The 142,342-nt window shown below is 39.4% G+C and overlaps 10 protein-coding genes across 17 annotated transcripts; 3 read left to right on the forward strand and 7 right to left on the reverse strand.

Annotated features, from left to right (window-relative positions):
* Nucleotides 1–23,973: 23,973 nt before the first annotated feature.
* On the reverse strand, nucleotides 23,974–26,884 carry LOC146314450 (delayed-rectifier potassium channel regulatory subunit KCNS3-like). The gene is made up of 2 exons (XM_084737343.1): nucleotides 26,743–26,884; nucleotides 23,974–26,164 (listed from the first exon to the last, which is right to left on the reverse strand). Exon 2 carries the CDS (start codon nucleotides 26,158–26,160, stop codon nucleotides 24,661–24,663), a length of 1,500 nt encoding a protein of 499 aa, XP_084593469.1. The 5' UTR covers nucleotides 26,161–26,164; nucleotides 26,743–26,884; the 3' UTR covers nucleotides 23,974–24,660.
* A 3,730-nt stretch (nucleotides 26,885–30,614) lies between these two features.
* Nucleotides 30,615–40,366, forward strand: LOC146314451 (uncharacterized). Its single transcript, XM_084737010.1, has 21 exons — nucleotides 30,615–30,732; nucleotides 30,821–30,879; nucleotides 30,970–31,056; nucleotides 31,171–31,292; nucleotides 31,386–31,529; nucleotides 31,687–31,785; nucleotides 32,824–32,994; nucleotides 33,350–33,452; nucleotides 33,753–33,973; nucleotides 34,937–35,093; nucleotides 35,180–35,391; nucleotides 35,469–35,583; nucleotides 35,769–35,968; nucleotides 36,673–36,787; nucleotides 36,875–37,044; nucleotides 37,135–37,229; nucleotides 37,806–37,936; nucleotides 38,741–38,930; nucleotides 39,851–39,992; nucleotides 40,096–40,189; nucleotides 40,266–40,366. Exons 1-21 carry the CDS (start codon nucleotides 30,710–30,712, stop codon nucleotides 40,334–40,336), a joined length of 2,721 nt encoding a protein of 906 aa, XP_084593136.1. The 5' UTR covers nucleotides 30,615–30,709; the 3' UTR covers nucleotides 40,337–40,366.
* Nucleotides 40,367–42,071: 1,705 nt separating this feature from the next.
* LOC146314452 (uncharacterized) lies at nucleotides 42,072–51,203 on the reverse strand. The gene is made up of 21 exons (XM_084736962.1): nucleotides 50,627–51,203; nucleotides 50,472–50,548; nucleotides 50,291–50,386; nucleotides 50,064–50,188; nucleotides 48,307–48,450; nucleotides 48,149–48,229; nucleotides 47,897–48,061; nucleotides 47,723–47,819; nucleotides 46,822–47,039; nucleotides 46,578–46,734; nucleotides 46,294–46,502; nucleotides 46,084–46,201; nucleotides 45,063–45,262; nucleotides 44,878–44,992; nucleotides 44,634–44,803; nucleotides 43,751–43,857; nucleotides 43,517–43,647; nucleotides 43,201–43,390; nucleotides 42,490–42,631; nucleotides 42,262–42,391; nucleotides 42,072–42,164 (listed from the first exon to the last, which is right to left on the reverse strand). The coding sequence occupies exons 1-21, from the start codon at nucleotides 50,644–50,646 to the stop codon at nucleotides 42,082–42,084; spliced, it is 2,775 nt and encodes a 924-aa protein (XP_084593088.1). The 5' UTR covers nucleotides 50,647–51,203; the 3' UTR covers nucleotides 42,072–42,081.
* A 798-nt stretch (nucleotides 51,204–52,001) lies between these two features.
* Nucleotides 52,002–53,882, reverse strand: ttc32 (tetratricopeptide repeat domain 32). Its single transcript, XM_084737724.1, has 3 exons — nucleotides 53,752–53,882; nucleotides 53,382–53,548; nucleotides 52,002–52,209 (listed from the first exon to the last, which is right to left on the reverse strand). The coding sequence occupies exons 1-3, from the start codon at nucleotides 53,865–53,867 to the stop codon at nucleotides 52,082–52,084; spliced, it is 411 nt and encodes a 136-aa protein (XP_084593850.1). The 5' UTR covers nucleotides 53,868–53,882; the 3' UTR covers nucleotides 52,002–52,081.
* Nucleotides 53,883–54,961: 1,079 nt separating this feature from the next.
* matn3a (matrilin 3a) lies at nucleotides 54,962–64,641 on the forward strand. Of its 2 annotated transcripts, XM_084737723.1 has the most exons (7): nucleotides 54,962–55,247; nucleotides 58,074–58,589; nucleotides 61,117–61,692; nucleotides 62,653–62,778; nucleotides 63,567–63,664; nucleotides 63,866–63,936; nucleotides 64,030–64,641. In XM_084737723.1, the coding sequence occupies exons 1-6, from the start codon at nucleotides 55,079–55,081 to the stop codon at nucleotides 63,920–63,922; spliced, it is 1,542 nt and encodes a 513-aa protein (XP_084593849.1). In that variant the 5' UTR covers nucleotides 54,962–55,078; the 3' UTR covers nucleotides 63,923–63,936; nucleotides 64,030–64,641. The 2 variants fall into 2 exon arrangements, with proteins under 2 accessions (XP_084593849.1, XP_084593848.1); XM_084737722.1 differs by lacking the exon at nucleotides 58,074–58,589 and having other exon boundaries at nucleotides 54,977–55,247.
* Nucleotides 64,642–70,283: 5,642 nt separating this feature from the next.
* On the reverse strand, nucleotides 70,284–83,287 carry laptm4a (lysosomal protein transmembrane 4 alpha). Its single transcript, XM_084737129.1, has 7 exons — nucleotides 83,046–83,287; nucleotides 79,421–79,541; nucleotides 75,989–76,065; nucleotides 73,623–73,745; nucleotides 72,565–72,660; nucleotides 72,271–72,369; nucleotides 70,284–71,192 (listed from the first exon to the last, which is right to left on the reverse strand). The coding sequence occupies exons 1-7, from the start codon at nucleotides 83,214–83,216 to the stop codon at nucleotides 71,118–71,120; spliced, it is 762 nt and encodes a 253-aa protein (XP_084593255.1). The 5' UTR covers nucleotides 83,217–83,287; the 3' UTR covers nucleotides 70,284–71,117.
* Nucleotides 83,288–84,995: 1,708 nt separating this feature from the next.
* On the reverse strand, nucleotides 84,996–92,119 carry LOC146314456 (uncharacterized). The gene is made up of 5 exons (XM_084737130.1): nucleotides 91,943–92,119; nucleotides 88,140–88,218; nucleotides 85,943–86,043; nucleotides 85,721–85,835; nucleotides 84,996–85,635 (listed from the first exon to the last, which is right to left on the reverse strand). Exons 1-5 carry the CDS (start codon nucleotides 92,006–92,008, stop codon nucleotides 85,478–85,480), a joined length of 519 nt encoding a protein of 172 aa, XP_084593256.1. The 5' UTR covers nucleotides 92,009–92,119; the 3' UTR covers nucleotides 84,996–85,477.
* A 960-nt stretch (nucleotides 92,120–93,079) lies between these two features.
* pum2 (pumilio RNA-binding family member 2) lies at nucleotides 93,080–120,207 on the reverse strand. 7 transcript variants are annotated; one of them, XM_084738254.1, is made up of 23 exons: nucleotides 120,048–120,207; nucleotides 116,268–116,631; nucleotides 110,807–110,875; nucleotides 110,118–110,223; nucleotides 109,802–109,893; nucleotides 109,511–109,683; nucleotides 107,466–107,760; nucleotides 107,280–107,373; nucleotides 107,021–107,128; nucleotides 106,784–106,929; nucleotides 104,714–104,834; nucleotides 103,741–103,881; nucleotides 103,295–103,597; nucleotides 102,966–103,193; nucleotides 101,727–101,994; nucleotides 101,453–101,582; nucleotides 101,208–101,342; nucleotides 100,917–101,054; nucleotides 99,093–99,218; nucleotides 98,736–98,807; nucleotides 97,663–97,784; nucleotides 96,355–96,547; nucleotides 93,080–95,601 (listed from the first exon to the last, which is right to left on the reverse strand). In XM_084738254.1, exons 2-23 carry the CDS (start codon nucleotides 116,616–116,618, stop codon nucleotides 95,470–95,472), a joined length of 3,543 nt encoding a protein of 1,180 aa, XP_084594380.1. In that variant the 5' UTR covers nucleotides 116,619–116,631; nucleotides 120,048–120,207; the 3' UTR covers nucleotides 93,080–95,469. The 7 variants fall into 7 exon arrangements, with proteins under 7 accessions (XP_084594380.1, XP_084594375.1, XP_084594376.1 ...); XM_084738249.1 differs by having other exon boundaries at nucleotides 103,295–103,594; nucleotides 109,802–109,989; XM_084738250.1 differs by having other exon boundaries at nucleotides 101,214–101,342; nucleotides 109,802–109,989.
* Nucleotides 120,208–121,574: 1,367 nt separating this feature from the next.
* On the forward strand, nucleotides 121,575–125,117 carry LOC146314458 (rho-related GTP-binding protein RhoB). Its single transcript, XM_084738255.1, has one exon. It carries the CDS (start codon nucleotides 121,732–121,734, stop codon nucleotides 122,320–122,322), a length of 591 nt encoding a protein of 196 aa, XP_084594381.1. The 5' UTR covers nucleotides 121,575–121,731; the 3' UTR covers nucleotides 122,323–125,117.
* Nucleotides 125,118–126,269: 1,152 nt separating this feature from the next.
* LOC146314459 (apolipoprotein B-100-like) lies at nucleotides 126,270–141,954 on the reverse strand. The gene is made up of 26 exons (XM_084738246.1): nucleotides 141,843–141,954; nucleotides 141,451–141,489; nucleotides 140,804–140,916; nucleotides 140,555–140,700; nucleotides 139,630–139,777; nucleotides 139,092–139,244; nucleotides 138,648–138,772; nucleotides 138,175–138,260; nucleotides 137,624–138,074; nucleotides 137,401–137,515; nucleotides 136,951–137,097; nucleotides 136,626–136,840; nucleotides 136,281–136,500; nucleotides 135,852–136,010; nucleotides 135,541–135,744; nucleotides 135,261–135,428; nucleotides 134,835–135,040; nucleotides 134,488–134,652; nucleotides 134,256–134,386; nucleotides 133,926–134,127; nucleotides 133,626–133,801; nucleotides 133,332–133,507; nucleotides 133,113–133,234; nucleotides 132,616–132,989; nucleotides 127,783–132,479; nucleotides 126,270–127,659 (listed from the first exon to the last, which is right to left on the reverse strand). The coding sequence occupies exons 1-26, from the start codon at nucleotides 141,895–141,897 to the stop codon at nucleotides 126,550–126,552; spliced, it is 9,903 nt and encodes a 3,300-aa protein (XP_084594372.1). The 5' UTR covers nucleotides 141,898–141,954; the 3' UTR covers nucleotides 126,270–126,549.
* Nucleotides 141,955–142,342: the final 388 nt, after the last annotated feature.

Here is a 142,342-nt window from a genome sequence, read left to right on the forward strand (position 1 = left end):
GTAAGTGCTCTCAGTTCAGTCCTCATTTCCTGACTCCTGCCAGTCTTCCCATGAGAGAACAAGCGCTTTTGGCCCATCCTCAGTCGCTCCTCACTGAGTCACCCCTTTAACAAAGACGGCCCATAGACAAGGACATTATTTATTGCTTATGCTGCAATAAAACTGTCTTGCTTCACCAGAAATGGGAGAAAGATCCTCACAAAAACACATTTGCATTGAGTAGTGACCTTCTGGTACTTTTTAAAAGGTAATTAAGTCTGTGCTTCAGGTACTACATATTTAATGAGGCGCATCAGTTGGTGTCACATAATTAAAGGGAAGTATTATCTGTCATTTTTTTTATATTTTATAAACTTTCTGTCATGCATTGTGTAGTGTCCTGAAACAATTATTTAACATTTTTTGTTTGATTTATCAGATCAGTCTGTTGTGTTTGGTTTGAAATGTTACTAACCTGTGCTTTAGAGAAAGTAAATGATCCGTTCTTACCCTTCAGGAAAGAAACACTCTGCTTAGCAATATTTAACTAACAGACACAATATGATGAAAAGAAAGTCATTTCAGGAGTGTGACAAATATACTGTAAAGTATAAGAGTCCATACATTAAAGTTTTTAAAACCAACACTGACTAAATTCTAATTAGTAGTTTTGAGGCACTGTTATATGAAAAGTAATGTTTTACTTTTAATTGATTTGTCTTTTAATATCTTATGCTGATTTTTTTTTTTTTATTAGTATGCCATGTTATCGTTACCTTAGAATGAGCTGTTAATATCTACAGTGTGTGTGGATCCTCTTCCTTGGAGTCATGTTTCTACAGTAGCCCAGAATGGACAAATCAAACACTGGCATTTCACGGCTGTATGGTATATGGTGCGGTTGTATAGTTATTCTGTAGCAGCCTGGTGTTGTTTTCAGCCGATTTACTGAAGGTGAGCAGCAGTGTGTATTAGCACTGCACTCTGGTGTGTCACTGCCGGTGGCTGCCGGTTTATCATCACATCATTGGTGCCATTTTGACTCATAAAGCAAAGTATTTCTGAAAAGAACAACAGGCTGAATTCACTTAGTGATTACAACTTTTTCCAGTTGTGTTTCAGCATAACCAGGACCCCACTTGGACCATAACACCTACTATATTTCATTGCTCGTGTCTGCCTGCAGTGTAGATATTAGTGCACCCCTATTAATTTCAGATGCACGCTCAGTCATTTTGTTCTGGAACAGGGCCTGGTATGAAATGTGCCATGATAATAAGTTTGCCATGCCTTACCTAAACACTCTTTCTCTATCTGAGGAGCATCATTAAGCAATCAACTGCTGTACTTTCAGAAGAATATTCATTTATCTTGTTTAAACTTATTAGGCCCTATTCTCACATAACTTCTGTTTGATATTAATTTCATTTTGAAAAGATTCCATTCAGCCTTCAAAGGTAAATAATCTTAAATAAAACAGTCTGCAGATAAAAGTGCTGGGTTAGCAGATTTTAGTTGGATTTACCTCTCACTATCTCTGTCTCGTACTTGTTGCAAAATGTTAGTTAAACAACTCTCAGGGTGTTTACGGTTGCATCCATCTTTTCCAGCTTTAAAAAATATAGAAACATGATAAATCAACCAAAACAAATGAACGCTCCACTGAGCTCACAGTTGATATACATAAACCACATCAGCATGTTTCTTTCTGCATGAGGATGTGTCTCTCAAAGCCCTGAGCCAACATTTTTTAGCCTGGCCAATGTCCTGTTCCATCTCACTGTGATCCATCACCAGATCTGATGGATCCTGAATCAGCCATCCATCATAAAGTCATCAACATGCAGCCTCCTCCTCTCAGAAGAGAGGTGATGTAGTGGCCAGGAGGCTCTGATTTATCTCTGTGATTCACTGTTTTTTCTCTTCGCCCTGCGTTTGCCAGCTCCCCTCTGTCTCACCTGCACCTGCCCTCCATCACCTCCAAGCACGACCGGCGTGATTAAGCAGCTCTCGTGCATCCCGACGTGATGGACTATCAGCCTACATCAGCTGGGGCGTAAACTGGAGGATGGGTCCTGATTTGTTGAAATCAGGAATTCTTCTTCAGCATTATGGTCGTGGGATCGATGCAGGCATGCAGCCAGAGCTCCATTAGTGAACAAGCTGTACTGAGAGCTGCATGATGAGGGACCAGCGCCGTTTCTCACAGGGGCTTTCCTCAGTTTGCCATCTTTACCATTGTTCATCAAAGTATAAGTCACACGTTAATGAGATTATATATATGGGCCTTTTTACCAGTTTTATTAAAGAGGGACATTACTCGTTTGGGTGCATAAGATGTATATGATTTAAGATTGCACAATTAATCTCAATATTATTGAACTCACAATGTGGACAAGTGCAATATACACGCTGCAGAAACTGAATAAGTGTGACAAACAACATTATAATAAAGTACTGTAGTGCTGCAGAGATGCCTACAAATCTTGTTCTCCAGATGTAAGAAAACATAATTTTTTGTCACATCCTCAAGATTTAATGTTGTTTTTCAGTGAAAATAATGATGCAGAAATGAGCTGATAGTAATTTTATATCCATGTTATTTGTGAACAGTGTGCAGACGGTTACTTTTACCACTTCACACATTCACAGATGTTCATTCATAGATCTCTTCCAGTGAGAAACACTGTCTAGTGGAGGCAGTGGTGGAAGAAGCTGAAGATAAGGCATCAGAATAATAATGTAAAAATACTTCATTACAACTAAAAGTCCTTCATTCATAATCCTACTTAAGTAAAAGTACAAACGTGGCAAATTCACCAGTATAGTTCTCTATATGGTCCTACAGAGCAGTCTCCAGATTGTTCCTATCTTATCCTCTACAGCTTAAAGTCTTGTTCAATCAGTCAACAGACAGTAAGACGTCCCCCCTGTCTCTCTGACGGTTTCATGTTTCAGAGAGCATCTTTGTTGTGACTGGAGGTGCCTCAATACATTAAACATGAAACACTTTGTTCACAACAACAACACAATCCTGGCTCAGACCTGCAGTCTTGTCACCTTACTTTGTGAAAATAAACATCAGTATTAGAACAGATACTGGACCTTTGGGGACGATGCTGATGCAAATTCTAAGGAGAGAAATTCCGATATCAAGATATCAGCTGGCATTCTTTATCTATATTTAATATGTAGCTTTGTTAAATACTTAATACTAAAGTCTGTTATTTGTGTATTGCCAACTGTTACAAACAAACCATTGCTATGGATCCAATTCTATAAAGATGCAAGTGGCGATGATCAGACCCTCACACCCCCGGCAATATATCATCATGGTAGCATGGTGTTAATGTGTTTTCTGATCACATTTGAGTTGTACCTGCTTTTGCTCGGAGGATCACAATGATGTAAAAAACACATCATTTCCCGTTGCCAGTAGGTGGCGCTATGACTATAACTGAATATTGTCATGCGGATGTTTTCGGGCTGGGGCTCTTGTCAGGCGTGAAGTCTGGGGCAGATCTGACCATGTATACTCAAGTTACAACAAAACCCAGGTCATGGTGAAACATTGAGATTCAAAGCCACGCCACAGCCACGCTGTTCAACGAAAATTAAACTTTCAATTGCTTTTCAGGTCTCTAGATTGCATGCGCCAATTTTGACTGAAGTGACTAATTATGTTGGAGGAGTTTGTTAATTAAACACCTGGAAATGTCAAAAAAGGCCCCTAAAATGGCACAATAAATTCAAAATGCCCAACTTTCTTCTCCTTAAATTTTAATTGGATCTGCTCAGGCTGGGGCTCTTATTAAACATATCAAGTCTGGGGTAGATTGAATTCAGTTTCAATGGTGAAACACTGACAGTTCTCTAGATTGCACGAGCTGATTTTGAAGTCAGTTGCGTAGGAGGAGTTTCTTAAAATACAATGCCTGGAAATGGCAAAAAATGGTCGCTTTGTTTTCCATCTGGACATGATAGATCATTTGGGGCAGATTGTACAACTTCCTCTTTCATGGTGGAATATGAAAATTTGACATCATGCCACGGCCACGCTGTTCAACATCAATGTTCTCTTTTAATAACTTTTCATGCAGGGGTGTCTCTGTAGCTCAGTAGGTAGCGTGTTTAATAGGGGCCTCACTCTCTCTCACTCTCATTGTGCCCTGGAGAAAATATTGGACAGCATATATGCAAATACTATCAGGGCAATAAAACTGACCAACCGATATATGGGTCTGTCTCTAGTATTTCCCACATCTCTTCAGCATTTCAAGGACATCACCAAATTAGTTTGAACTTAAAACTTTGCAGCACAGCTTTTTTTCTTAGTACTCCAGTTTCTGTCTTGATTGTATGGGACTAAAATCAATAAAATGCAGACAATCATAAATTGTGGTTTTCCTCTTTAATAGCAGACAGCATTTTGACAGAAGTGATTTACTGATAAACCAACAATCTCCTCATAGCCCTGGCTCATTTCTTTGTTTTTGACACATCTGTATGCAGAAATGAAGACGACACCACATCAATCTTCTTTTAGTTACACATTATTGTACTTTCGATCAATAGGAACATTTTTTCTGGTTCCTGGGAGCGATCTAAATCAGACTTATTGTCTCCTAATGACCGCACAGAAAGCTGTTATATCAGCCTCTGCTCCGTGGCTACAGTGTGCACCCCGTGTGTTATTAGACAAGACAATTCGTTCTGTCCAAGAGTGCTTTCTCTGTTTACACATTCAGGTAAATACACTGTCGCTGTCCATTACACACAGACACTCTTGTTCAGCTTTTATTTGAATTGTACTGACAACTCCAATAACGTCCATATCTGGCGTCCAACATAAACAATCGTGCTCGTTCTCTGCAGCAGCAAAGATTTTGTGTTTGTAATAGTGTATGGACTCTGAAAACATGTTATGTAATACAATATTAATGTCATGAGGATGAAGTGGTGACTGCTCTGTGCAACACCATCTACAACCTTGCTGATTAAATGCATAGTGAAGTTCACTGAATAACAATAAGCAGCAGTAAGTTTGTTGGTGCAAACAAAAAACACTAAAATACAGCCCTGCAATAAATCTACAGGGTTATAAAATATATGATTATGGGGGAAACAGGGTCATCTCTGGCTGTGCCTGTGCCTTTCATAAACTTTTCTTTAGTCTGAGAACAAAATTACATTAGAAACTGAGATTAGTTGATTAAATTAATCAAGAAAATGTAAATCAATAGTCTGCTGACAACAGTGAAGGAGTTTGTTGCCTTCAGGCTGTGTCTTAAGAAAATACAGGATCCCCCAGATTAACTGATTAATCACTTTGGCAAGAACCCCCGCAAAATAATTTTATGGATCATCAGACCAGAACAGCAGTCCAGGCTGGTTGTGCTTTACTTTAAATGACACTGCTGCCTTCAGTTATCTTATATTTAAAGATAAAATCTACTCAAATGAGGGCAGGAAAAAGAGTTTTTGAATGAACACAAACTTGAGCACAATCAAGATGGACATACATTGTGTGATTTTACCCTGTTTCCACTCAACTGCTCCTGAACAGCAGTCAGACAGTCAGTCACATGAAATTTTGGTTTCTGGTTTCCAGGTTCTCACACAGTTGAAGCAGAGCCACAAGTTCATTCCCCAACATGAGAGCCTTTTTTCTCACTGCATCTGCGCAAGAGAGTGTTGTTTGAAAAAAACAACAAACAACATCTCTAAAATCACAGTGTATGCTCAGCATTAGGGGGAGACTGGGGGCAATTGTAACATTTTTTTTTTTTACATTTTCTTTCATAACTGTTGAAAAAATACTTGCAATTCCAAATTCATATTTGGATATAAGAAACATATACAGAAGCATAGTCCCACCCCCGTCCATGTTTGTCAGTTTAAGAGATCATTTTGAAAAATGATGTAAGTTTAAACTTGCAGTCATCTATACTTTACACACCCGAAGGAAATACTGCACGTCTAAAGACTAAAAATTCCAACCACGTTACGTTACGTTACGTTACGTTACGTTACGTTACGTTACGTTACGTTACGTTACGTTACGTTACGTTACGCTGCATTAAAGTAAGTTCACTATGTTAAAACAATTACATTACATTATGTATATAATATACGTTATACACGTTATGTTACGTTACACCACGGTATGTACATTACTTCACGTTACGTTACATCACATTATGTTACGTAACATTACGTTACGTCAGATTATGTATGTTAAGTTACATTATATCATGTTATGTATATTGTGTTACATTATGTATGTTACATTCCATTACATCAAGTTATGTTACATCAAATTATGTTATGTTACATTAGTTACACCATATGACGTCAGTGAAGTGAATCACAAAACAAAAGTCACATTCACATGGTGCATGTAACAGTACATAATGTTAAAATCAGTATGTTACAGTAAAATAAGTATATTACATTCTATTTCACTACGTTACGTCATGTTATATACATTATGTTGCGTTATATCATGTGAATTGCATCATTTTTTTCTGTTGAAAACATCGGCCGAGGAGAAATTAGTCCCGTCTTTTTCCACAGGCAGAGAGGGAGTCCTGCTGAACATGTCTGTCATCACTCAAGCTCATTTCTGATTGGAGGAACTGAGTGTCTTACAATTTCCCTCTGGTGCAATTGTCCCTGGTCTACCCTACAGTAAAAAGGAACAACGTGCACAAAGTAACTAGATATACTTTCACCTTTTGCACATAAGCTTTGCAGTGACATTAATCATACAAAGGCGGAAATAAAATTCACTAATCAATTATCTACAAGGTCATCTTGGGCTAATCAAAGCAATCACTGGGGCACAATAATGCTCAGCAGTGCAGCGACCAATTACTCACTGAATAATGCCCTCAGTACCTTGTTAAGTGGTTTTGATCTCACAGCGCTGCAAAGTCAATTTCCATTTTAATGTTAAATCGACAATGTACAGCAACGCTGCTTGTAACTGATACTGACACACTGAAAACTGATATGGGCAAAGCGACCTTGAGAGCCTGCTGCGTCATATCAGAAAGCAAAGAAGAAGAAGAAGAAGAAGAAGAAGAAGAAGAAGAAGAAGAAGAAGACAACAACAGCAGATCAGCCTGAGAGGGAGGGAGAGATGACCCTGTGAGGCAGAGGCCAGCCTGCCTTCAAACTTTAGAGAAACTTTTGTAGAGGAGGTAATGGAGACGGCATTTCTCCATTCACCATCATTACTGTGCTTAGTCGGGGAGGTGCAACAGATGTATCTGATAGTCTGTCACCATTAAAGCTGTCAGGTTCATTCACTTTCACATTGTGACTGTGTGATTTGTAGATTCACTTTATAGTGCCACATTTATCACTCGATGACAGATGCAATGACTTTTTCCCACTGAATGTACATGTGTTCGACCAGTTTAACATTGATAGATACCCTGCAGACTTCTCTGGGCACAAGCTCATCTGAGATGGACTGACGCAAAGTAGAAAAGTCTGCTGTGATCACATCTCATATTGTTTCCAAAAATCATGGACGTCATGACCTCTGAGCTAAACAGGAAAAGGACCATCCAGATTGTTACCAGCACAAAGTTAAAAAGCCAGCATCTGTGATGGTATGGGGTTGTGTTAGTGCCCATGGTATCATGAGTAACTGTCACATCTGTGAAGGCCCCATTAATGCTACCATCTAGACAACATCCTGTTAGGGGACAGACACATTCTGCATGGGTTACAACAGTGTGGCTTCGTAGTAAAAGAGTTCAGGTACCAGACTGACCTGCCTGCAGTCCACACATGTCTCCCATTGAAAATGTGTGGTGCATTATGAAATGCAAAGTACAACACACTGTTTAGCACCTTAAGTTATGTACCAAGCAAGAATCAGAAAGAATTTAACTCTCAAAACTTCAAAAATTAGTGTCCTTAGTTCCCAAACACTTACTGAATGTTGTTAAAAGAAAAGGTCCCAACCTTTTTGATTCAGAATGAGTGTATTTACAAAATAAACAATAAAGGCAACCAGTCTGAACGTTAAATATTTTGTTTTTGTACTATATTCAACTGAATACAGGTTGAAAAACTTTTTTGGAGTTGAAGTTGTAGACAGACAGACAGATAGATCAAAAGTTACCTTTAATGGATGTCTCCTTTTCCACTTTTTAAGCACTTCTGGGAGAATTGAGGGCATTGGTCATAATATCATAATCATTCATACTAATTGTACAAGATGAATGTTCCCATCCATCTGTTCAATCACATGAATTACTTTGTTCTGCAGTTATTCACCAGAGATGCAGTAAAGACAAATGCACACAATCTTAATAAATCAAACAGGCAGTTATAGAGAGATTAAAGCATGTTGCATGAAACTAAACTAAACTACAGCTAAAATAGAGTTCAATAAAGCTGCTGATTCTTATTGATTTTCAATTACACACATTTATTGCTGCTCTGAAAAGCTGAGTGGGCACTGTTACGTAGCGCACGCATTACATGGCACAGGCAGTTAACATCGGATGACTGTAAAATCTGCAGTCGAGGTTAAAAAAAAAGACATGCTGCAGTAACTTTAATTCTCAGCCCTGATGGGTTTTTAATGATGCATGGATGCATTTTATCATTATAGGTGAAAGGTACTGAAATCATACATCCAGAGCACTGCATTTTGGATTTACTTTTTCAAAACTCATGAAAAGAGTGAAAACAGTGGCTAGGGATTTTAAACAGAATTTGAGTGGAAGATTTTTTTATACAAGATATTTAAAAAAAAAAAAGAAGAAAAGTTGGAGAAATTAAATCTGGAGCATGTGCTCATAGTTTGAAGTTTTAAGGTAAACAGCAAAAAAAAAAAAGGCTTCAAACCTGCATACATCAATGTAAGTTCGATTTACGCTCCTTTTAGCTCAGTTTTAGTCTCAACCACCTCCTGAGGGAAACATTTGGCTCTTTAGTGTCTAAAAGCACCACATGTTCACCAGCTATAGCCACTTATAAAAAAAATGCAATAAGACTGAACCAAAACAGTAAAGTTGTGGACCTTAAAACTACAACAATATGTTCAAAGATGCTGAAATACTTCATAAAGCTGAGGGGAGCTGAGTGTTGGTGATAATCAGGTGATAACGACTACAAGTGACTACTGTGACTACAAGTTTGTACTCCAGATCTTCCCCCATAATTCCTCAGGATTGTCCTGGCTGTTTAGGCACTGGTTTGACCTCCAATGTTTGAAGGTTTATTGTATTGCAGCTACTTATTAGACTGATATGTCATCATAAACAGGCGTGCGATGCTGCCAGTATGCACTGAAACAACGCACTGGCTGTGGCTATAAGTGTATTACTGCAATACCGCGGTCATGTGATGCCTAATGTGAGACTGAGCTCATTGCCGTCATCACTGCAAATTTTATTTTGAAAGGTTTGTGCAACAACAACAACTATTTTCAGCGTGGAAAAATGGATAACACAGACAACATTCAGTATTGGATTAATTATTCTGAATTTATTTTACAAAGTGTCAAGTAAAAACTGAACAACTTCTGCCTTCAACCTTTATCAGAAATGTGTTTCGCTCATGCAGTTCCATGGGGACACAGGAATTTGAGAATCCATGTGTGTCCATATCAGAGTGGTGCTTTGCAGAACGTAGTAGCGTTTTCATCCTCGTGTCTTTTAGTGGCTCATCCCTCTTCTGTTCAATCCCCTCTTCCTCTCTCTCCTCCTCCTCCTCCTCCTCCTCCCTTCTTCTGATTCATTAGCAGGACTCAGAGCCCTCCTGCCCTCTTTTACTGCCTCCATTAAATCCTTGCTCTCTCCATTGCAACTCTCCATGGATAGCGAGCGAATGCGTCAGTTCATCATCCGAGCTAAGAGCTGCGGCCGTGTACTCAACATTTTTCATTCTATCCACTTTATCTTTACTTAGGCCTAGCCCAACCCAGCTCAGCTCTTTGTCACTCCGCAAACAAATTAATGAAATGTAAATTCAATTCATATGATGCTTGTGAGTCTGTGATTAACAGTTTGAAAGATAGAGCATGTCTGAAACTCTTATAAACTGTGTATAACTGTGTATACTGTAGAGAAAAACTGAAAGAAACATTTAATTAATATTATTTTATTTAGAAGTACACACTAATTGACTAAAGTAAATAATGAAGTGGGACAAGAGATAATAAAATGTCCCATAAACATTCATTGAGAAGGAGTAAAAGGGCATTATAACCCATTTAATTTCAAATGTGACAACAGTGACTAATGGTGGGAAATCCTTGTGCACAGACACGAATCCAAGTTTAAAAGTAATATACTGCTGGTGGGGCAGTCATGTCAAACTCATGTTGTGCAGCCAAACATTGTTTAAAGTTATAGAACTTTATTCTGAATTCTGGAGAAGATCCCAATGTTCAAATAAACCATTAAAAAAAAAAAAAAAAAAAAAAAAAAAAAAAAAAAAGATAATTTCAGCAGCCTTACCTTAAAGTACCTAATGGGAGATTTTGGATTATTTGATATAGGTTGGCACGCCCACAGTGTGGATAAGCAAAGAGGAGTACCAGCTCAGAAGCTAAGCTATGAGCTGCGGTGGATGCAATGCAAAACATATTTTAGCCACTAAAATGGTATCAGGAGGGTACGTGTTATTCATAATATTTTCATAACTTTCCCATGTTATCAGACAGACTTTTCTGACAAGAAACAATTGTTATATATGCAAAATATCACTCTCTTTAAATTAACCAAACCCCATGCATAAAATCAAGAATTTTACCTTGCAGAAGAGTTGCTGGTCCACCACTGCCTTGACCTCATAGTTAGTATTGTGTGACTTTGATGAATCCCAAATTAACTTTTTAAAACACCTAAGTCACACAAAAACACAAACTAACTAACAGAGCAAGTCAGGGGTAGACCAGCAACTCCTGTGTTCTCTGAGGTAAAATTACTAATTTTTCCTATGGAGACTGGTTGGTTTGGAGAGTGCGAAATTTAGCTTTTATAACAGCTGTTTCCTAGGTAATTAGTAATCGTATTGAAATACATTTTTAAAGTAACACACCTAACCTGTAATAAAACTGACTTGTCTCACCAAACTACACTACAGTTTTACATGGCATGCTTTTTGCTAAATTTGAGCGCTACAGCGCCCCTCACTGCTTACATGGCCTATTGGGATGCTTTAAGCCCTGCAACAACCTTCCAGTGTTTCGGCTGTAACCTCACGTAACCTGTCCAAACAAACATGAACTGAATCCTCCTGCAAAGGCGAGTTCCCAGGGGAGCCGATGCTGCTGAAAGTGGTGAACTGGAGTCATGCTGAGAGCAGAGGACTGAGGTCAGGTTGTGTAGACGCCTGAACCTCCCTCTGAGATGGATACCAGGCCACACATGGGACTGTGGATTATCTGCTTATCCCTGCCCTCCTAATTGCTGAGGGTTTCCTGGGCATGATTGTAACGGTGGACAATAGGCATGGCCAAAGAGGGTAATTGAAATGCTTCAGTTGTCTCCTGCTCCTAGCGGGATAAGTCGCACCGCAGTGTGTTCAAGGTAAGGTGAAGGTGATTCGGCCCTACTTGATTATTTTCTTTTGTCAGAGTTGGACAGTTCTGATGTTTTTAATTGTTAATACCTTTTAAGCCAATGTACTTTTACTTATCTTCATCTGTCTGTCACATTAACATAAGTGGGTCAGTATGCTTTTCATCCAAGCGCCGGCCCACGTCAGAACATAAGATGAATTTAAAGGTTAATGGAAGTTAATGATTTTGACGTTGTAATTGCAACATGATTCTGGTTGGGGATCTTTAATTAGATCTACACTGACACTACTGAATAAAGGCAAAAAAAAAAAAAAATCTTACAAAAACTATAATAGTATAGTATGTCAATCCTATGTCAGATTCCCATCAAACATTTGGAAAACAAAAATAGTGAACAACAATGCAACTGTGAATTTACTTATAAAGACTCACCATTTTAACCATTTTATACTGCAAATTGTATTCTGCATTCACACTTAAGTTATTGCTCAAAATATTGAGATCTTCCCAACTCAAGGCCCACTAACTGACTTTTTCTATTGCTTTCAACCATCAAACGGTCTTCATCATCACATAGAGTTTGCTGAGTCATCATGGAGGTGGATCTACTCATTTCCAAGGTCAAGAATGAGCTTTCATGCTAAACTTTTAAATTAAAACCTTTTTTCTTTTTTAATTATAGCATGTCAAGCTTGCAGTTTGCAGACTCCATCAGCGGATGAGGACCAGATGACACAACCAAAAACTTAAAATAAAACAAGTAAGTGAGCCTTGAGCAGGGATCATTTTGTCAAACTACATTTGTTAAGTTTTGATTGTTTAATGAAACATGGTTCAAATGATCGAATTTAAATAAACTGCAACTTCAGTCAGACAACTCATGAAATGTTCCTTACAGGAGCAGAATATACACTCTTGGAAATAAAGGTTCTAACTACTGTAGAACCATAGAGGGTTCTTCTGCTTCCTCCCCATAGGAGAACCCCTTTTGGTTTCACTTGGAACCCTTTCAGAGAGTTCTACCTATAGAACCCAACATACAGAGTTAAACCTAAACAATTTGTAAAAAGTTTCACCCCTCTGAGAAGTTCCACAGAGAACCCTTCTATAGTGTAATGGTTCCACCCAGAACCCTCTCTGGTGGTTCTATCTAGAACTTTTCCACTTCTAAGGTAAGGCACACTACACTGCCTTTTTTTGTTGAAGCTGTTGTTTTAAAATTGTTGCTAGGCAATGAATCAGCTGTCCTGTCCTTAGCCTGGCCTTGATTTTCCTGTGAAGTATTTAGGGGCTGTTAGAAGTAGTTAACTTTATAGTTGGCAGACAGTTTGCCGCCTAAACAGCTGCATAAAAAACAGACAGGTGGAGGCTGCTGGCTCTGATCAAGCTTCAGAGGCTGTTTCCAAACAATAAGCCTGACGCAGGGAAACAGGCATCTGTATGAAAGCCTCATAAAGAGGAGAAATTACAGGCTGCTTGCCCAGGAACATGTTGGAAGTGAGCTACGTTAGCTTCACAGAAACCTTGAACTGTATGTTAACAGTTATTAGCACAGTTTGAATGAAAACAATGTACCCATAAACTCAAGTGCTGCACTAATTTGCCTCCAGATCTGTTGCTTTCTGTTCCAATCCTGGTAACTATGGTTGGTAAAATGTGAATGATGTGAGGCACTTTTCTGCTCTGTGTTGCATAATCGTGAGGTGCTCCAAGCGTCCAAAACGCGAGGTGTGCAGGGTGCATTAGCTGCACACAAAATGTTTCCTGCCTATAGAAAAGAACTGGAAAAAGACGGCTTCCACGGCCAAAATTGTGCACTGTCTGATCGGCGCCTAAAGGTGGGGATTCTACTGAGGACCCTTTTATATTACATTACAAAGAACCTTTGACAAACAATCGCCAGAGGGGTTCTTCAAAAAATTTTAACAGTCCTTGAAGAACTCTCTCTTCCAAAAAGGGTTTTCTGAAAAATAAGGGTTCTTAATGTAACCCATAGCTTTACAAAGAAGCCTTGAGGAACCATTTCTTCAAAAAATAGCTCTTCAGAAGCAAATGGTTCTTGGTAGAGCCTCAGCCAGGAGGAATCCATCTGAGTTGCACATATGTTTACATATGTGTATACAGATACTGGGGATTTATGAGCTAATATCTTAACCCCCGCCAGAGCCTGCAGGTGGATGGTGGGGTGGTGGTGAGGCTGAGAGAACAGGCAATAATACTGATACACACTTGGAGGGTGTGTTTAGTATACTGTGGAGAGTGAGGCATGTCATGTGTGGAGAGCAGCGCGGCTCTAGTTGACTGCCTGAACTAACTTGCAGACGTCGGTACATTAATCAAACTTAACCATCAATAACCAGGCTGCTCCTCAGGGTCTCAGCAGCGACATGGTGAAACCTCGCAGGATTTCTGGCTCAGTAACTCTGGATGTGTCAATCGGGTATTGTACGGTGTGGTGCCTTTTTGGTAGAACGATCAATATGTGAACTTTACAACCCACAGAACTCAACCAGTTCATAACTGATTATTTTAAAGGTGCAATATGCAGCAATTACACTTTAAAAAATGTGTGCTGCCGTCCAAATAGTGAGCTGGAGACAGAATATTAAATAGGTTGAAATCCTATTTATTTCAGTCTTAATGTTGCATGCATATGCATATGTCTGCATGTTTCCTTAATCTCTGATAACACATCATGGTTACAAGATTTCTCCTTTAAACTCAGGTTGAAAAAGGCTGTGGTGTTTGTGCCATGTATTCCCCTGTGAGCAGTGCGTATCTGTATTAAGACCCATCTAAGGACTGGCACTGCAGACTAGCTGAGGCTATAAATGCTGTGGTATGTGGCACTGGTCCATGTATTTGTCCCCACAAAAATGAACATTAAATAAATAAATACTGTGTTTTTAATCTATTAATAAGCCGCATCAAAGATGAATTTCCATGATAATAAGGAGGCTAAAGGACAGCTAGAGTAATACATGGTTTGTGCACTATGTATAAATGTAAAAAGGCCCAATATGTCTGACTGAATTACAGCAGATTTATGTGTTGTCCGGCCAAAAACTCAACCTGCGTCAAAGTAATAAATGATTATGGACATGCACAATAACAACGTCCATCTAGCCTCACTGTAATAAACCTGCATGAGGGAAAATGAAGCAGGACCTAAATATAAACAGAGTGGTTCCTTTGTAATATCTAACCCTGAGCTGAAACCACACAGCTGCTGGTAATGGCTGAGTGAAAGTGATCCGCCTGTACTCTGTGGTGAGCTTGTAATGACTGAACATTACAAATTAGCTTAAATACAGAGGCTAATAGAAATATTAAAACTCTCCCTCCCAGCCAGAGTCTCCTCGATTCACTTCAGGGAAAAACAAAAACACCTACACTCACATTTTCTGTTTTCTCCAGACAGGCGTCACAGAATCATGTTCCAGCTCATTAACATTTTACAAATGCGGAAACATTACTGTTTTTTCTTTTCAGAGTAAACTCATTATCTTGCCAAACGTTGAAGCACGAGCTGCTTTAGTATTACACAACCTTATACCACCAACACGTTCCCCTCACATAACAATACATTTTGATAATTGGTCATCGACTTTCTTATGAAGTTTAGGTCTATCAGTTAAAGCTGGTTTCAAAGTAGTAATTAAATTGGCTCAGACCATTAAAACTTAAAGGGCCAGTGCACAGGATTTATTGGCATCTAAGGGTGAGGTTGTACTGTAGATTGCAACCAACTGAATACCGCTCGCCTCGCTCTCCCCTTCAAAGTGTGCAGGAGAAATACTGCCTTCAAATGGGATTGTGTTTACCATGTGCATGAGAACAGTCAATATGAACGCCCTCCTTTTGAGTTATTTGCGAACTCTGAAGGGGACATTTTCAGAAAGCTCCAGGTTCACATGCATTTGATGCATTTGCTGATGTTTTAAGAAACGGTGGAGACCATGGAAGTTAATTTTTCTGTGAATGGTAAGTTTTTCATCATAACTGTATAATGTGCCTGAGAAAAATGTTGATAAATTCACAATTATAGACATGAACATACACGTTGCATTGGCTGGGGGAGCTGCACTTTAGAAAATTAACTTCATAAAAAGTGTATATGTGTATGTATATATATATATATATATGTGTGTAGACTGTAGACTGAGTGGGATCTATTCATATTAACTCAACCACTGCTGAGTGCCAGCTACAAACTTTGTAAAGTGATGTGAGGAGTCCTATCTTCAATTAAAAATATCTAAAATCAAAGACATGATGTTTCAAGTCTTATCCACTAAAGGTCAGACAGTAGAATGTATGTAATCTTTTCATTTGTTCTGTTTGAGGAAACTTTCCACACTGACGAAACAACGATGGCCTTATTCAATTGAGCTTTTATTGAATTGCTTTCATCTTTTGCTACGGTGTCATGGTTTGGAACAGAAACCCTTTTGAATTAAATTGTTAAATGGTCTAGTAGGCTTACTGGTGAGTCACAGCTTAACCCAGCGTCCCCCAGACAATCACAGTTTGCACAGTGAAGTTCAACATATTCCTTCTGGGTGGAGGTTTATAGTCACAAGGTGCAGAACAAAGTGGCACAAAAATAGCTTTTTTTTCCAGCAGCCATCATGTGGATGAACCAGTCCTAGTGTTTTTTTTTTTTTTTTAATTCCATCAATATTAAACACCATTTTCATCAAATGTCAGGTCAGATATGTGGACTTAGCTCTTTTATTCTTCACTCTAAACAGGTTGTACTGTATGATAATCTGTATAGCTTCACAATAGTTCCACTTCAGCTGCATTTTACCTTCTTAATTATTGTAGTGGTGATACATTAAAGCATTTCCTGTTATTTTTCTCTTTTTTTGTCTACCACTAAGATACACAAAGTGACTACAGAGACAGAAAAGTACCACAAAATACATTAAACTACAACAAGAAGACAAGTAACATCTATGAGGACAGATAAAAACTACCACAAAGAGATATAAAACTACCGCAACAAGACAAACAACAACTAAAAGGAAACATAAAATGCAACAAAGAGACACAAAAGTACCAGAAAGACACATAAAACTACCAAAGGAGACATACAAATGACTATGAGGGGACATACATCTACCACAAAGAGACACAAAATGACTACTGAGAGATACTGTGTCTTTTTCAGTTTGGGTATGCTCCTGTGAAGGAGAGTTGAGGGGCCTGTTGTCTCATAATCTGTCCACGGTTATCGCCATAATGCGTTGAAATCTGAGGTAATGTGTTATTTTTGTGGATCGTCATTTAATATTAAACACTATTTTCATCAATGTCAGGTCAAATATGTCAACCATATTTAATATTAGATCTCTTTTGCCCTTCAGTCTAAAGAGGTGGTATTGTATGTTAGCAAGCTAATGTTAGTTTTGTTTGCTCTGTTAATCTGTTAGCTACACAACACTTACACTTGGTGGTTTGTATGTCTAAATTCTTAATGACAACTAACTTCAACATAAGAACAAGTTTGTGATGCAGCCAGTTTTTATTTAATAAATCTCTTAGCTTAATCCAGGCTAAGTTTGAACTTGAGCTGGTGAACTGGCTCCAACAGCCCCGTTGCCTTTTGCACATTCATCACTGCGGTGACCTTTTCCTTTTGTGTGACTTAGAGGAACAAATGCCTCTGTGGACCCCGAGGCTCTATGTAATATGCAAGTTCATACTCTCACCTGAAAACAAATGTCAGGTTTGCAAAGAAAGATTTATGGCTTCTCTTCAAGTACACATAGGATGCACACGTGGATCAGTGTGAAAGCCTGCCATGTTTTAGCTCTCTCCATCATTCTCTGCACTGACGTTTGTTTAATATCCTCCACACTCTGCAGAAGTATCCCCTCCACGCTGAGAAACATCGCTGTCTGTGTTTTGAACACAAACAACTCACCTTAAATCAGCATCAAACTTCTGGCCGGAGATTACAAGTATAAATCTCAAAGAAAAAAAAAAAATAACTTCAATACATTTTATTGATTATTTTTAGTTCTTACTCTTGAAACTGACTACAGTACTTCTGACAGGAATTCGATTGTTCAGTGACACCTTTTATCCTGGTGGTTTAATGCTTCACAGCATCCAATCTGCTTGGTTTGAGTCTTTATTTGACCCAGCAGAACTACTGTGGTATGCAACCTTACATCAGCCTTAATGTAATGAAGGTTGTTGTTTCATTTAATGGAAGGGGGGGGGCCTATAGCGGAACTCTCCTAATCATTTCTGCAACAGCGACATTTGTGCTGACACGCTCACCGTGACCTTTACAGGTAATAGACTGTTTTCTACCTTTACAATAACAGGACCCCTACCATCGCCCTGTGCAGGGACCACTATGTGGTTCAGTATACAATATAGTATCTTGCTGCCTTTAAAAAGTTAGTAGTTAGTTACTTAGTAATTTTCATGTACAGTAACTTTAGTAGGCTATTTATTGATCCCGGTCCTGACTTGCCAGATGGTTTGTTTTAAAGAACCATCTGTGCAGTCGTCCTGAAACTATCTGGAAAAGGGCAAGCACTTTAAAAAAAAAAAGAGACACTTGGCAGGTGATTGGATGAACCATCTGTCTATCACCTCCAACTTCAACCAATTGGATCAACGCTTCCATGGAGACTTCTCCCTGCCGTCACACCTAAAACCACGCCCATACCTGCCAGTAGTCCCTCCTAGGATGCAGACTGGCTGCAACACTTTTGGTGCAGACACAAACAGATAACTTGAAGCCTGGCAAGATGAACTCTGAAAAAATTGCTGTCATTTCATCGCTTTTTGATTGATCAGGATCCATGTCTGTCCAGACTTATATAATGTACATAGTGAAGACAATTTTTTAGGAATACAATATGGAACTTACCACTATATTGACCTGTTACTTTGAAGAAATTTAATAAAAGGTGTGACAATATAAGAATTAAGTTAAGTATACATATGATTTCCATGAATAATTTCCAGTTAGGAACATGCTGTCTTTACTTACAGACTATATATTTTTTTTTTTTACAGAGGAGTGCAGAGGGCTGATAGAGAGCTGAATATTATGATATCACAGTGAAGATGACCTTTGACCTTTTGGACATGAGATGTCATCACCCCATTGTTTTTTCTCTTTAAATATTTGTGTGTAATTTTGTTATAATTCTTAAGTTATGACCATAAAATGTGTTTAGTGAGGTCACAGCGTGTCTGTAAGAGCTCCAAAGTGTGTGGTGAGGAAATATGACTTTATCTGGGAAGGTTGTCCTTGGATTTATATACATATACTAAATCACAAGATGACCAAGACATGTCATCAGAGTTTAAGTTAGTCCAAATTAATGCTGAATGTTCACTGGATGATTAAGTGTCTGTTTACAATTTGTAAGACATCATGAATAATCTCGTAGGAGTATATTTATATGTTTAACATGTTTAATATCTTAAGGAGTCTGGCAGGATGAAGATGGGCAGCCACTGAACTTAAACTCCAGGCTTAACTTTACATTGCCAGACAACTAGCAGTTATAAACAGCTGATCAACTCATAGCGGAGGATTCATTGCTGCTTGTTTTTGTCAGTTTATGATGTTGCGCTCCTGCAGCCTCAGAGCTTCCCCAAGTCTGGAGAGGAGTGGGCAGGGGGAAACAACTCGCTTCAACCATAAATCTTACATTAAATAGGATATCAACCTATTTAATATATAGTCTCTGGCTCCAACTCGCTATTTGGACTGCAGTGCTCATTTTTGCATGAACAGTGTGACCAGTTATTCTGTAGTGCAAACTCAACTGTAACAGCAACAACAGTTACTCTCATAAAATAGCAAACTTTTTGGAAGTGAGATGAAAGACACCAGCCGCTGCGGGAAATGATGGGAAATATGAAGATACACATCCTGACATAAGTCCAATGAGTGAATGCATTTCTGCTGACAGAATATTGACATCCACTTCCCTCAACAGAACCCGAGCCTGAAGCCGTGATGCTGGGAGTAATGGTGAGGAACACAAAACATTATGTGCTGCCGCCGGCGCTGGATCGTCATCTGTGACTCTTGTGATTGATTCCTCAGTGAAAAGACTGACATCACTGTTCACACAAACATCACATAAAGGTTACAGATTTGCCCTACAAGTCTCAATTTAACCTGTGTAAATATCAGTTCATGCTGTTTTCCATCAATAGTTTCTTTCTTGTTTTACAGTATGCAACGTGCATTTTTCACAGCTTTCCACATTGTTAAATTAGTCTTTTATTCTTATAGCTGTGTTTATGTACGCTCATTGTAACAGCAGCAGTCAAAGTGTCAGTATAACAGCAGTAATGATCATTATATGCATTGATTATCATTCCACAGCACCCATACTTCATTTTTACACCTTTGTTTACACTTTACAGCCAATAATCCAGCAATGCATCAAATATATTTCCTCATTACCACCCTTTATTTTGTTATTGCAGTGGTTCACGAGCTTTTGGGCTCACAAGCCCTTAAAAATAAAGAAAACTCTTGACCCTTCATCACAAATTAAAGCCTCAGTGTTGACATGAGTTAAAGGATGATTTTTCCTTTATGTTACTTAAACGATGGATCCATTTGCTTCTTTTGCGGGTTTTTCAAATGGAATCTCCCACTCAGCGGTCAGTAGAGTGTTGATGTTGGCTACAGAGCTGATGGCCCCCCTCCATCAACGGTTTGCATGTAGCAGGCCTACATGAAATGGACCCTACCGTTATTTTGAAGAACTAATTTTAAGAAGGTCCAGAAGAGTTGAACGTATGCAGTAATTTTTACAAATAGAGCGAGAATTAAAGAAAAGCCACAAAATAACATAATTTTGAGTCATAGGACACAATTTCTTATCTCTTCATTCATTTGGTGAGCCCTCAAATTTTTCTTTTTGACAAATACATCAGTTTTATCCATGTAAAGATGCACACTGTCATCTGCAAAGCCACTGACATGTTCTGTAGGGTATCGACTTGCATATTTATATATTATTTATATATCAAGTTCACTATTTACTTATAATCAATGTCTGTCTGTTCCAATACTCTTTGTTTGTTAGAGTAAATGGCAGCTGACCAAGGCAAAAAAGAGAAAGTGTGGATTAAGCAATATGCTAATATCCTATGTGATGCACACCTGATACAATAAGCCCACTAATCGAAACTCATTTACTACTATTAACAATTGATCAGACAGTAATGAGCTTATCTGTTCATGTTAGATTGCAGTTAGTCTGCACACAACCTGCTGTTAAGTCTAAGAACCGTCTATCTGTGTAGAAACGAAGGGTTGGGTCCCGAACTCTGATCAAAATAGGTCGGTCGTAGAGCACTGATTCCAATTTAAAGTCTGTATAAAGGAAGGGAGTTTTTCTTCTGAACACATTATACATGTTAGTAAAGAGTTGCTGAAAACATGTGAAAAGACTGAGAACTGGGTAATACTAAAACGTGGAGTTAGAAAGTTCAGGATTTTTTGACCAAACCTGAAACACGGCCTTCCAGCATTATATAAGCCCCACACACAAACGACACCACCTCCCGCTCCACTCACACAAGGCTCAGATTGGTAAATCGGCAAGTCTGGCAAATCCCTGATGGGTCGATCCAACTAGTGGGCTTCAAGGCCACCAACACAACAAAAAAAAGGTAGAGAAAAATTAAATAAATAAATAAATTTGATCCACTTGATGTTAGAGTAGACCATCTGGTTGGGGTCTCACACAGTCCCAGTAAGGCAGGTGCAGGCAGTGGTGCTGACTGTCGGCATTAATTAGCCTGTTGAGAGAAGTTATTGTTGATAATAACTGAGTTTTTTTCACTGTTTCGATTGACGATAGCTTAGCATTTCTACTAGCATTAGCCAACAGCACGCTAAAACAGTATGTGACAAGTCCAAAACTTTAGTATGAAACCAGTGTTACATAACTTGCATATCTTGCATGGGGAAATATAACAGCATGCAAGCAGTGCAGTAATGACAACATCAACAGCAGCACACAGGAAGGATATCACGTATGCTTCCTCCAAGACACAAATATAACAGGTTGGAGGATTTTGGTTCGGATTGTGGTTGGTAAAATGTTCTAAATAAATAACAAAATGCTCTAAATAAAAAACTATGCTGAAATAGAGAAGTTTTAACTTTTGTGTGAACAACTGAAATTGTATTTTAGACATAACAGATAGAGACAAAGAGAGACAACAGACTCATCTCCCTCATAGATACAAAATGTGTCGGGGTAATGGCGAGCTGCAAGTGGTTACAAGTGTGGTTAAGCTTTTCAAAACTTGACACGGACAGCATTCCCTGCAGTATTTGTAATGCAAAAAGCAAGGCTGGCCAGAGCAACAGGTCTAATCTGAGGAAGCACCTGGTCACACAACATCTAACACCTGAAGAGCGCACTGTGTTCGACAGCCTGAAAGCCAAGTCTCCCCCAGCAGCTGCAGCTAACATCGGCACATCTGACGACAAAAATTTAAGTGAGGCATCGGCAGCTTCAACAACACCTTCAAGGAACTGTTTGGCTTGGTGGATAAGTTGTTCGAGATAGATGGGATTTTTTTCACCTTCCACTTCTACTAGCGTTAGTCACTGACTGCATCCAAAATTCCTCACCATATGCGATTTAGCACGCTAAAGGTCTGAAAACCTTAGTTTGAAACCAACACTATGTAAATTGCACAGGTATAGGTAAATACTACAGTATAAAAAGCACTGCAGCTGTGACAACAACACAAAAAGAAGAATATCTGATGTGATTTGTCCAAGACACAAATCATTAAATGCTCTTGTGACAGGCTGGAGGGTGTAGAGATGGGTTGTGGTGTGTAAAATGTTATAAGTAAATGACAAAATATTTTTTTATTACAGAGAAAGAACCAAAAAAAAGGTACCGTTGGGTGTCTGCACCAAATTCCAAGTAGTGCTAGGGCTCCACGATTAATTGAAATAATACTGAATAAAATGTGTGACATTATAAGTATTATAATGAAGAACTTTAGTGCTGCTGAGTTGTCCTGGCCCTCAGATCTTGTTCTTCAGATGTAAAACATGTTTGTTTGATACAGAACCCAATGAAAATGGAAATAGTGATGCAAAAACGATCAGTTCCATTGATTAATTGTGATTCATTGATTTTTTTGGTTCCTCATTTTGCAGCCCTACTAGGTACTTTAAACATATCAATTCAAATGTTAACGGTACGCAACTCTAGCAGAAACCGACCTCCTCAACTCTAAGCTGACCTCCTTTCACTCTTATTTTACCAGGTTTTATTCGCTCATCTGCAGAGGAACTCAGCCAGTAGATAAAAAAAAATATCTACACATAAATCCAAATCTGAAAATAAATGGTTCAGGTAACATTTTGGAGGGTTTAGCTCTGACAGTAGATCCTTCCGCTCAACTGTATCGGGTCAACACCTTTGAGACCCCGCTGTAGCAAAAAGATCTTTTACATCCCTTCTCTTTCTAGGAGGACAGCAGCTCATCCGACCGCAGATTATAACAGGGGACAGGAAATCAATACTTTCAGGAGCAGAAAAGAGGGAACATAGGTAAAGAAAGTTTCCTCCACAGTTTCAGTGCATTTCACCGCTGAAGAAATGACATGCTTGATTATTTCATTTTAGCCAGCCAAGTGTTGCACAGCGGCAGTTTGAACATTTGGCCATAAATAAATGCAACAAACCTGAGCTGAAAGCCTTATCTGAATGAGTTACTTCATACCAGGTGGGGAGTAACTAAGTACAAATACTTTGTTACTGTATTTTGTGGAGTTTTCAGGTATCTGTACTTGAGTATTTATTTAGCAGACAACTTTTTACTTTGACTTCCTACATTTTAACACAAATATCTGTGCTTACATTTTCAAAACAGGCTTGTTGCTTCAGTTTGTCTGAGGGGAATTATTGATTATTTTTTATTTTGCATCACTGCATGCCTCCTTCCCAACATCAAGATTGATTTCAACCTAAATGGATGGGACAGTAACACAGGAAATATGATGTGTATGCATCACTGCATATCATATATAACAACATAACATAATAAGACAAAAAAGAGGTAACAAGATGGAAAAAACGTAACAAGACAAAAAGACATTACACAGCAAAAAGTGATGTAAGAGACAGAGGGAGACTCGACTGAAGAGAAAAGTTGAGGTTCAGTTCGCTTTGCACAGAAACAGCCTGTAGAAATGTCCCTTAGAAGGCGACTTTTTACTTTTATACTTTGAGGGCATTTCAGAGCTGGTGCTTTTTCACTTTTACTTGATGAAAGAAGTTGAATCAGCGCTTCTATTTTTACCAGAGTTGTTTTTTTTACATAAGTTTCTGTACTTCTATTTCAGTAAATAAGGTGTGTGGTTTTCGCCACCTCTGACCATGTCACATATAATGAGAGGCATATTTCATCTGATTCACTGAGTTTTATTTGATGTCCACATGAGTTAACCCCCAGGAGTCACCCAGCATGCCAAAACAGCTGTCCAAAACAAAGATGTAATAAGAATAGTGCTTTCCACGGTGCTTTGAGAAAGTTGTGTCCTCTCTTCATCAGCATCAATAATATTGCATAATTCTATACAACTATTTTTATATTACTCTCTTCCAAAATGCATTCATTGTTGTTCATGCAGACTGTGTAACATCAGTCAACTTAGAGATCTATAATAACCATTTTGAAACATCAAACAGTGTTGTTGTCATCCAGCACTTTTGCATCCGCCGAATTCTCAGTCTGAACTTTCAGCGAGCAGACGAATCAATAACAGGGCATTACTTTGAAAAACATTAACATTATGGCCTCCTACATGCATCATTGCAGTTTTCTCAAGCAGAAAATGGGCTTTCAAACCTCTGAGCAAGGTTCAGATAATTCCCTTTAGATTTCCTGGTTTTAGTGACGCTGTATATTTCACAAGCTATTCCTTTCGTAGAAAAAAAAATGGAAGAAGTTCATGGCCACGATATTTCTCTGTCAAACTGCAGGAGGAAGACGGTGCAGGGAGGCAGGGCAGGGTCGGTGATGGAGCGCTCTGCCCTGAGAGGCACGGAGTGACTTGCGGTCGTAAAGCCAGTGAAATGGCAGGAATCTCATTTTGCTGCCCCATTTTCACAAGTGTCATTATCATACACCTCTATGTCCTGGAGACTGGAGGCGTCTGTGTCGTCTCCTGCGCTGCTCATACTGTTCCTGAAGGCGAACGCTCCTATGAAGGGGTACACGCTCCCTGTGAACAGGTCTTTAATGTTATAATGAGGGAGTTCTGGGTCTTGTCTCTCAGGTTTAGTGATACACTTCCCCTCCATGGCTTTGTTTCTCTGATAGTACTTTGAGAACTTGTTGAAGATGATCGTGATGGGCAGAGCCACCACCAACAGGCCACACACGATACACAAGGTGGCCACGATCTTCCCCGCCAGCGTCACCGGGCAGGTGTCACCATAACCGACCGTGGTCATGGTGATCGTCGCCCACCACCAGCCTGACGGGATGGTCCCCAAATCTGTGTCCTTCTCCTCCTTCTCCGCAAAGTAGATGAGGGCGGAAAAGATGGAGATCCCCACCGAGAGGAAGAGGAGGAGCAGACCCACCTCATGGTAGCTGTGGCGGACGGTGGCACCCAGTGCTCGCAGGCCGATGGAGTGGCGAGCCAGTTTGAGGATTCGGAGAACCCTCATGAGGCGTAGAATCTGCACAACCTTCCCCACGTTTTCCAAGTCCTCGCTCTCCTCTGTGCTCTCCTCGTCGGCCGTCTCCAGAGCTAAAGTGGCGTAAAATGGCAAAATTGCAGCAACATCAATGATGTTTAAGGGGTTTCCGAGGAACTTCCTGCGGGAGGGCGCAACAATCAGCCTTATGATGAACTCGGCAGAGAAGCAGGCGATGCAGATCTCCTCTAGGATGGCGAGGACAGGGTCCTCGATGGGTCTCTCGTTGTCATCCACGCGCTGAAACTCAGGCATGCTATGGACGCACATGGCAACAATAGAGGTCAACACCAGGCTGAGGGACGCCACGGCGATGATCTTTGAACCTCTGGAGTGACCTGGATCCTCCAGGCGCAGCCAGACATAGCTCCGCACTTCCGCACACCAGGCGCCTTTGAACTTGGCGAGGTCTTTATCGAGCGCAGACAGCTCCTCGAAGGACGAGTCAAAGCTCGGCTGCTGCTGGTCGTCACTCCTGATGTCCCAGTCTCTGTCCTCGATGTACTCCTTCCTCTCGTGGTACCAGTTGTTGCAGCAGGGGCTCAGGTGCAGCTCCTGGATGCCCCAGTACTCGATCTCCTGGCTGAAGGAGAAGACGCACAGCTCTTCCATCATGTGGATACGTCCCGTGTGGTAGAAGTTGAGCACACAGAGGAAAACACGTGGATTCCTGTCGAAGTAGTACTCCTTCTCGGTCGGGCTGTAGTCGTCGCACAGCTCCAGGATCGCCGCCTCGCTTTGACAGCGCAGCAGGCGGGCCAGGCGCGTGTGGGGGAAGCGGAGCAGCGTGTCCGGATCCACTTCATGCCGTACCCCTCCCACATTGAGGTGGACCTGGTCCTCTTTATTCCCCCGCCGGTGGAGGATTTGCCCATAGCCCATGGTCCTGATAAGACAGACACAACATTACAGTGAGAAATGAAGCCTGTCAGTTTTAAAGATTTTCCTTATGACAAGAAAATGCCCCACAACCTTATAGAGTCAGGACTGTAAGTGGTACATTTATGTGGAGAGATGTCTATTAAGACATATTTGACTGCACTGTTTGTAGAACACATTAGTCCTCTGAAGGAAAAAAAATCAATACAGCGCACACAGGAAATGGCTGGAGCTGGAATGAGTGAAGAGGAGGCGTGAGGTACTGTCACTTCTTTGAGGGCTCAAGTACAGGATTATCACCAAGAGAATCAAATTACACTGCGGACTAGACTAACTCAGAGGAAATGAGAGGCAACAAGTTGAAACTGAACCCACACATCACTGAAAGCCTTTATTAAAGCCTGTGACACACTGTATACCAGCCTGTGTAGATGTCTCTATTGTTCTGTGCGTATGTCCCAGTATTTACTCCCCTTGAACTCATGAAAACAAGAGCTAACATTTTCCCACCAAACCCTATTTGCAAATAAGTAAATTACTTTTAATTTTACGCAAAATTAAAGAAAAGCGTAAAGATTCACGTACCTGTACTTGGAGCCTTTCTTTCCATGAAAATAACTTTTATCCGGCTGGTTTAGTTTTCACATTCTGGTAAATAAAGAGACGCACACAGCAGGTCGGAGAAGGAGGGAGGAGTGCGGCGCTGCTGCAGCTTCACGGACGGGACAAGAAGAGCTGGAGGCGGGACAGCAGCACGGCGGCAGTTTGTTCCCTTTTACAGGGAACAGGGAGGGGCGAGAGAGAAGAGGAGAGGAGAGGAAGACTGCCGTACACAGATGGAGGAACACCCTGAGAGAAATTACTGTAGTCGCCCATAATATCTCATTTCCACCAGGAAAAGAAAAAAATATCCCCAGGATAATTTAGCGATAAAAAAGGTCAAAATTATGAAAAAAATGCACAATTATGAGCTAGAAAAATCGAAATTAGGAGAATAAAAGTAATTATGATAGACATTCACCGTTAGCAGATCAAACGTCAATATTCTGATAGTAATTCACAATTATGAAATTAAAAAGTAGAAACTATAGTCGATAAAAAGTCCAAATTATGGCAAGAAAAATGCACAATTACGACATAAAAACTCACAATCGTGAGATAAAAAGTCGAAATTAGGAGATAAAATACATAATTATGAGATAAACAGTTGAAATTAGGAAATAAAAAGTCATAATTATGAGATTTAAAAAAAATATAATTATGCTAATTTTATTCAGGGCAATGACTAATATGATGTAGCTAAAGAACATTATCCTTTTTTTTTTTTTAGATTGTATACTTATTTTTGTAAATCTGTTCTAAACTTAATTTAAGTCGACAGTGGTTAGGATGTGCTGTTTTCGTTTTTTTTTTTTTTTTTGTCCTAAAAAGATAAAAAGTAGAAATTATGAGATATGTAATTGTTAAGATAAGACTTTTTATCTTTTAATTATGACTTTTTTTTAGCTCATAAATATGACTTACCACAGAGATTTTTTCTTTTACTGGCATAAATGTGCTTCCATAAAACAAAGCAGCAGTTCTGTTGTGATATTTCATCTCTGTGACTTACTTTTAGTGAGGAGTGCACCTGCAGTAGTTTTATGCAAGTTTAATGTTTTTAAATTGTTCATTTGTAGCTTATTTGTGTGAAACCACTGCGACTAAAGGCAGCTAACCAAAGCTTGTGTGCAGTGCTGGAGGGAGTAACATAAGTAAAATCACACTGACATTTCAATCCTCTGTGAGAAAGCACTGCTGGCAGGCGAGCTGCCAAACCAGGCAGTAACAGTGTATTTGGCAGCAGAGGAGAAAAGCAACATACCTTTATAGTGTGAACAGATATTTTAAAAACAGTTGAGAGAGTGCTCTTTGACAATTTGTAATCCATCTTCATAGTATTTATTACCTTAATATAAAAAACATGTTCAGTATCTCCCACATGAGCTGCTTACAACGTAAAACCAACATAAAACTGTTACTAAATGTTGCAGGATATTGTGAGCTTTTTCTGTTCTGCTTCTTAAAATTAATGTGGCATTTTAACATCTCAGCATCTCATTAGGGTAAACACACATTTTCAGTTTAGGGTTTGTTAATTAAAGTTACTTTAAGTTATGTGCTTTTTTTGTACCACAGCCAGGGGCGAATTACTGACCCAGACCCACAAATTTACTGCTTGTCAGCTTGTTTTTTGGTGATTCAGTGACTTGCACATTCGTTAGAAATACTTTAAATTTACAAGTCAAGTCAATTTTATTTATACAAAGCCAAATCATAATAGAAATTAGGTCAGGGCCCTTTCATATAGAGCAGGTCTAGACCATACTAGAGTAGACCAACAGCGGAGCAAGCACTAAGGCAACAGCAGAAAGGAAAAAACACCAGGAAAAAAATGTATTTTATTTTATGTGCCACTTAAATATAGTGTCAACTGAAGCAGCTCCGGATCTTGTAGCCCTGTGAGAACATTTTAGAGCTTAATTACTAGTCAGTTAACATAAGATTAATCAGTTTCTCAGCAGTGAATTCCTTAAGTCTGTCATCAAGCAAACACCATCTCTTCACTGCTTTTCAGTTGTGAGAATTTGCTGATTTTCTTTGCATTATTTTAAAGTAACAGCAAGTTCTGCACCCTTAACAGGTTAATCCAGTTATTGCTGCAAACATGCAGATCATTTAATTCATTTTGGAAGCAAAGGTTGAGATGTAAGGAAGATCTTTTTATTGATTATATATTGTTTTAATGTTTTTGTTTTTTTATTCTCCACTGTCAAAAACGATCTTTTTTCTGTTTGTTTCGGTTTTACCTCAATATTTAATCAGTTTTGTACTATGAGTATATATACATATATAATAAGGTTACATATTTTAAACACATTTTATTCAACAAACAAACAAACAAAATTTCCTAAAGATCTACTTTATAAGATAAGATCTACTATAGGAGAAGTTTGTCTTAGACATTCAAGAGAACACAAGTGACGTAACTACACGCAACCAGACTACAATCAATATATCAGTATCACAATCAGATCCACACACACACCAAAACACACATAGCAAGAATACTGCATGAAACCCTGCACCCAAGCAGGAGCAAGGTGTTGAACAGATGCCCAATACAACTCTCCTGCCCCCACCTCCTGTATACACTGTACACACACACACACACACACACACACACACACACACACACACACACACATACACACACACACACACACACACACACACACACACACACACACATACACACACACACACACACACACACACACACACACACACACACACACACACATACACACACACACATACACTGTACACACACACTGAACAAAACACTGTGTACTGTACTGTCCATTAGTTTGATTGATAGTGGAACTGAGGGAAGTTTATACCTGTTCAACTTACAGTTTGGTAACCTGTACCCTCTGTTCCTTCGGCCTGAAGTCAGCTCGTACTCTTTATGAAGGATGTGGTTTGGCCATCCCCAAATATCTCCTTGAGAGAAGACAGGGGCAATTATTTTTCCAGCACCTCTGATCAGGGTTTGGAGTTGTGATCTGAGATCTGAGACAGGTTACCAAACCATGTTGTGATGCCATAACTAATAATCGATTCATTGACTGCCGTGTAGATCAATAATATAAATCTGATGGACTTAAAGGGCTTAAACTTACAGCTCAGTAATAAATCAGGACACAATAATAAACACACACAACTATAATAAAACCTGTAAAATAAAATAAAAAGGTGAAAAATACAACAAAAGGGTGCAAAATATAATTTAAAATTCATAAAATACAATAAAAAGGGGTGAAATACAATTAAAAAATTTGTTGAATGTGATTTACAAGGCATAAAATACAATAAAAATATGTAGAATACACTCAAAAATGTGTAAATCATAAAACGTTTAGAATAAAATAAAAAAGTGGTAAATGCAATTAAAAGGAAGTGAAATAGAATAAAATGTGTAAAATACACTTTAAAAGTTGTAAAATACAATAAAAAAGATATGGAAAATATTGCACATGCTCTTGAGATTAAAAAAAATAGAAACAAAGATATTTTAAAATGAGGAATGAAATCATGAATAAAATAATAAAAATCACAATTCACAATAAATAGCACACTATGTGAGAATGGAGCAGGTTGTTTGTAATAAAACAAAAAAAAAAAAAACTTAAATGAAAACTCATCTGCATACAGAGGAGCTATAAATGATCATGATGAAGTTTTGATAAAGTGGACCTCTTTAAATTTAAGTTAACTGGGACAATCCACCTGTCAGCATGTTGCATGTGAAGTCTCAGTTGAGGCCGGATTACAAGCCACTGAGTCCACACAATTATCTCCATCAGGCTGTAATAGGATCCACCTGTGCGTGCTTGTATTTGTGGAGCAGGAACCTCCCTCGACCTGCAGAGTCAATTCCCACCACAAACTTCATTAAAAACTGAGAAAACAAGCCCTCTGTGGTTACCGGTTTCCCACCTCTCGTGCCATGTCTCATTTAGTTGGACTGGGGTTTGTAGTTTCATTTTTTTATTGTTGTTTTGACTCAAAATTTTAAGAATTTTCTTGCAGAAATTGAAAATGATTCAATGTCTTTCAGGTGGTTTATTTTCCTGATAGCTGCTGTAAACATAGAGGCTTACAATAACCCCTCTACAAGTAAGTGCTTTTGGTCAGTTTTTGATGTTAGTCTTCCCTAAACATGGTTACATATCCTTCATACAAATGTAAATGTTTAATTTATTCCAGATATCCACTCAAAATGCCTGGGGAACATCATGCGTGTGGATGTCGGTCCACTTGGAGGAAAATTTCTTGACGTTGCAGTTGTCGCCAGTAAGCTCGCATCTCTGAGTTCACTATTTTTCTTTACTTTGCCTCATGTTTTCTACAGTTTCTTTACTTTGTCCCACTTTTTCTAACTTTTTTTCCCTTTCTTTTCCTCCTCAGACAACTCTGCCATCCCTCTTACACCCAGCTTAGCCACTCAGTGTGGCTTCAGTATAAAGATGGACCAGCTGGGGAACGCCATGATTTATGCCTCCCTTCAGAACTGCTTTGCTCAAAATATGGTAACGAGACCACAGATATCAGTCTGCCGAGCTGCACCAAATGTGTTTTTAAATGTGGTAATAATTTTGAGTCTCATTTCTGTGTGTTTGCAGGGAGATAAAACGTTCACAACCACATTAAATCTTCGCCTGTACGGGAACCAGATGGCTGAAGACGAGCTGTACCAGGTGGCTGAGACCTGCCACTACACTAGCTGGGCCTCCAGGGAAATCGTCTGTGACTGCAGCTACATGGAGGCAAGTGAATGCAGCAGGGCTCTCAGGGGTCATGTTGCAGTCCACATGATAAGTGGCTTTATTTCCCATATGAGCATCAAGGCTGGTGGGTTTGATGTCAGTGCCGAGCGGGAAGGGAGAGATTGATTGTCACTTATGGAGTGACCTTATTTTCCAGGTGTCTGTGGCAAGAGCAGCTCCAGATGATTATGCCCTGCCTGAACATCCCGTCCCAGAGGCTAATTCAAAGTTTGGTGATCCTCGACGAGCTGCTGAGGTTTGAGCTCATTTGGTCCCTTTTTTTGTTAATGTTGGCAAACATCTTTGACTCTATTTAACCTCGGTATATTAACTACAGTCAGGGTGGTGGTGGGGTTAATTCAAAAATGTATTCCCATACAATGACTAATTACCTGTCAATTGTTTAGCCTAATGTTTTATATTTGTTAGGCTTATTAATTGTTCATCCAGCCATTTTTCCCTTTATTGTGCTCAAATGCATGTTAATTAAGGGAAGTAATTATGCACTTTTAAATATACTTTGTTCAGAATGCTATTCACACTCAAAGTTGAAGTAAACCTTCAAACTTTTCTGGGGTTTGTGTTCCACCCACACACTATCCAGGTCGCCAAAATTGTAATCCTGCTAATAAGCCCCATTTTTACTAGTTACTCTTTTGCAATCCTGTTGCATACAATGTGTCACTGCCCAAGACTGGCCACAGTAGATGGCAGTCATGCCTCCAGTTTGTAGAAGAACAGTACCGCTGTATGAAGCTGAGCAATGCACTGCAGTGGACAGGGTCGGCAGCAAAATGAATTTTAAGCTTGAAGTGTTTTCCAACAGGAATCTGCCATTATATGAGACAAATCTCTCTTGACTTCAATGACAAAATCAATAATTTTACTTCAGATCATGTATCACTGCCTTCATCTGTTGGTTTGTTATTGGGCGACTAAGGTGAATCCGAACTGACCGCTAAGTCACACAATAACAGACACTAACCAACTGAGATTGCAGCAGACAGAAACTCCCTTGTTCTTGTAGCTAAAATTTCAGTTTTGGCCAGTGGAGGCTGTCTGATGTCAATTTCAAATGGTAAAAATAATTAATAGACATGTATATGTAGACCTCACATTGGCCTTTGGATCATACATCAACCTTGCTGCCATATTGATCCTAGTAAGACTGACCTGTTCCTATAACCAATATGGCAGCAATAAGTCCGTTGTCTATGATGCAGACTACAATCTACTGTCAGCACTTTAAAAAAAAACCTCTCCCTTTAATGTCACGTCTTGATTTGCCTTGCAGGAACAGCCTATAGATGCAGGATTCAGAATCACAACACTGGTGTTCTTCACTCCTGCGGAGAAGATCATGAAGGTGTCTGAGGCCCAGAGAAATGGTTATGGCATTGCGAACACGGCTACCAGGCTGCTTCTGAGAGCTCCAAAGAGTTCACCTGAAACATACACTCAGGAAGTAAGTGGACCGCACTTCACCACATTTCAAACAAGCCTGATGTGATATCCTCCACTCCAGGCAGACTCTGGTTAAAATACTTGCAGCCTATTAGATAACTCACTGCTTGCTTACACTTGCAGCCAGTAAACTATTGGATTTAGATCAAATAATGTAATCAGACTCCCTTTAAATGCATTACTTTGTCTCATATCCACTTGGCTCAGTTAAATCCATTGGTAGGCTGCTTTTATTTACATCCTCCATTATGTTGAATTACCCACATTCTTAGAATTAAAATCTTTTGTTCTAGTAGTCTGAATACTGAGCCATTAAATGGACTAAACAAATAATGTTCTTTAACCTTTAACCACAGGTAGCAGGAATCCCCATGACGGTGCTGAAAACCTCCATAATATTTGAGAAGAAGTGGCTGGCGACTCGGATCGATGCAGCGGTTGCTTGCCCATCAGTGGAGGGTAATGAGCATGTTTGTAGGACAGTAGGCAGAGTTGTAGGGGACACAGAGGTCATGATTTTGGTTTTTACTCTGGGAATTAGGATTTTCCAGTATTCAGACTAGATGGATTTAGATTTCTCCAGAAGAATGAAGCGGCCCCTCCCCCATTCCATCCATCCACCACTTTGGTGAAGGTTAGGACTTGGGAATTCATGACTTTATCTAAAATGTTGGCTATTTTCCTGAATACACATGTTAAATGTATCCATGTTTGGTCTTTCCCTCTCCAACAGCTGTATGTGTTTGCTTTTGTATACAGGTAGCGTTTCTTTCACCAAAAACACAATCAGCTGGTTCCTGCCTTGGCACATTGACCCCCTGATTTCCTCGGGCCAGTTTAAACTGTTGGAGGTGCACATGGGTGTCAATGGTCAGAGGCTCGACGCTGCTGAGATGGCGGCCAGGCAATACTCCCTGACGGTCAATGATATGTACATCATTGTTGAAATTCCTATTGGGGCTGATGGAGGCTACTTTAAGGTCAGTGGCACTGAGATTTACCTTTTTAGAACAATTTTATATGAAATGTGGGTTTTATTGTCATGCTTAGAACTAATGCCCAGACTGCATGGGCTTACAAGAGTTCATAAATTTGAAATGAACGGTGCTAATAAATTGTCAAACATTATACTAAGATGTGGGATCTGTATGCTGCTATCAATGTATGTCATAATGTATGCATGTATAATTCAGCTTGGTTTGTCAGGGAGCTTGAATAAGAATATTTGGGGGGTTTTATTGAGCCATTTCATGGAAAATGACTTTTAAACCATTATAGTATGTACAGTAAAAAGTTGATAGCTCTTGTGGATATTTTTGAACCCAACTTCAGTTTCAGATGAATAACAGTTCTCTGCATCTTTCATGTAGAGCTCCAATTAGTGTTGATGGTAAATAAAATCAATTGAAGCAATAAGTTCCTTGCATACTCCTGCTCACGGTGTCATGCCAGCAGTGCCTACATGTACCAGGATGCATTGTAGGTGAGTCTCAGACAGCCACGTGTCCATGAATCAACACCGTGTCCTATAGCCTATTACTGTATTGGCCAAAGCATGACATTAAGTGTTTAGCCAGGGAGTTGTGCTAGATGAGTATTTTTGTCAAAGGTGGAGACTGGAAATCCAAGCGGAAACGGGCTGTAGTTACTAACATAATCACTCTGACATCACTGGAAGCAGGAAGAACAGATTTTGCAGCAGGAGAATTGGTCAACGTAGCACAAATGCTGAGGAATTTATTGCTTTAACTGACTACATTTACCATAAATACTGGCTAGACATCCACATGAAAAGTGTTGAATTTTCCTTTAAGATCTTTGACTTCTACATGAGCAAGATTTAGGGCCAACCTTTTGTTTAAAATGTGCACATGTCCTTTTAAATTTGGGTTTGACAAGATGTCCTTCAGTGATGGCCTTATTGAAGATATTTGATTTTGCAGAGTCACATACAGGATGATCAGTACCACACTTCTTACACCATTGAGCCCATGCTCGAGCTGCTCTGGACTGAGGACACCACTCAGGAGCACACAAGATACAAAGTCCTCCTTCCCATCACGACACCATTAATGTCTCATCCTCCGCAAGTGATTGACAGTGAGTCTTTTTAATCTTGCTGCTCCTGTGTTTTGTTGTTAAATATTGCAAGCCGCCTTCATTATTTATTTTTTTGCCCCACACAGAAACTGTTCCCGAGGAGCGGATGTTTAAAGTGCTGCTCGGGCCTTTCGGCTCTGACGTGGCACTGATGAACATCACCTTCCCCTCTGAGGTTTTGTCTGTGGCTGACTGCAGTGTCAGAGGCTTTAACGTCCTGGAGCACATGTCCCCTAACAGCAGCTCCAAGGTCTTCACACTTGAAGTGCCTTTCACGGACCATGTCGTACTACAAATGGTGAGCTTTGCTCTCAACTTGGGAAATGAAATATTGACTTTAATTTGGGCCACTAATCTCTCTCTATTTCCCAACAGAAAGAAATGGGGACGACTGTCTACAATCTTCACCTGACCTTTGGCTTGCTGGTCCTGCCAGAGTTTACTCCATTTTCTTACACTGCTTACCTGCAAGCTGAATTAGTAGACATGGGTATGTATTCATAGATATGATTTATTCATATCAAAATATCAGTCTTTGTTGCTATAATGTAAAAGCACACAAATTATTTACTCCAACTTCAGTAAAGAGATGTGGCCTTAATTATCTTACCTGTAAACCAAAACCTAAGTTTCTGCATTTTGTCTTTTTTAAAATCTATTTTTCTCCCCCTGCAGTGTCTCCATCTATCTCTGGTGGCTGCGACTATCAAAACTTCTACATCCTCGTGCAATACGGGACCCACGGCTTCAACTTTCAGACCATAGTGGGAAAACAAGTATTGACCCGGGGTCTGGCACAGCAGTACGGCTTCATGGAGAACGGAACGCACTTGAGTTTTGCAGTGCCGTTTACGTCCCCTGATGTTGCATTTGAGGTACGATCAGGATCCATTTTCTTCAACAAAGTGATTAATGCTCAGGGATTTATCAGGGTTTCTGTGGGTCATTAAAGTCTCAATCAACAATGTATTTTAGGCCTTAAAATGCCTTGATTTTAACTGCTTCTAAAAAATGGGTTTGTGTATAATGTTGCACTAACTATTGCTGAAAATAGTGTAATAATTACACTGGAACCTGAAACCAACATGGAATCAATAACCCTAAAGTGTGTAAAGGACAAAATGTCTTGATTTGGGGAAAAATGTTTTGGATTGACACATTTCATTAAGAGGTGACTTGATATACATGGAGATTAAATTAACATACTTTTTTGCGAGTATGAATGTGAAATGGGTCTTGGAGGTAGAATCGGTAGGATTTGATAGAGCTGTTCATAAATACCAAAGTTTGTGGGTCTGTAAAACATCCAAGCACAGCAAAATAATGAGAAAATAAAGAAATAGAAGCAGAGGGGCAGGGCCACACATTTCTGGTGGGTCGTAGATGTTAATAGAAAGGGTTTATGTTTGAGTCAATACATTGTTTTTAAAGACAGTGTTCCATATTATACCTTTTAAATTGCATTCATAATGGTCTTATATTTTAAGTTACTGAAACCTGCAGAAACCCTGTGACATTGCTGTAAGAGATTATCGATCTCCACATAATTCTTGTGCTTTTGTTTCTGACATGTTTTCAGGCTGTTGAGTCGTCGTCCATCAGGACCAGACTCGACGTGATCCTGAGGAATACAGAAGCCAACAGAAATATCAAGGAATTCTCAATGGCCTGTAACTTCTACACAACGCTGACTGGTTTGTTTGGAAAAAAACAAGTAATTTTTTTTTTAGTGTTTAACAAAACACCATGTGAGATGTTAATGTTTGACTGTCATCTTTCAGAGTGTTTTCCTAATGGGACCATGACGGCTCTGGCTGTGAAACTAGAGTCTGTTCCCAGTCTGAACCCCAGTCAGCTGACCCTCAGAGACCCCACCTGTGGACCCTCCTACAGCGACGACCGCTACGCTTACTTCGTTTTCTCTGGGAGCTCCTGTGGGACGACCAGAAAGGTAGCATGCCGCTCAATATTTCCTTGGTGCAAACTCCAAAATATGACCTGGGGGAAAAGTGTGTGTTTTCTGCTCTTTTTTTCGTCTTAGTTTTTGCGCAATATGATGCTGTACCAAAATGAAATCTCCCTGCCAGATGAACTTGATGCAAAAAGGGAATTGACAACTGACGAGCCAGAGTATGAGTGAGTGTCAGAATCAAGTAACTGTTTCATCTCTTTGATCAATTAATTGTCCTCAGATCTGTACAAACTAATCAGAATTTTGTAAATTCTGATAGAATATATTGTTTATTTGTATAATGTTAAACATTATTTCATTAACGGCAGAATAACTTAAACCTAATATGAAGAACTTTCACATAGACCTTTTTGGACAACAGTGGGAGTGTTTCCACCTGAATAACACAAAACCCAATGTGAAAAATAAGATTATCTAAATGAATCTTCAGCTTTAACTGGCTAATGTTCTACTCACTAACTTTGCTTGGGAAAGTGTCAGTTCAGGGTGAATCATGGAGAATCTGATCCTGTAGCAGACATTTAAAAACTAGAAATGGCTCTTATGGTTAGTGATGTTTGCTCATGTCATATAGATATCAGCATTAAACTGTTTCATAACCAGTTAAACTCCTTGTATTAGCTTAACGTTAAATGTCGCAGCATTATCATCAGACCTATATGTGAAAGGGGTTTCTTGATAAATTCTGCCTCTACACTGACTGATTTAAATCCTCATGGTTTGTCCCCTCCTTTCTTCAGGTTAAAGGTTGCTTGTTATTATGACATCAACAAAACCCACGCCGTGACCTTCCACACGAGACCTCGCAGGAGTGAACCGTATGCTGAAAATGCAAGAGGAGAGCTGCAGGTGGCAATGAGACTTGCTTTGGGTAAGAGTGTCTGAATCGTATTACCTTTTTTTTTTTTTTTTTTTTTTTTTTTTTTTTTTTTTTTTCACTTTTATCTTCCAACAGTTTTCTTCCTCCCTAACACGCTGTGTAGAAGCCATAAAAGTGCACAGTGTGTAAGAACTCTCAAAGAGGCATGGAAAAATCTACTTTTTCCATTATCCATGGATGTTTGCATGTTTCATAATGTTGACATGACTGCAAAAAGACATGGATCAGATTCTCGCTTGCCTGCATAACGGATGCCTTTAGCAGAAAAGTGACTGGATGTTCCTAAATTAGTAAAATGATGTGCCAGGAGGCAATCTCAGAAATTGATCTTGAACTAATTGAAATGGTCAAGTAATTGGCCTTCTGACATAAAGTTCATTGACTCACCTATAAACTTAATCATCTTAATGACTGAGTTGGCAAGCAGGACAATTGGGGGCAATGTTCTCTGAAATTAAAGGCCCGGTGTGTAAGACTCATGGGAATTCATTGGCAGAAATGGCGTATTCATAAAGGTTTTCATTGGTGTATAATCACCTGAAAATAAGAGTCGGGGTTTCTTTAGAACGAGCTGTTCATCTTCTGAGGGCACAGGTCCTCTACCACAGAGGCTGCCATGTTTCTACAGTAGCCCAGAACAGACAAACACCGGCTTTAGATACAGCCTTAGTGAGTTTCGTGACCACAACTCAATGCCACTAAATCCACTGGTCCTTTAAATTCGCTCACTTATTTGTATTAAACACCTGAAAGCTCTGTCTGAATCCTTAATATTTCATGTCTCTCTTCATGCAGACGACTCCTACAGCGCCTTTCACGGTGACGAGGACTACCCCATAGCAAAGTACCTACAACAACCGCTGTATTTTGAGCTGGAGCTGATGAGGTCTACAAACCCCCAAGTATCACTGGAGCTGGAGAACTGCTGGGCGACGCTTGATGACGACAGGACATCCCAGCCCAGATGGAACCTCATCATTAACGGGTAACTTCTTAATCTCGGCTGCTGAGACGTTTCAGTTCCTGTTCTTGAAATCTGACAACTGCATTTTGTGTATGGGGGTGTAGTTGATTGCCACATGAACACTGAGCAGGATACCACTATTTGCACAATGTGGTGTGACATACCTGAGAACTAAACGGTTTGTAGACAAAGGTAACGTTACCATAGCACTGACAGGAAGTAAACATCAAACTCACTTAAAAATGAAAAAAATCCATTAGGTAGGTACATATTAACAGTATTTAGAATACTGAGGTGACTTATGAAAATGCTTAAAAACACTACAAACAAAACGAATGGTAGTTTGCAACGCTGGTTAGTTAGCATAATCATTCAAACTCGCCAAAAACGTCTGATTGTCCAAACGGTGGAAAGACGAGCCAAGTCACTCTTGAGTTTTGTTTTTGAGACCATGCTAGCTTGCTAAAATTGCTAACTAGTATCTAAGACACTGTGGTGATAATTCTCATACTATAGGAAAAACTTTAAATGCTGTTAGTTAGCAGTTAGCTTGGTACAACCAGTATTGTGGTATATACTAGACCTTCATTCAAACTCAACAAATGACTCATTCTCTCCAAAAACATCCTTGTAGTGACTTGGCTAATTTTTCACTGCTCCAAGGTGTTTTTGGTGAGTTGGGTTTTGCTGGTAGAGTTTGAATAAAGATGACAAAAAAAAAACTAACACTGAAGTGTGTATCAAAATGGTAAAAACACTACACAAAAGCAAGTAGAGAGTTGCTTGGTCAAAACCTCCAATGTAGTGTGACAAATGTGTTACTGCAGTAATGACAGGAAGTAAACAATCTGGATAAACTGAGAACATGGCAGTAATTCAGCCAACAGAGTTGGACTTCTTTAACTAAATAGGCACTAATTTCCCCCACCCCCTCCTTTCAGCTGTGTAAACCCAGTGGACCCGTACCAAGTGATCTTCCATCCTGTTTGGGCTGACGCCAGAGTTCAGTACCCTTCTCACTTCAAGCGATTTGAGGTCCTGATGTTTGCCTTTGCTGAGGATCAAGATAACTTGAATCGCCAGGTAATTCCAACATTAAGAATACATTGTTCAGATATGGAAAACTAATCCACTAAGTTGTACATATAAATTGTAATATTCATATTTCTGTGTTCATATCCTGTAGCTCTTTGTCCACTGTGACGTGGTGATCTGTGATGCCAGAAATCCACTGGGCGGAGCCTGTATCAGGCAGTGTAACCAGGAAAACGGACTAAAAGGTATAACTACTCATTCTCTTATAAGGGGAACAAACATCTTTTTTAAGTGGTTAAGATATTTGTTTTTCTTCCACAGGCCAAAGACGTGCTGCTTCAGATGGCCTCAGTTTCAAACATGTGTCATCAGGACCCATACTTATAAATTAACAAAATCCTAATAAAGATTTTTAACAGGAATTCAGTTGCATTGTTTTCTTTAAACTCATTTCCAGGGCAATATTTCAATCTGTAGGTTCTCATAATGGTGACTTCAGTTGAAACTTAAGCAGATGACCTGTCCAACTGTCACAGTACCTAAAAGTCATATGTAGCTTAAGTCTAACATTTTACAGTATTTAAAAAAAAAAAATGCATCTTGGTAAATTCCCGATACAAAAGTCATTTAAAATCAAGAGCAGCTAGCTTAGTGCAAGTCTCTAGACCACTGATGTTCAACTTGTGGCCTGTGGACCAAATAAGGCTCTCTCACCATTTTCTAATTCACAATGAAAATTTTTAGATTCTCTGCCATATCTGTTCCTCCTGAAAAAGTTTTGAGAGATGTCATCAGTTAGACTGTTACTAACAGAAGTTGATCTTTGTGATGACCTTTCAGGATGTGTGAAGTGCAGTAGGATTAGATGAGCTCTGCAGAGGAAGACTTAGGCAAAAGTTATGCAGAAGTGAGGATAATTCTGGTCTTAATGTGTATTTCATACTCAATGTTAAAATATTGTCTGTTAGGATCAGTTTATGAATCTCAGGGCTTCCAGCTGTTCTAACTTGACACAAATGTGCTGAAGAAATGACAAGTCTTAAGAAATTCTAGCAGAGGAAATCAGATTTTCCATCTGACAGTCAACATGTATATTTAATATAATGGACCAACCTCATGATTACAAGGTTTATTAGCCAAGAGCTGGATCTTTCAGGGTGCCCCTGTAGCTCAGTTGGTTGAGCACCACATTGAGGCTGTCAGTCCCTTTGCAGCAGCTGCCAGTCTGATTCCTGCCTGCAGCCCATTTGCTGCATGTCACCCTTCCTCTCTCTGTACCCCTTTCCTGTCATTTCAAAGGCAAAAAGAATCCTAAATGCTGGATCTTTCAAAATATTTCACACCATAATTGAAGAGTAAAACCTGAAATTTGATCTCTTCAAACTTTTTTTCATGTTAAAGGAGAACTGAGTAATACAAATAACAGAAAACCTGATAAAGTTCTCACTCCCCTTCGCACAAAATGCCTATTGATTCTAAAATGGCCTCAACTATATCTTTATAGTTTAAAACCTGTATTTAGCAACATCCTATTACTTTAGATTATTCAGACTTCTTTGAGACCATTTTTTGGAAGAAAGTATTTTCAGTAGAAACTGTTTCCTGGTTTCTTTGGATAATCCTGACTTCTCTGAACAGACAGTCTGAGATTTCAAATAAAATTGAAATTCCATTCACCTACATTGGAGATATAGCAGATAAGAAAACCCTGCAACATAATCTACACAGCTGAACACTGACAGAAGTCAAAAAGTTGTAGGTCCACAACTGCCTAGAGTTTTCTGCATCGCAACCTAGATGTTAAGATAATGAGACCAGAATTCAGATTTTCAAAAGTCAAATGCATGAGACTTAGTGTTCAGGTGCACAACTTCTGTAGCGAATCATATCTTGGCCACATTAATCCTCCAGTATACAGACAAATGCATTTGGCTGCTAGAAGACATTTTATAAATTGTTTGTCCAAAGTCACCTATTGTGGATGTAGCCAATCTGCAGGAGCTCCCCAAAAGAGGGACAAAGTACAAAAAGTTAATCAGTCCATGACTATGCCAAAATTCACTGCAACTGACTACAGCATGACCTTCAGACATATTCAAAACATTAGACAGGAAAAGTTTTAAGAAACTTTGTTTATTCAGAGGTTTGACTGAGGATTTAATAGAAGAATGGGTCCAGATGAGAGCTGTCTTTGGTGCATGGAGTCTGTACTTCTTTGTTCTGAAAATACAAGTAAAGATAAACACCACATAATGGTGTAGATCATTTTGAATAAAAGTGTTTCAGTTCATACTTTCACATCCAATCACACTCTTACCCCTTTTTACTCCTTTAATCCCATGATGTCTGGAGTTACTCATGCCTGTAGGATCTACACACTGGCCTCTGCAGGCACCGTCTGCTTGGCTGTTTGTGTCACAAATCACTGCATCACAGTGGACATAAATCTGTGGACAGACAGAAGGATTCATCATGCAGGGTTACATGCAGCTGTCCCAAGCAGGCACCTCATTGTGGATGCTCAAGTCTTTTTTTTTTTTCTCACCTCATCTTTCAGAACCTCTTCATCCTTGGTGAAGGTGAACATCTTTATAGAGAAGCGTTTGACGTGGGACGGGACTGCAACCCTGGCGTCACTTGCAACAGGATGGAAGATGGTCACATAGCTGTCATCACGGTTCTCGCAGCTAGTGGAAGAAGAAAATGTGTATTTTAGCAGCATTTCAAACCATGAAACTGACACTTTTTTGTGACAGCACAAATAAAAACCACAAATGCATGTCTAATGTCAGTGCATCCCTATTCAAAAGTATTTTATTACAAGTATTTACACTTGGGTACTTGCATTTTTATGACTTTAAGAACCTTTTCAGCAGATATTCCTCTTTCTGTATGTAATAAATTGCCATTTCCTGCTGCTAGCATTAGCAAACTCTTACAGCTCCTTCTACGCAAGCATTTGGTGTAAACCCTAGGATGAATGGCTGTTGTACTGCACTGGTTGCAGCGAATGGGGATACTAATGAAATAATCAAGTGGTCACTGAAAGTGTACATGAGTAACATTGTCAACTGTAATCTGGGCTGATTATTGTCACTCACTTTTGTAATTCCACTACATAAACCTGAATTGTCACTTGAGCTTTACAGGGTTGGGTAGTAACAGATTAATTTAGACTACTTTAAATGGCTTTTGTCAAAGTTTGAGATAGTTTTAAAAATCTTTTTAAAAAGGGGGTTTGTTTCAGATCATCTACCTGTCCACAATTACGTCCCAGCTGGGCAGAGATGTTCTGTCCTGATGAAGGGTGGCCCAACAGTTCTCCAGGATGAGCTCCAGGTGTGGGTCAGTAGACTGCATCAGCTCCACCTCAAAGTACAGAGGCTGCCTCAGAAACTGCACCACAGGATAGTCTTCTGCCTGGTAGAAGAGCTCATATGATGGATCTGGAGGAGAAGAGACCCATTAGAGGGGGGAGGGGGGACTGACCACACAGACACTAAGTGTGCATTTAATGCATTTCCTATACAACACAGACTTGAGGGATGTCCATCCAGTAAAAGTATCCTCACCTTGGGCTAGCCTCATTTGCATCATCAGCTGCCCTGAGCCGATCTCTGCTGTGGGCTCGGTGCTTCTTGGTTTATAACCAAAGGAGACAGTCTGAGTCTCATTCACCACGTAGTAGCAGGAAATGGTTTGCCTACGGAAGAGAGTTAAAAAAAAAGAAAAAAAGAGCATGCATTAAGTTGTGGTCACTGATTGGACAGTACCATCAGGATAAAATACAGGATGAGTCTTTCTACCTGTAATCAGGATCAATTGGCGACGTGTAGGCTGCTCCTTTGTTGCCGTTGTGGCTGTTATAGTACAAGCCGATCTCATTTTCATACAGCATGTAGTGGTCGAAGAACTAAGACAGGTGACATTAAAACACTTTTTAAAAAGGCACATTGACATTATCCCCGAGACCAGCAGGTTTAATGCCACTTTAGATGAGGACACTTTGTTTTGCTGGCCTTAGGTGAAATTGAGAATGAAGTTCAATTTGTTGAATGAGCTGGGTGAAACTGAAAATCAAGTTCAAATTGGTTTTGCTGTCCCATCTACAAGGACGTAAAGGATGTACTTAAGGAAAATCAGATCCATCCAGCCAAAAGGAATGCCCATAAATGACCGTTATTAAATTAATGGTGTCACAATAAGCCATTGCTTGCCATTAACAGTGACTTTGTGATACATCTGGCTCTACACACCTCCATCTACGTTTTTTAAAACAGGCTTGTGATGCCAGTTTAATGCATTTGAAGGGATTTTTTTTTATTTTTGTTGCCTCGTTGCAGATTCTTTCCCCAACTTACACTTATTTCACTTTACTGTGCTGTTCCATATTTCAATGCAAAAATGTCCTTCAGAGGGCTACTTTTGAGCACGTTTCAGAGCCTGTACTTTCACTTGTATAAAGAAGGTAAATCAGTACTTTACCAAAGTATCTGTACTTCTACTTGAATCAAGAAAGTGTGCACTTTTACCACCTTTGACCTTTTACTGGCCAAACCCAGGAGAGGAGGCAGAACATTTTGACAGAGCTGAAAACAACCTGAAGTTTGAACATTTCATTACTTTCCCTTTCAGTACAAACACTGTCTGCATCTTGTAAAGCCATGAAAATAAAAAAAATAAACTTACAGTTCTGGTGGTCCCACAGGAATCGACACTGAATGAGAAATATGCAAAGCGATCGTCACTTAACACTGGTTTGCAGGACTGGTCCCTCAGAGTCAGCCAGCTGGGGATGAGATTGGGCACCGATTCCACCTTCACAGCCACAGCAGTCATTGTTCCGTTGGGGTAACACCCTGAGGGGAGAGGAGACAACGGCTCACAAAAATGTCTTATAATGCAAGCAGCAGAAAAATGACTTACTTCTTACTAGTAGTTGTCAGGGGGAAGTTGCAGGCGAGGTAGAGATCAGCCAGGACCCAGTTGTTGTTGGGATCAAACAGAAGCAGGTCGAGTCTGGCTCTGACTGAGTCTGAGGTGATCAGCTATAAGACAGGAAGTTAAGTTATCCAATGCAGATTACTTATGGCTACAGTTTACAGTCTCTTGACAAACCTCAAATGCTGTGTCATCAGCATTGTATGGCACTATGAGGCTGTAGTGTGTGCTGTTTTCTTGGAAGTTGTAGCCGTTAGCCAGCTCAGGTGTCAGCTGTCGAGGTCCAACCATGGTCTCAAAATTGCTGCCTTGATTCCCGTATGTCACGCTGATGTAAAACTGGTTCTGATCACAGGTGCCAGTGACGGTGGGTAGCACTAAAGGCAAGAAGAAAGTAATCATTTGGCTGTCTAGCCATTTCCTCTGGGTGGGATTATTGTTGGTAGTTTCATGCTTAATAATGAAAAGCAGCTGTTACACTGTAAACAATTTGAGCTGATTCAACTTAAAAGATTTAGGGCACAAAAGTTGTGTAAGCCGTTTGGTTTACAAAACTCATAACACTTAACCCAAGATCAACTAGTTTATTTCAATTTGGCTAACTGTACTTGAGAAATCCTGTTCAATAAGCCCAGGGGTTTAGGACCTGCAGCTCTGGAGCCATGTGTAGCTCTTTTGCCCCTCTCCTTGCCATCCTGACAAAAATTAAATGGAAGTGAAGAACAGTTCCTTATTCATTAACATTTTAAATTTCACTTGTTGTAGGCCTAAAGTGATCCTTACATTCTCCAAGTGTAAACATGTGTAGCCTATGCAGTGATAAGAAAGCCTCCATCTCCAGTTTAGTGCCTTTTCCTCTAAATTTTGCCAGTGGCTAGTCATGAGTCTCCCTCCCCCTTTGCCAGTTATGGTTCCATTTTTGCACAAAAATGGGTCCTGATAGTAAAGTTGCTGACCCCTACTTAAGATATTCAATTGAACCATCAACTCTACAAATCTGATTTCATTTTACATCATTTTCAGTGATAAGTCATAGTTTCACATATCGTCTCTGCAAGGATGTAGGACTGAATACTAACCATCATGGTTCAGTGTTTACACCGAGAAAAACCACCATGACTTATACTAAGAACTATTGGGGCTTGTAGTGTATAAACAGGATATTGTGAAAAACTGAACAAAACCAAGATGATCTCACCAACATCCTGCAGAGAAGCTTGCAGGTCCACTGGGAAGGCAAACGGAGTCTCTTCAGGCTGGATGCTGAACCCAAAGATCAGAGGGATGAAGTAGGATGTAACCAGGGGTTCGGGATTCTGTAAATATTAAAATTTCTAAGTAATTTCACTGAAAACACTTCAGCTGGTATAAATGGACATTTTGCATATATAGGCACCATTTCACATACATGTTTGAGGACGACATCGTCATCAAAGGGCACTTGTAGAGAGAAGCTCTTGGTGCCGTTGGGGAAGCTGTGCTCCTGGACACTGAAACCTTTGGACCTGCACTCCTCCACAGTGAGAACACCGGTGGAGAAGGTGATGTTCCTCAGCTCCACATCATGAAGGAAGGTCCCCACATGAACACTGAACAGCCGGTCCTCTGGGACAGTATCTGAGGAGCAGAACGGCAGATTAACACCTTTTCCAGAAAACTGATTTTCTAGACTCTACCAAAGATAGTTCTTACAGTCTTGGGCGTGGGGTGGTCGAGGCATCAGAGGGGTGGTAATGGGGAATAAGACCTTGTATCTGGTGTCATCTTGGGTGTTATCTGCCCTCCACAGCACCTCAAGCATAGGCTCCACAGTGTACGTGATGTGGTACTGGTAATCTGGGGCATGGCTCTGCAATTATTCATGGCGTTTTAATAAAACATGCAAATGGACCAGTGACCAGAGTCTTGCATATCAAATCTAGAGAGACTTCCCCACCTTGTAGTAGCCATCAGGTGAGCCCAATGGGATCTCGATGATGATATGGAAGTCTGAGGTGGATAGTGTGTACCCCCGTGTGGCCATCTGAGATTTATCCAGCCTCTGCCCGTTGATACCCATGTGCATTTCTACAATTTTAAAGCTGCCATCGATCAGAGGGGTCACACGGCGAGGCACATGCCAAGAGATTACATCCTCAGTGAAGAGGACGCCACCTGTTGACGATAAAAGTAACCGTTGACTTGGGCTGTGCAACAAATAGTTATGCAAGCACAGCTTTGTTTATAGCACTTTAAAGACAGTAAAACACGCTTCACACTATATAAAAATTAAATATACAAATTAGAACATGACACTGTTTAACAGTCCAAAGATTCAGCAAATCTGAGTACAGTGGCTCCAGAGAACTGGGGCCAAAACAGTAAAGGTCCAGCCACCTTTTCTTTAAATTAAGGCTGAGATTTGATGAAAGTGGGTGAGGGGGGAGGTGATTGGAAATGTAACTGGGTGAGGTCAGTGCCTTATGTAATCAATCTTGTTGTTCATTCTGTATTTTACAGGAAACCATTGGAGGGATGCAATAAAGAGGTAATGTGGAACAACTAGCCTGGCAGCTGCATTTTGAACCAATTGTAGGCAATTCAGAGTGGATTCAGTGAAAAATGTAGACACAGACCCTGACAAAACAAACTTCTCCTCCCAAATGAGTGATTTCTAAATAATTATTTGCAACTGAAGACCCTAATTTAGAATTTCAAGCTAAACTAGCTAGTTAGTCTACCTAGCTTGCTAGCTAATGCTACACTGATCAAACCTGTAACTGAACCCAGAGGGACTCACACAGCAGGGGAGCTGAGGCGGAGGTTTACTGTGAAATCTAGAGAGCCATGAGACTTACCTGTGGGACAAGCAGCTGCCAAGTTCACCACACTCAGACCATGTGGTGCCTTGTAGTAAGCGCTCACCCGGAAAACCTCCATGGGGACTCCAGCCACCTAAAGAAAAGGATTTAATGCCACTTACAGAGAGGAGGAAAAGAAATTAACACTGGAGATTGAAGTGTGTTCCTTACATCCTCTGAATAAGTCTCTGCTGTATTGTATGGGCTTCGCATAACCAGGCGGTTCAAGGTCGTCATGGCACCATATCCAGCCTGTTCAGCCTCCCTCAGCACCATTGACACTGGTTCTGGAGTGTAAAATGTCATCTTCCAGATACCATGATCTGCCCCAGAGGCCTGCAAAGAGTGGGGGAAAAAACTTGATGCCAAACAGTGCAGAGTGGCATTAAGTAAACTGTAAAAACAAAAATTTAAAAGGCTTACATCAGGAATGCTGTTTGTCTTTGAGTCTTCCTGACCCGTAGCTCCAGCTGGTGCATCAGGTGTAGCCATGTGGTTTGACACCTAAAATGGGAAACACTTGTGTGAGGCCATAAATGATACAAACAAGATGGTAGGGCCATCAATGTAAAGAGACTTACTTCCATGTAGTTCCTGTCGCAGAGAATCTCTCTGGAGGCCCACCGAGAGTAGCTGCATGTCTCCATCACATCATGACTGACGACATCTGATGGACTCTGGCTGTACATCCTGAGTCTCAGGCCAATGTTAAAGGTTGTATCTTCCTACAAATTAAGGCACAACCTTAAATTCGCAGCTGCAGGAAATTTTGCGTTGTAAAGATTTTGGTATGAAGAGTCAATTTTAAGAGCTGAAAACAAGGCAAATTTATTTTTCTTCATTATTCTGGTTTCTCCAGTTTGAGGATCCTTTGGTTTAGGACCACACTCTGGAGATTTTTCCAGCTCTTTGACACGCTACAAAGTAAAGAGTTACTATACTTTGTATAGTCATTTCAACATAGGAATGGGCCATTTTCAATCAAGCTAAAAATTTCAGTGAAGTTACCTCCCCTAAAATAGAAAAGCACAGATTATGCAGACAGATGGTAGTTGTCAATTTTTTTTATAATTATCTTTATTGATTTCATACTGTACACCATGAGGTTTTACTTCATCTTTTAGCCACAAAACTAATAATACCTTTAAACGTGTTTTCCATAACATGTCCTATCCTTGAATGGTGTCATGCAACCCAAAAACATCACTTCCTCCATACATTTATATGCACAAAATATAAAATACAAGACAAGACTTTCATTCCTACCTGCTATTCACATTCCTCTCATTCCAATTCACTCACCCCCACAACATTCAAACACACACAAAGACACAACTCACATTAGTTCTATGCCCTTGAACTCCAGAGTCCCCTTGTCCTCTCTGCCACCAGTCATTTTTGTTTTCAATCTTATAAAGCAACATGTCCCCAAACCTTGGTGAATTGCTTAAGTTTGTTGTTATCCTCAGACAATGTCTTTTCTATTGACAAATAATATCTCATCTAATCTTTCCAGATCTGTAGAGCGGGAGCTTCTGTTTTTTTTTTTCTCCAGTGTTTTAAAATAAGAGAACATAATCTGCCATCCCAAAGGGCATCTTATTTTTTCAGCATATTGAAAAATGCTGAGTTGAACTGAAATAATTATTTTTGTTTTACATGTAATAGATATCCAGTCTTGGATTTCATTCCACACTGTTCACTTTTGTACAAGACCAGAAGGAATGCATAAGGGATCAGAGGAATTTGGATAAAACTTTTGCCCAATTTTGTCTCTAGTGTAATATATTCTTGTCATTAATTTATATTGTATTAACCAGAGATTTTCATTTGTAGTGATGCTGTTAGTAAGGTAAAACATTCCTTCCATCTTGTTTCAGCTAACCCTAAACTTCTAGTTTGTTTGATTGTTCCATCAGTAGCATATTATATAATTTACAAAGTTTTTTTTTTTTTTTTTTCCTTTTTTCCACCTCTTTAGACAAAAGGAGCTCAAAAGGTTTTTAGCTGTAAATATCTAAAACATTCTTGATTTGTCAATGTAAATTTATTTTGGAGTTCAGTAAATGATTGTACCTTGTTATGCATAATTATATCATAAATTTAATTCCTCTTATGCTCCAAGAAACCCAGTTAAGCTCCACATTTTGAACTGTTATTGACCGATTATTCCAAAGCTCTGTGTTCCTAGGTATACTAAGTTGCACACATAATATATTTTCAATTCTCTTCCATGTTTTTAATGTGCTATTTATAACAAAATTAGAGACTTGTACCAGACCATAGCAAGTGCTTCATCACTGGAAAAATGCTGTCAACTGTATTTGGCTCAACATACTTTGTTGTCCACATAGCAGGACAGCAGAGACGTATAGATTCTGGTGTTTCCCCACGGGTCAGACTCCATGCTGTATCCACACTGAGCAGCCAGGCTGGGTGTTAACACAATGTGCTCTGTGCCATCTGGAGGACAGGGGGAACAAAAAAAAAAGGCAAAGACATGACAGTGATCACTCATCCCAGTGATGAGCCAATGTGCTCATCATTAGCAGATTTTATACTCACTGATGGCGTCCACCTCAAGCTGGTTCCCCACTGCTAGAGCCTTGTCCAACGACAGCTTCATGAGATTCCCCGCACACTGCGACCTTAAACCACCGTCTGTAAAAGAAAAGGCTTGTGAGGACACAGAGTGACATAAAAACGTGATATAAAAGTGCTTTCGTCTGACTGAATGAAGGCTTACTTGACTGCGAGTTGAGCTTCACATTTGGCCTTGCTTGACCCAAGATGATTACTGCAGCCATCAAGTGCCATAACAAACTGAAACACGTGAACACATCATTTAGAAACATTAACAGCTAACAAGTCATCAAAAAAGAAACAAGAAAATAAACTCACATGTTCTCAAGCCTCCTCATGTTGCCGTCTGAGTGCAGCCAAACCAAAAAACACTACAGGAATCCAATCACTATCAGAATTTGGCACTGAAACCCCAGCAAGCCCCCACCAAACTAACCAAGTCTGAAGTGACGGAGCTGACTGCTTTACTGAGCCTCCAGCAGCTGTGTTATATATCAGATAATCACAACACACAGGTGAGGCTCATCAGAGCTTCTTCACCCACATCAGATCCAGTTTCTCATGCAAAGACTGAAAAATCTGTACATGTGCAGAATAAATACACTTCAATCAGTAGAGTGGTAAAAATAATTTATTGTTCATGATTAGAAACATATATACATTTGTGCTTGACATCAGACATATCTATTTTTTTAATTCAAGTAATCCATGTGGTTCAAAGAATCTAAGAAGAGTACCTTTCATTGAAACCATACATCACCTGCAGTTTAAGGGGATAGTTCAGATTGTTTTTAAGTAGGGTTGTATGTGGCACAATAGCTGCAATGATTAGTCCATTAATCAAACAAAAGTGAATTATTTGCCAGCTATTTTAATAATCAATTAATCAGTTCAGTTATTTTTGTTAAGCAAATATGTCAACAATTTGCTGGTTCCAGCTTCTTAAATGTGATGATTTGCTGCTTTTCTTTGTCATTCTCTGTGTCATGAAAAACAAAACAGTTTTCTAAAGAAAAAACATAAATTTAAAAAAACTGATATTGATTTTTTAGGTGGGCCTTTTTTTACGGTGGCTAAAACACATGCTGCTGCTGCTGAACCTGTCCACTGCAGTACATTACTTAGCTTCCTATACCAGTACTCTGCTGCTACTCTGGGGGCATGTCGACCGCCATCTTCTGTAGGTAATATACTTGACTATGGATAAGTACCTTACAAAACCCCACTTCAAAAGGTCCAAACTATCCCTTTAAGACACAAAACCTGTTTCTTCCTTTGCAGCTGAGAGATCATCACTGTACGCCAGTGTCTTTATTACCGACAGTAAAACCCAAGGTCATCATTTTACTTGGAGCGCTGGGGTCGATCAGTCTGGACTGTCCACTCACAGGCTTATACAATGATATACTTTCATTTATGAGGCCATTAAATACAAATTTTCCAACTGGAAGAGTCTTGAGTCAGTGCAGGAAAGGAGTTATCAATGCTCTTATCAAAAATCCAGATGCGTGTTGCCCCTGATCCAGTGGAATGTCCGCTTCCTTTTTCAGCAATAACATTGATTGTGCAGATTGTTTTTTTGTTGTTTTTTTTTGCTTCACTTTTACATCCATCTTTATGCTGATGTCTTGAATTATATAACTAAAATAATGGCATCTCAATTTTGTTCCACAGCGGCTGTGAAATTTCAGTAAATTGCCAGCAACTGACAGAATGAACATCTTTCCAGATTTCAGGATTAATAAATTATGTACTCTGTAGTTTATGAGGTTGTCAATATCCCCTATTTATCTTGTGCTGCTGGTCCAGGAGTGTCTGCTGCAGACTCACTTTGGCATCTTCAAAACCTGGATTGAGCTTTAATGCTTGCTGGAAGTCACTCTTGGCATCATCGAAAAATCCTGTAAGATAATAAAAGAAATGTTTAAGTTTATGATTTGTAATATACTGCCAGACTGGCTTGATAGGAGTCAGCAGTTCTGTTTTCTAGGCAGCATGAGCACAAGCGCACACACAGCTCCATCTAGTGTCTCAGGAATGAACACACCAAATTGCCTCCACACACAAACAACCTTACAACTAATCAATAATTGATTTTAAAGATGTATCTAATCTCTAATCTATATTAAAAGACAGCTGGGTGACTGTCTGGTCAGCTACTGCAAGGAAACTGTCAATATACATTTTGAATAAAATCCAGAGGTATTGTACAACATGAAGCTTGAGAAAAAGTTATGATGGTAACTCATGTTTTTATTTTACAAAATATACACGGAATAAAGTTTTTTCACATGTTGGCTCACAGTTTTTTTTTCTCAGTTTTTCTGATGTGTTTGATCAAGAACTCCTATAGAAATCTTATCCCGACCTTTCAGACCATGATAATCCACTCTAACCTGAGTTCTCTGTTCATCTTTATAGGCTACTCTTTTTATTTCCACTGCATCATATTGTATATTGAATGTTTTCACGCTCTTTTTCTTCAAGCATACATGTATATATGAAGACTTAACTGGACTAAACTAAAATATCATGGAGTTGAATAAAAGAGAATGTCTGAATATGAAATAAAAATATATCAAATTTGAGTATTTTAATACAAATTAGGGCTAATGTTTGAAAATCATTAGCCCACCCCTATCTATGGACAGCAAAGAATACTGTCACACGTAAAACTATTTTCACACTGACCAAACAATTCAGTGAGTGTGTACATGTTGTCTAATATGGATTTGTAATTGTCTTTGCACCAAACAAGCTTCATTTTATTTGCTATAGATTCCTCCTTATATACAGTTGTACTTTCCTTTTGAAGTTGAATTAAACAAAAAAAAAACAAAACAAAAAAATGCAACAAATTATGAATTTGACATTTATTTTGAAGCAGGTCCTGAGCGGAAGTCACTTTGCTTTGACAGGTTTGAACATGGCAGATAGTTGTCTACAGTGTCACTGTAACCTGATATCAGTCTGAACTGTCAACTCGTTACTCTTCAGTGGGGTGGGCGGGGTCACAGGTATGGACTAGTGTCACTGTGGACTTTTGACACAAATACTGTTTATGTATCCTCACCTAGTCTATAGTGGATGAGTCCTCTGTTGTAGAAAGGTATTGCAAAGCAGCTGTCACTCTGTATTGCGGAGGTGTAGTCCTCCATGGCTTCATGAAAATCCACCCGGAGGTATTTTATCTGTCCGCGGTTGTTATACGCTGTGGCCAAATCGCTAGCTTCACATTCCCTGTGGAAATATAACACGGTTAAAGGTGACTTAAATAACTATCAATGCCATTAGGTGACAGCGAAGAAAGACAGACAGAATTCACAGTAACGTTAACGTGAGGTCACAGAATTTAACGGGTAACAGAATGTGGTGTAACACCAGTTCGTTACAGAAGCTGACCGTTAGCAGGTTTAACTTCGCCAAAAACAAATAACCAGTACCTGGCCTGTAAGCAGGACGAGATAAATGTCGTGTACAATTTTTCTGCCTGTGCAAAATTGCGCCCTTTAAACTCAGAGTGAGCATGTTCAAGTATTTGTGATTTATCTTCTTCCATGAGTTCGAGTCCGTGTTGTCGTGTTTTTCAACTGCGGATGTGACGTTAAGCGAGACGACGTCCAATCGTGTCTTAGTGCGTTCAAGTACTGGCCTGGAAGGGAACTCCAGACCTGCGAAAGATCTCGCGAGTGACTATTAGCAGTATGGAAACAGCCCTGACAAATCTCGCGGGAGTTTCACAAATCAAGGGTTCCCTTCTAGATACGACTCAGATTACCGTCAGCCGACAAAAATCTATGAACAAAAAGCATTATATTTATTTGTTTGGTGAATTTGGAGTGATACTCGGGGTACATTCTTTTTACATAATTCACATAATTTTATTTTTAGACGTTTAATTTTACGACTTGTAGAAATAACAAATAAATAGGTCTGCAAGCTTGAGCATTTATCCACCAAATATTTCTGACAGTGAGGAAAGGCTTTCAAACTGTGGAGGACCATAACTGCCAAAATAATAATAATAATAATAATAATAAAAATAAAATAAATAAATAACAAATGTCACAATAAATAGATTAATACTCTATTCAATGCACCAAAATTATATTTTTAAAAAGTATGGGCATAAATAAATGTAACCAGTAGAAACAGAAATAAAATAATATTTCTGTTTTAATTTGCTTCTGCGTTTGTTTATGTTTGATAATTCCAATATTTATTTACTTTCTCATTTTTCCATTTTATTCATTAATGTATTCTTTTTTTTTTTTTTTTTACATTTTTGTTCTGTATTATTTTCCCCTTTGAGTCTCCCCTAATTATTTCTTCAAACTTATTTACTCCTCTATTTTATGTACATGTCTTTCTGAACTGCCTCCAAATATGTAAATGAGGATTTACTTTTAAATATTAATTTATAACATAAAAATATTTTATTGGAAGTCTTACCGAACACCAAATTAATTGCAGCGGAAATTGGTGCGTTTGGGAGACTCATGACCTCTGTCTGTGAAAGCCGTGGTTACAGCCAAGGACAGATGTTTGACTGGTTTTCTATACGTCCTCCGTCCATACAGTCTTTACAGTGGCCTGCAGGTCATGTCCCACCTTTGGATTGGGCAGTGAGTTTGACGTGTTGGCCTGAGAGGCCCCTCATACGTGGAGGCGGTCGGTCAGACCCCCGCTGAGCTGAGCAGGACCCTCAGAAACAGAGAGAGCAGACAGCGGACAGACAGACCACCGGAGGACCCTCTGCAGGCAGATACGATGAAGTCTTTACTGTGGAGCCTGTTGTACTGCGCTTCACTGCTGCTGTCTGATGTTCAGGCCACATATCATCACCTCAGTGCGGGGGACCCTCAGGTCATAGCCGCTCAAAGCTACGCACAGACCAGAAATAATGGCCGACCACCGCACAGGACCCTCAATCCTGCAAGTAAGTCTTACTGAGAATTATGTTACTTTTTTACTTTACAGTTTCATCTTTCCAGTAATAATGGAAGAACTCTAGTAGTCCAATATGAACAGTTTGAGTTAGCATACTTACACACTTCTTTACATTACCTAGTATTTATACATCACTACATTTCAGTGAGAAATACTTTTTCTCTGTGATTTTATTGGTCAGCCGTGGTTACTGTCTCTAAATAAAGATTTTACTTGACAAAGCAAATGAAAAGCTTTCAAAATACCATGTAGGCCTGTTGCTAAAAATAAACTATAAAACAGGCCAGTTCAATTACTTTTGTGCAGAAGGGCCAGAGATGAAATAAGTAAAGTGTAAAGGGGCTGCACATTTAAACATGCACATTTCCTCTGTCTGACGCGTAAAAGTGGGTATTTTAATGTGCACCTTTTTTCATTACGTTACCATATTTTTCATAATTGGAAAATAAACATTTTGTCCAAAAGTACAGAAAAAACAACGAACCTTTGTAATCCTAGATTGGAAGTAGTTTGTTGTTTTAATAAACAATTAACATTTTTTCATTCAGTTTGAGTCTCCTACATTCCATCTGCTTAATCAGACTCACTTGAATTTTTTTAAATATAATATTTATTTTAGGCCCAAGGAGCTCAGACTGAAATATGAATACAAATTTGCATAGGATAACTTTTTGTGTCATTTATCATGACTGCACATATTAATCTTGTGACCCATTGGAGGGGCACGACCCCTGGGTTGAAAACCACTGCACTTAACTGACTAATAGTATATAAAGTGTTTAAACCCAGCTCCACCTTGACCAGCTGTAAATCATTCACAGGGACCATTTTTTCTGCAGAACAAGTCCATTTCCTGTTGCAGTACCAGTATAGCAGATTATTGGAATATTTGCAGTATGTGTGAGCAGCGTTTTAATGTTGTGCTCAGTCCAGGTGGAGCTCACTTTAACTTCTTCATATACTGTTTGGTAATTTAAAAAAAGGCATCATATTATATGAGCTCATCATTGTTTCTGTGGGTAAAATGTTACTTTGCAATAATATAGTGGAGTAAAAAGTACATTTCCCTCTCAAATGTAGTGAAGTAGATATATAAATGCATAAAATGGACTAAAGTAAACTACAAGTACTTGTCTCTAGTTATGATTTGTTTAAATAAAAATAATGCAAATTGTTTTTCTTGCAGATTCCCACCATTGTTATTAGATTAAAATAAAATATTAACTGTTAGACATGGCCTAGTAAGGCTAGATATTTCACCTCTCAAAAATGTAATCTAACTAAGTTATTACAACAAGATTTAATCCTTTTCTTAAACAGAAAATGCATGAAATCTGAAATTCTTGACTGGGTGTTTCACAAGCACTATTCGGGATCATCCCAGCTTGTTGTAAACAAACAAACCAGGTGGCTGAACTTACACTCATGCTTCGACTAATAATTTGTCTGTTGTTGTATATGTCTCTACAACCTACAACCCCAGCACCAGAAAAGTTGAAAAGTTATGTAAAATGTAAATAAAAACATAATATAATGATTTGCAAATACTTTTTCACTTATATTAAATGACATACATTGCAAAGACAAAATATTTAATGTTCCAATCTGTGTGAATAAATAGTCCAACAGTTTAAGAACAACATTTCTCAACACAAAAGAGATTTCACCATCTACAATTCATAATATCATTAAAATATTCACAGAATCCAGAGAAATCTCTGCACTGAAGGGACAAGGCCAAAAACCAACACTGAATGCCCCTGACCTTTGACCCCTCAGGCAGCCCTGCAAGGAAAACTGCCTTAAAACCCACATAATTGTGTAAAGGATACTACATGGGCTCAGGAACACTTGAAAACTGTTGTCAGTAAACAGTTTGTCTCTGCATCTACAAATGCAAGTTAAGACTCCGCCTACAAAGAGAAAGCCATCAACAACATCCAGAAACTCTGCAGACTTCTCTGGGCCTGAGCTCATCTGAGATGGACTGATGCAAAGTGTAACAGCATGCTGAGTCCACATTTCAGATTGTTTTTGGAAATCATGGACGTCTTGTCCTCTGTTGTTACCAGCACTAACTTGTGAAGCCAGCATCTGTGATGGTACAGGGGTGTGTTATTGCCCACAGCATCGTGGGTAACTGTTACATCTGTGAAGGCCCCATTAATGCTGAAAGGTATACGTACAGGTTTTGGAGCAACATTTGCACCCATCCAGGTGATGTCTTTTTCAGAGACGTCCCTGCTTATTTCAGCAAGACCGTGTCAAGACACATCCTGCATGTGTTACAACAGTGTGGCTTTGTAGTAAAAGTGTTCAGGTACTAGACTGACCTGCCTGCAGCCAAGACCTGTCTCCCACTGAAAACGTGTGATGCATTGTGAAGCAAAAACTATGACAGCAGAGACCCTGGACTGTTGAGCACTGCAAGAATAAGAAACAACTTCACTTTAAAAACTCCCAACAATTAGTGTCCTCACTTCCCAAACACTTCCTGAGTGTTGCTGAAAGAAAATGTGATGCATCACAGTGTTTTTTGTAACATGTATTAAAGTCAGAACGAGTGTATATTTACAAAAAGCAATAAAGTTAATCAGCTTGAACATAAAATGTCTTGTCTTTGTATCGTATTCAGTTGAATATAGGTCAAAAAGTATTTGCAAATCATTGCATTTTGTTTTTATTTATGTTTTACACAGAATCCCAACTTTTTTGTATCTTGGGTTGTACTTGTACAATGTCAACTGACACATCTGTCCTGTACTTTCAACCTACTAATGTTTTCTATCACTTTTCCTTTCTGGTGGCCCTGTAGTTCACAGAAGTGATTACACGTATAGAGGAGGGTATCACTACCACTACCAGCCACCACGGATCCCTCCACCGGTAGTGTATCGACCTTTTCCTCTACCTCCTCCTGTGACTTACCACAGACCCTCAGTCCCTCTGCCGCCCTATCACCACAGATTCAAAGGGCCACAAATGCATCACATATACAAAGGTCTATCTCCACCAGTAGTTCATCACCCCCATCACAAGATCAAAGGCCCGTTCCCTTACAAAATGAAAGGTCCATGCCCAACAAAGTCAGACCCAACGGTACCAACAACACCTGTGGTACTCCTCCCTACACTTCCACCAACTCTACCAGAGCCAACAGTGCTGCCAACTCTGCCGCCAACTCCGCCAGCAACTACAGTGGCACCGCTGACAACCGTCCTGCCAGTGGTGGTGACCACTATGGCGCCAGTGGAGACCACCACTCCTCCTGTGACGCTACCGGTCAGTACCCAAAGCGGCTTCATCACCACCGTCAGTGCTGTGGAGACAGGTAGAATATTACCAGTCAGGTTTCCTTTCCATCCCAACCAACCCTCCTCAATTCTTTCCAGGTCAGATCTGTTTATTTCGCTTCGAGACAGAATAGAAACATGCCAACGCCACTTAATGCACACGTCATTTTATTTAAAGGAGTAAACAGACATTTTGTGAAACATACTTATTCTCTGTCTTTCTGAAAGTGAGATGAGAAGATTGACACCAGTTTCATGACTCTGTTAAATATAAACCTGCAGTTGCAGACAGTTAGCGTAGTTTAGCATAAAGTGTTCTCATACTTTTCCATGCCAAGACTCCCCAGATAGCATCGGTTTATGGCCGGGCCCTGCTTTTGCAAAATGCCCTTAAAAACCCCAAGTCAACTGTTTTTTTCAGCTTCTGTGGGTGCTTTTGTTTGAAGTGATGCTGAAGTTTAGATAGTCTTTCATTTGAAAGGGTGTCAAAGCAGAGAGCTTATTTGTGGCACTTGTAGACATTCTTACGTGCTGCGGTAAATCTTTTTTACTTGGATGTTTTTCAGCTGATCATTTGCCAGCTGGGCTGTTACTCTGTTTGTCAGGTCTTTCTCTTTTCAAAAACATGTCCTTTTTGTGAGTTTGCACTAAATTTAAGGAGCCCAGCAGCTTCCTGGCAGGCAGCAGTCCAAGTTAACACTGACAGCTTATGACATGATGAATGATGTTCTGCCTGGCAGGCAAGTAGCAAGATGGGCATGGCCAAAAGGATTTTGAGTTTGATATTATTAGAAATGATATTTTATAATAATTCATGATAATTGGATTTATTTTTTTTAAATTCCCTGGTGGTCACACTTTGAAAACCACTGGTTTATCTTGTGCTGCCATTTTGGCCTGGTCTATCTTGTAAAGGATGTAATGTATCTTAAGAGACTACCAGTTTTGTTTTAGTTTTTTTTAAAGGTTAAACTAGAAGGGTGCTCTTAGTAGAGTGCAGAGCTTTGCCAGGCAACCCGACAAGAATATTTAGATATAACCTCTATATAATCATAAAACGTTTTGATTAAGTGACTGAACTGTAATTAACATTTTTTTCTTACTAATGTATTACAGTTTATTTTCCCCAACAGTGCTAGTGGGTAAGCCTTGTTTTAGTCTAGCAGTTGATGACCAGTGCCTAATAGCACCTAGTGGCTGGTTAAAAGGAGTGAGGAGTCAGGAGTTAGTATTGGGTATATATATAAGCTTTAGATAAGTTTTTGAAGGTTTTTCAAAAATTGTGAATCACCGCAACCATGAGATGTCCTTGAGCATACAGTCATAAATGTGCACAAAATATATTAGGCTGATTGGTCGAGTAATATGCAAGACTAGCTGTGGACAAGATCACACACAAACATGACCCGTCTAATCTAACCCATTTAAAGAAATGTTATATTTCATATTTCATTTTGTCATATTTAATCTATACATCGAAATGTAAAAATGATATGTTGTGGCTGAACAGGGAGGGCTACCTCAGCCTGTCGCAATAAGTTCCTGGTTTACACCGTGAGGTTGCCAGACAACCAGCGGAAACTGCAGGAAGTTACTACTAGAAAAAGCACATAACCCCTTGTGCAATCACAACGTGTCATGTTTACACTTCAGCTTTTGTACAGTTGTGTTAATAATATGTCAGTTAGTGAGCTTTAGAGATGCTGGCAGGAAGTCGAGATTCAGGCTAGAGTTTTCCCCCTTTTCATATTTTTTATGCTAAGCTAAGTTAATCATCTTCTGGCATGTTTAACATACCGATATAAGAGTGGTGTTTATCTTTTCATCGAACTCTCGGCAAGAAGGCAAATAAGTGTATTTCCAAAAATAGGTATTCTAATTATTCCTTAAAAGCAGGTGTCATTTCAATTTAAAAGTGATATTATGATGATATATTTTAGTGGTAGGTGACAAAATAATTTATTAATCTTCCTGTTTGAATTAATGACAAAATGAGAGATGTGGACAGTGATTAAGATGTCTGAAAAAAGCTTAAAAAAAAGTGCCACTTTGAAATGTGTATTTGAAGTTTAAAAAAAGATAATAGTGTCTGTAAAAAAATCTGAGTCAGTATTTTTGCTTTGAAAAAAGCAGAGAGGATCTGACACTAAACTGCTGAAATGTAGTTTAGTATATGTGTATGTGAATGGACAGGCAGGACTTCTAACTCTCCATCTTTAGGTGTTGTTGTCACTTTTTATGTGTGGACATCAAACATCCTTTTCATTCAGGGAAATGAGACAAAGGATATGTCCCATGATACGTCTCTGATGGACTGTTGAAACACTGAAATGATACAGTATGAATTATGGCATACTATATCATTTCACCTGAACCACTGCACTGATGCACAATTTCCTCTTGTTACCATGGGAACGTATATTGTGCATCCCTGTGTTTTGTCCCTCATTGTTAACAGTGTCACTCTCACTGTGGCTGTTTAATCAACATGCTTGACTGTTTCTCTGAGTGATGATCTGGGTTTTTAAATGGACTTAATCCTGCCGTGGTTTGGTTGATCACCAGAGACAGACAATCAGTGCAGGAGCCGTCCTTTGGACCTGGTCTTCATCATTGACAGCTCTCGCAGTGTGCGTCCTGGTGAGTTTGAGAAGGTGAAAATATTCCTGGCTGACATGGTCGACACGTTGGACGTGGGCACTGACGCCACCAGAGTGGCTGTGGTCAACTACGCCAGCACGGTCAAGATCGAGTTCCTGCTCAAAGACCACTTCAACAAACCCGACATGAAGAAAGCCATCTCCCGCATCGAGCCCCTGGCGGCCGGCACCATGACCGGCCTCGCCATCAAAACCGCGGTGAACGAAGCCTTCACTGAGCAGTCTGGAGCCCGACCTCGCTCCAGGAACATCTCCAAGGTGGCCATCATTGTGACGGACGGGAGACCTCAGGACCAGGTGGAGGAGGTGTCTGCTGCGGCTCGGGCATCAGGCATCGAGATCTACGCTGTCGGGGTGGACCGCGCTGACATGCGCTCCCTGCAGCTGATGGCCAGCATCCCTCTGGAAGACCACGTCTTCTATGTGGAGACCTATGGCGTCATCGAGAAACTCACCTCCAAGTTCAGGGAGACGCTGTGTGGTAGGACAAAGAGACCCGCAAGACCCTTTTCCCACCATTAACCCTGGTTCTAGTTCCTCAGTAAGGGGCACCTACAGTCTACAGGGGGTTTTGTTGCAGACTGTGAGTCATTCCCTGTGTTATAGGTGAATTATAAACTCTGAAATCATGACGGAAAATACCAGATGCTCTCAATCCCCACATGGACTGCAGATGTCGGCACTAGAATCTGCTTGCATACATTAAACCGATGTAAAGTCTTGGGGCTATGCAGCCCTAAACTTTGAGCTTATTTTTTAAAAACAAAAAATGTATATGGTGATTTTTAGTCACAATCAAAGCGTCATTATGCACTCTTAGAAATAAGGATTCTTCCTATAGGACTTTTGTTCTATAGTCTATCTAATATTATAGATTTTTACTGATTTTGTTGCACAAGAATTTAAAAGATTTGAACAAATGAGGTTCTGCTGTAAACTTGTACGTTTTCTCGTTGTTTCTGTCTGATATTTTTTCTTGTCCTGTTACTTATGAACTCATTTGTCCATGTAATTGTCTTTACTGTTGTACTTCAGGGTTCTGTGATTTTACCTGTGTTGTCCAACACACAGTGAACCTAAGCAGTTCGCAAATGACCTTGGCTGAGATGTGGTGAAGGTGTAAGAATGGACCAACTTTTACACCGCAAGTGACATGTGGTCAAGTACAAACTAAGAAGTCATTTTTATTAAACTTGTACAAACAAAGCCTATATCACAAATTGAATATTAGACAATTTATTTTACTTCTTTTTGTTGGCAGATCCTCCATTAGAAAGAGATTCTGATAATGATCAAATGGTTTAATTGATTTTTGCAGCCTGCAGAGCACTACCTTACCTAACACAAACTACTTCAATATAGTAAACTGTATACTAGCACATGAAACTGTATCCATGCTGCCGTCTTGACAGCGCCATCCCTTAATCCCGGCTTATTCTAGGTGTGGACCCCTGTGCCATGGGACATGACTGCGATCACATATGTGTCAACAGCAATGCCTCCTATTACTGCCAGTGCCGGGATGGTTATATCTTGAATACGGACAAGAAAACATGTTCCCTGAAACGTAAGAACCAGCTGTATGGATCCCTGCAGCAAATGTGACACTTTGCTTTGATATGTATGTGATATAAATGCTTTAAAGGCAATATGCATTGATTATGTTTGGCTTCTAAGCAGGGCTTCACAACATCACAACCAACTGCTGCATAATTCCTGACTATAATTCACTGTTGACTGTAGGATTTGTTGGACAATTATCGGGTAATATTATAGAATTGAGTCACTATAATTCGTGGTAAAATGGCAATGGTAAATTAATACATTTAAATATTTTATATATTAAGTATTTATCTTTAAGATTGACTTGCACCAACAAAGATTAGTTCTGATCAGAATTTAGCACAACTCGGTTTAAAATGATTAAATCCAGACTGTTTTAATAGATGAACTGAGGTGAAAGTGATTGCTTTGCTCAATCCATCTGAAAAAGGCAGTCATTTTAAATGTTAAGTTTGAAGTTAGTACTGAACACAATTTAAATTAGAGTCTAAAGTTTTGGTGCAACAGAATTAAAATGAGATTGAGAAAACCTGTAAAAACCAAACAGGGTTTTAATTTTATCTTTCTTAGTTTTAAGTTAGTTTAAAAGTTTGGTGCAAAATAATTTGAATTTAAACAATGCTTCAGTAAGGTTCAAAAATCAGTCTTTGTTAGTGCGATCCAGTCAGTGTGTCTCTATTTATTCGAGCCATAGCAGCCTAGTAGGGAAAAAAATTGTTGGTGTTCTGTGTGCTTTTTCTCTCTCTACACGATCTGTTAAACTGATGTGAAATTTTCTTTCTCCTGGTGAAGAGGTGAAGGTGGAGGTAAAGGAGGATCCCTGTAAATGTGAAGCCAGACTGGTTTTCCAGAAGCAGACGCAGGCCGCCATCCAGCAGCTCACAGCCAAGCATATCCTTCCTGTTGTTTCAGATGGAAGACCTTTTATTATAAACATTCTCCGCAGCACATTTCACTGAGGTGAAGGCTGCTTATTTCTACCTGCTGGCACATAGTTTAAACAGTGTGCCCTGTATATGTTAAAGAGACCAATATGACCATCATGTCTCTTTTTAATTGTGCCTGTGAAAGAGTTTCCTTGACTGTTCTCACTAGCCGATGTGTCTGGGAGAATAGAGCGTCTGGAGAACACGGTGGGCCGTGCTTAAAGCTGGACACAGTGGTAGGTGTTGACAGCTTGTTCTCTGTGGTGATTTATTGTAAAAGCCTCCCGCCCATTGCACAGTTTGACCTTTTGTTTATTTACTTTCTGCAGAGACAGCTCGCTGCTGTGGACATGTGTTTCCTGCCGTCAAACCTCCCAGAACTGCTGTATGGACATCAGCCACACGTCGAGTGAAGCTGTGATTCATGAAGTGACATCCCTTAAGTTACGGACTGTTGTGGAGTTGATCTGGGATTTTTTATGAACATTACATGCAATGTTTTGAAACTGCTGTAAAAGCTACTTACACCTATATGAACATATTGTGATGTAATAACTAACGAAAACAAATATTTTCATTGTTTCTCTTGTACTGAATTATGTGTGTTTTGTGTCCTGTTTGTACAAAGTTGCATACTGTATATAGTTTTTATGAAAATGGCAAATTGGATTTACTTAGTAACAGATTTTAATAGAAAAATGACTTTATGCTCTATAGCATTCAACCATGAAATTGTTTTCTATATTAAATACTTTTACACATTTTCTTTATAGTATCTCTTTTACAATAGTTTACAGATCAGAACTTTTATTGTTTCTTGATGTATTATGTAGTATGGATGATAAATGTTAATCTTTTATGTCTTTGAATATTATAAAATGACATAAATTTTATAAATGTAACCAAACAGACAAATTGGACAATAAAATAATCACAAAGGAGGTTGTTGCACATGCGTTTTCATGTTAAGTTCTTAAATCACACCTTCCAACATGATCCTGACAAGTGACATTGATATCAATGAAATTATAATTAAAATACACTGTAAATAAAATGCTAAAATATATTAAGGAAAATGGTGGAGTCCGCCACTAACACTGAAAACAAATATATGGTCATATTCAACCCCTATCCTAAAAAAGTTGGGATGTTATGTGAAATGGAAATAAAAACAGGATGCAATGATTTGCAAAAACATTGACCTATATTAAATTGAATACAGTACAAATAGGATAATAATAATAATTACAGGGTTTTTTTTTATTGCAGCTGCCTGAGGGGTCAAAGGTCATGAGTATTCAATGTTGGCTTCAATTCAATGTTTTTCAGCCTTCCCCCTAATGTCCAGAGATTCATCACATTCTATTAATTTTTTTAATGATATTATGGATTGTAGATGGTGAAATCCATCCATAAATGCTGTAGTTTTGTGTTGAGAAATATTGTTCAACTGTTGGACTATTTGCCCACACAGTTTTACCTCAAAGTGATGAGAATGAGCTTTTCTAAGATGCCTCTTTAATGCTGACTCATACAACCGCCTGTTTCCAATTAGCCTGTTTGCCTGTTGAATTTTCCAAATAGGTGTTTCTGGACATTCCACAAATTTTCCCAGTCTTTTGTTGTTGCTGTCCCAACTTAAAAAATCAAAGTGTTGGAGACATGAAATTCAGAGTGAGTCCATATTTACAAAAAAAAAAAGAAAAACAGTTTGAACATCAAACATCTTTAGACTGAATTCAATACAAGTCGAAAATGATTTGCAAATCATTGCATTCTGTTTTTATTTATGTTTGACACAGCGTCTGAACTTTTATGGAACTGGAGCTGTACACTGAATATAGCTATTATTTAAAAAGTGCTGACCATAAAAAGTAAAACATGGCTTAGTTTGATTCAGGATTGTTAAGGACTGTAACTTTTTCTTACAAATACATTACCCAACAATTGTAAATGTGTATTTTCTAGTGCAGAACTTTTGACTTATGATGAGTTCTGTCAAGTCAGTTGGTGTTATATAATAGAAGTATCTGCAAGAATCAACATGTCACTCTCTAAAATTGGTCTCTGTGGACACAAAAGAGGCATTATATCCATTTCTCTTACATAACTGTAAACTTTAATACCATATATGTAATGGTGCCGCCAAGGAGAGAATTCCTGAAATTCAGTTGGCTTCTGGTACCCCAAGATTTTCAGTGGCTCCACCACCCATATGAAGAATTTCCAGGGGCGCCACTGCATATATGTATTTCTGTGTCAATATGGAAAGGTAAACACGATGATCGAGCTCTGACATTTCTATTAACAATGTGTTATAATTTACTCTGGCAGTCAAACCGGTCTGATATCTTCGGTCAGGGGACGATCACTTCCTAACCCCTCACCCTTCTTACTCAGGAGAGACATTCATTCACTAAACATACAAAAAACGCCATGTGTAATGTACGAGTGATTGACCAGAGCTATTAAAGGAGAAATCTGTAATATATTTAGTGTAATAAATCATGAAATAACTCTGATATGTCAAATTAAGGAAACATGCTAGTTGAAATCTTGACTTCTCTAACAACAGTTTGCCCAGTTCTGCCCAGAACCATTTGCCAGAACCCTATTTTTGAAGAAAGGGTTTCTCAAGGGTTCTTTGTAAGAATAAAGGTTCCATTAAGAATCTTTTTCATCCAAAGAACCCTTTCTTGAAGAAAGAGTTCTTCAAGGATTGTTGAGATCCTTGAAGGATTCTTTCGTCAAGGGTTTTTTGTATGATAACATAAAAAGGTTCTTGGTAGAACACCCTAGGTGGATACTAGAAAAATCGCTTGGAATATAGAAAAATGTTCTCAGTGGAACCTCCTGGGTGTGTTCTAGATAAAACACTTGGAATATAAAAGGTTCCCAGTAGAACCCTTTGGGTGGGTTGTAGATAAAACCCTTGGAATATAAAAAGGTTTTCGGTAGAACCGCCTCAGATGGTTCTTGTTAGCACCCTTAGAAGGTGGAAAGATTCTGGATAGAGCCCCCAGAGAAGATTATGGGTGGAACCACATCACCATAGAAGGGTTCTCTGTAGAACATCTCACAGGAACTTCTGGGTGAAACTTTTCACAGATGGTACGAGGGGAGACCCTTTACATTGGGTTCTAGGTAGAACTCTCTTAAAGGGTTCCAAGTGGAACCTTTATGAAACATTCTCCAATGGGGAAAAGCTGAAGAACCCTTTATGGTTCTAGTTGGCATCTCTATTCCTAAGAGTGTAGGTCTATCTTGTGATTTAGACTGCTGGACTCATTTCTGGACACACACTTGTTACATAACGCCTCCTTACAGAGACTGAGCTGATAAATTAATCTGCAGGTTAATTATTTTAAAGTCCTCCCTGCGCTGTGCACAATCTGTTCTTGCAGCCTGTTATCACCATCATGTCTTTTTTACACCCTCGGCACTGCCAGGAAAACAACAGACAGGGGTCAGCGTGTTGCCTCTGGAATGAGTCGACTTATTTGCCTGAAACAGCGCCGACAACAGAGCGTCTCTGTCTGCCCCGTCTGTGTGAGGCAGAGAGTCAACACGCCAACGTTTACCTCCAGTCTGGTTTGGATCCTCTCCCTCTTTCCTCTAAGCAGACAGCTGTTTTATGTTTGTTTGCTGTTTCAGAGGCTTTCATGGTTACCACACACACTCGGGCGGTCAGAGAGGTGAGCCCACCAGTGTTTCAGAGGAAGAAGATGAATGGGACTCACACACCTCTGAGAAGTGGATGAGACGCATAAAGTTCGGTGCAATGCTTCCCTGTTCAGAGGGTTTTATCTTTTAATATCTCCAAACAGTTTCACAGTGCTCTGTGTTTTTGAAAGGCTCACAAAGGGAATATTTTTTATATATATGAACAATCTAACAATCCATTTTGCAAAATGTTCAAACATCAACTTCATTCCTTTTTTGTTAAAACACTCTAACTCTGAATTTGATGCCTGCAACATGTTCCAAAAAGTTGTGACAGACACGTTTACCACTGTGATACATCACCTTTTCTTTTAACAAAACTCAGTAAGCGTTTGAGAACTGAGGACACTAATTGTTGAAGTTTTTAAAGTGAAATTCTTTCTCATTCTTGCTTGATATGCAGCTTCAGGTGCTCAACAGTTTAGGGATCCTGTTCTTGTATTCTGAGCTTCACAATGGTCTGCGCATTAACAATAGGAGACAGGTGTGGACTGCAGGCAGCTCAGGCTAGTACCTAAACTTCAGAACCATTTTTTTTTTTCTGAAGAACACTTTTCTTGAGAAAAGGTTTGTCAAGGGTTCTTTGTAAAACTAAAGGCCCCATGAAGAACATTTTCATCCAAAGTCTTGAAACCATGGAATAAGATCCTGTATTTTTACATGTGGACATATCAGGAATCCCCTTAAATTAATCATTTTAGTTGTGTTCTTGTGTTTTTGCCTCATTTGAGAATACAATATGGTTCTTTTTTAGAACCCTTAGAAGGCTGTAAAGGTTTCTTGTGAAACCTTTACAGCAGTTCCTACCACAAACCAATGGGATTGGGAACAAGCCAAAGAACCCTATATGGTTCTACTTAGCAACTAATGTGAGAAATAGATTAAGTACGCTTGTGGTTTTACAAAAACGGGGAGAAATATGTGTACATGGGCTGGGCTGTTAATAATTAAAAAATTAAACTGAAACAGATGAATCAGTTTCTGTCTAAACTGAAAAGGTATTGAGACATTTTGGCATCAGTGGGAGGTGAACTGTCGTGTTGTTATGTGCAGTGTGGAGGTGCTGTGGGCGTGTCTGTGAAGGCGACCTCCTGGATGAACGCGTGTGATGGATGTTTGTCCTCGTTCTGCCAGACCAAAGTGGACTTTGAAACTTTGTGTTAAGTCTCTCAGCAAACAGCAACTTTTAGGGTGCAAGAAGCAGCGCCTGCTCCCCAGCCTGCAGAACATAAAACTATTTGCTTCAGGTGTACAAGTTGTCAAAATAACCTTTTAAGACTTTCCAAAACATCAAGGAGTTTTACTGTAAGTGGCCTCAGACAAACAAATCTGATTTCTAAAGACCCCCCCCCCACACACACACACACACACACACTTGCTGATAATGAAAGTGTAACGTGATGGATGGCAGTCTGAAATGATCTAAGGCATTATAAAATAAAAATCCTTTATTAAATTATGGCTACACCAACGTCAACAGAGTCCCTGATGAAGACGTCACTTTACACTTAAATCATCAGTTAACTGGACACTCAATGGCCCCATACTTGAAGAGCAACTGATTATTTATATTTATATTTTTGTTAAGTTTAATTCTGTGATTCCTTGGATGTTTTGGGATGCAGAAACTCCTTGATTTGTGTGATGTAATGATGACCTACAGCTTTCCACAGCTTGTATGTTCTTTGCATGTCCTCAGCAGTGTCAACTTCCACTGGGTCAAACTGGCCTCCGTTTGATCGTTTTTTTCCAACTCATTCACAGAGTCTGGAGATAAATGGGCTGCAAAAGGGAAGTGCACGCCTGGTCAGTGACCTATACTTCCTTAAGGCGTCATTTTTCACCAGGATAGCTGACTTCTTCACCTGGGAGATGGTCTGAGAATTTCTCACTAGTTTGCTTATGGGATGGTCCCTTGTTGTGTATTTACTGCAGTGAGTTTCCACATTGTACAGAGACTGGTCCCAGATGTTTGAGTCTAAGGGTCACATTCTTTTCTTTAAAATTAAAACACACGTCACTGCTACATTATTGGAATAATATAATTCTGCATGCTAAACAACTATCTAACATAACAACATTAACATAAACAAGAATTTATGTTAAAATTTCATGCTTTATACTTTAAACTTGTTTTAATTTCACCTACAGTACTTGTACTGATGACTGGACCTCACTTCCTTGTTTTAATGAGATCCGAGTCAAGTCTGCCACCTGCTGTTACAAAAAAAACAAACAAGACACTTATTTTAAACAGCAAAACTGTAGTACACTTATGATTTGTAGTATGGATTTCTCCCACCATATTATTTTTGAGTTATCTAATTGGAAATAATATTGTGGAACTTTAATTTAACCACCTATTTACTTGCAGGATCAACCAAAGTTTTAATCCAATATGAAAATTCACAATCTTAAAATAAAATGAAAACACTGTAGTGTTTTATGAATCTCAAAGAAAGTTTTGGTGCTAAAAATGTTCACTTTGCCAAGCAAAGTTAATATATACGTTGTATATTCAATGTATAAATATATAGTCAAATTAAATGTCGACATCACAATAAAATAAAAGTAGAAAAAAGTATACAGACATCCAGGAGTCCTGCACACGTCTCTCATTTGAGATAGAAACAGCAACTGACAAAACAACTGAAGATGCATTCAGGACCCAAAACAGCTACTTTGCAGCCAACATTGATAAAAAATCTTAAAACTGCTACGAAGAAGAAAAAAATTAAATTTCCCATTTCCATGACAACATCTGCTGATGAGCATCATGCTAGCTCCAGAAAAGCTGGCTGTTTGAGTCTGGGGTGCGATTCACTTCGGCATATTTGACGTAGACAGAGTCATGATGATATAAATGTTCTGAAACGTTTATTGAAGTCAAATGTTTTTCCACTAGGTTAAAATCATAGTACAAGTAAAGTAATGGGGGGAGGAAGGAGGCTGATAAGCATGCAACTACTTATGTTCACAAGACTAGCTGTTTGCTCCAGATGTGAGGAAGAAGCAGAGAAAAATGATCCATCATCATCAGTGCCCTCTGCTGTCTCAGTCTCAGCTGGAAAACTATTCACTAGCTTTGCTAACATGTCAGGGCAGCAGAGGGTGATGGGGTTGGGTGGTGAACTGAACCACAGCAAAGCTAAATAAATAACAGACATAAAAGTGCTACAGACTCCATTCAAGACTGAGCTGGAATAGTCTAGATCTTAATAATTAGGGAGGCGAAATAACACAATTCAACAATAAGAGCTATAATAAGTGGATTGTCATAATAGTTTTTTTTTTACACTTCATATATCAATCTATAGATAGGATGGTGCTGGATTGATGATAGCATTTCAAGCAATTTAATTTTCACATGTATCCCTTTTACTAAGACATAAAAAAGGCCAGAGGGGGGGCTGGTAGCTTCTGTCGCTTTTCAAAACATCGCATTCATTCATTCACTCAGATTTCACCGTTTCCCACCTTTCTTTCTGCTCTCACACCTCCAGGATGCTTTATAGAAATACAGGTAGGGAAGGGTGCAACAAAACATTTTCAGTGGCCTTACACATACACAGTAGGTCAGAGAGGACGGGTTAGGACATAATGGTGTTCAGAAAGGGTTGGTGAGGGAAGGTAGGAATGCATATAATGGTAAGTGTGTGCATGTGTATGTGTGTTTTGGCAACAGGGCTGGTGCTTAAGCTGGCATGTAAGGGGGAGGTGGCTCCTTCTCTGGCATCTTCATCGCCATCTCATAAGTGGGCAGGATGTACTAAAGAAGAAAGAGACAAACAGATAGAGGCTGTTTAGAAAAAAAACACACACATACGAGCCACACAATAAAAAACAAACAAACTGATGTTTGTGAGCAGATACTTACAGATCATAAGAACATGCAGGTACAGATCAGGGCTGCAACTAATGATTATTTTCATTTTTGATTAATTTAATTACTTTGATTAATTGTTTAGTCTGTACAATGTGAGAAAATAGTAAAAAATGGCAATCACAATTTCCCAGAGCTAAAAACTTAGATATTTAAATACTGTGTCTTGTCCAGCAAAACCCTAAGATTAGTTTGGTATAGTAGTTACATTCACACTGCAAGCCTTAGTGCTAAATTTATTGCTCAGATGTGATTTTTCTGTTTGGCTGTTCACAGTATCTTTAAAATGAGGCCAAAATCAGATGCTATTGTGAACTGGTCACAGTCCTGAACTGACGCTGCAAAAGATCAATAACAAAGACTTCACACGCAGCACAATGTCAATACGACAGTAATTATGGAGGCCACTGAGGTCAGTGTTTACCGTTTCATTTTTAAATTGATGTGCAGTGGAAGTCAGCTAATTCGTGAGCAGATAATGAATGGCTTCACAGAAACAGATTTCATCCTAAATTTCAAGATGTCGAGGGCTACTTTTAATATCTGTCAGCTCATTTCCACCAGAGTCTTATGGCAAGACATTTCAGGCATAAAAGTCACATTAACACTGATACGACTGTTCACATTTGAGCAAAGAAAAAAAAAGAATCAGATTTGGCTCACTTTTGGCTGCAGTGTGAACATTGCAAAACTAAAGATAATGGACCTTATATTGTACATTACAATTATTTGCACATTTAGCTGTAATTAATGTGTTTTTTTTCCTGGTATGAAAAACTCATATGAGCTGATACATGATGCAATAATGACTGTCTTCTGTTAGCTTTTCAGACTGTAAGTGTGTTGACCAGATGCCACCTGCTGGCTAAACTTCAGCATCACAGTTTACTGCATCTGACAGACAGTGCCACATATGTTTTTGTGGCAGCAGACACTGACAGAATAACTCAGGAAGCTTTCATACCTGGGGAGGGGTCTCAAAGGCAGGGTAGACAGCAATCTCTGGCATGTTCCTGTTGTTGATGTACTTGTAACAGTTCCAAACACAGTTGATCAAGTAAGCCTACAAGGCAAAGATAAGCTTGAAATGGACCCATCCCTTTAATGAACCCACAGAGAAAAAAATAATAAACATTTTCTTATCTTACAGCATTAGATTTATTTTCAGTTTTACTTTGCTTTAGAAGGATACAAATTAGATGATCAAACACACTGAATAAATCAGGTTTAACTGCAAACCAATAACCAATAAGTTCACCTTGAGGATGATGAGGAAGGCAAAGAAGACCAGCACAAAGAGCAGCAGGCAGCTGGAGTCCAGAGAGAGGAGGTTGTCCTTGTATGGGAAATCCGGCTGAGGAGGAAAAGAACAGACAACATCAGATAATCAATAAAACCTATTTAAACTAATTCAGCTCACATCACCATCAACACTACTGAGACTAATGGGAAAAAACTCAACCATATCGATCTCTGTGGGGCCTTGGGGCTACTGTAGCAGCAAAATGTTAGAAGTTAGACTTTTTCAGTATTCATTTAACATAGATCAAGTAGGTTTTAAGTACAGTATGTATAGAGACTCTGACTTGACAGCAACTTCACTTCTCTTCTTTCTATGAACATGGAATGATATTCGAAAATGCTAACAGTGTCATCTTGAAGGGGGAACAACAAACTATTAATGTGTGTGCATGTAAGATAAACATTAAAATCGGAATAACTTTACTCCTTTATGTAACCCTTGGTATTTTTTTGGTAAAAATTAAAACAATGAGGCTTATAAAACAGGGTTTTTACAGGTTTCAACAAATAAAAATTATGTCTCTTAAGACCGTTTTAAGGTCATTATGAACACAATTTAAGACTTCTTTCAGGTCCATACTGGCAAAAAAAAAGTATGTTTTAGTGATGTCTGAATCAGGGACTGCAGTCTGAAGTAGTTCACCTGTCAATTGCTTTTCTATGACGGATGTTTAACTACTATCAGGGCTGGGCAATATATTGACACTATAAACATATTTCGATATGACAATAGATTTCACCTTAGATTTTGGATATCATTATATTGTAATATGACATAAGTGTTGTCTTTTCCTGGTTTTAAAGGCTGCATTACCGTAATCTAATTTTTAGAACTTACCAGACTCTTCTATCTGTTCTATTGTTTGCCTTTACATGTGGCAATGTACCCAAAGATCGTTGTATGTTACAATCTGTATTCTGTTACCTATGTTTACATAAAATAAACATGGCGGCAGCAGTGTGATTAATTTCTAATGTCAACAGGGTCAGACAGGTGGGACTGGTGGGACTGACCAGTTGGTCCAGGTAGTCCTTGATCCTGGGAAGGTAGGTGAGAGAACTGATGGCCACCAGGCAGCTCAGAGCAAAGTCAAACAGCTGGTAGCAGAAAAATGGGATGAGCCAGCCATCACGATGCTGAGGCAAACAAGTGGAGATGAAGTCATGTTATGAACAAACTCATCAACCGGGCAGATGCTATTTGAGACCTTCATGTACAAGGACCACATTGCCTTTGTTTTCAACCTCATCTCCACACACTTCTCTTTAAATGTCTGATTAACAGATTGAAAACATTTTCCCTACTGCTCTGGCTGTGATCCTTAGATGTAGTCTGAGGTAAATGAAAAGAGCTGGCCTACAGAGACAGGGAGTACTGACAATTGTAATTGTGTACACTAGCATGTCTCGCTGTAACAAATACATAGAGAGGGTTGAAAACCAGCAATGTGGTCCTTTAACTGGGTCACTTCACAAGAATTTCTAGAGGCATATTGGGTGTTTTAATCCACAGACATATATACATAGAAGCCGCATTGGACTTTGGATTGTACATCAGTGTTGCCACCATAATAAACAGAGCAAGATTGGCCTGTAAACAAATACATGTCAACGGAGTAGCTGTGGTTTTTCTGAGTAAAAAGCACTGCAACGTTTAAATTTCTCATTTCAACAAGCCTTGTTATCTTCAAGCGTTTATGGTCAATCTGGAGTAAGAGAAAAGTTTTTTTCCATCATACGCCACATAAACCATAAACCCTTGAATATAAAAGCAGCTCATTAAAATAAATTACTAAATGTAGACGTCACAGCGCTTTTACTCCAGAAAAAACAACTCAAGTTGTATGTGTTTACAGGACAGTCTTGGTCTGTCCAATATGACAGCAATGTTGACGTATGATCCAAAAACCAATGCAGCGTCCACGTATATATGTCTGTATTATTTTTTCTGTCAAAAGCACAGTATATTCCAGCCTTGACAAAGATCTATTTTACTCTTCTCCTACATTATGTAGCAAAGTACTGATAATCTTTGGTATATTATGATCATGGTTTAAACATTTAGGGCATCTCATTGGGACACTACAGTGCTAACAGCAGCTCTGCACCACCACATTGCTTTGGTAAAAGGGTATCTATTACAGATGTCTGGGAGCTTGTACTTGCACAGCTAAAGCATTATTCTTGCACAAACTGTGTGCCCTGGGGCTGTGACAAAGCAATATATTCCTGCAGGATTGCAGTCCATGCAGACTGCCTTAACTGCCATTAAATTTTATTTGACTTTAGTGAAGCATATTGTCATACGCGTAGTGTGGCTCCTTTAAGAAAAAGGTAAATATGAAATGTGTGTGCAGCGTGCATGTGAGTGAAAACCTGCCTGTCTTGTAGTAAATGTACAGTTCAAGTGACAGTGTGTCAGTTTAATAAACACAGCAGCTTCTAAAGACCAAGAAACATCTCAATGGTTGTTTCCCAACTGAAGGAGATTAGCCTCAAAGTAAGCTGAGCAGGAAAGGCTAACGGAAATGCTTGCATTGTACCTTTACATCTGCTCCGTGGCAACTGTATCCCTTTTAGAAGCTTTGTAATTCAGCCTTGAACTGCAGTGTCTTTTTGAAGATGTGGTAAAAGAAATCCATAATTATAAATCCAACATCAAATGTCTTCTGTATTTATTTATCCATTTTTCCAAGTTGACAGTAGTTGTTAGGATGTTAGCTGCCCACTGGCAATCCCAAAATGCTTTGGGTTGGTAATCTGTTGAATCATCTGACAGCAATGATCCATAGACGTATAAATAGATCCAAGTGCTGATCTTATCATGAGATTCAAAATAAAATCAGCAGTGATGACGGAAACAAGCTCAACCACACAGCAGGCGTCACATGACAGCAGTATTGCAGTAATGCGGTTCTTGTCACAGCCCTAGTGTAATGTAGTTTGTCATACTTTAACTGTGCAGTCATCCCAACTAGCAGCTTACTGCAAGGCCACGTCAAAAGGCTACCAAACCTGTCGGTCTTGATGCCATCAGGCAGCCTGTGAGGTAAAGACGACAGGCAGTGAAAACACAGCATTGTGTGCTACACTCCAACTGTGCTGGGATTCTTTTGAACATCCAGCTAAAATGTAACGTGGTTGAAAAAAAAAAAAAAAAAAAAAAAACAGGGCAGGAGGGGTGCTTTGGTATTTCCTCTTACGTCTTGCTTACCTCGTAACTCCGGTGCTATTAATATACAACTTGAAAGGGATGCTTTTCAAATTCATGAACATTCGGGGATTACATATTTGCATAAGAAACCACGACAGAGCTTTAAATAAAATGTATGCTGTCAAAAGAGAATTAAAAAGGCACCATATCCTCTGTGCAGACTTACAGTGATGGCTCCATACACCATCATGGCACTGATAGTGAGCATCAACAGAGAGATGGCAAATCCAACACAGGCATTCTCTGTACAAGAGAAAGTGAGAATAAATAAATTGACCAAACATGGGGACAGATTTCAAACAAGTTTGGTTCAGCTCTAGCCTAGATGTAAACATCTGTGAGTGTGGATGAACGTATATTTGCCTGCTCTCTTTGAAGCAGCAGTGATTTGCATACAGTATCTCCAGGGCTTGTCTCTTTCCAGCTAACTCCATTTTAAAAGGCCAGCTCTGGGGAGCATTAAGCCTCTCCCTCTTGGCTGTGCAGTGTGGGTAAAGACACAATGAAATTCAGTCTGGGGAAATTAAAAGGCCTGCCTTTCATATCCTCTTTTCCTTCCCTCACTCAGACTCGAGGTTCCTCAAACTGTGCTGCCTGTTGCAGTGTTGAGATGACACTTGTGAGAAAGAGCTACTGCAGCAATGCAGCCCAGAGACATTTCTTTGTTATTCAGGAGCTCAAGCAGAACAACTTGAACACCAATTAATGAAGCAGTTAGAGGGCTGTCTGGGATCATCTTTAAGTTGTTTAAAACAAAATTAGAATAGCCTTAAAGAAGAAATCAAATAAATTTCCCGTAATACATTCTAAAATTACCATGTTGTGTCATCAGAAATTAAGGAACCATGACAGCAACACCACAGCTATGATGTCCTCCTTAAGTTTCCATTCCAGGCCGCAATGACCATTTTTGTTGGCCTGTTTCATGTTCATTTGAGTTTAAATTAATGCTGAATGTTTCCTGAATGAGACAGTGTCTGTTTATGAGCCACAAGAAATCAGTAATAATCTTTTAGATGTGCATAACAATTAAATTGAGCCATATGTTAAAGACTGGCAGGCAGAAGGCAGGCAGTCGTTACACTCAAACTCCTGAGTGTGAATTTTCAGATCAGTATGTTTTTGTTTTCCAGATAACAGCTTTACATTGACAGACTGCTGATAGTTATAGACAGCTGATCAACTTACAAGGATGCATGGATCTTTGTCAGGTCTAAACTGTTCTATTTTTTAAATTCATTCAAACATTTTTCCTGTATTATTTAGTTATAGGTTTATGATTGGACAGAATCATATGTGTCAAAAAAAGCTATTTACCAGTACACAAAGACAGCCTTCATTCATTCTCTTATACTTTTTCTTCTCAAGTAATCTGCTAATTATTTTATTGAATAAGTGATATTTGGTCTTTAAAATGTCACACACAAATGTCACCCCTGCAAATCACAGTTTTGTGTGAAGCAACACTTAAAAACTCTTGTGCAAATCAACAGTCAAAAACATATCCTGTTTACTACCACATACGACAAAGGAGAGCAGAAAATTGGAGATTTACCAGAGAGTTGGGTTTCAGATGTTCAGGTTGCTCCACCCTGTAGTGAGGATGGAGAGGCCTGAATGTAGCATACAGGGAGGTATGTTAGGGAAATCTATTTTGTTGTGATGGGGAAGCCAAGGAAGGAGGTCAGGCACAGCAGATGCCAGGGCTTGTGCAGTTATTTTGATTTTTTGCTGTAATGACTAGATTTATTCTCAGTTTCTTTGTCAATTTTTTTATTTTTGTACATTTCCTGAAAGCACCTGTAAATATGTGTCCACCTATGGGAACTTCAACCAAACCTCATGAGTCTGCCTCGTACTTTTCACGACCCTCTTCATGACTATCCTAGAACAAGACGTAGTTTGATGATGTCATGAAGTAGTGTGGTACCATGGGAGTTGTTGTCTTCATCGTTAAACAGCCACCATTGCCAGTAAAAATCTCACTGTTAGTTTTGTTCACTGACTTCCATCCTGACTTTTTGATGTGATGTTACCTGTGTTTTCTTGGAAGTTGCAGCATCAGGCCACCAAATAAGACACTTTTACCTTGAATAAAATGCAAGATTTCTCTGAGTTTATGCATGGCTGAAAACATTTTGTATAATAAATGTACACAACAACAAAATATGTAAGATAGATAGTTTTTAGACATTTACTGTGGAAATGTTACATATTATTAAATTATTTTAAAATATGGCCTGAAATGTGGAATAAAATGAATATAGGCTGATGAAGCCTCACTAATATGCTAAGATCTCCTCTGCGGGCTGTGGACAACCTCCATCGCCCTCCTGCGTGCTGGCATGAGCCTGCTGTGGGAAGGTCAACCCACCACAGTTGTCTCCCCTCCTCTCCCGCTGAGTCACTGTTGTAGAAAAATGAAGAGGCCTTCACCAAGCCAACAAAACAACAAAACAACTGCCTGCTAGAAAGAAAAGGCACTTTGATGGTCCTGCCAGCCCTGCCCTGGCACACATAAATCCAAACAGAGGACCAAAAGAAATCCTTCAGGAAAAACAAAGGAGCAACACCAATGCCACGATACCAACAACAACATTTTCAGACAACATGTACACAACACAGCAGTGCTCTGCTGTCCTCATGAGTTGTTTTGTTTTGCAGTCAGTGGGGAGTTGTGCTCCCTGTGGAAAATGAATCACATGTTCAACCTCAGCATAACAGCAGCTCATGGGATCATGAAAAAAGCAGGTTTACTAAATACAACGCAGAAAATATTTATTCAATGATGTTTCAGAGGGCAAACTACCTTCATCTTGACACAGTGAACCCACCATAACAGAATATGTCTGATGCAAGGGTGGGTAATAATGCCTTACAAGTAACACATATGAGTTACACACACATATATATATATATATATATTTTTAAAAAAAGAACTTTCTTGTTCCTTTTTTTTTTTAAAAAAACTATACTTCTACTCTGTATTTGAGAACATTTTTGAACCAGTAATCTACTTTTTACTTCACTACATTTGCCATTAAAACCTTCATGACATCTACTGTGCTCTAAATACAGAGTTTGAGTGTGAGGGGGAGAGAATGCAAGGAGCACTTCTACAAGTTGCTGCTGCCTAGAAGAAAAATAATCACTGCCTGTCTTTTGACCACGATGTGATTATGATGGAGCAAAGCCCAAAACAAGCATGAGCTTCCAGTGACAATCCCTGGCCACACCAAAATCTGAAAAAAATACAACAGTTACATGCTGTGCCTCTCTAAAACCACAGAGATCTCCACTTTTAAAAACTGCTCTTCTCATCTCTCTTCAATGGAAAGTAACTTACACTTTGAGTAATTTATCAACAAGTACCATGTTTATTTTTACTGGACTAGGTTTCTCAAAAGGTAATTTTCAGTTTTGCTTGAGTGATTTTCATGGGAGTAACTTCACTTTTACTGGAGTACAGGTTTTTAGTACTCTACCCACTACTGGTTTGATGTGTACAAGTTTGATAAGGTCATTAAAATTCCTGTTTGTTTTTATAACATGGTTTGTTAGCCTCTACGGTAACCCTTACATAGATTTCACAGCTTACCAGACATCCTGTCTGAGGCGAAGTAATGGTCGATGACTTCATACTGCAAGTCGATAGTGGGCACATTTTCTGGATGGGTCACAGCTACAGTCAGCAGGATGCCCATCAACAGGTTGACTACCTGAGGAGAAGAAGGAGGAAAAGAAAATAAGGTTTTTAGGAAGGACTCTGGCAATACTTCTGCATATTGTAGCACATTACTTACAAATTATGTATGTATTTACATAATTGACAGCATTTTACAAATACAAAAACATTTTTCAAAGTGTTTTAGACCAAGTTCTTCCCTTAGAGACAGCCATTGGTTTCAGTTCATGACAGATTTGTACAGAAAAATTGAATTGCTTAGTCATGGATGAGGTGGGAAGATTAAAATGAACAATTTATCACCCTTGTTTGTCAAGGTTATCATCATGTGGGAATGCATTAGTGAAGAGGAAGCATGAAAGAAGTGAAGGACACTCCAGCTTTCGAGCATTAATATTCTGCCTCAGAGAGATTGCATTCGTAAGATAGTGTGTTGCTGAAAAATAAATTCCACAAGACAAACAAGCAATTGTAAATACCGTGAACACGAAATAACATATGCTGGCATAAACTGAATCTAATAATTACCTGGAGGGAAAGGAAATTTAACTTCTTATTTGCCATGAAAAAAATAGTGAATAGGTGGAACTAAACAAACTGGACCAAGAATACCCTCAATGAAACAAAACATTATTGTCAGGTTTTTCACCAAAGTCAACATTTTATCTAACATTCAAGCAACTCACAAGAGCACAAAGATAAAATTTTCTAGTGAGATTCAGTCCTGATAATTTAGCTGAAAAGAAATTAATAATTTGCAAATTCACTTGATACAACTGGGTAAAAACATGTAGCACCTGTACAGCCCAACCAGTACAGGCAGACTAGGCTTATGGGGAAGCAACCTCACCTGCTGATCATTAGGTACCATAATAATTAAAACTTAAACAATTTCAAAAAGTTCTTGCACACTACAAAATCTTAGTGACTGGTGCATAGAATCAAAAACAAGTAATCCTGCAAAATTGTACTGTAAATCACTTTATTAACAATGTTTTGGTCATTAGACCTTCATCAGGGAAGTTGGTATTAACTTTGCCTAAGCATTGTTATGGTCTGAAACAATGTGGGAAAAAAAAAAAAAAAATCAGTAAAAACATGATGCACGATGCATGCTGTAGGGGTAGGTATCATTTTAAAAATTACCAGTATGAATACAGTACCCCTGAAGTGCTACCAATATCAGTGTCTATCTCTTTTTTCTACTTCATTTGATATCCATCACGTGCTGCGCTCGACTTCACCACACCACATAATGTTAGGGTTGTAGGTGCTGCACTAGTGGGCCAATCATCACCATCACAACTGAAGAACACTTGCAATTACTGACTGTGAGAAAAAACATAGTCTTTTTTTCTACAAGTTAGAACCAAAGGATCAAATGAAGGCATCATTTGACTGGAAATGGAAGTTTCAATACTACTTGGTACTCGGTTATTTCAGCCGATACCTTAAGGGTATCAATACCAAGCCCTAGTGTGCTGCATTCTTTGCTTGTTCCAGTACACGTGTGTTTTGTTTTTCTTTTCTATGCAACAGTCTTCACACAAGATACAATCTTCATTTATATATCAATATACAATACAGGGTTGTAATGTGAGATTAAGATGATGTTCCAGTTCCAGTAAACAGTAGATTGTTTGAGCAAATAAAAATAAAAACAAACTACAACTACTCAATAAGGAATTAAGACATAATATTTACATGTCATTAGTGCAAAAGATCATTAAACATAATTGTTCCTTTGTTCCAAACTAACAAACAAAAATTAAAAGAATGACTATTCACTACAATGACTAAAATGCAAAAAGTATTTTTACTAAGAAACACTCCATGAAATCCCACAATCTGTATTTACATTGGCACTATTTAGATTACATTTTTGTTTTTAAGGTTCTGTACATAATTTAACAGGCAAACAAGATATTTGGCTCACCTATAGCTTTTCACTTTTTACAGTGGATGACACCATGCAACAAATTACCAACTTGTTCCAAAGTGCAACATTATGTCTACTTGTATCAACTTTTTATGGCCATTGTAAACAGCTTTGAGAGTGACACCCAAATAATGAACATCTACTTGTAGGAATGTACATTCATCCAAGTAAAAATTGTGAAGAGATTTTAAAACAACTTAGAAGTATACACACCACAACTGACAACAATAATCATTCATCTCCAGCAGGTAGAAAAGGTTTAACCAATCGAAATAGTGATATGTTCAGATTCTACTAACGCGATTCAACGTATAAAATCAAGACGGTTTAAGTGATGATTTCATTTAAATCTAAATTATCTAATTAGCTTAAATCTACAGCAACAAGGAACATGTTATGTCTGTTGAATCACAGCAAATGCTGAAATAGAGGGAAACGAGACTGCCAAAAGTGTATTATGCAGGTTTTAGAGCGCTATCACTGTGAAAATAGTGCTTTCGTGGAAAAAGATAAACATCTTTCACGTGTTTTATGTGTCAGATATTGTCCAGCTGGCAAAAACTCTGAGGATTTTAAAATGTAACCGAAACCAGGAACATCTGCCCATGAACATCTGCCGTGTGATGTGGTGAAAGCGAAGCGGATTAGTTCAACTGTGAGCTGGATGAGAGATGACGAAATGTGCAGAGGGCAACGATAGCTAACAGTAGCAAACACTTAGGCTAGCTACTTCAGTGTCTATGAAGCACAGTTCCTTGGTTTCAACTAACTGTAACTAAGTTATATTACAAGTAATCTCATAAAACAAAAACAAGATTTAATCCCAGAGTTCTTTTTATTTGCAAATGATAATACTGCGGATTCCTTCACAGTCAAGCTTGTTATGCTTTGACAACCGTTGCGTTAGCAAGTCAGCAGAATGTCCGCTAGCTTGTGCTAAAATGTCACATATTTTAAAGCTTTATGAAATACACAAGGGCTTGTACCTTCTAGGCTCATGTTACCTATGGTCCCCTTTAATCGTTTTTCTAACTGCACTTTCGAGGTTGGGCGTATTGTACGGACAGAAACACTCAGTTATTAGTCAATCCTCAAACGATAGCAAGCTATTGCTAATACTAGTATTCGCATGTTAACTCTGAGAAGGGAACCACGAACCCGCGAAAAATCTCGCGAGAGTAATCATTTTAATCCAAACCATGATCTTCCCTTAACCCTGACCAACTGTTTTAGCCCGGACACCTAACTACATCAGAAACACCGTGTTGTCATATTATGAAACAGGATTTATTTGTACGAACTGCCCAATGAGCAAACAACGCATACAAACCTCGCGAGAATTTCGCAAATTTTGGGTTCCCTTCTACACACGACCCCGTCTTCGACGTTAACTCGGCGTGTAACGGCTGTTTTAAAATAGCCCAAATACCAAGCTAATATTAGGGATAGCCCACAAAATTTATAACCACTACATTCTCGGAAGCCGTTACTACTGTCTGGTTGACATGAATCGTATAACTGCTAAAGCGAACTTAGCACACTGGATAAGCAGTGACAGCTAACATGAGCTTGCTAACACCCACCAACCATTTTACGTACCATGTACCATGTCCCCAGGATGATCGTTCCCGTCCGGACATGGCAACATCCACAACACCTGGTAGTATACAGTCTATCTCGACTAGGCTTAAAATGATGCATGTCCTCCACAAGCGTAGGAAGAAACATCGGGAGAGCTGGTCGAAGGGGATAAAAATTTTCCCTCAGCATCAACAGTCAGCGGACGAACACGGACTGGAGGAGGAACGCCCACCACTTCCCTGACTGCCTGCGCGACAACGCGGATAAAAACAAACGCTCTGACGGAGCGGAAAAGGCGGGGACCAGGGGGCTTCACTTTGACTGACAGGGGTCTGAACCAATGGCCGTGAAGAAATTACAACCACAACCAATAAGCCTTAGGCAAGCTATGAGCTTGGAGCAAGGTAGAAGAAAAAACTCAATAAAATAGAGTAGGCGCTTGACAGAAAAAAAAAAAAAAAGCTTTCAAAGCCCAAGGTGCTCAGATGCTCTTGAGTCCTGGATGCCTCATGTTCATGGTGTGGAGATTAGCTCGTGGCGATTTAATTCTAAGATACACTTAATTGATCCCACACTGGGGAATTCACAAGGTAAGGCAGCGCAAGGGTTAAAAGCAGAGGTAGACCAGGGTGAGTGATGAAGAAGAGAACATAAAATAAAAATAAAATGCTGTGAAGACTATATACACTTAACACATACTTTACAGATATATGAACAGTTGCACAAAAGTTGTAATACACACAGTGTGTATCATTATACTAAAGAAAAAATATTTAAAAAAAAATGCTGTGTAAAATGGATTTGTAGAGATTGTAGAGATAAGGCAACATTTACATTATTGACTCACTCTTGAGGCCTCATCTTATACAGTGGCCATGAGCTAGAAATCTAGTGTTAAGGTTTTAATTATCTCACTTTACTTTGCATTATACCAAATAATGTTGTACTTAATCTAGTAACCTTGAAGTAATTACTAATTAACATCTACCATATTATATGTTTAAATATTTTATTTTATTATTTTTTAATTTTATGTTGATATATTCAAGCATTTATTGCCAAAGACAATTAATGACTTTTTTTTTGCACATGCTTAAGTTATGGCTGACTACTTTTATTTTATTTTATTAAGAAGGAGAGCAGAAACACTATAAGTTATAAGGTAAAACTAAAATGTTCAAAAAATGCAGTGCACATTAATTAATTGAAAAATAACATTTTTTTTCCCATGTTGTCATTTTCCTTTGTGTATTCATTTTGCAATAATTATCATATCATGGGCTTTTCATCATGATATTATTTTGGTATCTGTTACCTTGAGTTTTTGTTATTGTTATATCCCTTCATTATTCAAGAAATGATTTTTAGTATTATAATGCAGCTCTGAGGTTAGATAATAAAAAATATCCACATGACATTACTCTCAAGTTAAATTAGCAATGTGATGTTAGAGCAATTCCTGAAGAAAAAGAAATGTAATAATTTTATTGTACTACATATTATATGGTAATACACACTATGCAACAGCATGAATATAATAGCATTTAAATTGTCATATGTACATTTAAACAGAGTATAATCTGGACATATACAATAGTTTAACATAAACACATAAACATAAAATAATACAATGAGGATTCAAATGGTTATAAAGCTCATTTATTAACAATTATGGAATAAAAAAATCATAAACTAAATAATTTCATGACACATATCTAGACAAGCTAACGTGTTTCATTGTAGCAGCTGATCATTCATCATCATTACCTAATCATTGTCATTCACATTCCTTGAATGAGCCTCAATTAGATTTATTAGGTTTCCTTACTTAACAAGTGGATGAAATCATTTTAGTTCAACCAGCGGTGTAGCCAGAATTTTAGAAGTACTGAGGTTATTAGTCCAGCATGCAGCACTGAAAGGTACTGACAGGTCATTTTCAGGGCAGACATGTTTACAAGAACAGGTGTTACTAATAACATTAATTATCTCTGTTCCACTCACAGGTCCAGTGTTACATGGAGCCAGCATGCGCAATATCAGGACCCTGAAACTGAAGCAGCAAAATATTATTCAGGTATCATCAATTTTGGTATGTACAGCAGTGCTTGAGCGCTGTGACATGTCAAAAAATGTCTTCTGTGGAAAAAGGGCTATTGAGTATTTTTTGTGCCCTGTCCTGAGAGGAGGTCTCAATAGCCATAAGCCTAACATGTAGGCTCTGTAAAAGATAGGCAACAGTATGTTTTTAGACGTAAAATAAAGACAATTCTTCATTTTTTATCATAAATATAAATAAATTATCAAAGAACAACACATGCATTTGCATTAAGTGCGTCATTCCTCGTGCGACTACCTCCCTCCCCCCTAAAAATATGAGGAAAAAAATACATTTACTGTGTCTCCCAAGGTACAGAAATTGGCCTGGCCTGCTTCAAAAATGTGGACAGTTAAACAACTACTTCTCCCCTGTTGTGATTGTGATAATAATCATCTGAAGCCCTCTGTTGGCCCAGAGTGTATCCATCTTTCTTCTGCCATTTGTAGATTAATATTCCTGCCAGAGCGGCTGCAAGTGCTGCTCCTGTTACCCCTCCTGCAATAACACCTGTAAACATAAACACAGACTGTGTTAGAATACAAATTCACAGCGTATCACCCTCTTAAATTCAGCGTACCAGATTGCAAATTACCGGCAAAGACATCTTCTCTCTCCAAGATACTCTTGCTGTTTGCCACAACAACAAATCCTGATCCTCTGTCTTTCCCAGGCCAGTGTGTGTTGTCAAATTTCGAGACTGAAGAACCCTGAGGATAAAAGAAGGAACAGCTGCATGAGTTTACTTCCTGCGCTGCCATCTACGTTACAAGGTGCAGAAATAGTGAGACTCGTGAAAACAAGTCAACTGCCGTACAGGCAATGTGTTCTCGGTTCCGCCTCCTCCGTTTGCACCAAATATTCTGACGTCTTTGCTGGATTTGGATTGGTCCCCGATGTTTGTTTCACCTGGTGAGACTAAAAATAAAGAGCATGAAATTATAGAGGCATATTGCTGCCACTCCAAAAAAAGAAATAGGATCAATGTCAGGTGAAAAGGTTATTGTTATAACAGGATGTTCTTCGTGGAATAACAAGATATTTTCACAGTATTACAATTAGAACTGCAACGATTAGCAGATTAATTGATTAGTTGCCAACAGATATATTAAAAAAAAGAGTAAAAATTCTCTGATTTCTGCTTCTCAGATGTGAATATTTTCTGCTTTATTTAGTCCTACATGACAGTAAACTTAATATCTTTGGGTTGTGGACAAAACAAGACATTTGGGGACTTCACTTTGGACTTTGGGAAACACTGATGAACAATTTTCACCGTTTTCTGACATTTTATGGACCAAACAACTAATCAATTAATCAAGAAAATAATCAACAGATTAATCAAGAATAAAAATAATAATTAGTTGTAGTCCTAGTTACACAAAATGGTTAGGATCCACTTGACATTGTGTCTGTTGTGTCTGCACTCCTGAAAGCCATCCACTGATCAACCCCAGCAGTACAAATACCTCGATCGTTCAGTCTACATTTGTGGCACTAAGCTATAACCAACTTGCTTGATTGTTTTGTCTCATGGACTTGGATTTTGCCTGAATCTTTGTTTCCCTGTGCCTCTAATCAACCACTCGCCAGTTACATATTTGCCTGCCACTCCAGCCTGCCTACCTGTTACCAGCCCTGCTCAGCCTGCCTGCCTCGCTCCATATGAAAGCCCTGGATCAACTCATAAACCCCTGCTTGCTTTTTGAGAATAAATAAACAAACTGAGCTGCTCTCTGAGTCTCGCTTTTGAGTCCAGCTTTCATTAGACAACATAACACCTCCAGAGTCTGTGATCATTACTACATCCATAGCAACAGCCTGTTATACATAGCAACGGTCTGTTATACAGAAATAACAGTCCTTAGGAAACTGAAATTGACCAATCAGAATCGAGAATTTAATATAGCCATGTATTAAGTAAGGGATAATGTAGAGCAAACGGGTCACTATAGAGAAATAAACCCCTGACAGGGTGATGCAGGACCCGGCAAGAAGGGGTCTTGCATCCCCCTGAAGGGGTTTATTTCTCTGCAGTGACCTGCTCACTCTACATTATCCCACTTATTACACAGCTACTTACTAAAGAAATCAATAGTTTGACATAAAATGTTTATTTAAATATGATTTAATTACTTCCACGTGAAAAAATGGCCCTTTCATTTCTACGATTAGAACTGCGTCCATAGCAACGGCAACTCCGTAGCAAAGATCAGCCTATTTAGCATCATAATTCACATCAAACTGAACATTTCCACTGATGGTGAAGTAAGACAAGGTGAATGGGACTTCTTTGGCAACATGGATGCCAACATCTCTGTCCTCATTCATCTCCATGTTTCCTCCTTGCTGTGGCCCTAATTGCTATGTAACTGGCGATTGAGTAAGTTTTGCTGTTGGAGTTTTAAACAGATGCATAAAATAACAATAAGCACCAGATCGAGGTTTTCTGCCGTGTAACTGTCAAAGTCTGTTGTCTGTGAGCAGGTCATTATTGCAAAATAACCCCCAACAGGATGGTGCAGTGTTTATTTCTCAATAATGACCTGCTCACTCTACATCATCCTGCCAATTACACAGCTACTTACTTTAAAAGAACTAATAGTTTGACATAAAATATTAATATAAAAATGATCTTATTGCTCCTCCAGAGTCTATGATCAGAACTGCGTCCATAGCCACTGTCTGCTCTTCATAGCAACAATTTGCTGTACAGAAATAATACCCCTTAATGTGCCATAATTAACCAATTAGAATTGAGCATTTAACAAGGCCGTGTAATAAAAAAAAAGTTTGTATGTTGTAGTAGTGTGAGCATATCTTGTTATAACATGAAAAACATCTGCTATAACTATAAACTTTTCACATTATAATGTGATACAGATCCATTTATCTTTTTCTGTAGTGGTTTCAGCAGTGCTGTATGAAGTATCCTGTATGATATGAACAGCTGATACAATGTTAAGTGGATCATGACCATTTTATAGTCATTGTTTTAGGTACTCAGGCGTTACCTTGTTCTGACCCATCCCCTGAACCAGAACTCTCCAGGTCATATCCTGATCCCTCCATGTCTTCGGGACGGCCAGAAATCTAGTTTCATGGGAAAAAGAGAAATGAGGATATCAAGAGATGCAGACCACTGCAGAATAACAGCATCACAATACAGTTTCCTGGCTCATTATTAGACATATGAAAACAGACAAGAGGTGAAGGAAGCCTGTGAAGGTACTTTCCTTCAAAGTGCAATAAAGACATTAATCATGCCATGGATACAAAGTCCCACTGTGACGCACTGTGGCTGACAAACCCACAATAGTCGCATTGTTATCATCAATAAAGTGTAATGAGTATTGAATACAGCTTGAACTAAATGATTATATCACTCCACCCATTTGGCAGAAAAGTAAAGACGCACTATCTTTTGTGAGCAATTTGGACTCAACACTTTCAGCGTTTAGTTTTTACAGTTTCAGTGTTTAAACAGAACTGTAACAGCTCAACATGAAGTTAAAAAGCTCTTTAAAAAAAACAAACAGTACTGATCTTTCATTCATTATTCATTAGTTAAATTCAACTAATGTCTCTGTCCAGAAGTCATGACCCAGCTACTCAAGATAACCCACAGACCTCGTTGTGAGCAGTTTCATGTAGGAACTACTTTCATTCTGCTGGTAGATCCTAGTACAGAAATAAAGTAGTTCCTACATTAAAATGCTCATAACAAGGTTTATGGATTATCTTGAGTAACCGGGTCGTGATTTCTGGAAAGAGACACCGGTGTTGAGTTTTTCCAATGTATTTTTCTTTTTTGGCACTTAGAGCACCACAAGTCAAGTGTCATTTAGTCTTATTATATTTGAGAGAGGGCAGACGTCCCTACGGGTGATATCTCCAACTGGCACCAAAATAATCTACATAGATACAGATAGCACTATAGCTAAGAGGAAAAATCTGTATTTTTTTTATTTTGGGGTGAACTGTCCCATTAAAGAAATTGCCCATATTCCACTTATCAGTCTGCATTTGCAGTTTAACATTTTCAAAGGGGTCCCTTGACCTCTCACCTCAAGATATCAGAATGAAAATGGGTTCTATGGGTACCCATGACACTCCCCCTTCATGCAAATTTCATGCAGTTTTTGGCAAAACCATGCAGTTTTTTGTATGCAGTATGAACTGGTTATTGCCAGCTTTTCTATTTCAATATTCCTGCATACTAGGGTCCCTAAACAGCAGCAGAATTGAATAAATTTTGGTCTGAGTGGAAACCTGGGACTCTTGCCCATAGTGGCCATTTCATTGTAGTCAAAACTCTGTAAAAAATGACCTATTGTGACCTCCAGAATAATCAAAGCCTCAACAAACTTCATAACCACGAACTACAGAGCAGTCAGGTGATGTCTGGGTTTCCCAGGTATATTGACAATAAAGGAGTTTCAGGGGAATTCCCAGAACAGCAACGCTTGCCATCGCCAAAAATACCAAATCATAGCATGGGGCCATTTTTTTTCTTTTATTAATTCTCACGTGTTCACGATGGTTACGTGTTGCTCCAGATCTGTGTAATAACTAGAATCAACCCAAAAATGGCTGTAACAACTTATGACACATAATAGAGCATGAAAATAGAAAGCATATACTTCAATTATGATTGCATGTTCTACAGACATTTTTGAAGTGTGCAGGAAGTCATTATTTGAAACTAAGGTTGGGTGATGGAAACTGCTGATGACTCAAAGGGAGAAACAGCTTCAGCAGTCATTCTGTAAAACCCCTGCCAGAAGATGAAATGTGCCTGAGGTACTTCCTGGATCAGGGTTTTTTTGATTTTTTTTTTTTTTTTACGATGTTTTACCCACAGTGTCTGTGCTGCCAAGCTGTAATTATGCACTTCAATAATGTTACCTACTGGAAATGATCTATCAAGCAGCACTAATGCTTAAAGAGATCTAGCAAACCTTGTGTTTAACTTGTAATTGATCTTAATGGACTATGTTCTGTTAGAATCGTCAACAATTTTGATTATTCATTCATTGTTTCAGCAATTTTTTCGAGGAAAAAAAACCCAACTGTTATCTGATTCAAGTTTTTACAAAGTGAGAATTTGCTGCTTTTCTCTGTTTTATATCATCAGAAGTTAATTATAATAATTAATTGCAGCCATAGGTCGGTGGATAACTTGGAGTTGAATTCATTCTGCTGTGGTGGTAAAAGAGGATTCAGCAGAGGAGAGACGGCTGCACACTTGCCTCCAGCTGGAAAAAATGCAGAGGTGGAAAGTAACAATTATTCTGTTAAGTGCATATACATGTACTGTATAAGTGTAGTTTTAAAGTACTTGTGGTCTGCTACTTTTTTTTAATATTTAGACCTATTTGAGAGCTGTAGTGATTAGTTACTTTGAGGATGAAGAACTTTCAAACATGCTGTAGATTACCTTTCCAACCCCATATAATTCTGAACACTTGTACTTCATACTTGAAGTAGTTCCACCTCGATCAGATGCAACATTAAAATGATGCTTACACATTGATGCATTGTATGAACCATTCAATAATGTAATGCACAGCATGACTATTTAATACGTGTGAGGGCAACGTTTATGCATAATGAGTACTTTATATACTTTATTTTCCTGTTACTACTTCTGTACTTTAACTTAAGATTTTGAACGCAGGTATTTTACTTCTAATTGAGTATTTTCAAATTGTGGTATTGCTACTTTTACTTAAGTAATGTATCTTAGGTACTTTTTCCACTGTCTTTTTTTTTTTTTTTTTAACTCTACTACTACTATGCCTCTACATTGACATCCAAATGTTGCCTAAACTTAGGGCTGCAAGATAAATCACAAAATGAAAGAAATTGCAAGTGAGATATATAAGTATATATCGTGCTGCAGAGATGCCCTGGCCTACAAATACTGTTTTCACGTTTGTTTGGTACAGATTTTAAGTTGTTTTTCGGTTAGAATGGAAATTCTGATCCAAAAATGATCTTTCCCACTAATAGTGAATTACGTCTCAATCATAATATCTGGCAAAGTAATTGCAACATGCAGACCTATTACGCATGAATGCATTAGTAATAATAAAACAGGTGGAGACAGGGTCATTCTGCATAATAAGTCTTTGTACTTTTGTTACTTCATGTAAACTGGTAATACTTTTATTTATATACTTTTATCTATGTTAAATTTGGGATGAAGAACTATAATCTGTGACGGAATCTATTTTATATTTTAATTTGAATTCTTCTACTAATGCCATTAGTGCTATAATGAAAGAAAAGAAAATGTAACAACAACAACAATAATAATAATGTTGAAACATAAATAAACAATAAATAAATCAGAAAAGTTCTGCTCTATTAATATGAACTATTCCTTCTGGATGCCATCAGCCTGGGTGATTTCATTGACAGGTGACAGAGAACATGTTGAGTGTGGTGATGTCCACTGTTGAAACACAGTGGCTTTGATTGATAACATCTTCACTTCTCTGGGTACAATCTTTAGTTTGAAACTCGAGGACAGAAAGTAATCCCCGCGAGAGCGACTATTTAACTAAAACAGACAAGAAGAAGAAAATGAGCGCGTGTAAATTCGACTAATGTAAATTAATAAATTAATTTTTGGTAACTGCACCTAAAAACCAGTCGAGGTTTCAAATATTAAACCAGAACTACAACCTCAATAATCAATAAAGTAGTTAAAATAAGCACACTTTGACACGTCGTGACGTTAGTGTAACACATTACACTTCGTCTCACTTCAGGAAGTGAGAAAGAGGAGTAACGAGTGAAAATGACTTACCTCCATGAAGACTGGGTCTATTAATCCCAGAACTAAAATCAAAGATGTTGTTAAACATATCCTCATGTTTTGGTTGAGTTGGTGAACAGTTAATTTGGTCCTCTTCCTCCCTACAGGATTTCAGCAGGTGTTCAGATTGAACCTCGAGCTTCTCCGTCGCGCTGACGAAGCCCCGCCCACCAATAAAACACCACCTATGACCTCCAGATGATAACAGTGTTTACACGCTGCACCGGGACACAATGATGGTTATTTAGTTTAATTTCCTGGAGGAGTGTTTTGGGGATGTCTTAAACTGTGAACACTGACCGGAGGAGAACTTTGCATCAACCCTGTACACAAGGCTTGAGGAGTAACGGATTACATGTAACGGGATTACATAATCTGGATACAAACTACTACTAACTTTATTCCATTTCAGTTACACATAAAAAACGTGTAATTAGATTGCATAAACAATTAGTAAAAATGGGGATAATTTTTAGGATTACAATTTTAAACTGAAGAACGATATGCTCTTCCCCGACAGAAAAAAAAAACACATTTAATGATGTCATCTTGTTCATTTCACACCAATTTTCTGACATTTTATGGACCAAGTAACTAATTCATGGAGAAAATTGATAATGAAGTCATAATAGGAGAGACTTGAAAAATAGGTCCAAACATCAGTGTGCTCCAGATGTTTGGACCCCCCTCGACAAGATTGTAACAAATCAATTAATCATTTCAGTATTTTTTTTTTTATTAAAAAAAACTAAAAAATGATCTTCTCTTATCTTGGTCTCTACTCCTCTCTAAGAATAAACGTAATATTTTTAACATATAACAAGACATCTGAGGACCTCAGCTTGACCTTTGAGCAACATTTTACCCTTTTCGCACATTTTGTGGAACAAACCAACATTTGATTAACTGAGAAAAATAATCAACCAATCAGTCGATAATGAAAATAATCTTTAGTTACACCCCTAAAAACACTTATGTTGTAAAGTTACATCACTTAACTATTGTGATACAAACATGAAGAGTGACTTTCCTCATACTAGATTTTCAGAAGCATTATTTAAATCCTAACCTGATTAGCTAAAAAATCTTCAAAAAGACCAAACATGAGAAAAAGCACAACAATGCTGGTCAAATGTTAGAAGAACAGTTTAATCATACATAGTCACAATTCTGCTTCCAAAAATGAGTTTGTTTTCTTCATCTAACATCTGGAAATGTACATAAGGCCACCTGAAAATGTACATGACTTTGACAGTGTGACAAAACTCATATGTTCATATTTATATAATTGACAATATTTTACATTGCTTTTGCTTACAAGGTAGTAGCTGTTCCAAAATACAGCACTCTTCTGTACAAAAATAATTCTTGTCATATCCTGTGAAGTTTCCATGGTAGCAGAGAGGACTAAATGCAGCCTCGGTTTTAGTACAGAGTGTTTTTTTTTTTTTTCTTCGTCTTTTTAAACTGTCACACATCAGAAAGACTATCAACAGTGGATGTTACAGCTCCGGTACAAATAGAGGCTGGCCTTTCCCATAGCGGATTAAAAACAAAAACCATGCCAGATTGTGAAGCCATAAAGTTTCTTTTTTCTTCTTTAAAATAACACTTGATCAAATAAAACTGTATACATTATATTCAAGGGGAAAGGAGTGATGAATATACACACATCAAAATGCACATTTTTGCCTTTTTCTCCCCAAAAAGTGTAAAAGACATCCCATTTACAGCATAAACGTTTACAAATGTACAACTGTACAGACGAAATAAAAGCATCACTACAAATTTAGAGCAAGGCCTGTCAAACACCACGACTAGACATTTTTTTTTCTCAATTAAACTAATAATCTTACACTTATTAACTGCACATATACTACATGTATTCTACAATTATTTCATATGAAGCAAAGAAGCCATCACTACGAGCATTACAGGTGAATTGTATAGCTTTCGATGGCCCCACCGGCCTCCACCAAATGCACTTGCATACCCAACCAAAATGAAAAGATTAAAAAACAAAAACACAGAACCATTAAAAAAAGGTTCTTTCAGCATCCCTTTCTTCAACTCATCCCACTAGTTCTAGTTCATTTCACCTCAGATGTACAAAAGCTGGGATAAGCTCCACTTCACGACATTTTGTTATTTTTTTTTTTTTGGACTCTGACCTTCAGGCGGTGGGGGTCCCATCATTTGCTGCAAGCCCCCCTAACCCAAAAGCAACAATTTTTACTCATACATAAAGATGCTATACATCGCTAAACTACTTCTACGCAAGAGATGATTATTCAGTACATAAAGATACCGTTTTCTAGGGCAGTGTTCATCTCAAACTACAAGACAGATAAGATGTTACACAAAACATGATAAAGAAAAAAATCATTCCAAGGATTAAAACCTGTCACAGCATGCCAACACATAGCCCGCTCCCACCCCACTATCCCCCACAAAAAGCCCCCCAAACTACGGTCATTTCATGTTAAGATTATACCAGGTTACACGCCCGCTGTACAGCCAAACCTCATGCTCTGCATCTATAAGTTAATGGTAGCTTTTTATCTTGCATAACCCCCCCCGAGTGATCACCTGGATGAGGGAAAAGACGGCTCAAAACGGGGCTCAGTGGATGCAGCAGCTCCGGTTGGTCAGTCTGTTAATATTTTAGTACCGAAACGCCAGGCAGACGATGAGCTGCTGCGGTAAACACACACAACCCTGGAAAAGGAGGCGAGAAAAAGCCACCACTGGAAAAAACACACTACCCTAGACTGAAGCACCGAATCCCCAAAGCCAAGTTCGCAAAAACCGGTCCTGAAGACCTCTAGATGACTGTGGCACGTGACACATAGTACTCACCTGTGGACGGAGGGGTTTATGTCCATCCATTACTATGTATTAGTGCTATTTGAAAACTAATCCACCAGCTGCTTTGGCATGGGAAAACACTTTTACTGTGCGTGGGATAATATACAAATATAATATTCAATTGCCTAGACTGAATTAGAACAGCTGACATAAGTCTGGTTACAAAAACAAATGGAATTGTTTTCTTTAAAAGGATCACTCAGTTTAGCCTTATAAAAATCACTTGCTGGTGTTAAATTGTAGGAATTGTAAATTTCAGCAAATGTGTATAAGTTTTTTTCTACAGAGAATTTACAAGGTAAAAAACTAAATGTACAAGATAATATGAAAACCAGTCAAATACATCAATTACATCATTAACAATGGGTTTTGTGCTTTACCCAGGCAAAGATCGGCCTGCTGACTGTGCGTCCCCTGGGGGCCACGCTGGGGGACCGGCACCAGGGGTGGCAGAGTGGCAGGGCTCAGTTGTCACAGCGTTCTTAGGTGAAAGTTGACTTGTCTTTTATTTTTGGTAATTCCCCAAAAATGGGTCGACAGAGGGTGTCAAAGGCTAACCCCTATGGCTAAGGAGCGTCTCTCACAGAACAGGGGGGGTTTTGGGGCTCCTACTCCTCCACTTCTTCAGGGGACCCAGGGTGTTGACGAGCCTACATGAGGCCGTTAGTGGGGCCGCCGATGGGACCCAGTTCAGATCCGCTCTTCATGTAGTACTTTTCTAACTTGGCCAGAATGTGCTTCCCGTAGGTGTACTTGCGTAAAGTGGCAATGTGAGGCCGGATCTGAAAAAGGGAGAGACGGCAAAGGTCAGCAAATTCAAAGTCCACATGAAATGATAAGTCAATCAATTGATTTGCATCAGTTTTTTACAATTATTACAACTGATTGATGTAATTTTTGAAGTAAAAATACCAAAGGATCACTTGTTCTAATGTTATTTACCAGTTTTGTCAGGGCACAAATACACAGAGGTGCCTATCTCCTGCAGAGGCTACAACACATACACCTCTGCTTCTGGTTGAGGCTGCAACTTCGCCAGTCAAACCTCCAAATATAACTCCAACATGAATACGGGTGTAAGAAAAATTTTTTTGAGCATGCATCTCTACCTCAGCCTTGCAAACTAGGGCTACAAATTATGAACATTTTCCTTAATCAACAATTTAAACGGAGACACACTAAATGTCTTGTGTACATGTGCAAAGAACGCTCCTAAAACCTGAATAACATCGGCATATCCCATGTCTTAATCGGAAAGCTCTACATTCTGAAAAAGGCTGTATTGGGAATATTCAGACAGAGTCTGCTGTTGACATGACCTGTATTAAATTCAGAATACCGTCACATTTGGAATTATGGTGGTAAATTTGTCTCCATGTAAACGTAGACAGTGCTACAGTGTATTTATGGAGGACATGTGTTAAGTTGTTTAGAACTTTGGTCCAAATAATATGAATTCACTAGGACAAAAAGTTTCAAATATCTTACAAAAAGTCATAATCTGCGTGATAGCATGAATTAAGTTGTCTACCCACCTTGTGCATGATGATTTTGCGCTGAGCAGGTTCCGCCATGTCGATCATTCTTTGGACAACGTAGTTGGCGTACTGGTCCTTCATCATGGTGTACAGGGCACTGTGGGGCCCGTCTTTCTGGCAGCACACTTCATCTATCAGCAGAGCTCTCTCTGCACGCGAGGAGTGGATCACACACTTCTCAACGACATTACTGAGGGAAACAGAACAGCTTTTATTACACACATGCTACTTCATAAGTAAGCTCAAAGAGTTATACCACTAACCAGTCACAGTGGATGCCATTTACTTCTGTTTGAATCAGTTTTCTTCTATGTCCACAACGTATCCATGACATATTATAAGGGTACTACTTGATGTTTTCAAGTTGCAACAGTGGGTAGTGTTTTGAAAACTTCCCATTAATATTAACAGTCTTACTGGCAACTTTTCTGATGTCTGTGAGGGTGGAACTGAGCTGCATGATTGGCTATTTTCTCTCCTCTAGGATGCTCTGGGGAAGGAGCCACTGCTTTTTCTCAGTTGTGTGCTTGCATGTGCTTTTTATCAATACAAGCATGACAGTTGGCAGCCTGAAAGACCATTAGGCCTTAGTGTTGTCACGATACTGGAATTTCAAACTTTGATACAATGCCTTGAAAAATGGTTATTGTCTGTTTAATGAATGATCTGCTAAAATATGTTATAAAACCTTTCGACAGTGCTGTATGAAATCCTCACATTCACTTAGATGCCAAAGAATTTGTAAAAGACTTAAAATTAAGTAAAAGTTTCATTCACTGTGAAAAGAAAATTATTTTGATATTATTTGAGATAATTTTATACAGATGTATCACAGATACTAGTTGCCACGGTGGTCATTAGGTGTGTACATCACGTTTCACCCCAATACAAAGATTATATTGATTCTTTGATACCATCTGATATGATAGTGTCGTTTTACCAAAGTTTGCCATGATACGAGTTTGATTAAATTCAATTGAACAATATGCAACAACATTATATGCCTATTTAATAATCAGTTACAGAAGAAGCTGCCACTCCTTTCTCTCCTGTTTTTGAACAGACAAAAAAAAAAGAATAATTGTAACTGGTAAAGACCATCAAGTTTAATTTAAATTGACTCACACATAAAAAATGGCTTAAGAACAATTAACAAAAGTATAGTCATAAAGTCAGCACTGTGCTCATGGTCAACCTAATTAAATAAAAAAGTGTACTGCTTTATGGAACATTAGAGAAAAGCTGAATACTTTGTCACTGTCAAGTGGACCTCAGTCTCTGCCACTAGATGAATTCATAGCTCACCTTGCAAATTTGTGTTGGCTGAGGACCAGAACCTTCCCACGAACTTCTGCGACTATCTTGCTCTTATCTTCTGGTCTGCCGTGCTCCAAAACATGCTGAATGACGTAGTTACCATACTGATCCTGCAGGAGGCAGTGGAGGTGTGAGATCAGGGTAAACAGCCATTTTAGTATTGATTAAAATCACAAAAGGATCCGTGCGACACCCTTTGCTCTGATTGATACTCATCATGCACTACTGTTCACCATTGGTCTTAATTGGTGTGAGATAATCATGCATCTCTACAATGATAGGTAGACGAATGAGTGACACCCCCATTTGTAGTCTTAGAAATACCCTTTACGTCATCACTGCGGAAGGTCAGACAAAACAGATGCTGCTGGTTTGGAGCGTTGCTGACCAGACAACACAACCAATAGCATCTTTGCCCCTTCAGAAATGGGTGATAGACAGTTATGGGTGTATTTTTAGTGCGACAAGATGGAGACAAGAACTCACCTGACCAAGCAACAAATAAAACCACTCTGACTTGATCTTTGTTAAAGTAGTAATTTGTTGGGTAGGGAATGTGATCTCCACCTTTAATTTGGAAATATTTGCCTTCAAATCCATTTCCTGTCAATCTGTTTTAACAAGCACGACATTATTTTGCACATGGACCTTACTTACAGCCAAGTATTCAAAGTTACAAGTGATTTAAGTACTGCTTATGAACACTTTAATCATTCAAAGAGTTTCAAACTCTCGGAAAGCTTCTACCAAACAATTAAAGTGAAATCAGGAAGATGAAAACAGAAAAACAGATTGATCAGGAGATGCTGAAGGCTTAAGAGAGGGATCATCAGACAGCAGGGAAGCATGTGCCAAGTGAATCCTCTGTGGCATAAAGCAAGAGAGGAGGGAAAAGGTGAGAAAGAGGCAGCTCAGTGGGTTAGGAGAAGGCCTGTAAAAGTTGGGAGTTGGAGGAACTATCTAAATGTTAAATTAGATTCTTTACAAAAGAAAAGATAAAAAAAAGGGAAAGAGGAAGGGAGCACGGGGACATCCGCGAGAGAGAGGCAAATTGCTCTGACCTTGAACAGTGCATCACGGGACACTGTATAATATGTTTTGGGTGTCATCTCCAATGATACGCCTTGATATTTCTAGATGAAATAAGTGAGGGGGCAGGGTGGATGTTTAAATAATCACATATGTCAGATGTAATGACAGCTAACAGTACAAATACATTCATCTTTAACACATTACACTTAGCAGACCACAACTAACACAGGAACAATGACAGGCTGAAAATATGAAATGCTCAAACATGAAGGAGACATGCAAATACACCAACACAAGAACACGTTTCAACAACAGTCACATCTAGCAAACAGAAAAATGACATCTGCAAACAATGTGGGCTTAGAAGTGAAGACAGATGTGCTCACCTGGCCCAGTTGTTCAGAGTGCTGATGCAGCTCTTCCAGGATGGGCAGAGTCTGTTCCTGGGTGCAGTGCTCCAAAATCCTTTGGATGACTCTGCAGCCATAGGGGTGTGTGGAAAGCACAAACACCTGCGAAAAGAAGTGAAAATAAGAGCAGCTCAATAGATCATATCAGGTAGTTTCAAAACAATTATAGCCCAAACTAAATTAAAGCTGCACTAAACTGGTTTAAAAGCTAACATTAAGATGCCTAATTACTCAGTTTTTATTCTTCCGCTGATATAATAAATTATAATTTTTTTGATTAGTTGACTCATGTAATTATTAATTTATTAATTACTGTTAACATTATTTTTTTTATTACGTGGTTAATATAACAATTTAGCCACAATCAAAAAACATGTCTCATTAATATTTAAATATTTTATTAAATCATAATGCTAAAAAAATAGACACACACAGAACATTAGAATAATTATAATGGTCACATATTTGAAAATTGGTCTCGTTTCCACCCTATTTCATGGATCCTATTTGTGAGATGCTTGATAAGAAAAATATACTGGACCTCAAATTCAAAAGGATTGCTGTGACATATAATAACTTAGTCACTGCATCAACCCTTTCCTTTAACTAGAGAATCAGTATTTTTGCTCAAGTACTTGACTAAAAACTTATAATGGTTATGACATGGATTTATTTCATCACTTAAGTAATATGCAATGAAAAATCACTGGCAAATGTATTTTCTCATCAGCATGGGGTGAGGACAATAAATGATTTACATACTAACAACAGTATGTAATGTCATTTTATATTGCTTTAATGACCATGTATGTGTGACACAATGGCTTAAACTAAAAGCTGAACAAAAAATGTTAGATGACACATGGTGTAACGATAACAGCAGCAGTGCAGAAATGACTTTTAACATGGAGCGATGAAGAAACATTTACAAAATCAATTACAAGTGACAACTATGAACAGAAACACATTCTGCCTGTCAATAACCCAAATATATCATGCTTAGGATCTGACAAAAAGTAAACAGGATGCTGCCAAGTTGCTGCTGCTGACAGAGGACTCCAGGGCTTTCACTTCCAAGTGCTCGTGCAGAGCAGTTGCACTGCTGCGATAAGATATTTTCCAGTTTGCAGGGCTTAACGTGAGCCAGTCTGTTGCGTGTCTGTCTAAAATACTCCCACACTTTTGACAGTGACAGGTAAGGTTTGTTAGCTGAATTCACTGTCTTGACCAGATGCAGCAGTTAATTGCAAAATGTCAAAGCACATTGGGCAAATTGACGTACTAACGTGATCAGTGACATCAACAAAAAAGTTCTTCTGCAATAGCTGGGTTTCAACCAGTAAAGGGCAGTCCCTATGATTATTTCTGACACAGTATGTAGACTTTACATTTTTTGCACTAAAATGTCAAGGTCTGGACCTTAGTCAATCAAAAATACTGCTAAAGACCCAAACATATGGGATTTCAGCTGAAAAAAAAGCCTTGGGGGGTTTAGTTACTCTTGAATGTTTATGTGATAGATGCATAAATACATAGTTAATTGTGACCGATTCTCTATTTAGAGTCACGTCATGTTTCACTGATGTGAATCTGTTTCTTCTTTATATCACAATCTTGTATTTACATCAAACAATGCTGTTGGCTGGTAGACATTCAGATTCATGAACAGGTCTTGTTAACATTTGACATTTCCAATATTTTATTATTATTATTATTATTATTATTATGGGTGTGTACAGGCAACTGAACCATTCATAATAATAATGATAATAATAATAATAATAATAATAATGAACCCACCTGTCCCTGGAAGGCATCAATAATGAACTGTAGGGCCTGCGGCTGGACACACTCAATACACTTCTGCACCACATGATTGCCATTCTGGTCCTTCACACACTTCAACACATGGCCATCGAGCTCGCGGACAATGTCGCTCTGAAGTGATGAAATTGAGAAACAAAATTGCAACAGACGTCACTGTGTTGAAATTGAAGATTGTGATATGTTTGGTTGAGATCTTTTTTTTTCTCTTTAAAATCAGTCAAACAAGTTTGGCCAAAACGTTAAAAGAAGTGAAATCTCACTTACAATTACCTGCTGGTCTGAGGAAATGGACTCAAGGGCTTTCTGAATGACCCTGCAACCATACATCTGCAAAGCCAAGGGGAGGACGTGTCCACGGATACGCGTTGCCAAAGCCAGCTTCTGGTCTGCACTTCCAAACTGACCAACACAGAACACAAACTCTATTATAATACAGATGCTCTAGAAAATAGTCTCTCTGCTCTAATGAAGCTGAAATGACACCTAGATAAACTTAAAACAGTTCCAACCTCAAAGAACTTCTGGATGACATAATTCCCAAATACATCAGTCATCAGTTGGTATGCTGCTTGCAGAATCTCTCCAAACACCATCTGCCTCTCAGCAGGAGTGGCCCTCTCGAGTTTCTGCTGGATAAATCTAGACAGACAAGATTGGAGCAAAGAGTAGAGATGGATTATAAAGAAATTAGATTCTAAGACCAATGCAATTCATCCCGTGTAAAGTTTACATTTAAAATGCCAGAATAAAGCAGGATTTAAAAGCCAGAAAGCACATCATCACCTGGAGCCATGCTGGTCTTGAGAGAACTCCACCATGTGTCCCGGCAGGTCGCGGAGTTGGAGGTTTGGGAAGCGGTTGTTCCTGAAGTCTTCCAGCAGGCGGCTGCGTCCGGACGGCATGACATCAGAGCGACTGTAGCGGGGCCGAGAAGGAGGGAACAGCTGGCTGCTGGAATTGAAGAGACTAGATGTCCCGCCGGCACTCCGGTACTTGGCCTCAGCTCCTGGCGCTGCAGAAATGTAACGCCCGCTGCCATTTGTCAGGCCACCTAGGATTACAGTATGACCAGACACTGTTGTAGTTGTGGCTGCAGTTGACCAGAATTGTTATACATGTGAAAAATTGGAGGCCATGGGATGCAAGGCAAATTTCAGAAATAAGTTCTCATATTAAGGTAAAATAAAATCAGTTAAAATGTACTCAAACTGAAGCCAAGACTGGCTGCACATAAAACATACTGTAAAATATGGCAACCCCCAATAACCCATGGCTTTACATTACAAAGAGGCTGACCACAGCAATAAAGATGCCAGGTACAGAGCATAGAGAAAACTCATTAAGGGATAAAATTAAAAAGATTAAAAAAAGCTCTTATGAAGGGCATTGTTTTGATACATATATTGACAGTTATGCAATGCCCTGGTTTCAATGGGGAACTTGACCCGTCTTTTGCAACTATTTTTGGCTGGACTGCAGGGGCCAGCCCTATGGGTTGCTGAGTGGCTGAGTAAGTAAGTAAGTAAATAGCTGAGTGATGAAGTTGCAACATTGGTCAGTCCAATGTACATCATGACATCACCGACAACGGCACGTTGCCAACACACATGGCTGCGACTGGTCAGCACACTTCATCCAGAAAACAGAACAGAAAACTGCAGCTAAAAGACCTCACTCATGATCACCTAAAATGTTTCACGCAGAGTTGTGTGTTTTAGACACGTGACAGGAATTTCACAGTGGTCGTGTCCGTTCAGTTCAGCCTAATGCCCCTCAAAAAAAATCATATTCCCTGTGGCTACGGCAGTGTCAATGCTCCACTTGCACTGTATGAATAGCTGGAAAACCATGGGCTGTTTTTTGTGACTCCCAACAGAGCACGGGAGAGGCAGCATGTAGATATGGACAGAAGTGTCAATGTGACGTAAACTTTGCTTGAGCATGAAGCCTTTAAATCTGAGGTTGGTCGGGCCATATGGACCGACCATAAACCATTCACTATTCCATGAATATTAGGCTTACCTAGGTGAAGGCTAGAAGAGGATCCATGAGAGGAGGGCAGAGAAGGTGGAGGAGTAAGTGGAGAGTGACCTGGTGTTAGGCCAATGGGACTGGGTGAAGAGGAGTAACCCAGGCTGTTGTAAAAGGGCTGGCCAATTGGAGTTAAACTGCTGCCGCCACGCTTGTATAGATCAGAACTTGCCAACAGAGAATCCCTGCGAGATACACTGCTACTGGTGGAGCTGGATACTACAAGAGGAAAAAAAATGGGGAGAACCAGCATAAAAAATTAACTCTTAAAAATAAAACATTTCTCTAATTTCCTTGTAACTTGTAGCAGAGTCACTGACCAGAAGAGCCGAAGCCTCCAAGAGCTGAGCCCAGGCCGACACCAAGAGAGCCGCCTGTGCTGCTGAAGCCGAGGGAGGAGCTTGGTGGAGGTGCAGCAGAGGTGTGTGAGAAAAGGGAGCTGCTCTGAGATGTGTTGGGGACCGATCCAGAGCCGTAGAATGAGCTGGAGGGCAGACCACTGCTGGGTGGGGGAGCCTGCTGCTGCTGTGGCTGGGGTTGAGGTTGAGGCATGGAGCGGTACAGGCCGTTGGCTGGAGGACCAGACATGTTGTTACCGGAGCCAGATGCTGACACCGCAGCTGCTGGTGGAGGCAGAGAGGGGAATGTGAGGGGTGAAAGGAGAGCCGAGGTCAGAATGGACATAATTGGAATTCATTAAGTAACAACAGGGAGGAGTGGATGCACATACTGAAAATGATATCTTATGAGATGGAGTGGTACTTACCAGCCTGTGCTGCGGCAGGATTGATGAGGAGAGGGGTCTGGACTAGACGAACTGGCCCACCTAGTCCAGTTCGGGCACCAGGGCCCATCACCAGTGCCCCGGTCTGGTCATAATAGGCTGCAGGGGCCAACACCTGATAACCTGAGAAGGTTAGGAACATAAAAAGATGTCAGCAATTATAGATAAGTGCATAACGTGAATTTTTTGTGTCAGAACAGTAACTGAATCAATATGTAACAATTGTGTGTCCAAAAAAAAGAGTACTGCAGTCCAAATGGCAAGTTGGAGTTATAGATGGAATATTAAATAGGTTGAATTCCTATTTAATATATGAGCTATGGTTGAAGCAAATTGTTTCCTGCCACCCTGATCCCTCTCTGAGTTTGAGGGGGCAGGAATCTGCAGAAGCACAAGACAAGCACAACACTGTAGTCCGAAAACAATATAAGAACAACTCCTATCCTGTTAGCTGATCAGCTGTTTATAACTGCCAGTTGTCTATCAATGTAAAGCTAAGCCCATTATCCCAACAACAAAAGCTCTGAAAATACACACTCTGGAGTCTGATTTCAGTGACGACCTTACTTATTGCAGGCCAGACCCCATTAAAATATTGCTCAATTTAACAGTTATAAATATCTACTCCTTCTACAAGACTATCAGTGACGATCAGACTTACTCAGTTGGCGAACATTCAGCATTAAATTGAACTCTAATTACCGTGAAACAGGCAAACAATTACACTAGTTATGGGCTGAAAGAGGAATTTTAAAAAGCTGTAGCTTTCTTGTCAGAGTATTTCAACTTAGCACGTTACCTTCATTTCGTATGGCATATAATCATTTTATAATTTATTATGGTAAATAAATTACAGATTTCTTCTTTTAAAAAAAAAACAGTTTAAATGAAAACATCAAGCAGTAAAGATAAATTTGTTTGGCTGTAAGAGGGATGAATGAAGTGGTCTACTAACCAGGCATTCCTGTGTATGCCAATGCAGGGTTTGCAGCAGCTGCTGCGGCTAGAGATTCCTGCTGACTCTGTTGGCCTTGTCCAGGTGTAAGAGGTCGCTGGTTGGTTCCCGTACGCATCACCTGGCAAAGAAGGTTAAGAATGACTTCCATTGAAACCTCCTGAAATCCAAGGTATTGCTATATTGTAATACATTTGACTGTTTATCATTTATTCCTAAATATTTTAAGATTGGTAAATGTGCTGGATTTGACTGACAGTTACCTAGCAACAAAAACAACTCCCCAACTCATCACATACTTATTCAAATGTTGCCAAACTCTGGTGCACAGAAGTATGTGACTTCATCTTTTTCCAACTAAACCACACCAACTTTGAACCACACCCAGGACTGACAGACAAATACAGAAATTATTCTCATGAAAAAACAAAACCATTCTAAATTGAACAATTTCAACTGTTGATCACAGAATTCTGAAAGAGGAAAGAGGTTTTCAGGGGCTTCTTTAAAGATTCAAATCAATCACAGTTTGCATTTGAGAATGTGCCTTTCAAATAGATTATTAAAAGTTCATTCATAAAGCAGGTTTAAGTCTGACCAAGGTTAACATGCCCTCTTGAGACTAACCTGGTCTGGCCAGTTTTATGATGTGGCTCCACCTTGGGTTTAACAACTGTCAATCTGATTGCAAGTGTTTTGTCTCTTCTTAAAACTACACTTTTACATAAAATGTAAATAAACTAATGTTCAGGGGAAATTTGTGTACTTAAGATCCGAGTTCATGTCTTTTTCAGTCTAAACAATCTGCACAGCATTCTGGTCATTATATTAGGGCTGGGGGTATACCAGTGACTGTGACCAGTGTCATGTTTGCCCACAATATGGAATTCACTATACTGTCAATATCATAATAAATGTTTTAGCATTACTGTAGCTTTGATAACATGCAGGTAGAAGGCTATGCATGTAACTCATAGAACTGACTGCTACATTCAAGTGAAACTTGTGGAATTACGACATGAAGTCATGAATAGTATGTTGTGAACAGAAAACTTCCAGTTCACAATGTCATGAGCCTGAGAGGGCCTTCAAACGGGTTCATCTCTTTAAGACAACCCTATTGTATCATGTAACAAGAAAATGTGAAAGTTAACATTACAATCAAAGCATGCCAATTTTTCTGTTAGCTGCATGAACCAAAACAAAGTCTTTTGTCTACTCCCACCATCAGAGGACTTGAAGACTCGGTGGATTAACTGTATTATTTATGGAAATGCCCCCACAACAACTGGAAAACTCTTGCGTGTGGGCTAAGTAAACCATTTTACTTTGGACTGCTTTCTTAATTAGGGCCAGTACAAAGCAAGCTTCACTTCAAAACTGGAGCGTAAAGATCAATCAAACTCACATCTTAAGTTTGAAGTGAGCATTAACTATTTTTATGTTGCAGGTCTGGCTGTTGTTGCAGGGCTGTGGCTATGAGCATCGGTTATCCAACCTACTACTCTGCTTATTTAATTAACTGTCCCAGTCTGTAGGACATCACTTTTCTTTTAGTGAAACTTGTTGGTTATACTGCAACATAAGCTCAGCTGGTTTTGTTATGCGAAAGCCCCCTAAACCGTCTGATACCGGATGGTATGTGTGTATGGAAATGTACCTCTCATCGTGTGTGCTTTTAAGCGAACTACAGTTAAAAATCCAGTAATCAATTTTCACCCTTTGTTGTAGACACATAGTAAACAGCATTTTCACCATTCGTAAACTAAACAAAATTATACATATACCTAGAAATCTATTAAAATTCAAGACAGAGGTTTTGCTTGATTTTACTGTAAAATATTTGTTGTTCATTTTTGTTAATATACTTAAATTTGGGCAGCTTGATAGCCATGAAAATTGTAGTTTTGTCTCTACGTAGCAGTTTTATTCACTGTGAAATGATGTAAGCAGTCTGCCTGCACTAGCTCTGCTTTGTCTTTGTGATATAGTTGGTGCAATTTGTTTGTCTCTCTCAGCAGGCTTTTAATTGTGAGCCCTGCTTCTCAGATCAAGGACAACAGTTCCTACCTGTGGTTGGCCTGGACCTGGTCCCTGATTGGATGCTTGCTGATTAGCCGAGTGATTGGCAGTTGATGCAGCCTGTTGCTGGAAAAGATTGGCCGGGTACACTCCCCAAGGAACACCATAGTACTGTGGTGGAACCACTGTGGGGCCTGAGGAGAACATTTTAAGGTTAAATGCACATCTTGCACGACTGCTCATGGGAGTTCTTTTTTCCTTTTCTAAAATGTGCTGTATACTCACCTGCAAGTGTGGCTGCTGCTGCCAGGCCAGCGGCAGTGTAGGGATCGGTTCCAGGGGGGGCAGCATTAATGATGTAAGGATTTGGCACAAAAGCAGGAGCAAGGCCAGCTGGGTAATATGAGGAACAGTAATGCAATTCATTATTTCCATATCAAATTGTATTCAAATGACTTTGCAACAGATCTCTAGACTACTTGAGGCAAAAAGTAGTTAAACTGTGTTACATGAAACACCGTGGAAGGCAAACAGACTGACTTACCGAGATGCTGCTGCTGGGCTGCAGCCAGGGCGTATTGTTGTTGCTGAGCTGCAGTGAGCTGCTGAACAGTCAGGGGATTAGATCTCTGGAACAACTGGAAAAAAACAAACATAAAAAGGATCACAACATGTTTAGCAAACTTACAGTTAGATCTTTTTCATACATAGGTTTTGTTTTTCAACCGACCTGCTGTTGAGAGTTGTAGTCAAACAATCCTACTGGAGTCCCTGATGAGTCCACCTGAATCTGGTTCCCTGCGTAGTCAAACTGGAGGGACTCCACACCGGCTTGCTGCTCCATACCTCCCATGTTCTGGGCCTCCTGGTTCTGGAAGTCCTCAGCTGGGGCCTTGTTTTGGGCGGGGTTGTGTTGTTGGAGGGCATGAGGGTGGTGCTGTCCCATCATCTCCAAACCAGTCTGACTGGGACCCATTCGCTCTACGGCTTCAGTGGGGGAAGCTTGACGGCTTCCAGGGGTTGGGCTGGAGAGCAAAGAAGTTGCAGCATCAGCACACACACCATATTAGTATAAACTCTGTCTGAGACAGGAAGCAGTATAAACACAGTAACACTTTATATTTATATTTGCTCACTTATTGACGTTTTCATTACGTTTAGGCTTCACTACATAAAATCGCAATCCTCAGATGTACCAAAACATTAGAAGAACTTCAACTGACTATTCCTATGTGTCACATCCTTTTGCTCTGTACTCCAGTAACAGTTCTGACTAGCTAGCTAATTTTCATCAATTGTTAGCTAGCCAGTTAGCGTGCACTTTGCTCTGTAAGAAAACACTAGCTATCTAATCTATGTCAAACATTAGCTAGCACATTGCTAGCATTACTTGACTCAAAGGACCAGTGTGTAAGATTTAGTGGCATCTAGCAGAGCGCTTCAGATTGCCAACACATCATTTTGTTCTCCCCTGTCAAATGTGTAGCAGAATCTACAGTTGCCACTATGTTTCTATTGAAGTTGTGGTGCAGAAGTCACTATCTGCTGTCAGGTTCATGTAGCACAACAACTGTATTATCTCGCTGTATTTCATCTCGTCGATGTTATGTGCATTTATTGTACTACTGTAAAGTCAGCAAAGACTTGTTTTTTAGTAATTATGCCGAAATTAACCTCGACAAGTGATAAGCTAACTGCAGCCCAGCTAACTTGCTTTGTATTACTATGAACATTCAGTTAAAGTGGTTACTGCCACAGTTGTTTGTTCAGTAGCACAGAGAGCATGCCAATCTTATTTGACAGTCCTTAAATGCTCTTAGTCAATACTGGCCATCAGCAAAAAGTCACAGATATATAATCTGTATAATATGCAGAGAAAAGATGAAACCCAACTGATGACCCTGTTGTCTGACTGGAACCTTCCCACACCCTCGCAGCCCATTACATTATTATAAAGTTCTGCATTTCAACAAAGACGAGCCTGGTGTGTAGCATATCTAAGTACAGGAAAGAAGAACACTGACCAAGGCTCTGTACAGTACCAAGCTTGCTCAATTGTTATTGCAACAAAGAGCAAAAAGGGGCGGGATCACTGTGGAGGGAAAGTACAAATACACTGGCAAGTTTGGGACATTGTCACCTCTCTCTGACAAGAACAGGAACATTTGTCATGATGGATATTGTAATTAAATAAATATTGAAATGATAATCTTATTCACAGTACTGCCAAAGATGTAAGCGGCAATGACATGATACACTCATCACATTCATGGCATAGTGAGCTTGTCAAAGGAAAAATGGTTAAATACGCAAAAACTCTCATGCTTCTATGGTCACATCAGTTAATTGAAAGTGTTTTCCTTGTGTGATTCTGTCATGTGAGCATGAATGTCTATCAAATGTTTGGAAATAATTGCACCTTGGACAAAACCAATGGTTGTGATGTTTCCTGCATCCTGGACACAAAAGAGCTGTTGCACCTGAGAGGAGTGGGTTTTGTAAGCCTATAATGATGCAGACTTGCTGTTGGAGGGCTTTATAACACACTCGAATGACAATGTAGCAGATCCTCCACGCAAACATGCAAACAAAGTGAGAGTGAGTGGAGGTGGGGTGGAGTGGGGTGTGGGGGGTCCAAATTGGAATAGAGCCAAAATTATTTAAAACAAGGGCTGCAGTAGAGGGGTTAAAACGTTGCAGCTCATAGTCTCAAAACACCATAGTTTTAATAATGGCTAGCTTTTCATTTTATGTTACTGTAAAAAGAAAACTTACTTGAAATCTTTGCAGTCTCTGTCCATGCCGTTTAGTAGACCTCTTCCATTAGCTTTAGATGGGTCATTCTCCTCTCCCACCTTCATCTCTGGGCTCTTGTCCTCTTCAAAGGGGGACACTTTCTCTTGGACATCATTCTTCTCTCTTCCATCTTGGTCAACATCTCCTCCACCCTGTATTCATAAAAAGATAAGTTGAGACTAGATGTCACCCTTGAGAATAAGTGGTAAATAAACAAGAGAAGCCCCCTTCTTTTTTTCCAGTAAGAAGTGAGACAGAAGCTTGACTTACATAGCCACCGTTCCTGTAGCGACCATCCATCTTGTCACCAGGAGAGGAGCTCAGGACGTACTCCACCATGCTCACCCCAAGGCCTCCACCTTCTGAGCGAGGTGAAAGCACAGAATTGGCATCACCATTCCCATGGAAACTCTGGCCTGGTCGCCGCTGCACCATGATTGGCTGAGACACTGAATGATCTGAATGAAAAGCCGTGAGCAAATATCTAAATACTTGTGTATATAAACTATAGCTGGGTAAGAACCCTTTCTCAAATAGAGAAAAGCTACATGTAAACACAATACACCAAAATATGAGTGCCACTCACGAGATGATCCCCATGCATTGTCCCTCCACTCCTCGCCAAGAAGCATCCCTTTTCTTCCATCCTTGGCCAACTCATCAGAATCCCAGAGCTTTTTTGCTGGCAGAAGCTACGAATAAATTTTACATATTTTTAAGCATCTGTAACATCATAGCATGTGTAAGTGAGATGCAATATCTTAAGTATGCAACTTGCAACACCCACATCTCATTTAAAGGTTAATGTATGGTGCTGTGTTTACAATTCTTAAATTTAAATATTAGATTTTACTGTAGCCATTGTTAGATTTTCAGTGAAATGAAAAAATGCAAAGCTGAGTATGAACACTTGAACAACATTTATCCCCATAAACTTTAAGGTAGTTTGCTCCTTCATGGAAAACACATTATTGCTTTATTGACCCCCCAGGGGGAAATTAATAATTGCACTACTGCAGAGCAGAGTTATACGAGTATAAAGTCCAATAAAAGCACGAGCCTGAGAATCTTTGTGTCCATCTTCTGCTCTTCTATTCATCACAATAATTGCGCTCTCTGAGCTCTATCTGATTTATGTCATGGAGCAAACTTCAGATGTCTTAGGCCTACCTTTCAAGCCCAGACAGAGGGAGTGTTTCATAAAAATTTTCATTTTGATTTATTATTATACTATAATGGAGAAAGGGACGGATGTTAGGACCAAAAACCCCTTACCTCTCCCATGCCCCTCGACTCCAAAGCAAGAGCTTGGAAGTCGTAGTTCATTTCATCCACAGCACGGACCTGAAACAAAGGGAAGAGAAGCTGGACTGTAAAAAGAAAGCTAAAAAGCACTCAGAAACTAGACAGCAGAACCAGTTCCACTAATTGCAGAGCAGAACAGATTAGGCTACATTCTCATTGAGTTTTGTTCAGTTTCCATGAAACTGTTGTTTTAAATAAAAAGCCGACTATAAAATCTGGCCTACACATTATTTCAAGAGCCCTCCAAACAAAAGACTTTTGCTCAGTACAGAGGTATTCAACATGTAGTTTCTGAATAATCAACACAATACCACCACTCACAAACAATTGCCACCAACATTTTGTTGAAAAGGATCAACAACAGTTTCTGCTTTGGAATATGTAATTTGTATGCCTAAATTGCTATCCGTTAGTTCTCCAATCACCATTACACCATCACATCCTCTATAGATATAACTGACTCATTCTGAGGTAACGACTAGGGCTGGGAGGGGAAAAAAGATTCTCTTAAGCTATAAGATTATGATTCCTGAAACAAATTTTTTTTTTAGTCCATTAGCTCAATACTTACACATAACAGGGATCCCTATTAACATGCTAGTGGAACTTAGCACTGCGGTAATATCTTAAAACAATTTTACTCCACGTGTAACATGAAACATTGTGTGTTCATACTTTAATACACATATTTCCACTGATCTGTGGAAATGACTCAATGGCTGCTGACATCACATAGCCAATGCAACCTGCTACTCTGGCTTCAACACTAACTGACCAGTCACAGTCAACTCAAAGGGCCAAATCTGACATTTGTACTATGTGCATAATTTATTTTGGCCTAAAATCAATCATCTTATGATTTACTCAGCATTAGGTTGCAAAGCAAGAACAGCTACATTTAACAGTTAACCTCAAAATGTATTTTATTTTATGAGCAGTATAGAAACAATGCTGATGATATTAAACCCCAGATTTGACTGGCATGACATGTACATCGTTTTGTGATTATAACTCTTCATATACAGTCTCTAGAAGTGCATGATTCAACCTTTTTCCATCTTCTTCTTTTCAGGTGATTATACACTAGGGGTCGGAATCTCTTGGTACCTCATGATTCAATTCGGAGGGCCATGACTCTATAAGAATGATTCCCAGTGCATCTTGATGCATCAAAATTTCAAGCTTTTAAGCCATGGAGTGCCAGGTGGATTTCATACATCTGCAGCTGCTCATGTACATTTCAGGGTGGGAATCTTTTTTTGATTTGCTTCTGAATCTTTTTGACTGAATGAAAAGGGAGTACCATTTTCAGTCTGTTACTCCAGTTTCCCTGAAATACAATATGAAAACGAATTAAAGATTAAATGGTTGCCAGCCTTTATATTTTAAAAAGTTAACTACATTAATGAATTTATCCATTTGACACCATCGTACAGTCGCCTGCCTGCATAAGAATAACAAGTGAGAGGAAAGCGGGGTGCTCCGATGTGTGTGTTGTTATTAACATCATGTCTCCAGCAGTGGAGAGTGCCCTCTCTGCTGCACTGTTAGCTCCAGGGAAACACAATGTTGTCCAACATTCAGAGCAGGCACAGAGTTTCTGAGGTAAACAGACTGAGCAGAAAGTTATTTTCTTCACCACAGCACTGGTTGAAGTTCTTTAATGCCACAGTGTGTGTTGCTCAGCCACTCTCATTTGTTACAGCTGATCGCTGCTCCGATAATGACTTAACGTTGGTCTCTGAGCGATGGAAAAAAGATTTCACAAAACAATTCACCTTCATCTTTCAAACGCAATTATTTAGACACTAAATTAGAACGTGATTGCAAAGGCTGCCTTTTGAGAAGATGAAGTACATCCCTCTCTGTTAACCGCTGATAACTCTAGTGTTTGCACGCTGTAAACAGACCAGGTGCTGCATCACCCTCGCAGCAGAGTTCTGCCTTTTTTGCTCCATCAATATCATGTTAATTGACAATTAGAAAATCCATTTGAGATTTGCAAATTGATTCAGAATCTTCCACGTCCGCATTGTGATGTACATAAGAATCGAGTATTTGCCCCATCCCCATTATACACTAATGAAAATTTTACTATTTGTGAATATTTTATTGCATTTCAGACTTATTCTGCCAATAAACCCCATAAATCACATGCACTGGGCCTTTCAAAAAATTGCCAACACACAAAAGATTAGAATCATTTAAGCACAATAACACTAAACAAAAAAACACACCTTAGTGCTACACCCAATTTCTCTTCACTCTTCCCCATCCCAATTGTGTGTATAAGTGAAAAGTAGGTGTGCCTTACGAAATACAAAACTTCACTCTGTCCTGACGGTTGAGGCTTTGTCATCTCAAATGGAAAAAAAGAACACAAAAGCAGTAAAGCAACATTAGCCTGGATAGTATCTGCTGTAACAAACAACATGAAAAAAGGAGACCTGGAGATAGCATTTTTCCTTTTCATCAGGCTGAGTGATAACCCCATGCCTAATCTACTGTAAACATGAGGGCCTGCTGAACAAAAGGTCTCAGACATGCATGGGTAATGGAGACCCAACATACAAACTAAAGAGGGACTGTTGCGCAGTTACTAGACTGAGACTGAGATTACGAGGCCTTGTGTCTCTCAAATTCAATAATTACAATATTTGCCTAAAACCAGGATATTATAAATGCAGTTTGCACAAATCCCAACTGAGGATTTGCAAAAAAGAGATGAAAAAACAAAACACAGAAAGACTCTTTTGAAACAGAACTTATTAGCTGAGCTGTCCTATTATCAATCATTTTAGTGGACTACGTAGAAGACACAAGGCCACTAAAATGGATCCTTACCAAGATAAAAAAAAAATAAAGATAATTTCAGTACCAATGTTGCCTTCTTTTACCTTCTTCAGCATTTCTAACCACCCAGCCTTTGTATCATGTTTTCTACTTAAAGCTACTACAAGGAAGTTTCACATTTTGTTGACTTTGGAGGCTGCTGTGGACAAAAGCGGTAGTTTTTCACTGTAATAACCACAAAATATACTGTTGAAAATAAAAATCAATATAAAAATTTCTTCCTTGTTCCTGTCTGTAACTTTGGCTGGGAAAATGTAAACTAAGGCTCATTTCATCGGATTTCAAGGAGAATCCAAACCGTTGGCAGGCATTAAGAACAACTATATAAGGCATAGTATTAAATTGAGATGGTTTCATCATCACTTGAAAACTCCATGTAGTAGCTTTAATGAAAGCTGTATTATGTTCTACCAAATACTTTCCTTTTGTCCTCCCATAGGCCAAAGTCATGCAGGTTAGGTGAGGTGGGTGTGTTGCTTCAAGTGCCAGCAAGATCAAATCTAATCCAGGAAGGCCAGTTTAGGTATCGGATACATAAATCTAAAGACTGCAAAGACAGTGCAAAGCAGCTTAATACTGTAAAACAGGATATTACAAGTATCACAGCAAAACTCACACTCCTGCTGTGCCATTAACACAGTGGCCAAAGCACTGGTCTCACACTTTTTATACTCTGTAAATGTGGAGGCTGTGCTTTTATAAAAAGTTCACATGGATCTATATGCGTTAGCCCTGTGACAGACCGTTATCTGTCCACAATGTACAACACTCCTCATCCCAAAATATACTGGGATAAGCAAATATGAGAATGGACCCAGAGCTCAAATGGGTTTGCAATTGTAAAGCAATTCTTTTAATTTTGCATGGAGGAGTGAGAAGGCTTGAGAAAGACAAGAGCATCCTACACAGAAAGTCTAACTGGACGGACACACTTCTTCTCTCGTGTTATTGACTGGATGCTGCAGCTTAACTCATGTGGGAGGCCAAGTTCAAATTAATTACTAGTGAGCAGGGAGCTTATAGATTACAAAAACATTGTCTCATCCTCCCCTTCCAAGCCTGTACGGCAGCAAAAGGCTGCATCTAGAGCCAGTGTCTGGTTTGTTCATCCTGGGTAGGGATGTGCGTGACTATACACTGTGTGGCTTATGTTAGCTCCAGGTAAACAATGTTGTTTACCCGCAGATGCTGCTATCCTGCTCGGTCGGAAAAGTTAATGCATTTAAGTGACTTGTCGTGTTCTGTAGGATTATTTGCAATGTTCATAACAAAGTATTACATATTTATAAATATGATTTGGTTATTGAACAATCTGATTAAGTGCTTCAAATGTCTTTTAATACATGCGTACATACATCAGACAATGTTTAACATTATCAGTTAATAAATTCTGCTCAGTTTTGTGTGTTTTCTTACTTTTTAGTGGACTAGTCTAAATTAAAAAATTGTGTTTAATCAACAGAGAATTAGTTGCCAGGAACATCCCCAATTCTGGGCTACAGTGGAAACATGGTAGTGAAACAAGACAACCTCTGTGGAAGAGGACCCACACCCTCTGTAGATATTAACAGTTCATTCTAAGGCTGTCAAAAGCCATATGATAAATTATATTGTGCCACTAAATTCCTGTAAATTTTACACACTGGACCTTTGATTTCATGTGATGATCTATAACAAATGAATGGAGATCATTTATTTTTTAGACTTGAATCATTTTAGCAATTGGTTGCGGCCTTTTCTCTGTTGTCTTCTCCCAGCAACAAAACAGTCACAGCGGAAAAACCACTGTGCATTGGGGAGCTTGTGATTAACGTTTCTATTTTATTGCCTCAACGTGCTTTCCAAATTTTCTGTACACAATGTACCCTCTTATCAAAAAAAGACGATTTTAAAAATGCTGGTGCAGAAAACTGCTCTCCAACCTATATTTCCACCTCAAATTAGTACTTGGTTTTGAATCAGGAAATCGTAACCACTCCAATTTTTCTATGAGAGATTCATTTGTCATTTTATTTGTGGACACTGTAAAGTCCTTGTATTGCTGCACCCCACAGCAGCTCTATTCATTTGCTCAAACTTCAATAAAACATGCCTGAAGGAAATAGTAATTGAGGAATGGTTTGCACCTGGTGTAAATCATCAGATTAACTGAGCATGTGAAATACGTGATCTAGTGTCAGTGGTGACTAACAAGGTCTTATTGTTTGGGCAACACATCACATTTTGTATCCAAACAGAGCAGTTACAAGTCAACTGACAAGTTATCCAGTGCAGTTTCTTAAATTCAAACTTATTTAGAATTTCTTCACTTTGGTGCTTTGTGGGCTTGGCATGTATAAATCATATGTCAGGTGGGCACTTGTGAAAAAGAGGGTGAGCTCTAAAAATGCTGGAAAAGGAAGCACCAATAGTAAATCAGGTTTTCTATTGTTGTTACACTTGTGTTACTGTAATTTTGGAGCAAACTGGCACAAGAATTTGCTTGTGTTCTAATAAGGCTCTAGTCTATCCTAGGTGTATATACAGCTTTGAATTTAATAACATTGCAATGACTGGTCCTTAAATGAAGACACTTTACCTGATCAACATGATTGGCATCTCCAGTTGGCCAGCGATGCTTGCTGGGTGTGCAACCTCCAAGCTGCTCTCCAGGCTGCCTCTGAAAGAAGTATCCAACTGTGGCGTCATCCTGAGAGCGTCCACTCAGTGGAGGCTGTGGGGTACCTGGGGTAGCGTTAACCACCCTGTCCATGCCCTGTAAATGTGGAACCCCGGGTGCCTGTCCAGCTCCCCCAACTGTGGCTAGGGGCCCGCCACCGTGAACTCTGACACCTCCAGTCTCAGGAGCACCATTTGCATGCAGCATCCCACCTCTTGTCTCCTGCCAGGCCACGTCATTCATACCTAGGATGCTGCATGGAACGCTCATTCCACGGGAAAGCCTTAGTAAAAAACATTAGGAGTGAATCAATAAATTACAATCATCATTCAATTAAAGATGCAAAAATTACTTGATTAGTTGTCAACTACTAAATTAACAGCCAACTATTTTGATAATCCATTAATCAGTGTGAGTATTGTGTGTATGCAAGTATTTTCTGGTTTATTTACACCTCTACAACACTAAAAAGATTATCTTTGGTTGTGGACAAAACAAGACATTTAAGGACATTGTTTTGGGCTTTGGGAAACAGTCAACATTTTTCACCATTTTATGAACCAAACAAGTAATCTATTATTGAAAAAAACATCTACAGCATAATGGACAATTAAAGTAATCATTAGATTCAGCCCTATATGACAGTTTACCTGTATCAAGTTTAAAGGTACTGATGTGTGTAATATTAGAGGTGCATCTGATTCTTTCATATTTGTGTAATTTCAAGAGTCCATATAACCTGTAGATTATGCACACCTGAGGTTAAAGCGATAGTTCACCCAAAAATGAAATTTCACTCAATATCTACTCACCCCTGCGCAGATGTGAGGATAGGTGAAGATCTCCACTTCACAAAACACTCCTGGAGCTTCAGCGGAAAACAGTGTTGCAGCCAAATCCAGTACAATTGAAGTGAGCAGTGACCAGTTTTAAAATGTAAACACACACACACACACAGACACAAAAAAAAAACAAAACATAAAACGTCTCCATACTGCTTGCGTGGTGTAATCCAAGTGTCCGTAAACTTGCAACATTAAAATTTGACCCCAAAAAAAAGCCATTTACACCATGTTTTAAGCCTAAATGTCAACTGTAGCCTCTCAGACTGGATCCGCGTGCACACGCCTGAAGCGGTTACACAAGTTCTCGGCCAAGCAGTGCGGCTGCAGCAAAGAAATAATGTCCCTCTTCTATGTCGAAGTCCTCAGACATTTTCTTCTTTGTTGAAAATTTGCGAAGTCAACTATGCACATAACAAGTCACTATTTCTGAGCAGATCTCTCTGTTGCTTGAGTCGCTTCCAGGTAGCATGTAGACACAGGTGTGAAGGTATTGCGAAATCTCGTATATCTCGTGTTGTGCCGCTTGGGCGAGCCCGTCTACCCGCTTCAGGCGTGTGCACGTGGATCCGTTGATACAGTTGACATTTAGGCTAAAAACATGGAGTTAATGGCATCTTTTTGGGTCAAATTTTAATGTTACGGCTTACAGACACTTGGATTTCACCACACGAACAGTATGGAGACATTTTGTGCTTTTTGTGTTCTTTTTTTACATTTTAAAACTGGTCACTGTTCACTTCAATTGTACTGGATTTGGCTGCAATGCTGTTTTCCACTGAAGCTCCATGAGTGTTTTGTCAAGTGGAGATCTTCACCCATCCTCACATCCGCACAGGGGTGAGTAGATATTGAGTGAAATTTCATTTTTGGGTGAACTATCACTTTAAGGATAGCTAAGATGTTGTGGGCAAAAACAGATAATCAATATTTGATTATTCTCACCAAACCAATTCTAACTGACATGACTATTACAACACAAAACCAAAGAACAGTTCTAACTCTTCAAATGTTTGTTTATTTTTAAGGGTAAAGCAGAAAACACATCAGAAATATACTTTGGCTTTTATAGAGCTAAAGAATTCAAAATAAATGCAGGCATAAACAGCTATCAATTTAGCTGATATTTACAAGCTAATATACACCCATATTAATACACACCTATGTAGCTTTGATAGGCCAACAAAAGCCCCAATATTTATTGTGTCCCTACTTATGATGTTAACATCTTGTTAAAGTACATGGCCCTTCAGAGCTGTTCTACAGCTGACTCCAATAATATCTCTAATATATCAGTTTAAGTTACTTTGTATAAAGTCAATGTAACACCAATTAAAACGTGACATTTAGGTTACACTCTCTCCCGCTATTCGGTGATCTAAGCTGCAAGTAACGATATGAGTACTGAGAGAAAGCAAATTTTGAAGCATGCTTAAGCAAAATGATGCACACAATACTACACCTGGTTAACTACATTTTCTTCGCAGGGACATGACTACTTCCCGAGTTGCTAATTTCATGCAATGGCTGTTCTACGGTTGAAGATTGAAACGTTAGCTTATTTAATGTTGCATCATAGCTTGCTCAACAACGGGGCATCAAAGTCAAATGGGATGCCTAATTCATTGGTTTGTTCAGTTACGAATGGGCAAGGAGAGAATAAAACAAGTGACTGACAAGAATGTTGATGGCTTGTAATATCACGAATGCTAGGTAACGTTGTCGGTAGTCTTGTGTTAGCTAGCTGGTGATACAGCTAACGCAAACACTACCGTAACGTTACTAATGATTAAAAATACACTTTAATATATTATGTAATGTGACTGATTATTTAACCACGACGAGGGATGTGGCTGGCCTTTAAAAATATGAAACTAGCTACAATGATATATCCAGCATTACTGATCATTGTGGCAAACCGACGTGCAAACCAATGGTCGCGTCTACATGGGAAACCCTGATCCGCAAAAGATCTCGCGAGAGTGATCGGTTTAAACAAAACAATTGTCTTTCTCCGACATTTACAAAGTGTTTTTGTCTCTAACCCTATGCAGATCATAACCACAACATTGTCGCATTACTGACCATAATTAGTTTGAATAACGTGTGCAATAAATAAACGATGTGAAGCAGTCTCGCGAGAGTTTAACAAGTCTAGGGTTCCCTTCTCGACACACTCCAAACCTTTCAGTTAGCTAGCTAGCTAACCTAGCCAGCCAGTCCGCTGCTAATAAACAAGCTAACTTAGCGGCTTTCACTGAGCATTTAGGCAAATAATGGTTTTCAATTGTTAGTGACTAGCAGTCCATTTCCTTGTTATTTGTCATTGTTTTTAAGCCAAATTAATAAGTGGCACGGGGTGATATCGAACATGTTTCGTGTTTGCTAATATTACTACACTGGAGTTAGCATTAGCAACATCCTTAGCTAACCAGCTAACGCTAACCGCAGCAGGCCTGCTGTTTGTTATTGGTTAGCGACGCTAGACATCAAAGTTAAATTCTTGACTATACCATTGTTTTACAGTAAGCTAGCGGGCTTCCGTGTAATATTGAAAACAAGCCATTTTCTGGGGTCGAAACACCATGTTGGCTATATGTAACAAGCCAAATAATTACGCCGAAATAGCTAACGTAAGAGCTAGCAAACGCTAATTGCCAAGTTGGTGTTGTGTGAGCTAAAACATCAACCAAACCACTCAGTGGCTAAACAACATGGCCCCCCTTCAAGTTCCAAACAGAGGGGCCTTAACCGCTAAACAAAAGGGGAAATACTCACACCACGGCAGTTGCGTTCAAATCAGACGCTTTACATGGCTTTTGCTTTCGATGTGACCAAAAAAAGAGGAGATACTCACGCGTTGTCGTGTCTTAAGAGGGTCTATGCTTGTTGCACGCCGTCAACCCAATTCTATATTGTTTTGTTTCCTTGGAGAGAGCGGTGATTTAGCAAGGCTTGATAGTCAGAGCTAAGAGTTTGCCTACGCTAGTGCCCCCTCCCTGTAAATAGCGTGAACTACGTAGACATGCGTATGACAGTTTCAATGAAAAATCTGCCTTCTCAACGTACCTTTTGTACACTATGTGAAGGAAACATACATCTGCTTCAAGGTGTATTTGGTATGATTAGTGCTTAGCCATCTTATAAATAAGAGCTGTAGCATGCTTAACCATATTCTTAAAACACTCTCATATTGTTACTGGATAACATGTATGGAAGCTCATGTCTGCCAGTAAAAGAAAAAAAAAATCCCCAAGGTAAGTTATAATTGCAAGATAAAAAGTATGAGAACCAAAGTCACAAGTATGAGGATAATTATAAAAAAAGGTGAAAATTAGTTAAACAATCAGAGATATGAATTAAAATGTCAAAATTATGAGGTAAAAAGTTTAAATAATGACATAAATCCTGACTCCAAGATTAAAAAGTCATAATTATGAGATAAATCGAAATTTTGTGATAAAAAGTCATATTTATCAGATTTTTAAAAATTGAGATTATGAGATAAAATTTTATCATAGTTCTGACTTTTTATCTCATAATTGTGATTAATGATGACTCATAGATTCATTTTTATCCCATAAATTCTACTTTTTAAAATCTCATTATAATGAGTTTTTCTATTATAATTATGACCTTATCTCATTATTTTGACTTTTCTATCTCACACTTATGAGCTTTATTCCATAATTATGACTCATGATTTTAACCTTTTTATCTTATAATTTTGACTTTTTATCTCATTTTGACTCCTCATCTAATAAGTATGAGGGGTTTTTTTTATCTCAGAAATGTTGACTTTTAATCATAATTTTGACTTTTTGCCTCATAATTCTGTTTTTTTTTTTTATCTCATGATTTTTACTTTTTAACTGATCATTTCAACTTTTAATATCATAAATTATTACTTTTTTTTTTTTTTTTTTTTTACCTCATTATTATAACTTATGACTTTTCTTTATTGGTGGAAACGGGCTTCCATACATGTGAAATGTATCTTCGTTTGAATGAATTGTTATTGGATACGGTAATTAATTTAATTTCGTGCACACGGAACAGGCCCAGTAACAAAGTAACAAAGGCTCAAAACAAAACAATGTTTCTGGCCTGATATAGTCCATACGTTTTAATGACAAGAGGTCCATTGAGTCGTGTTAAATGAGAAGTACAAAGAAAATGTGGTGTAACGCATCATGATGCAGTTAGATGAGGTTGGTTTTTGCTGTGTCTGGGTCGGGTGGGTCCTCGTGGTCCATGACCCTCCTCTCCACAAGGAAACCCGATGAGATCCAATCACCTCTTCCTTTACACACAGTGAGCTCACCTCCCTATTTCCGATTGGATTGCTATATTTAGGAAACCACCCTGCGCTTTATAAAGAGATCGCTCTGGTTACTGGTAAAAATTTCTGGAGTTGGGAGACGGGAGCGGCTTACGGGACGCGTCTGTCCAGCCTCATTTAGACTATAAAAGCGGTGGGAGTGAGGACATCGAAGACTTTCGGGCGCTACATGTAAGCGAGAGCTGGAAAAAAGGCGAGAATGGCAGACATACGCAAGAAACTTGTGGTGGTGGGGGACGGCGCATGTGGGAAGACATGTCTGCTGATCCTGTTCAGCAAAGACGAGTTCCCTGAGGTGTACGTTCCCACTGTGTTTGAGACATATGTGGCGGACATAGAAGTGGACAACAAGCAGGTCCAGCTGGCTTTGTGGGACACCGCCGGACAGGAGGACTACGACCGGCTGCGGCCCCTCTCCTACCCGGACACCGATGTCATTTTGATGTGCTTCTCCGTGGACAGCCCGGACTCGCTGGAAAACATCCCCGAAAAGTGGGTGCCGGAAGTCAAACACTTTTGTCCCAATGTCCCCATCATATTAGTGGCAAACAAGAAGGATCTGCGTAACGACGAGAACGTAAAGAACGAGCTGGCCCGACTGAAGCTGGAGCCAGTGAAAACAGAGGATGGCCGGGCCATGGCCACGCGCATTGGCGCATATGACTATTTGGAGTGCTCAGCCAAAACCAAGGAGGGGATCTGGGAGGTGTTCGAGACCGCAACACGGGCGGCCTTGCAGAAACGGAAAACACCTTCAGGGAGCTGTCTCAAATGCTGTGTTTTGATGTGAATCGACGCAGTCTGGAGACAATGACACGCAGACTTTCCGCTGGGATCCACGTCTGAACATGTACGGGCAGTGGCCACGGCGTGGAGACTCCCCTGTAATCGGGCGACCTTGGCCGAACCAAAACGAACTGTGACTGCAGACACAATAAGTTTGTTTTAAACACACCGACTCGATAATAATCTGATATCGGTGTGTGCGTGTGTGTGTGTGCGTGTGTGTTTGAAAGGCGCTGGTTACGGCATGTCCTTTGTGGGTCACATGATCCCAGTCTGACAGGTGGAGGGGTAAAAAGGACAAAGCGCTACATTTCAGTGGACGCCTCATTCGCCCTCTCCTAATGTGGACGTGCACGGTCTTTCCAAAAGGCCTGCTTTTTCGAGCCAAGATTTCAATTGCTCACTTTTTGTGTTTCACAATGTTTGCATAGGCCACTGCCTCACTGCCAAGGCTATACTTTGTGATAAGCAAAGCAGTTAACAAATTGCACTCGTTATTTGTCCACTTTGTATTGTAAAATGACTGTATTTAGTTTGGGGGAATTATTGCACAGCACATGGACACTACAGTAACTCACAGAAGGTTTTATAAAGAGTACAAGTCGGTGTAAGGGTGGTGTTCAGTGTAGTTTCTTCTGATGTTTTACGCCATTTTGAATAAAGACATAGCTTATGTTTACAGTTCATGAGTTGGACTCAGGTTTGTTAGTTGTTACCACATCTTAAACAGCATGTTTTTTGACTTCACAGTATTACATAGTTTGGTAGTGTTCATACAGCAGGCCAGAGAGACTACACACTGACCAGTCTTGTAAAGGGCTAACCATGTTGACCAGTGTATTTTGCAAGTTTTCAGGTGGAGATTTTCTTACAGTCAAGTGTACAAACTGTTATCAGAAATATCTTTTACTTTAAGGTTTGCTAAGCATGCTGCTTCTGCCCCAACTTATATGCCTCCTGGTGGCAACAGTGACTCATTTTTGGGAGGACCCTCATGACAAAGGTGTGTTTTGAGCATGGATTATGAAACGGTGAAGGAAAAAATGACACAGATGCATTGTAGCCTGTAAATAATCCAACCAGAAAATGGAGGAAATGTCTTTTCCTTACAGCTAGAGCTGCAACAATAAGTCAATTAATCGATTGGTCGATTGAAAGAATTAAGTTTCCAACTATCATTAAAAAAACACTTTAGTTATTTGTCAAACAAAAATGTCAAACATTTGCTGGTTTCAGCTTGTTAAATGAGAGGATTTGATGTTTTTCTCTGTTGTTTATGACAGTAAATGAAGAGTCTTCGGACTGATGGTTGGACAAAAGAAGCAATTTGAAGACGCCTCTTTGGGCTATGAGAAATTGTGATGAGCATTTTTCACTTTTTTTTTGACTTATTAAAGACTAAATGATTAATTGATAGTGAAAATAATCCTAGATGCAGCCCTACTTACAACTCACCTGAACCAAATCATTTAAAGCACATACAGTATATGTCACCATGTTTCTGATCTCTGAGATCCAGGTATCCCAGAAACCAGTTTGTTTTTGTTTTTTGTTTTTTTTAAATTTAGCTTAATTTCCAGTTATGTGGGTGATTTTTAAGACTGAGTATGTGAGATGCTGGAGCATGTGAGCACTTTGCTCAATGAACACATTTTCTTAGTGTCATGAAAAGAAGAGAGGGCTTTGTCAGAGCTCTGTGAGCCAGTGGCACACTCTCATGGGATTCAGCCATCTGATGGCAACTGAAAATTTCAGAGGATATTTGTGCTCTGATTGGTTTTCAAAAAACCACAATCTTATAATAATTATGCAAACTTAAACAAAGGGTACCATTTTGACTAAAACACTAAACTAAATGTAAAGAGTGTTTTTTTTTTTTTCTGAAGCTGTTTAAAGTATTTTTACAGCAGTAAAACTGAATTGTGATTGATTGAGAGCCACAAAATACACACTTAATGTCTTCCGTTATGACTGTGAATGTACCTCAAGTTTATTTGGTCCAAAATATTGTTGGAGCTTTCGAAGTTAGCAACAGAAAGCAACGTATCTGAGCTTATTTTTCATACTTGTGTAATAAATTCAGCTCATGTTTGATGTCCACAGAAGTGTTGTTTTACTGTTCTCTTATATGATGGTGGGAGAGCTTGTTTAAATGACAGCTATGAACATCAGTTACACACTGTTGCTACACTGGAAATACTGGTGGATCCACTATTATCAGAGCTATTCTTTTAGTGATAATTGGAGACAAAAAATGCTCAATTTAGCTTTAAATATGTGATTTTTCTGCCTCTCAGTGAGTAAAATAAAAAAGAGTTTAAAGGAGTATCTTTTATAAATCCAACCAGAGTTACAATGTTGTAAAAGTCACATTCCTCCCTGCCTTCTGTTGCTGGGCTTTTTGCTGACTTACAGGACAGGAATGCATTGTGCTGGACTGGTTAATTTTCCCACACTGGCCCCCTTCATGTGCCTCTGATTTCCAATGTTGTTAGGTTATTATTCACTGATCAGACAGTGCACTTTTTCTCTTTTTTTTCTTTATTTTACTGGGGGTTTTAGGAGAAAAAGAACTAACTATGGAATCATGGAGAACAGCAATGCTGAAAATGTGCCAAAAGTATTTGTAAGAGTTCATCAAATTATGACCACGTTAATGTGTTGACATGATTTCTAGGTTTGAATGGTGGATTGGCAACAATGGATTTTTTGTGAGGAAAAACAATACTGAATGTAAGGGAACAAGTGGTACTGTTACGGGAAAGTCAATAAAAGAATCAATGTGTGTCACCACCTCTACTTTTCCGTTCTTTTGCCTCATTTTTTTCCACACGAAAGACAAGTACATAATGTGATGTTGTAGCTCTGTACTGTTTATCAAAATAATACGTATTCATTCACAAAGAAGCTCAGAGTAGAAAAATCCCATATAACACTAATTGCCCCCTTCTCATAATAAATAACATAAGATGTCTGCCAATACGTTCAATGGCCTTTTAAGGCATCTACACACATTGAAATACAAACAATGACTGAAGAATTAACATAAACATTTCTTATTAAGTTCATATTGTCATGATTATTGGTTCTATACATTTTCTTTACATTTACATTTTAAATAATTCCAGCGATACTTAATTCTTAATACTGTATATTTTACTGCATTACATTTATCTGACAATTATAGTTAGCAGACAGCTGATTACTATTTTAAATACAAAACATGATGAGTTTATAAAGTAGGATGAATGGTTATAGAATTAAGTATCCAGCAGTATGTACAACATTAAAGTAGTGCTTATTTATGCAGCAATAATTCAATAATATACTAGTCAAAGGGACATTTTTCCTGTATTATCAGCTATTTCACTTCTGATTCTTAAAGTACATTAAGTTAATATACTGAAGTACTTGTACTCAGGTAATAATTTAAAAGCACTTGCAATGGTGTGGTTTTATAATATTATATTGCTACTTCTGCTGAGGTAAATGACCTAAATATTTTTTGCAACACCACTTATGATAACACATAGCTGTCATTGAGAAAAATGTATTAATGTATTCCAAACGGAGAGTACATTTTAGGATGTTTTCCTATTGTTACCCACTGTCAAAATGACTCAGTAGCTATACTTATTCTCATTGTTTTATGATAAGAGAGCTTGTGCGTCCCAGAAGTTATTTGTGTCTCTGCTAAATTTAGACCTGAGGATACAAATGACTCAAGGGCATATGGCAGGGGTGTATAGTGAGCTTTTTAAAATTATACCACATTGTGACTGCAATGTTCAGTTTGTAGTCTAGTTCTTTTTTTTTTACAATGAGTAATTCTATTTTTATGGGTTCGATACACCAAGAATGTTTTACCTGTGTATAAAAATCTACCATAGTACCTTTGCTAACACTCTTAATATTATAAGCCTTTGAATGTTAAAGAAAAGAAATGCGGAGTTGTTTGCGGTACAAACTGTCTTTATTGAAAGCCACATATTGTTTTTTTTAAATAGTACAAGACATAAAGGGAGCACAGTGGGATCAAAACAACTGGGAGTCTATGGTGACATAAACAAAATTAATAATTTGAAAAAAAGAGTAGAGAGACAAGTACCATGGATACAGAAAACACTTGTTGGTATGCAGCTTTGTATTTTTTGATAGAATATATTTTACTGTTGTCTTAAATGGTTACATAACAGACACAGTCAATACAAACACTGTTAGCCATGGTCAGTTAGAACTCAAATGGCAAAGGAATGTCAACCTCCATCTGTCTGTCACCTACTCTTACAAATGGTTCAACATTTCTGCTTTTCTCTTTAAGTGTCTGAATCACATTGTTGTGGAAGGCGTTAACACGTTTTGCCATCAAGTCAAACCAGGACTGGATGTCAGCTTGAAGCTGTTCAGTTGACATGTCAGCCATAATATTTTCAAGTTTAGCTCTCACAACTCTTACATATTCCATAACAATTCTGCGGATCTCTTCAATCTGTCTGACAACATCAGCAAAAACACGTGAGTTGATGGCATCATTGTAAACATCAGTCACAAAGTTGGTGAGTCCCTCTACATTCTGAGATTTAATGGTTTGGAGAAACCTCTCAGTTTGTTCAATGGTAAACTGCATGAACTCAGAGAATTTGTTAATGATGTCTTCCAGCTGAATATCCCCCAGTTTCCTCACAGTGACAATCACTTGGTCCTGAATTCTCCCCAAAGCTACAAACAAGTCATCAAGAATTTCTCCCCCATTGACAATGTGGTTAGAGCCAGGGATGGTGAATTCGATGGCTCTGAAATAATCATGCACTGCTGTAAACATGGAGGCAAAGTACTCAGGAATCTTTTCAACAGCCTCTGAGGATACATCTGCAACAAAAGCACTGAATTTTTGGTAGACCTCAAGCCCGGACAGCCTCTCTTCATACCCAGGGATCTGGAACTTGGTCTCCCTCAGGAATTTAACAACAGCATCAAGAACAATTTCAACTTTCTTTTGGTACTCTCTGAGGATCAGAATGGTCTTATCTGTGACAGTTGTCATAACACTGGAAGGATTTACGGCTGCAAGGTTATCAACAGCTCTCTTGAACATCACTTTACCCTGCTCTTTAGCCTCCTCAAAAGAACGCCCAAGGCCTCTAGCACCTTTGTGGATGGTGTAGTATGCGCTGACAGCAGGATCAGACACCATTTCCATGACTGCGGGCACCTGTTCCTTCATTTGCATCATCACCTCATAAGGCATCTCCATATTCCAGGTTGTCTGAATGTTCAGCTTCTCGGAGTTCATCACAGATTTCTTCAGACCCAAGATATCAATGTCTGTTGAGGGCTCAGACTGTGGGAAAAGGTAAAGATAAGACAAAAAGACATGTTACTAACATATATACACACAACTGTTTACATTAAGTCACAATCAAAGGTCATTTGTGAGCAAACAAGTAAGGAAAAGTTCTCTTACCGGGTAGCGACCATAGAGTCTTGCTTTCAGTTGTGCTGGGCGCTTGGTCTGCATCTGAAGTGCAATGTGTCCTGCAGATGGAGAGGACATAGAAACAACAAGACCTTCATCTGGATTTCCAGTCATCTCCTGGTAGACTTCCATGGTCAGCTGAGGCAGATTGGACTTTACTGAGTTGGTGATGGAGGCATCCACGTTGTCATAGCTCAAAAAGATGGTGCTGTCATGGTTTCCCTCTACCAGTGGGTGTTTCACAGACACGACAGAGGCCATTTTAAATCCTCCAACTGTGTTCACGTTGCTGCTGCCCTCAATCTTTCCAGTCAGAATTTCAAATTCAGAGGATGAGGAAGCATCAAGTTTGATAACGATGCTGTCCTGGTTGAGGATGCTGGCATCAGTTTTGAGTGTGATCACTGCTGTTTTCATGGCAAACTCATAGGTCAGATCACCCATGACAGGGATGTTGATGGTTTGAATATTGGGCAGTGTGATTTTTGGAACAGTGAGTTTGCTGAGGGCAGATGGAACATGCAGAGCAGGCATTGTGATGAGACTGAAGTCAGGCACGGGGATGGTGAATGTGGACACCTCGATGTTCATTACTGGAACTTTGTAGGCAGGGACTGTGATGGTTTTGGGCAACTCAACGCTGTATTTTTCATACTCTGCCCTTGCTCTGTCATAAGATGTTGCCAGCATAGAAGCAGCCTTGTCCTTGCCGATGAGCATGTTCTTGTGCAGAGTCTTGACATTGGCATTAATGATATTGATGAGTGGATCCACATTAATGTTGATGGTGATCATCTCAGGGTTCTTCACGTACTTCAGCTTGGAGCTCATGTCCAGTGTCTGCTGAGTTGTGGTCAGGAGGTTGCCCAGGCCAGTTTCCTCCCACAGTGAAAAGTCCTCTACACTTGGTGTCTTCATACCAACAAATGGCACAGTCATTTCAGGAATGGTGATAGGCTCCTTCAGGACATCCAGATTTGCTTCGCCGTTAACCTGGGCAAAGATGTTAATTTCTCTCTCTCCATTATCCATCGTGAAGTAATGGGAGTATTTGTACTGGTTGAATCGCGCAAGACCTGTCCAGCTTGCTTGCTGCACCTCAGAGTTCAGGGTAAAAGACATGTCATTCTGGAGATCTGTCTTTCCAGACAGACTGAATGGAAGGGCAACCTTGGCATTTCCCTTGTTCTTGGTGTCAAACACGAGCTCATTAGGTGTGACTGAAGCAAGCACAGAGCTTGAGAGAGTTCCCTCCACTGGTCCAGCTAGCTCTGCATTGTGAGAGGCGGTGAAATCGATTTTCATGTCTTCAGCCTTAGCCTGGAGCTTGACCTCTGCAATGCTGTCCTTCATGACGGGTGTTTCGGTCTCAACCTTGGCACTAATGATTACATGGCGGAAAATGCAGATATCGGCATCCACATTCTGGCTCATTTTGAAGTTGGTGCTGCCTGTTGCTCCAGTGAAAGTCACCTTGGCTGTGTGGAGATCCATGCTCACCTCCATGTCACTCTTGTGGGTTGCCTCATCTGAGAAGTCGCGAACAGCATACTTTCCATCAGCCAGATTGTTAATGGTCAGACGGGCAGTGCCATCTTCAAGCTGGAAAACGTTCTTTTGATTCATTGATGTTTCGCTGAAGATGTTGAGGAGTGGCATGTTGATTGTATGTTTGTAGCCAGTCTCTACTTTAGCAGAAGCTCCATTTTCCATGGCAAAGAAAGCATTGTTGACCAGTTCTGCAACATAGGCCTCGGTGTTGGCATTTGCAATTGTTTCAGCAGAACCTTGAGCTGACAGGCCATAGAGAGTCATGGAGCCCTTGTGGTCAAGTGTAAAGCTTGACTGGTCAACTTTGACGTTCTCAGTGATGGACAGACGGTTCATCCTGGGTGCAGCAAAATGAGCACTGGCATCCACAGTGAAGGCAAGGACTCTCAAAGAGGATGTAGCCTCTGAGTTGAAGTTAATTTTGAACTCTGGTGTGACTGATGTAGTTGTGGTATTTTCCAGGTCAGCAGTGGTCTTGAGTGTGTAATCAGGTGAGGTGACTCTGAACTCTCCATAGAGTTTTCCAAAGGAGGGAATCTTGCTCATTTCAATCATTTTCTCTTTCAGCTCCATGGTGAATGTGTCATAATCAAAAGATCTGATTTTCTGGACCAATCTCATGACATAGTCACTCATGTCATCAATCAGTTGTTTGAAGTCAAAGGAGTACACCTCATTCATAAGCTCCTGAACAGGTAGCATGATTCTTTTGACCACAGGCTGGATATCAATTGATCTGAGAGTGGCAAATGCAGACTGAATCTTTTCCCTCACCTGATACTGCTTCATAATTTTAACAACCTCATCCATGATGGCTGTAATAATGTTCTCAACCTCATAGCTGGAGAGGATCTCCTCTACTTTGGCATAAATTACATTGAACTTGGTATCAATGTTGTTCCTCTTGATCCAATCCATGATAGTTTCCTTAATTGATTTCAACATATTCATGACATATTCTGTTGGGAACTGGGCTGTCAGGTTGGTCATAAAGTTTTCCACTGAGTTGATAAACTTTCTCAGGTCCTGGACAAACAGGTTGAAGTCAAAGTTGTCAATGACCTCCTTCAGTTCTGACACTTTGTTCTGGAACTTGGCACTGATCTCATACCTGGTGTTGATGTCTCTCAGCATCTCAATGCTGGTGTCCATCAGCCTCATCATTGTGGCCTTTACATTCTCAATAACTGCAGGCAGATGCTCAATGAATGGGATCTGGATGAAGTGGCTGTCATCATTCTTGTCATATTTCACAAATCCAGAGATGGTGTAATCTTGACTGGCATCACTGAAGAGGGGGGTTGAGGCAGCTCCCATCATCTCGATACCCATTCTTTCTTCATTGTTATAGGCCTTCATTTCTTGAGTAAAGGTGTGCTCATTTAATTTGGATGTCATCTCCAGTGTGACACTCTGCTCTTGGAGGCTCAGCATGCTGTTGAATTTGTTGTTCATGTTGGTCTTGATAGTGGGTCTACCCTCCAGTTCATGGGTGGTTGAGGCTCTGTGCTCAAATGACTGTGTGAACAGCATGGGTTCTGCTTTCAGGAGGAATTTGCTATATACTTCGCCGCTCTGCTGTCCGTACAGATACACTGTACCATCTGAGTTGAAAATGGCATCAATGTTCAGGGTGAAAGGTGCAGCAACAGTTTTGACTGTGCTCTCCAGACGCAGAGATGGTGAGTTGAAGTTAAGCACATTGTCGAACTTCATGTTCAGACCAGCAACCTCCATATCAGTGGTGTGTGTCATGTGAGTGTCCAGGAGTTTGCCATTGGTGTTGTACTTTGCAGAGAGGACCATGTCGACAAACTTGACTTCATAAGTGTGCTTCAGCTCTTCCTCTGAGAAGACTCCCATCATTGTTCCAGTCAGCTCCATGTTGTAGGGCTCTGCCTTGAGCTGGGCATCATTCACAAAGTTAATGTCCATGATCTTCAGGTCATTCTTCACAATAACTGAGGCAGTGAAACGCTCCATGGTGACTGTGATGTCATGCATGTAGGAGTTCCTGTCATTAAGGAAGTTGTCAGTCTTGGAGCGGAGAGTAAAAGATCTCATCGCGAGAGACAGTGAGTGGGTGTTTTCGGTCCTCATCTCATTGAGAGATCCAACAATGTTGTTGGAGAGGATCAGGCCATCTTCATTCACTCTGAGGTTCACTCTGTTCCTGGTGTTCATGTCAAACAGGTTACCCTTAAAGACACCGTTGAGATACACTTCTGTGCTTGCAAGCTTTCCCTCAACGTTGAGCTCAGCTTTGTTGTCTTTAATGGCTCCCTTAGTTGTGAGGGACATGGTGGCACCAGAGGTATCAACTCCACCATGGAAAACATTCTCAAAGGTCATCGGGCTGTACTGAGCAGTTGTTGTGCAGCTGGTGGTCAGACCATTCGAGTTCAGGGCCAAAGTTGCCTTGTGAGAGGCAAGGCTTGCAAAGATGTTCATGGAGGCATCAACATTGATCTCCAAGCCTGAGGGGTTCAGGGACCCAGTCAGCAAAGAGTAAGCACGGTTATTGGTGTCATCAGCTTGATTCTCAATCCTAAGGCTGGCCTGTCCATCGGAGGCAGAGAACTCCATCTGGCTACGAAGCATTCGCTCATCAGCCTTGGTCACAGAGTCAGACTGCATGGTGAGCTTGACATCCTTGTAGCGAAGGCTCATTTTGGTGGTGTGCTTGATGGGGTCGCTGTTCATGTTGGTGTTGGACTCAACCAGAAGCTCCTCATTTGCAAATGATGCCTTGATCTTGTTTGCAACCTTCAGGATTTCAGAGTTCACCCTCAGTGTGCTCTCCATTCTTGCTTCTTTCTTTGCTGGCTCAACAGAGAAGGTGTGGAGGTAGGTGGTGCTAGCACTCATGGGGCCAATAGTCACACTTCCGTCTGTGTTGATATCTCCAGAGAGCATGTTTGAGTCTAGGCCAGCCTGGGTGGTGATAGTCAGAGAGGTCTCCATACCCATAGGGGAGGTGGCGAACACATTGTACTTTCCTGTTGACATCACATTGTCTGTGACAGCGATGGTTTCCAGCACACTAAAGCCTGTATTCATGAGCATGTGGTTCAGGGAAGCATCAATATTGAACTTCATGGTTTTATCAGCTGTGTCGATGACTTTTGTGGCTCCTTTAAAAAAGACAAAACAGTAAAATATTAATTAATGTCAACTTTTATGTTGTTTCTCTTGTATTAAAAAAGTTATAATTGCTTATAATTATTATAATTGAACTCTAATTAAAGAAAATAATAAACATTAAATTACCCTCAGTTGAGAAGGACAGAACCTTGATTGGACTCTCAGCCATGATGCTGAACTTGGCGAAGTAGCTAGGAGAATCTGCAGTGTTGTTACCAGCAGACACCATTGCCTCCCAGTCATAATAGTTGCTGTTGACCTTGGCAGACACTTCCATCATTCCCATCAGAGGCAGGACGAGATCATACTCAGAGGGGATGGTAAAAGTGGGGATTTGGATTTCCTTTGAGGCAAAGTCCATGCCCAGCTGAGGCATGGAGATGGCTGGGGAGGTGACCACTGGAGGTATCCTCAGCTCCTCAGATGATTTGCCACCAAGAGGCAGAGGAATGCTGATGGTCAAACGGTCATGGTTGAACTGGTATCTGAACGTGCTTTCCCTGGGGAAAGGATGAAAGCAGAATATTTAATAAATTCATAACAGACATTTAACTGGTGAGTAAATGTGGCACGTATGAAACAAATGTAAATGATAATTATTATCCAATGCAGGGTTTACTTACATGTTCATGAACAGGTTTTCAGGCATGGAGGGCATCTCCATATCCATATCTGCCATTTTGTTCCTCAGAGTCTCAACATAGGGAACATCATTTGAGATCTTGTCCATCCAGATATTGCTGGCCTGATGAAAAACCAACAAAATCTTATGCTTTAGTCTGAAAGAACTACAATGAAGTCAAGGTCTGCTAAAATAGTTACAGTGGTTATATTCTTCTCACCTCAACTGCCTTGTTGAAGATGTGACGCACTTTCATGTCAGTCTTGACAACCTGCTGGTCCATGACATCCTCCACAAACTGCCTGAGCCAGGCCTGGAGAGCTTCAGTGTAAGGCACCAGCATCTTAGTATCAGCGTTCATGTTGGACATCAGCTGAACCTCAGCCTGGTCTTCGCCTGATATACAAAACATTGAGCATTTTTTTTTACTTTTAAATTTGAGACAGTGTTTGGCAAATGCGTGAAATGATCAGTCTCCAAAGTCCATTAGTACTATTTTCTTAATCAGACTCACCATATTTGAATGTGACTGCCTGGATGGAAGAGGTCTCTGGGAACTTGACATCACTTTTGATCTCCATGGTGAGTCCATCAGCGTTGTTCATAGCAGTAGCAGTAATGGTGGCATCAGTTCTGAGTGAGGGGACCAGCAGCTGAATCTCCATCATGCCATCAGTCATGGCCTGAAGCCTGTGATTATTAAAAAATAATCCATTCAAGCCTTGCATATTGAAAAAATTGCATAAAGACGTGTAAATGAGTACATAGTTTTTGATAGTGTGTTTGAACAAGTTTTTTGTTTGTATTGACTCACTTGGCACGGCCAATCAGAGAGAGCTGGGGCACATTCTTGTTGTTGAACTCGATTGTAATGGCTTTGCCTTTGGTACTGCTGTCAGTCATGCCAATCTTGACACCGGCCTCAACATCAAAGTCAGGGATCTCAAACTGGGTGGTGAAGACATTCCTGTTCCTGTTGTACTTCATGGTGGCTGTAGCCTCGGTAGGCTGAGCACCTAAAGCCACAAAGTTAGAAAAAGTACAACTTGATTATTGATGTTTGTATGTAACCCCTTAAAATGAAAAGGGAAGTTATGGCACGTAGTTTATCTATTTTTTTTTTATCCAAATAAGATGCTCATACCCTCAGCTCTCAGGATCATCTTCAAAGAATCAACCTTCTGGCGACCGTCCTTTCCTTCACTGAGGAGCTTGTAGGCGATGGTGGCTGTGTACTCAGAGACCTCATCAGAGGGCTTGATGTCCAAATCAAATCTAATGTCAAAAGAACAAAGTTTAAGTCTCTGCTGACATTGTGCAATCAGTGATATTAAAATTGACAAAATAATGACATATTCTTCAAAAAAACAACTTACCCAGTCTCCCCAGTCAGGGGGAAGTAAGGAGTCTGATCACCAGTCTCAGCATAGAGTGTTTTGGTGCAGTATCTGACTCCAGAGAAGAGAGGACTGCAGCTTGCATCACCCATTCTGTGTGGGATCACTGAAGCGAAATCACTGCCGACAATCTTCACTCTATTCCTATTTTAAATTTAAAAACAGCAGAATGAGTTTTGATCATCTATTGACTTGCTGTAATAAACATCACATATGTTGCCACATGTTGAAACACTGTACCACTAAACAAATACATCAGAAAAACATGTGCCATCTACTATGAAAGCTACTTGCTTACTTCTATTTTATTTTATGTTATGTGTTACCTGATCCTGAAGAACTTTGTGGTGCCCTGTGGGGCAGGGATGGAAAGCTTGACCTGGTTCTCCTCCATGGTGATCTTGGCATTGAGCGCACTCTCGTGGTACATGTTGGTGCTCATCTCCACAGCGGACACAACAAATTCGGGGATATGGACTCCCATGCGAGTCACAAACTCAACTCCAGCAGAGGGCATGAACATCAGCTCCTTCTGTTGACAAGAAACATAGATCACATGAAATTAAATAGGTTGCAGAGTCAGGAATGACACATACAACTACTACAATCTCCAACAACAAGAGTAGTGCTAGAATTTATGATGATAGGGACATTTTGAGAACTATTTCAATACTATATCATAATAAAAGAACTATAATTGACTTTTTTAATATAGCATTGAAAATAGGTTGATGACAAGTTGGTAAATATACCATGTTTGGAGACATGCGAAGGCCTCCCTTAGCACCAGGAGTGAAGGTACCAGACAGAGCAAATGTCAGAGGCATTCCAGATGCTGTTGGCATGATGAATTTGTTGTCCATGAAGATGTAATGGGCAAAGACCTCATTGTCAGTGCTGGACATGATGCTAGCCATGACCTGATAAAAAGAATCAACAGACACTTTGAAATCTTTCTCATTGTGTTAAAAAAAGATGGACATTTTCAGACAAGCATTACATTAAATGGATAACAAGAGTAAAGAAAAGTACCTTGGCAGGGAAGATCCTCATGAAAATATCGGCATACATCTTTGCATTGTCAGCAATAAACCTCAGTTCAGTGCCCTTGATGTAGCCAAGCTCAGCTCCCATGATCCTCAGGTAGGCCATGGCCTCTGGGGATTCCTGACTCTGCAGATCTTTCACCAGCTTGTTGAAGTTGCGAACAATTTCTCTCACAAGATTTTCAGGAACCTTTTGGAAAAAAGTTGTATTAGTTGTGGCGGAATTGGTGGAAATGATAATTCAGCCTGATGGCTGGTTAAGAGTGTTTAACAGTAATAATGAAACAAAAGCTATACCCTTCTTTCTTCTGTGTCTGGGGAAGCAACAAATTTATTCAGCACTGGTACGTTGTCGACAGCCCAGTACATAGTCTTGGTCAGGGTGTCAGGGAAGAACCCGTTCTTTCCAAACAAAGCTTCAATGGTTGGTTCGAAGCCCTTTCCTTCCATGCCAACCTATCAGAAAAAAAAGCGCGTGGGTTTAGTGTGTTTAAGTCTGAATCTAGGCCACGTAATTCTCTTATAAATGCTGTTAAACTTGATTTAGCTTTGCCAAAAAAAGTAAACAGCAAATAATAATAAGAAAAATGCAGCAATGATTGTAGTTGATTGTAGTTTTCTGCTGTCATTAATAAAAGTTTCTCTGCTAGTGTTTCTTCTAAGTGTAAAATTACAATTTGAAGCAGCAATAAATTACTGATTATTATGGCCTGCAGTAATACATACCTCCCAAATATCCATGCTGAAACCAAAGGCTTTCAGGGTAGTTTCCAGCATGACCTCCCTTGGCATCTGGCTGCTGGGATCAAAGATAATGTTGCCCTGGATGTTGGCTGCCATGTTCTCCTGTGCCACGCCCAGCATGTAGTTGCGAGACTTTGTGGTGTATTCATTATGTGTGACGAATTCAGTGTCCTGCAGGGCATCCATGATCTTCCTTCCAAGCCTAGGGTAGTAGTGAAATTTAAAACAATCAGCTGAATATAAGTAGTCAGGTGGCTAAATCTGCACAGTATTTCCATGACACAAAGTATAAATTGTGTTGTCAGTTGAAAGGTGCTTAATTCTTACTTCTGGGTCTCTGCATCAGTGGAGGAAATGATGTTGTAGATGTGGGAGGTCACAAAGGACTTGATCTGTACGTTCTGCTCCTGGGTAAGCAGCTTCTTCACCATGTTGTCGATGTCACTGTCCTTGGGATTTCTCATCAGAACCAGGTAAGCTGCCAGGCGCTTCTGCACAGCACCCTTGGGGTACTGGCTGACCCTCTGGAGGTTAGAGCGAACCTGGATAGAAAAACAACAATAACTTGTTTGTCACTGTATTTCAGGAAACTCCACACTATAAAACTAAGGAACCAGAATACTGTCCGTCTGTGGCGTGTGCTGTTGTTTACCTCATCGGTCACAGACATGCGTCTGAAAGCCTGGATGGCAGCCAGCTGCACAGACAGTGTGGTTGCAGGCTGTCTCATGCACTTCAGCAGGGTGGTCTTTATAGCAGGGTCAACAGCCTCCATTGCATCTCCCATGTTACCAATAACCTGGATGGAATAATATAGACATTTAGACAGGGTTCTACCTATAAAGGTTAATTTAATCAAGTTCTAATCAGAGTTTAGCAAAATTAGGTTTAAAATGTGTGAATCCAGATTTAAAAATAAGTAGAGCTCTCTTTACAATTTAAAACTAATCTCAGTTTAATAAATTCAAGTTTAGTGATTAAAAGGAGTTTAATGTTTTAATCCTTGCAGTTTGAAATTGAATCCTTGCCTTAGAGCAAACATGGAACTGGAACTGGAAATTGTACTTTTATAAGGGGTTTATGTTCAAAGCTGGCTAATTACCCTCAGGGTCAGGAAGGTCAGATCTTTCTCTCCAGCACAGTCAGCACCCAGGAGAGAAGCCATGAACTCAGAGACAGCAGTGATCTCAGGAGTGACACCTTCAGCCTGGTACAGTCTGGTGACAAAGTTAGATATTAGTGATTTGCAACAGAAACCATGCACTCTACTACAGTATTGAGTAATTTCCTCAGATAAAAAAAGAGATGATATGTAGGTTACTTACTTCCTGGCCACATTGCTCAGGGCATACATGATGGGTTTGCTCTGCTTGTACTCAGCCATAGCCAGCATGTCTTTCACCATGAGGCGGGATGGGTTAGGCAGCAGTCCCAGGGCGTAGACGGCAGCATCGACCTCAAGAGCACTTTCGTCAAAGGTCCTGAGACCCTTCAGCATGGCGCTGGTGCACTCTGGGGTGCCGCACTGAGCCAGAGCTTGCCACGTCAGAAAGAAGTTCATGTCCATCATCTCGACGGCAGTGGATCCCAGGATGTCAGCCTTCAGGCCACGCAGCTCGGACACCAGCTTGTGGAAGAGGCTTGCACGCTGCTCGCCCTCAGTGGTCTGTGACAGGGTGCTCAGCTGCTGCAGTGTGTTGATGGCAGCATCCTTGGTCTGCACAGGGGACTTGTCGTCAGCAACGTCCATGGACAGATACCTGAGGTTGCCCTCATCTGCACAGATTTGATCCACAGTCAGAAAGGTTTGACACGTTTGGCATACTGAGAATATTTGGATATTTTTCAAACTGTTTTAAAAAACTGAAATACTCACTGCGCTCAAAAACTCTGTCATTGATCTTGGAAGTCTCTCTCAGAGTCACAGTCTGCTTCACCATGGAAGAAATTCCATATTCACTCCTGTTTGCAGAGGAAATTAGTTGATTTCAACAAATTAATCACCATAGGAAATGACACTAGGTCTGACATTAGCGATTTCTACCAGTCTGCTTGGAATGTTTTGGAAATATGGACCAGTTAGGAGAAAACAATGCACAAAATCTTGAAATGTTTGCTAGAGCTCAAGCAATTAAATGCTCATACAAACATAAAAAAGATCAAATATTTTTCTGTGACATGAGAAACTGGTATTATCATGCATTTAAAAAAATATCTAAATAGCATCACAGCTAACACAACTAGCATGACAAAACTGATGCTTGAAATGGGTCACTTTAATAGAGTCTGAAACACTCTGTAAATGTGATACTTTGTTATTTATGGATGCTTCATTGTTTTAAAACCTACTTGTGGGAGAGGGGCAGGAAGATGTGTTTCTCTGTGCAGATCCCACTGGTCATGTGCTTCTTCTGGTTGTCAAACTTGTAGTTGCAAGTCTGGGTGCTGCTGATCATCTTGGACAGAGGGAAGTTCTGATGGGAGAAAGACAAAATCAGTGTGTTCTGTTAGAGCAGACTGCTGGAAAACAGCTAAATAAATAGCATAACTGAAGATGTATTTGATGTTTTTGTTTTCACATAGGTTGCCTTTAAGTGTTCTTTTGCTGGCTTTATAAATCCATCCATCAGTAGATATATTCCATGAAATTATAGCTCCTTAATTAAAATAAATCTCACCGTCCTCTACTTGGAAGTGAGTGCTAAAACTTTTTCCAAATCTAATTCCCAATCTAACAAATCCTGGCTTTAGTTTGACAGTATGACAGTATGAGGTTGGTGCTTGCTCTCTTACCATGCCGGTGATGAGGGCCAGTGGGCTGGTTTCCTGCCTGCGGGCAAAGAACTCATCACATTTGGCGAGATCCCTGCTGACAGTCACATCAGTGGCGATGTCCTCTCTGGTGTTGACGGCGAAGTCGGTGGTGCACACTCCATGCACGGTAGCCTAACAAAAAAAAAAAAAAAAAAAAAAAAAAAAAAAAAAAAGATGAGAGGCTGTTGGAACCAATTTAAAAAATACAAAGTTTGAAGAGCATGGTAAACGTGTTATTTGTCCTTTAGCACCTTCCCTGTACCTGATTATCAATTGATCAGACACATTGCCCCCCATTATGAGGGCAGATGATGCCATCAAAAAGATAAACTTATCTAGGACTTTGACCTGCAGCTGAAGATAGTCATTGTGAGAACATGATGTTACAGAGTCATTTATCACCTGCGACTGGGGCAGCTTATCTACTCATTGTGCAACTTGTTTATCTCTGTATGAGTCTATGTGGTAACTCAGTAAATAATGAAAACAAAGCAATAAAACAGTCTAAGGCACCTACCATTTTGTTGTTCCTCTCCTCCTCCATGACTGGCACGATGAGAGCAGAGACAATTCCCCTCTTGATGTTCAGGATGTTGACAGGCTCATCATCCTCGGGGTAGAGTTTGACATCAGTCTGTCCCTCAACTGTGATCTTCAGGGCATTCCTGTTGACGTGGACAGAACAACATTTACAATCTGCAATGTAGCCCTTACTCTTCATTTATTTCCTTGATTTTGGCCACTTTTCTGCACATGCAGCCCTCAAATTTCCATTGCAGACTAAATACTAATACAGATGATTGGCTATGGAGTCACTGTCACCATTAACGCACACAGAAGCGGTCACAGATGTATTTTGTTTTCAGTGCACACAGAAATAGCTATCATTGTATTTAAATGTAAAACAAACCTACATGTAGCACTGTGATCATGTCAAACCATACTTCAAATCTACACTTATGTGATTGGCTGAAGTGGAAGAAGCCATCTGATTGCCTACAGATAATCCTCTGCTGAAAATGCACTTAAGTTCACAAATAACAAGCCCGTAAGATTTCCACTACATTTATTCAAAACAAGAAATGTGTGTGTGCATCAGAAGTACAAATGTTTAAGGCTGAATCATTAGGATTTGTACTTAACACAGCAAAATAATGAGAAAATAAGTGGGTCATAAGTGATGATCAAAAGGGATTATGTTTATTTGAGTCTACGTATTGTCTTTTCTTTTCTTTTTTTTAAAGAAAGCATAGCATATTATGACTTTAACCTTATTTTTTTCATTTGCTTTATATTTATGTGCAATAATAACTATTTTGTGCCCAAAGAAAAATATTTATGTGGAGAGAGTTACTGTGAATCCTTCTGTGTGCGTCCATTAATATTGAGACTGATCTGACTCCATGGAGTTCTACATGTTCACCAGAAACCTAACAACTTACTTGGCCATGGCAGCTTCGAAAGCCTCAGCTCCATCAACAGGACGATACACTATGTTACCGTCTGAATCCACCTCAGAGATCTCCCTCATGGAGCACTCTGTGGTGCGGAGGATGAAGCTACAGGTCTGGGGCACATCAACTTCAACCTGTGCAGGACATTAAACATTTCCTTCAGTACAGCTGTTTTCTATTCAGGGTCACAACACTGTTTTGTTTGCAGTAATGATCGGGGGGCTGTGTGAGACTTACTCTGCAGGAGACTTCAGGGCCGCTCTGGCTGGGTGTTGCTCCGTTCACGCCATTAAATGTCTCAGCTTTGTAGTCGTACACAAATCGTCTGAAGTTCTTGAATCTTTTGGCCACTAAAAAGTGTTGGAAACATCAGTTAGAGCACTGTAACGTTAATGTGCACATATTAGGTTGTCTGTCTTTCCTTGTGTATTTATGTTTGGGCTACTTCCACCTAAATAATGTCAGGTGTAAATAAAATTGCTCACTTCACTGTATTGTAACTGCCTGTAAGAGCACTGAGGTACTCACAGCAGGACAGTGGTTTAACAGTCTGACTATTAAGCCATGGAAAATTTTATTTAGACAATTTATCAAATATGTATAAATATAAATATAAATATAAATATAAATATAAATATAATATGAAAGTCACCCACCAAGATGTTTGCTGAGTGCTTGAAAGATGAGAATATAATAATGTACAAACATAATATCTAACAGCTGCAGTATTTCCCTTTTTTGTTTTGTTTTGTTTATAAACTTTAAATATTTAAATTGATATTGTAATTCCAAGAAACATGATGCTTTGTCGCATATCTGTCTAAGTAAATCACATCTTATAACAGTTATTTAAAAAAAATGTTAAGATTAAAAAAACAACTTACAAAAGCAAACTGGTTCCTCAGCACTTCCCACATCTTGCTCTGTGAAGGAGAGAAGAAATTGTTTGCTTGACATTTTTAAAAGCCATAATTCACACTAAAACTTAACTGAGAACATTTGAATACTTAAATTATATAAACCCAGTATTTACAAGTATGATTAAACCATTAATAAGTATTTATTCTTTGCTTTTAGCTCAAAATTCTGTATGAAAATCACAACTAGTATGGCAAAATGAATGCTTGAGTACCAAACCTGCTATTAAACAGCACTTAAGTTTGTCACATTATCGTATTTTAACATGTACAAACTTTTTTTTTTCTCAGATAGAGTTACACATACAACACTGCATCCTTAAATTCTATTAGCTTCCAAATAAAATAATAATACTTACGGGCTAGTGTGTATGTGCCCAGCAGCAGCAAAAGGCAGAGCTTGGTACCCCCCATGATGGGCTCAGTAAAGCTCCTGAAGCCTTGAAGTAAAGGAGAGTCCTCCTCTTTCAGTGAAGACTAATTCTTCTGCGCCGCTCCTCTGGCTTTTATAGTCCTCCAGTGTTACTGTATGTGATCACCAGGACGTGCAAATGTGTTGCCCTGGTTCCAAAGTCTGAGCAGTCCTTGTGGCAGGCCAAAGGTTATAACGTTTAACAAACCAGGACTTGTCTGTCAGCACTGGGTGGAGGTGGAGGTGGGGGCTGTGTGATTATGTCAGATTACCTCTTCGGCTCTTCTTTTATTATTTGGGGTGGTTTTCTTGAGATATTAGCAGTGCTTTAATGGAGAAATAAATATATTAATGTCGATCATTAAAGGAAATCAAATGTATCTAAAAAAAAACACTTGTAATCAGATTATAGTCATATAATAGCTCATATATCCTGAATCACTAACT

The sequence above is a fragment of the Lutjanus erythropterus genome, chromosome 15 (genome assembly GCF_056507025.1).
Source record: "Lutjanus erythropterus isolate fLutEry1 chromosome 15, fLutEry1.hap2, whole genome shotgun sequence".
NCBI lineage: Eukaryota > Metazoa > Chordata > Actinopteri > Lutjaniformes > Lutjanidae > Lutjanus > Lutjanus erythropterus.

What these genes read in the sequence shown, in the direction of transcription:
- LOC146314450 (XM_084737343.1), bottom strand. Translation starts at nt 26,160, where the DNA reads ATGGGCTATGGGCAAATCCTCCACCGGCGGGGGAATAAAGAGGACCAG.
- LOC146314451 (XM_084737010.1), top strand. Translation starts at nt 30,710, where the DNA reads ATGTCTCATTTAGTTGGACTGGG. An exon ending in ATCCTCGACGAGCTGCTGAG is followed by an intron (nt 31,786 to 32,823) that starts GTTTGAGCTCAT and finishes TTTGCCTTGCAG; the next exon opens with GAACAGCCTATAGATGCAGG. An exon ending in ACCATGTCGTACTACAAATG is followed by an intron (nt 35,392 to 35,468) that starts GTGAGCTTTGCT and finishes ATTTCCCAACAG; the next exon opens with AAAGAAATGGGGACGACTGT.
- LOC146314452 (XM_084736962.1), bottom strand. Translation starts at nt 50,646, where the DNA reads ATGAGGAGGCTTGAGAACAT. An exon ending in CCAATTGATCCTGATTACAG is followed by an intron (nt 43,648 to 43,750) that starts GTAGAAAGACTC and finishes TCTCTTCCGTAG; the next exon opens with GCAAACCATTTCCTGCTACT. An exon ending in TGGGACGTAATTGTGGACAG is followed by an intron (nt 42,632 to 43,200) that starts GTAGATGATCTG and finishes TTCTTCCACTAG; the next exon opens with CTGCGAGAACCGTGATGACA.
- ttc32 (XM_084737724.1), bottom strand. Translation starts at nt 53,867, where the DNA reads ATGGAAGAAGATAAATCACAAATACTTGAACATGCTCACTCTGAGTTT. An exon ending in TCGTCCTGCTTACAGGCCAG is followed by an intron (nt 53,549 to 53,751) that starts GTACTGGTTATT and finishes ATATTTCCACAG; the next exon opens with GGAATGTGAAGCTAGCGATT. An exon ending in ACTCATCCACTATAGACTAG is followed by an intron (nt 52,210 to 53,381) that starts GTGAGGATACAT and finishes ATTATCTTACAG; the next exon opens with GATTTTTCGATGATGCCAAG.
- matn3a (XM_084737723.1), top strand. Translation starts at nt 55,079, where the DNA reads ATGAAGTCTTTACTGTGGAGCCTGTTGTACTGCGCTTCACTGCTGCTG. An exon ending in GAAAACATGTTCCCTGAAAC is followed by an intron (nt 62,779 to 63,566) that starts GTAAGAACCAGC and finishes CTCCTGGTGAAG; the next exon opens with AGGTGAAGGTGGAGGTAAAG. An exon ending in TCCAGCAGCTCACAGCCAAG is followed by an intron (nt 63,665 to 63,865) that starts CATATCCTTCCT and finishes TGACTGTTCTCA; the next exon opens with CTAGCCGATGTGTCTGGGAG.
- laptm4a (XM_084737129.1), bottom strand. Translation starts at nt 83,216, where the DNA reads ATGCTGAGGGAAAATTTTTATCCCCTTCGACCAGCTCTCCCGATGTTT. An exon ending in AGGACTACCTGGACCAACTG is followed by an intron (nt 72,661 to 73,622) that starts GTCAGTCCCACC and finishes TTTCCTCCTCAG; the next exon opens with CCGGATTTCCCATACAAGGA. An exon ending in CCTTCCTCATCATCCTCAAG is followed by an intron (nt 72,370 to 72,564) that starts GTGAACTTATTG and finishes TTTGCCTTGTAG; the next exon opens with GCTTACTTGATCAACTGTGT.
- LOC146314456 (XM_084737130.1), bottom strand. Translation starts at nt 92,008, where the DNA reads ATGAGGATATGTTTAACAACATCTTTGATTTTAGTTCTGGGATTAATA. An exon ending in AGGGGATGGGTCAGAACAAG is followed by an intron (nt 86,044 to 88,139) that starts GTAACGCCTGAG and finishes CTTTATTTTTAG; the next exon opens with TCTCACCAGGTGAAACAAAC. An exon ending in GAGAGAAGATGTCTTTGCCG is followed by an intron (nt 85,636 to 85,720) that starts GTAATTTGCAAT and finishes TTATGTTTACAG; the next exon opens with GTGTTATTGCAGGAGGGGTA.
- pum2 (XM_084738247.1), bottom strand. Translation starts at nt 116,618, where the DNA reads ATGAGCGTTCCATGCAGCATCCTAGGTATGAATGACGTGGCCTGGCAG. An exon ending in ATGCCAATCATGTTGATCAG is followed by an intron (nt 110,876 to 116,267) that starts GTAAAGTGTCTT and finishes CCTTTGTTTCAG; the next exon opens with GTCCGTGCTGTGGATGAAAT. An exon ending in TTGATGCCTTCCAGGGACAG is followed by an intron (nt 99,219 to 100,916) that starts GTGGGTTCATTA and finishes TTCTTTTCGCAG; the next exon opens with GTGTTTGTGCTTTCCACACA.
- LOC146314458 (XM_084738255.1), top strand. Translation starts at nt 121,732, where the DNA reads ATGGCAGACATACGCAAGAAACTTGTGGTGGTGGGGGACGGCGCATGT.
- LOC146314459 (XM_084738246.1), bottom strand. Translation starts at nt 141,897, where the DNA reads ATGGGGGGTACCAAGCTCTGCCTTTTGCTGCTGCTGGGCACATACACA. An exon ending in GGGCACATACACACTAGCCC is followed by an intron (nt 141,490 to 141,842) that starts GTAAGTATTATT and finishes TCTCCTTCACAG; the next exon opens with AGCAAGATGTGGGAAGTGCT. An exon ending in CTGAGCAATGTGGCCAGGAA is followed by an intron (nt 137,516 to 137,623) that starts GTAAGTAACCTA and finishes CTTTGTCACCAG; the next exon opens with ACTGTACCAGGCTGAAGGTG.